Source organism: Rhinolophus sinicus, chromosome 13 (assembly GCF_057876585.1).
Source record: "Rhinolophus sinicus isolate RSI-liver-muscle chromosome 13, RSI-T2T, whole genome shotgun sequence".
Lineage (NCBI taxonomy): Eukaryota > Metazoa > Chordata > Mammalia > Chiroptera > Rhinolophidae > Rhinolophus > Rhinolophus sinicus.
Window position 1 is genome coordinate 27,223,629 of NC_142513.1, and position 126,179 is coordinate 27,349,807.

The 126,179-nt window shown below is 40.6% G+C and overlaps 5 protein-coding genes and 1 long non-coding RNA gene across 11 annotated transcripts in view; 3 read left to right on the forward strand and 3 right to left on the reverse strand.

Moving 5' to 3' along the window:
• Positions 1–3,697, forward strand: part of CHGB (chromogranin B) — a 12,036-nt gene extending 8,339 nt beyond the window's left edge. The window contains exons 4-5 of the mRNA XM_019734917.3: positions 708–2,446; positions 3,313–3,697. Coding sequence (XP_019590476.3) covers positions 708–2,446; positions 3,313–3,396 — 1,823 coding nt within the window. The 3' untranslated portion in view covers positions 3,397–3,697. The remainder of the gene's footprint in view (positions 1–707; positions 2,447–3,312) is intronic.
• Positions 3,698–14,924: 11,227 nt separating this feature from the next.
• TRMT6 (tRNA methyltransferase 6 non-catalytic subunit) lies at positions 14,925–27,940 on the reverse strand. Of its 3 annotated transcripts, XM_074317548.2 has the most exons (11): positions 27,657–27,940; positions 24,076–24,203; positions 21,691–21,800; positions 21,050–21,141; positions 20,839–20,922; positions 20,450–20,574; positions 19,358–19,716; positions 18,880–18,965; positions 18,138–18,240; positions 17,949–18,035; positions 14,925–16,594 (listed from the first exon to the last, which is right to left on the reverse strand). In XM_074317548.2, the coding sequence occupies exons 1-11, from the start codon at positions 27,782–27,784 to the stop codon at positions 16,403–16,405; spliced, it is 1,494 nt and encodes a 497-aa protein (XP_074173649.1). In that variant the 5' UTR covers positions 27,785–27,940; the 3' UTR covers positions 14,925–16,402. The 3 variants fall into 3 exon arrangements, with proteins under 3 accessions (XP_074173649.1, XP_074173650.1, XP_074173651.1); XM_074317549.2 differs by lacking the exons at positions 21,691–21,800; positions 24,076–24,203 and having other exon boundaries at positions 16,316–16,594; positions 27,657–27,931; XM_074317550.2 differs by lacking the exons at positions 21,691–21,800; positions 27,657–27,940 and having other exon boundaries at positions 16,316–16,594.
• A 129-nt stretch (positions 27,941–28,069) lies between these two features.
• MCM8 (minichromosome maintenance 8 homologous recombination repair factor) lies at positions 28,070–62,313 on the forward strand. 4 transcript variants are annotated; one of them, XM_088789255.1, is made up of 19 exons: positions 28,070–28,665; positions 30,488–30,640; positions 30,926–31,009; positions 32,747–32,829; positions 33,268–33,417; positions 35,175–35,278; positions 35,908–36,106; positions 38,246–38,331; positions 40,168–40,319; positions 40,561–40,756; positions 43,991–44,021; positions 44,573–44,713; positions 47,332–47,473; positions 52,130–52,325; positions 53,921–54,140; positions 54,445–54,654; positions 55,473–55,549; positions 60,880–61,069; positions 62,002–62,313. In XM_088789255.1, the coding sequence occupies exons 2-19, from the start codon at positions 30,493–30,495 to the stop codon at positions 62,092–62,094; spliced, it is 2,502 nt and encodes an 833-aa protein (XP_088645381.1). In that variant the 5' UTR covers positions 28,070–28,665; positions 30,488–30,492; the 3' UTR covers positions 62,095–62,313. The 4 variants fall into 4 exon arrangements, with proteins under 4 accessions (XP_088645381.1, XP_088645382.1, XP_088645383.1 ...); XM_088789256.1 differs by having other exon boundaries at positions 28,070–28,391; XM_088789257.1 differs by having other exon boundaries at positions 28,070–28,372.
• Positions 62,314–65,368: 3,055 nt separating this feature from the next.
• Positions 65,369–67,605, reverse strand: LOC141568322 (uncharacterized). Its single transcript, XR_012491450.2, has 2 exons — positions 67,431–67,605; positions 65,369–65,992 (listed from the first exon to the last, which is right to left on the reverse strand). It is a non-coding gene; the product is annotated as an uncharacterized LOC141568322 (long non-coding RNA).
• Positions 66,813–90,134, forward strand: CRLS1 (cardiolipin synthase 1). Its single transcript, XM_074318300.2, has 7 exons — positions 66,813–67,422; positions 70,028–70,165; positions 74,954–75,083; positions 84,523–84,608; positions 85,459–85,527; positions 87,115–87,206; positions 89,117–90,134. Exons 1-7 carry the CDS (start codon positions 67,117–67,119, stop codon positions 89,202–89,204), a joined length of 909 nt encoding a protein of 302 aa, XP_074174401.1. The 5' UTR covers positions 66,813–67,116; the 3' UTR covers positions 89,205–90,134.
• A 2,549-nt stretch (positions 90,135–92,683) lies between these two features.
• LRRN4 (leucine rich repeat neuronal 4) lies at positions 92,684–104,359 on the reverse strand. The gene is made up of 5 exons (XM_019734888.3): positions 104,133–104,359; positions 102,429–103,089; positions 101,100–101,304; positions 96,348–96,485; positions 92,684–95,332 (listed from the first exon to the last, which is right to left on the reverse strand). Exons 2-5 carry the CDS (start codon positions 103,078–103,080, stop codon positions 94,120–94,122), a joined length of 2,208 nt encoding a protein of 735 aa, XP_019590447.3. The 5' UTR covers positions 103,081–103,089; positions 104,133–104,359; the 3' UTR covers positions 92,684–94,119.
• Positions 104,360–126,179: the final 21,820 nt, after the last annotated feature.

Here is a 126,179-nt window from a genome sequence, read left to right on the forward strand (position 1 = left end):
ATTGCAGTTTAAAAGGTTAAAAATAATTGCAAAAACTGCCATTACTTTTGCACCAACCTAATATATTGTCACTTACTTCTAGGTTGAGTCTACACAGTTGATTGGATAATAAAAGTCTGATAAACTGGCCAGCCCCACAAGCCTCAATACTGCAGGCACCACCACTGGTTTTTAATTAAAACATTTTCAATCCTCCTTTGAATCCTGATATTTCCCATTTTGGCTAACTTTATTAAGCTGGACTCTAGTTAGAGCTACTAACACAATGATAACTTTTTAATTTCTTCTGAGAGCAAATATGGAAAGAATAGTCCCGAATTACACCTCTTTGAGTCTCAAGGTCTCAGTCTGCAAAAAGATGAGGTTGAACTAGACACATTTGAAGGTTTCCTCTGGTTCTAAATTCTAATATTTCCTAAATCCATGCTTGGATTTCAATTTGATCATTGATAGTACCAATGAGAGATGCTGGTTCGGTGTTATGAAAAAATAAAAATACAGAGAGTTTGTTATTAGATTGAAACACAGCCAAGGAGCTTTCATACCATTTGCTTTTCACCGGACCTGAGTATATCTTTTATTAACTTAAAAAATTATCCAGGTGATGTTCAGAGCCTTTAGGATTTGTAGTGATCACTGATGCTGGTGTTTGTTGAACCACAGGCAATTCTGACGTTATACTTACTCTTTTAAATCTTTTATTATAGGTAGAAAAGAGGTTAAAGATGAAGAGAAAAATGAAAATGAAAACACAAGGTTTGAAGTAAGATTGTTAAGAGACCCAGCTGATACCTCAGAAGCCCACAGGCTTTCCAGTAGGGAAGACGCAGGAGTCGCAGGGGAGACGGACAACCAAGGCCCATCAGTGGCCAACAAACAGGGAGGTGGGCACAGCCAGGAGGGAGCAGGTGAGCCCCAAGGGACCCTCTATGCCTCTGACAGTCAAGAAGCAAAGACACACCGTTCTGAGACGAGCGAGGAAGAGGACAGGGAAGACGAGGAAGGAGAGAAATACCAGAAAAGGGAGCGTGGGGAAGGTGGCAGTGAAGAGCAACACCTGGAAGAGCCAGGAGAGACACAAAGCTCCTTTCTCAACAAAATAAACCAGGCTATGGCTAAGAAAAAAGAGGAGATAGTGTCCAGATACAATACACCCTCTGCCAGGCTGCCTGAGGAGAAGACACACAGCCGGGAGAGGAGTAGCCAGGAGAGTGGAGAAGAGACAAGGAATCAGGAGAAACACCCCCAAGAGTCTAACAGCCAACTCAGGAGCCTGGAAGAACCTGAGGAAAGTGAGGAAGACGCCAGCCTTGAGGTGGACAAACGACTCTTGAGGCCAAGACATCACCACAGGCAGAGTAGGCCCGATAGGTCCTATCAAGAAGGGAATCCTCCCTCTGAGGAAAGGGGACACCCCAGTGAGGAATCTGAGTCAGACATGGGCATAACCAGCTTAGGGGACAAGACGGACCGTCATCCAACCCACTACAGGGCTTCAGAGGGAGAATCTGAATATGGGGAAGAAGTGAGGAGTTACCCAGGGGTCTGGGCCCCCAAGAACCTGGAGGGGAGACAATATGGGGGCAGAGGAAGTGAGGAGTACAGGGCTCCAAGGCCTCCTACTGATGACAGCCTAGTGAAGGAGGACAAGCGATATCGCCCCAACTCAGAGCTTGACAATATGGCACATGGATACAGTGAAGACAGTGAGGAAGAGAAGGGCCCTGAGTGGGGACACCGCCACAGAGCCAGGGGCAGGGAGCCTGGTGCCTATTCCACTCCAGACAAAGCAGAGAAACGCTTCTTGGGTGAAGGACTCTACCGTGTTCAAGAAAACCAGATGGACAAGGGAAGGAGGCGTCCACAAGACGAGTGGAAAGAGCAGGGCAGAGAGGACCTCAACTATGGTGAGGAAATGGGTGAGGAAGGAGTCCAAGGGAAGTGGCAGCAGCAGGAAGTCCTGCAAGACACTAAAGGGAACAGGGAGGAAGGTAGGCTTCAAGGCAAGCAATATGCTCCCTACCACACCACTGAAAAGAGGAAGAGATTAGGGGAGCTGCTCAACCCATACTATGACCCTTCCCAATGGAAGGGCAGCCATTTGGAGAGAAAAGACAACATGGATGACAATTTTCTTGAGGGTGAAGTGGAAAATGGCCTGACCTTGAATGAGAAGAATTTCTTCCCAGAATACAACTATGACTGGTGGGAGAAAAAGCCCTTTGAGGAGGATGCGAATTGGGGATACGAGAAGAGAAACTTTGCCCCCAAACTGGATCTGAAAAGGCAGTATGACAGAGTGGCCGAACTGGACCAGCTCCTTCACTACCGGAAGAAGGCAGCCGAATTTCCAGATTTCTATGACGCTGAGGAGCAGATGAGCCCACATCGCGTGGCCGAAAATGAAAAGGACAGGGCTGGCCCAGGAGTTCTGACAGAGGAGGAGGTACAGTGTGGGGGTTTTGTTTAAAATTAACTTAAGATGGTTAATGTTAATATGTTCAAGACTGTCTGATATTAATGGGGAGAAATTGGTGGGAATTAATGACCATGATGATGTACCCCTAGTAACAGAGTGGAGACAACTTCTGGGTTTGATTTCCACCTAACTTCTAGCCATTGTCCACGTCCCTGCCCACCTCTTCCTATTGCAGCGTTTCTCAGTCTTGGCCGCACATTGGGATCAGCTGGAGGGCTTGTAAATTACTCATGTCTGGGACCCACCCCCAGAGATTCTGTCTGTTTGGTACTGGGTGATGTCTGAGCATCAGGATTTTTTCAAACTCCCAGGTGGTTTCAGTGTCCAGCCAAGGTTGACAACCACTGTTCTGGTGTCTTCCCTTATTTGACTTTGCATCACCATTTCCTGGGATAGGAAAGAACAGATGATAGAGAAATTAGTTGCTTTGTTCTATCTGTGTCAGCTCGTGGCCTCTACCAACCAGAAATTTGCACCTGGGAAAGGTAACATTATCAGAGGTGTACCTGCCTAAACAATGTTTTTTCCTAATAATTGATTATTATGTAGGTCAGTGCTTCTGAAACTTGAATGGGCATCAACATCACGAGGGATTCCCAACCCTCAGAGTTTATGATTCAGTAGGTCTTGGTTGGTACCTGAGAATCTGCATTTCTGACAAGTTCCCCAGTGGTGCTGCTGGCCAGGGGACTACATTTGAGAGCCACTGATAGAGGGTGTGTCAGATGGCCTCATACGCATCAAAAATTCCCCCTTTCTGTTCATACTGCTTTAAACCATAACAAAATAAATAGATCTGGGACCTCTTACTTCCGTTTTTCTGTGTTTTCTAGGAGAAGGAACTTGAAAACCTGGCTGCAATGGATTTGGAGCTACAGAAAATAGCTGAGAAGTTCAGTGGTAAACAAAGGGGCTGATGGCCGTTGGCGCCAAGGGCCATTCTAAGAAGCAGCCCTCACACTGTCTGTTTTTCACTACTTCACTGAAAAACATCATTTATTTACCCAAAAGCAGAAAGTAGAATTTAGTGCTTAACACAATTGGAAATGTCTTTAACTTTTGCCTGAATGCTATTGAAAATAAGAATAGCATGACTTGTAGCATATTCTTTCTCGCAAAATTGACCCATTACCATGCTTGTGACAATGACTGCTACCATCCTTGAAAAAAATATGTCTGTTTCCATTTAAATAATAAAAGATTTACCTGAGGCCAACAGCTTCATGTCCTCAGCTTCCTTTGGGCTAACAGAGAGGAGAGTGATTTTCAAATCTGGTCTTTAAATTCTGAAAGACTGCACTAGGATTTATTCATCTTTGGATGCAGAACAGAAAAAAAAAAAAAAAAAAAAAAAGCCAACCTTTGAAGGATATAAAAAGAAAGAGATCAGGAAAAGACATCTTTTCCTCTAGCCTGGAGAAAGATTAAATAGGCTTAAAGAATCTGTTTCAAAAAATGAGCCTAAGATACTACTTTTGAAATACTATTATCTGGAGAGCTCTGGGAGTAGATGGCCAACAGTCAGTTTTCAGGGCCGAGAACGCCTGGATAATGGGAAGAACTCTGGACTTGGAATCACAACATCTGGGCTGGTCCAGACAGATGCCTGGACCCTCAGGGCCTGTCTGACTTTTACTGTGTAAGGAGACAAGGCTGTGACTTGGTGACCAAGTAGCTGTGTGACTTTGAACAAGCTTCTTTCCCTCTCTGGAGCTCAGGTTCATCAGTAAAATAAGGCTGTCTGTCTCACTGGGTTGTTATGACGATGATAGGAGTTTATGCAAAAGACTCGGAGGACGGGCTTGGCAGTTGGCAACGGTGCAGGAAATGCTGGCTGCTGACATTATTATGCTCTCAGCTTCTTAGAGTAAGACAGTTGGACAGCTTCCCCTTCTCTCTCCTCTGACCTGTCTTTTCATTCCTCATCAATGGTGGCTTCTACTTGGTTGATTTCTACTGTTTTGACAGTTTAGGTAAAGAGCTGTTGTTCTCTAGGAGGAGGCAAAAATAAGTCTGGGTATCACGTATGGCTTTTATTCATCCAGGAAGGCCTGGTTCTCCTCCCCTTGACAAAGTCAAGAATTGCCTGTGCTAACTTAACCAGATTCTTTTCAGATTTACTTTCAGTGACTTACTTTTCCAGGAGAGTTGCAGCTTTATCATATGGGGAGCAAGCCAATCATTGCTATGAATTTGACGGGAAATTGTTCTAAATCTGAGCACACGCTTTTCTAGAAGGCTGCTTATTATCTCTCTGCCTGGGGTCTTTCTTTCCTGGCCATAAGATCGTGCCGGGATGTTTGCAAAGACACGTGTGTGAGAAGTGCCGGGGGTGTCATGGCTGCTGGGCCAGTCCTCATGGTGGATAGATTTGGTATATAAATATTGTACTATTTTTCCATAACGAAGTACCACAAACTGGTGGCTTAAAACAACAGAAATTTACTCTCTCACAGTTCTGGAGGCCAGAAATCCAAAATTAAGGTGTTGGTAGGGCTATGCTCCCTCTAAAGCCTGTAGAGGAAGATCCTTCCTTGCCTCTTCCAGCTTCTGGTGGCCCTAGGCATTCCTCGGCTTGTGGCAGCATAATCCCAATCTCTGCCTCCATCTCCGCATGGCCACCCTTTTCCTGTGAGTCTCTGTCTATTCACATGATGTCCCTTTTGTAAGGACACCAGTCATACTGGATTAAGGGCCCACCCAGTCCAGTGTGACCGCATCCTAACTAATTAATCTGCATCGATCAATCCCATTCCCAAATAAGTCACATTGTTGCTGTACTAGGGGTTGGAACTTCAGCATATTTTTTTCTGGGGGTAAAATTCAACCCATTACAGGACAGGCCAGCTCCCACACCCCTCCGGTAGAATAACTCTGAGGCACATATGCTGTGTCTCCCAGAACTCCCCAGAGCATTGAGCATTACCAGGTGACATGCTTGGTAATGCACCTTTTATAGGCTGTCTTTAACTTCCTGTCCCACTTTCTACTGGTTACTCTACTGGTGTTTCCAGGGACCACCTACCAAATAAACTGCTTGTCCTTAACATCTTATTTGGGGGTTTGCTTCTGGGGGACCCCAACCTAAGAAACCATCCAAAGCCAGGCTGAATATGGCAAATAATACAACTACAGTTGTAATAGATCACAGTTGTAACCCCTTGTGTTACTACACCTTGATACAAGAAACTACAAAATGCTCAACACGTTGCAGTACATATACAACGTAATGTGTCTCTCCTTTTTCTCTGTTGCAGTCCAGTTACAAAAAACAAATCATTTCCTAAATAAAGAGAATTCAAGGGGCCCAAGATGAATAGGGGTTTACTCACTGGATGAAAGGCAAGACGCTGCAGTGTACCAAATGCCAGCCTGGCAAATCTCTCTCTCTCTCTCTCTCTCTCTCTCTCTCTCTCTCTGTCTCTCTCTCTCTCTCTCTCTCTCTCTCTCTCTCTCTCTCTCTCTCACACACACACACACACACACACACACACACACTCACACACAGTGGGCACTGCTCATGAGGCGAAGCTGCTGGCAGATGGAGCACAGCACTGCATGGTGCCCGAGCTTGGAGATGGGTCACACAGCTTCCTCCTGGCCCACTGCCTTGTTGATGCCCCGCACTCTGGCACATCCTTTCATTTTAGTTTGTGAACACTTCAGGGCAGGCGAATGTGCAGGCATGGATGACCTTTCAAGGATGCAGGAGACATCCAAGGGAATCCCACGTGACCCTTGGTGCTCAGCAGAGTGCAGTTAGGGGGTCTGGGAATGTCACAATTTCTTCAAGAAGTCAAGGCCTACCTGGGGCCACCATTTTTCCCTCTTTTAATTAAAATAATATGTCTTGATGGCAAAAATATCGAGTAGCTGAAAGGCTTATAATGGGTGTTGTAGATTGAAATGTGTGCCCCAAAATGACATATTGAAGTCCTGACCCCTGGCACCCGTGAATATGACCTTATTTGGAAATAGGGTCTTTGTAGGTGCAAACAAGTTATGACGAGGTCATTAGGGTTGGCCCATATCCAATATGACCAGTGTCTTTATAAGAAGAGGGAAATTTGGATACAGACATACACAGCAAAGAAGGCCATATGAAGACGTAGACACAGAGGGAAGACAGCCATGTGAAGATGGTGGCAGAGATTGGAGATATGCTGCCATCAGCCAAGAAATGCTGGGGTCACCAGAAGCAGGGAAAGATTCTCCCCTAGAATTGTCAGGGGGAGAATGGTCCAGCTGACACCTTGATTTGGGACTTCTGGCTCTAGAACTGTGAGAGAATAAATTTCTGTTGTTTTAAGCACTCAGTTTGGGGTACCTTGTTGCAGCAGTCCTAGGTACTTAGTAATTCAATGAGAAACAAATGGACTCTGCCCCCTCTCCTCCCAAAACCTTCTGCACATACTGTCACCTACAGTTATTTTAGAGAGTTTTCTTATTTGAGTATTGTAATTATCATGGTCTCTCATATTTTACCAGGTGATGGGACAGGAGGTGAGAAATTGTTCTATCATTACATAATTAAAATACGCAACATACCATTTAACGTACAGTATAATTGGGAGATCCCAGGAGCTAAAATAATTAACTAACTACAATAATTACTATTCTGTAGCTCAGAAACTATACACTTGGACACATAACAGGCCTCACTGAGAAAGTGAAGACCTAAGGAAGTGAGGGTATGAGCCATGTGGCCCCCTGGGGGAAGGACAGAGGCAGAGGGAACAGCAGGTGCAAAGGCCCTGAGACAGGAATGTGGTTGGCACATTTGAAGAAGAGCAAGGAGGCCAGCATGGAGGACAGTCGTAGGATGTGAGGTCAGAGAGGTGGCAGGGGCCAGATCACACAGGGCTTTCGAGGTCCTGGTTAGGGATTTTTGCTTTTGCCATTGGAGACTTCTCAGTAGAGGACAGATGTAATTGGGCTGATGGGTTGAGAGAACGCTGTAGGGAAAGTGAGGGCAGGAATGCAGAAGCCAGGAAAGAGGCCACTGCAAAAATCCTGGCAGGTCATTGTGATGACTTGGACCAAGGTGGTGGCACTGGGGGTGGGGAGAAGTAGTCAAACTCTGGATCTATTTTAGAGAGACACGATAGGTAGTGCTGATGGATTTGGTGAGTGAAAGAGGCGTCAAGGACAATAACAAGGCGTCTGGGACGAACAGAGGTGGGGAAGACTGCAGGAGGCACCGCCTTGGGATGGGGAAATGCGGGGATCTCAGGTCGGGCTATATTAAGTTTGAGATGTGACTAGATGCCAAGTGGAAGTGGTGAGTTGGGCATATGGGCCTGGAGCTCAAGGAAAGGTCTGTGCTAAAGACATGATGTGGGAGTCATCATCATAGAGATGGCACGTAAAGCCTTAAAACTGGGTGAGGTCACCTCGTGTTATATAAATGAGCCAAAGATGGCCTCTGTGCTTTGGCCTCTAGGTTGGTTATTTCTTCACTGGAGGATGAGAACTGTTAGCTCAAAAGCCTGCCAGTGCCACACACAAATTTTACACATCCATTTATTTTAAACATCTCCCAAACAAGCGAATGTTTAGACGTTTAGTGCCCACCTGCTTCACATACTTCTGCCAAACCACACCCAGCACTTGCTGGCCATTGATAAGACAAAGTCTTGTGGTCACAAGACCCCAAGCCCTGTAAGGTATAAGACTTTCACCCACTCAGGGCTATCAGATCCATCAACTCCCTTCCACACTGCTGAGTGACATCCCCCAGACCCAAAAGGCATCTGTCCGATTCCCCTCTCCCTGGGAGTTCCCTTGCCCCCCCCCCCCCCTTCGAAGTAGCAACCCCTGTTTCAGTGCTGTAGCTTCTGGACAGATTCATGCTGTGAGGGACATCCCCCCTCCCCTTCCAAACCTGTCAGAGTGTCAACTTTTACACAATAAAGCATGTACGTGCTACTGCCACCTCATGGTCATATCTTTTTCTTTAATCATTTCCCAAATCCCTCAAACACCCTACATCTACGGAGCGAGTGTAGACAAAAAAGGGAAGAGGTGCAACTGCTGAGCCCTGGGTCATGCCAGTGTTTTTCTAAACAGTCATCTTGGAGATGAAGAGGAACCAGCAACAGGGATGTAGGAATAAAGGCCAGAAGATAGGAGGGAAACCAGGAGAGTGATCTCCTAGAAGCTTGGCGAAGAAAACTTTCACAAAGAGAGGGTTCAACTGTTTCTGACGCTGCCAGCAGGTCTAGAGGACCGAGAAGGAACTCTTAATTTCACATTACATCTTTCATTGCTGCTGGCTTCAAGGAAGCTTCCCGCTGAGGCAGCTCCTAAGCGCTGCTCTCCTATTCCCTTCACCCCACAATCCCTCTCAGTGCTTCACTTAAATCCATGGTCAGCACACTTTTTCTTAAAGGCCAGGTAGCACATATTTTAGGTTTGAAGGGCCATATGCTCTCTGTCACAACTATTCAACTCTTGCTGTAGATTGAAAGCAGCCATGGACAAATACATAAACAAATTAGCATGGCTGTGTTGCAATAAAACTTCATTTATGGGCACTGCAATTTGCATGTCATGTAATTTTCACATGTCACAAAACTATTCTTCTTTTGCTTAACCCCACAACCATTTAAAAAGTAAAAACTATTTTTAGCATGCAGGCTATACAAAAAACTGAGAGTGAGCCAGATTGGGCCTGTGGGCTGTAGTTTGCTCACCCTTGATTTAAATCAATCATATTCTTTCTTATTATGCTTCCTCTCTTCCTTGAGTCTGTCACCATATGGCTATAGTTACTTTGTGTCACCCACAGCTGATGGGAAAGAATTGTGAGAGACCACTTTATCCACTTATTTGTGGAAAGTATTCCCAAAATACAAGGGGACTTCTGCTCTCCTTTCCTCCACCCTCTGATTAATTTCTCTACTTTTTTAAGTTTGTTGGTTTAGAACAATAACACTAAAATAGATTGAGCCCACTCACATTTTGAAATACAATTTCTTTATGCCTTCTGACCTTCCCATCAATGTGAAATTGAAATGTCAAGATCTTTCCAGTCTTGTTTTCAGAGCTCAGCTAAATGCCAAAAGCCCAGATTTTAATGGACCTGTAAAAGAGACCAAAAAAAAAAAAAAAAAAAAAAAAGGAGGTGTTATATGCTATTAATTTCCCATGCTTCAAAGATTTTTGCCCTTTCTTATAGAGGGTCAAAGAGCAGTGCAGCGAGTGCCTAATAAATGTTAATGGTGGGGGGATAATTAACAGCTTATCAGTTGCTTTTTAAGTAGCTATTCAGGGACTCACATTTCTTTCCATCTGATCGGCTACATAGGTAAATTTATAAAAAAAAATCTGTAATTTATTCTCTGAAAATTAATACTAACCTAGAGGCAACATTATATTTCAAGTAAAGATATTAGATACGCTCAGGTTCTTTCCAGCACTGCACTGCAGTACATGGACATTCCAAAATCAGGAACACATGGAGCAACACGAATCTTAATGATCAGGTTTTTAGGAGATGCTTTTTAGTATTTAGTGTTGCTCTTGCAATATTTACAACCAATGTTTTAAAACAAAATGCAAACACCCTCATCTTTTTCAAAATTTTGTGCATATTGAAAAAGAATATTTTTTTTGGCTTTTCCATATACAACCAATAAATGAATGATTGTGCATTAAGATTTACCTCATATGAGAAAGGGAACCAAGATGGTGACATGGGGGGTGGGGCTTCCTAAACTTCCCTCCTCCCATGGTTGCACCAAGTGTACAGTTATACATTTCTGAGAGAAATCCAGAAACTGACTCCTACACATCAGATGAATGAGAAAATGCCCATATTGAAGTGGGTAGGAAAGGCTGAGACACACTCTTGGCATAAACACCACAGGCACAGTGCCAAACAGTTGAGAGGGAACCCCCAACTCCCAGCTTCTGCCTGAGAAGCAAAGCATTTGGACCACACATATAGCACCCCAACTTTTAAGACTCCCATTTGAGGGATGGGCTCACAAAACACCTAATTTTCAGGAACCAACATACAGAATGAAGGAAAATGACGAAACAAAGGAATATGTTACAAACAAAAGAACATGATAAATCTCCAGAAACAGATCTTATTAAAACAAAGAAAAGTGATTTCCCTGATAGACAGTTCAAAATAATAGTCATAAAAGTGCTCACCAAAGTCAGGAAAGCAAAGCATAAACAAAGTGAGGATTTTAACAGAAATATAAAGCCTACAGTATCAAACAGAAATCATAGAGCTAAATAATACAATAACTGAATGAAAAGTTCAACAGCAGAGTAGATCAAACTGAGAAAGGGTCAGCAAGCTCAAAAATAAGGCATTGAAGTTGATCCAATTAGAGAAAACAAAAAGCAAAAAAGAATGAAAAAGAGTGAAGATAGCCTAAAGGACTTATGAGACACCATCAAGTGAACCAATATACATATTATAGAGGTCCAAGAAGGAGAAGAGAGAGAAAGGGGCAGAAAGCTTACTCAAAGCAATAATGGTTGAAAACCTCCCTATCCTGGAGAAGAAACAGACATCCAAATCCAAGGAACCCAGAGAGTACCAAATAAAATGAACAAATACCAAGACACATTATAATTAAATTGTTAAGAGTTAAAAACATGGAAATACTCTTAAAAGCAGCAAGAAAAAAGCAACTTGTTAACTACAAGAGAACACCCATATGGTTACTAGGGGATTTTTCAGCAGAAATTTTTCATACAGAAAGAAGAGGAGTGATATATTCAAAGTGCTGAAAGCAAAAAGCACTTTGCCAACCAGGAATATTCTACTTGGCAAGTTGCTTTTCAGAATTGAAGGAGAGTTTTCCATACAAACAAAGCTTTAGATGTTCATCACTACTAGACCAGCCTTACAAATGTTAAAGGCTGTTCTTCAAGCTGAAATGAAAGCTACTAATCAACTAATTAGTAACATGAAAACATAGGAAAGATAGTCAACAGCGTTATTACAACAGCTTTATTGTAACTGCTTTATACAATGTCAGAGTGGTAGTAGACTTGGGGGGGGGGTTATCACTTTGTGAGGGATGTAAATGTTTAATCATTATGTTGTTTTGTAAACCTGAAACTAATATAACAAATAAAATTAAAAAGAACTAGGGCCTAAGCCCAGGTCCTGAAAAAAAGAAAATGAAAGTATAAAACTATCTGATGAAGGTAAATATATAGCTCAATTCAGAATATCTCATTTTGCAATGATGGTAGGTAAATCATTTATAATTCTAGTATAAAGGTTAAGACAAAAGTATTAAAAGTAAGTGTAACTATAATAATTTGTTAATATTACCCAACATAAAAAGATGTAAATTGTGACATCAAAAACATAAAAGGTAGGGAGGAGCATAAAAATGTAGAGCTTTTGTATGTGGATATAAAAAGGTCTGACAATTAAGTTCGTGAACTTGCCACTGTGTGCTTACACTGGCAGCACTGCACAAACAGCTCGGTAAGGTTTCATAACGTTGGTGTATCAGTGTCTCACAGCTGTGTTCGTGTCAATGTGTGGCAGTGTCTTGCTGAGTGGCGTTCATTATTGTTGTTGTGTGTTTTTGTGTGCCATCATGAAAATGTCTGAACTTGAATTAGAGCAATTAACAAACATTAAATTTCTTGTTAAACTTGGCAAGAGTGGAAGTGAAGTTAGGGACGTGCTAGTCCAAGTTAATGGGGATAATGCCGTGAAGAAAACAGTATACAAATGGATTAAACGTTTTTCTGAGGGGAGAGAATGCATCACTGATGAAGAGAGGTCAAGGCAGCCAGTAACAAGCAGAACTGATGAAAACATTACAAAAATTCATTGAATTGTATGTCAAAATCATTGGCTGACAGCGAAAAGCATAGCAGACCAACAAGTAAACATCGATAGAGAAGCAGGAAATTCTTAATTGAAAATCATGGGGTCAGAAAGGTGTGTGCAAAATGGTCCCGAAGGAGTTCACCGATGAACAAAAGCAAAGGAGAGTCGAAGTTTGCCAAGACCTTTTGGAGAGGCAAGACAATGTTTTGTGCCATGTTATCACTGGTGATGAAACATGGGTGTACCAATACAACCCTGAAACAAAGCGTCAAAGTGTACAATGGAAGTCAGCCAATTCTCCACAACCAAAAAATTTTCCATCAGCCCAAATCAAGAGTCAAAATGATGTTGCTAACTTTTTTGATATCAGAGGCATTATTCATTATGAATTTGTACCAACTGGACAAACAGTTAACCAAGTTTACTATTTGAAAGTGCTAAAAAGGCTGCATGGAAAAGTTAGACGACCTGAACTTTTCACCAACAATTCATGGTTCTTACATCACAACAGTGCATTGGCTCACACAGCACTGTCTGTGAGGGAGTTTTCAGCCAGTAAACAAATGACTGTATTGGAACACCCTCCCTACTCACCTGATCTGGCTCCCAGTGACTTCTTTTTTACCCAAAGATAAAGGAAATATTGAAAGAAAGACATTTTGATGACATTCAGGATATAAGGGTAATACCGTGTTTCCCCGAAAATAAGACCTAGCCGGACCATCAGCTCTAATGTGTGTCTTTTGGAGCAAAAATTAATACAAGGCCCAGTATATTACATTACATTAATTATATTATATTATATTACATTACATTACATTACATTATATTATATATTATATTATATTATGGACCTGGTCTTATTTTAAACTAAGACCGGATCTTACATTAATTTTTGCTCCAAAAGACACATTAGAGCTGATGGCCCAGCTAGGTCTTATTTTCCAGGAAACATGGTATGATGACAGCTCTGATGGCCATTCCAGAAAAAGAGTTCCAAAATTGCTTTGAAGGGTGGGCTAGGCACTGGCATCAGTGCATAGCTTCCCAAGGGGAGAACTTCAAAGGTGACTGTAGTGATATTGAGCAATTAGGTATGTAGCACTTTTTCTAGGATGAGTTTACGAACTTAATTGTCAGAACTTCATATATCTGAAGGAAAAGAAATCAGCATCTCAAAGAGATATCTGCACTTCCATGTTCACTGCAGTGTTATTCACAGTAGCCAAAATATAGAAACAACTAAGGTGTTCATTGATGGATGGATAAAGGTGTGATATAAATATACAATAGAATATTATTCAGCTATGAGAATAGGAAATCCTGCCATTTGTGACAACAGGGATGGACCCTGAAGGCACATTATGCTAAGTGAAATAAGCCAGAGAGAAAGACAAATACATGTCATGTCACAATATTGTGGTTGCCAGGGGCTGGGGTGGGAGTGGTGTGGGGGAAGGGGAATGGAGATGTTGGAAACTTCCAGTTATGAGATGAGTAAGTTCAGGGGATCTAACATAGAGCATGGTAACTATAGTTAACACTACTGCTATATTTATTTGAAAGTTACTGAGAGTAAATCTTGTGTTCTCACCACAAAAAAGAAATGGGAATTGTGATGGGATCGAGGTCTTAGCTAATGCTGTGGTGATCATTTTGCAATATGTAAGTGTACCAAATGAATATATGTTGACTTACACTTTAAACTTACACAATGTTATGCCAATTACAACTCAATAAAAACAAAAACAAGACTTGCTTCATTCAATTTTAGTGTGCCTGTAAGATAAAAAATCCTCTAATTGGCACATCTGTGCATTTCCAATATCCTAATCCAGTGGAGAAATAATATGGACTTTACAAAGTGATTGTCTTTACTTTTTGATTGGCATTCATTAAAATGCTATCTCACATAACTATCCTGGTGGCTGGATGTCCAGAAGTCATAGAATTATCCATTCATCTGCTCCAAAGGTGGACGTCCACTTTACAAACAGGGTACATTATGTATTTACTAGCTGCACTCATGATGTGGGTACAAACAGGAGTGTTTCTCAAGGAGTGGTTCCTGGGCCAGAAGTGCCAGCATCACCTGGGAACTTGTCGGAAAGGCCCCATTCCAGACCGAGTCGGGAACTTTGGGGTGGGGGCCCAACAATCTGTGCTTAGTAAGCCCTCCAGGGAATCCTGGTGCACACTAAAGCCTTAGTACTCAAAGATGAAGTAAGTTATATGCATGAGAGAAAAATAACTTTTTTAAGATTGGTTTTTGCTGCTGGTGTGTGAGATGAGTAAATAAGTCAGAGAGAGCAACATGGGCACACACGGCCTCAGTAGTGCAGACCCCCATACTGGAGTGAGATGGGACTTGGACATTGGTTGAGTCACAAGTAGGAGGTGCTTCTAATAAGTGACCATGGAGACCGGCCACCATTGAATCCAGTCTGTAATGTGCTCCCTTTGACCAAATATGACTGGTTGATTATGGGTGACAACTGTTTGCAAGGACATGTTCAGTGAGGTGTCAATCAAGGCATGTTTTCTGACACAGACCATGTGTCACAATCAACTGAAAGCCAGTGAATGTGGCATCACTGATGGCATTATTAATGTCAGTCAGACGGATCATAGTAGGAAACACTTTTATTCTCTAAAAGCAATTAAGAAAAAGTAATCAAAACTGTACTTGTTGGTAATCACACTGACCATTATCAGAATAGTACATGCTATTAGGAAAAAGCAATTTCTTTTTTTCCGAGATGCTCCTTGCTGGGTGATCTGCATCTATTCTATAACAACATGACAACAAACATGATGAGCGTGTTTAGTGAGCAAGACTGACTCAAACGGACGAGAGCCTTGGCTCCCTCTAAACACTTCTCCTGGCTGCAGCAAATGACCAAAGAATTTTATTTTTTCAGTGCTTAGAAGGCTAACCACCTAATCATGCCAGAGTTCAACAAACCAGCATTAATAATCACCAAAAAAGGCACTTTAAAATACATTTGACAAGGAGTGACACTAATGCAATGAGAACCGGCCTAAGCCCTGCACTCAACTTCATGGAGATAGTGCATTCTGCCTCCATGTGCATGTGTGTGTGTAAATATATATATATATATATGTGTGTGTGTGTATATACCAACACCCATTAGAGCAGATCCTTGAATGAAACCGTTTTGTTTAATGTCGTTTTGTCATAATGTTGATGAGATGCCATAGGAATTTAACTCTTGTTTATATGAACTAGCCTATGGTAAAATTGGTTTTGTTATGTCATTTTGCTTAATGTCACAGAACCTTAATGACAACATTAAGCGAGGACTTACTGTACACATATATGTGTATATAAATATCTACCTATCTCCGTAAGTCTCTGGGGAGGGAAAAAACATTTCGTTTCTTTTAATTGGATAGTACACAAAAAATTCTAGTCCCATTTCTTGGAACAAAGATGGAGGGGATCGGTCAATTAATGCAAAAATGTACCCTACTATACCTTTCTATCGACAAAAGAAGAGGTAAAATAAATATTCAAAACTTTCCTAGGCTGTGAACTATTAAAATAATAAAATCTAGCATTTTAAAAAAGTTTATTCCACTGCAGGGTACAGAGCAGACATTTTTGGTACCGTAAATCTCACACATCTGTATTGCTTAGGTTGAAGAGAGTGGAAAGAACAGAGGAAATTTCTTCCACAAATTCCTTCCTTGTAGTACCCACCAAGTTTTAGCTATATGGTGTCATTCCACTTAGCTTAACATAGAAACAAAGTCTGGTATAAATATATTTTTAGGATGTCTAAATTCTCAAGATATTTGCACAGAGTACTAAAAGTACTTAAAGGATTTTTGTAAAATAAACAGAATTGGCCATATATCAGTCCACTGCATACTCCTGGCTTGGCTATTTTGGCTCGAGGTTTTGACAGACCAAACCCATCTGGTCAGAGGTGAATAAAGGCTTACTTGTCTTTCCCAAGAACAGGTGTATAGACACAATCTCATTCTTAGGATATGGAAAAACAATTAGTAAGGACATTTAAAGTTTAATTACTAACTGTATAATGCCTGAGAGCAAAAATCAAAGCAACTTTGAAAGGTTAAGAGTCAGACTCTGGGCATTTCCGTTTTTTAGCTGCTGGCTCTTCGGTCTGGTGTAATTCTAAAGTGCTCGAGTTGGAGTTGAGGCTGGGGTCTTCTTTAAGGTTGTCCATGGTGACGGTGAAGCCTGAGAGAAGGTACCCCCCACCTCCGCTCATCAGTAGTTTGGGATGACTTCGATCTGGCAAAACCTAATCAGGACAGAAAGACAGACACTTATGTTTTCCTAAGCAGTAAAGTATGTGCTAACAATACACACACTAGAAATCAGAATTTCAATGACACAGATTCTCTTGAAGATTGAAATGAACCAATTTCTAAGTTCCTTCCTTTCTTCACACAATAGTTCAGGTAAGAGTATAGAAATTGGTTTAAGTGATTTTCTTTTGAAAAATGAAACTGAAGCTGTTTCTCTTAAACCTGAAGCAAGTTTCTGTGGCAAATGGGCAAACGGTTGGTATAGTGCTCTGGGCCTGTACATAGCTTTCTTCCTCTTGGCTCCAGGATGCTTCATGGCAAACAGTGGAGCGTGGGTCCATGGAGATGGAGCTATGGGACATACACCCAGAGCCTCCCTTTCCTACTGTCCTATTGACTGACAAGACTACTTCTTTCCTGTTACCATAGCTAAATAAGATGACCGCCATGAAAGGCAGGGTCGTCCAGGGCCATAGAGTGCCCTGGATTAAATAAGACGTCCAAGCAGCAGGGCAGGGCCTGTGGCAACCACGGAGGTGCTCCCTGAGATCTTGTCAAGAGGAAACTGGTGGCGAGGAGTTCAAGCAGCAGAAAGGCTCTGGAAGCTGCTCCTTTGGGATGCACTGTAGCGCTCACTCCCATGGCGGCCATCGGCTGCTCCATGCTGATTAACTGAGCATAGCAACCAGTACTGCACCATTTCTGCCCGACACAGGGCTCCTTTAATGGGCAATCTCTGCTCCGGGGTTCCCCATCATCCTGGCTGACACTTCCTCAGAGCAGCACTGCAGGTCCTCCCCCCCATTCCCCATCCTTCTGCCTCTTTCATAGGCAGCAGACCTGCCTCACGGTCTGATGGCTCTCCCTGCCTAGGTAATCCTGCTCCCTCCTCATCTTTCAAATGTGTTTGCCCCGATAAATCTCTTATACTTCTAATTCCATCTTGACATACGCTTTCCAGAGGATCTGAACTGACATGGAGCACACCAATTCGTCCTGAAAACTTGCTGCAAAGACATCCCAGCAGAGAGGAAAGGGTCCTTCTCTTGGCTTGGGAATTTGGCTATGATCAGTTATTCCCTCCACAGTGATCTTGAGGCCTTGGGTAAATACAAGCATAATTGTTTGCATTTTAAATGTCTCTGGACTAGAGTTACAGAGTAATAGATCCTGACATGAGAAGAAGGGGTCAGGAAAGGTCAGGGCACTTTCTGAGTTACAGGTGGGAGACTGTTTCATCTTTGTAGACACAAACAGGAATGTCTGTTTTTAACACATTCTGGCACTCCTGCAAGGAGCCAACCACCCAGGAGAGCAGCTCCTGGGTCTGGCTGTAAGAACACATACCTGGTAATTTCTGAGCCAGGTTTCAGATACCCTGAGGTTGATGACCCCTCCTCTTTCCCGCAGTTTTGTGTAGCATTCCAACAGAGGCTGAGGGTATAAAGAGAGTTCTGTTAAGAATTACTTCTAGGGCCACAATATGCGAATCAACATTTAGATGCAAAAATTCCCATCCATTTGTTTCACTATTACCTCTTTATACTGACAGTAGACCACAAACGGCCTTGAAGGGGCCACGAAGTCCAGCAAAGTCAACAGCAGTGGAGTGGGATGAAAACGACTTGCTACAATTAAACTGCAAGAAAAATGTGGGACATATTATTTCTCTATGCCCCCAAAATGGAGCATAGGTTTAAAAATGCATTTAAAATGATCATGTATTTATTTGCATGACTCACACAAGGAAGAGCTTTAAATACAACATTCCAGAAATTCCAAACAATAAAATCATGAGCTATTACTTTCTAGAAAACACAAATTGGATTATAAGCTCTCATGGTGCTTGGCAACTATAAGTAGCGACTCACATTCTTGATTTAAAAAAAAAGAAAAAAAAAAATCACATGGAAACAAATCCCAACATTGTGATGTTGGCTTTGTGGGTATCTGGATCTCTCTCCTTGTCAGATTTCCTTAGCCCTCGCCAGCAGCCAGTATCACATCAATCTGAATGCCCCCCCCACACACACACCAAATAGGACTATACAGCCCTGTCTGATGCACCATCATTGGAGAAATTTCAAAGTTCTTTTAAAACTCTGATACGAGCACAATTTCCCACCTTTGCCAGATGCAGTCTCCTTTCTTTAAAAACCCAAGACAGAATCATCATCTCTGTTCCCACCATTATCAAAGCAGACAAGCAGAGAATGCTAATCTGTTTGAAGCAGAGCCCACGAGTACCAAGATGTCTCCTGCATTATCATTAACGCACCCATCCGCGTTTCTCTCACTCAGCAGAGCAGCAGCCTCTAAATGTCTTTTCCTTTGCTCTTCTTGTCTCCTCTGCTTTTCCTGAATCTTCAAGAAGAAAAATAAGAAACCAACATACTGAGGTCATTCAGTCAGGCTTATGGGAACCCTGGTCTATCAAAACATGTCAACAATATTTATCAGCTTAGACTAAAGCAACAGAAAGAGGTCATTTATAAGGAAGTTGAAAACACACAAGAAAGCCCGTATGTTATAAAGCCATCATTAAGCTACCTATGTGCAATGCTTCTGTATCCTTAAGCTTCATCCCAAAGAGAGTATCACGTGTGTGCACCCACACACACACACTCCTTCTCCATCTGGTTTGACATTTATTATTTTGGGGAACTGATGTTCCAAAGCCAAATCTCAGTGCTTAAATAACCGAGGTCCTGAGGGGGAATATTATGAAGGCAGTGGGGACTCTTTAACATTCTTACATAATCCTTTTTGCTTCCTCTCTCTTTAGCCTCCTTATAGTCTTGATCTTGAGAGACAATTTCCATTGTTTCTTGTTCTTTGGGGTGATTGCTCCCTGGGGCCTCTGCCATGCTGGTTTCATTCTCCTGTTCTGAAGTCTGTTTTTCCTCCAGTGTGCCATTCCTTTCTTCAACCGAAGCACTGTCTTTTGGCTCTGAAGATAACATCTCGGCAGAAAATGTTCCATTCAGAAGACTGTCCACTTTGTTGAGGGGGAATTCATAAAGACTACTGAGGAAAGATTTGGGAAATCCAAAACAGGTTGTTGCTGCCCGAACTGGGCCACCTCCAGGGTACAGCTGAATAATGGAGCCAAAACCTGAACAGAGAAAAGAAACAAACATCTCCCAATGAAGGTGACTCAAGACTTTGCCAACACTCAGGATCCTCCATAGTAAGAAGACTGAAGGTCTCTCTACTCTGTTCAGTTTGAAGGGTGATACAGCTTCTCTGGGGGTCAGTTTGGAGTCTATGAATATTCCCAAAGGATGTAATGTAATTCCAAAACAGAGAAACAGGAAGTCTTAAAGAAGCTAATCCCCATTTGACACTACAGCAAAACTCTGGGATCATGCAAATGTGGATGTCGCATGATTGGTGACCAGCGCTTAGCCCCCCTCCCCCTCCAGTCCTGAAAAAAGGGCAGTGAAAAGTTCTTATCTTCTACAGGGTCAGAGAAAGGGCAGGCAAATCAGGCTGTGTTGTACTCTTCCCACTCAATTCAGGCCAGTAAAATGAGCACCAGCTATCCAGGAGTTTACTGAAATCACTGTTGTGGAGGTCCTAGCCTGCCACAGGCTTCAGAACTATCCCCACTGATACGTAGTGAAGCTAGAAAAGACAACTAACTGTCATCCGGGGATGCCAATGCAATGCAGGCTGGCAGATGTGGGCTGTGCAGGAAGGTCCTGAGGACTGCATCTGTGGCCAGCCCAAGTCATTTCGTTAACCTCAGAGTAATTCAACCTCACTTTCCATGAGTTTGAATTTTCTAGACCCCTCTACTCTAATCGTGGTGGGGTTTTCAGGAACTTGAAAATGTTAAATCTTACCTCCCATTCGTTCCATCATTGCACCCAGCACCAGGCCTGCACACGTTTCCATTACAATCATTTTATTGCCAGCACGAATATTTCCCAATGTCAACATCTGGGCTAGTGTATCATATCTCATGTGGCTAAGGAAAAAAGAATGATTCATTCACTTTTAATTAGGCAAAACCTGTTATTTTAATTGTCATTTTTCAAGTTTTGTTTGTTTCATAAAAATTTATGTCAAGATTATTGATTGCTTTGGAGGCAATAGTAAAACGGACTTACAATTTATGTGGTAGGAGGATACTTTATGTAGGTGAGCAAGTTTTTTCATTTTACTTAAAATTATGACTTTTTTAAAGCTGTATTTCCCCCCAATTATACTTTTGAAAGGAAACAAAGCGTACTTAATTTTTCCAGGCTCTCGGGCATAATACATAATTGAAAGGATGCGGGTGGATGGTTTCACAACAGTAACGATGGCTTCATATCTGAGGGAAGAAAAAACAAAACATCAATTTTTTTAAAAGTTTAAAAATATTTTATTTTTAATAACATATTTTACAAATCTACAAAAAGACTTAATGTTTCCATCCTTTCCCAACAAAAACTACTTACTTCTTTTTCTTCTTTTTTATGTATTTATCTTGAGCAAATTCTGTCTTGTCTCGGAATGTTGTGCTATTTTCAATCAACTGCTGAACTATTTCCTGTAAGAAAAGGAGCAAGCAGGGTTCCTGAAACTTTGTTTTCGCAGAACAGATCACCTCAAGGTTTCTTACCCCAGAATGTATTCAAAGGTTTGATTCTCCAGTCCCTTTTCCACAGAAGTCCAAGTGGGTAAACTTTGTATTTTTTCACTCTATCTAGAATCTGTATTAAAATCCAAGTGCTTTATAGCTCCATTTAAACCAAAATAAAACAGAGGCATACGATACAGAAAGAAGAGAGGTAAAGGAACCTCTCATTCTTGAAGACCCTGGCTGAAAACATTACTGAGAAAAACAAAGTTAAGCTCTGAGATGCACTAAGTTATTAAATTGTCCTTTGCTATCAATATTAGTAATGTTATTCACTTATATCCCTGCATATAAGAAATGAAATTTTTGATATACTGAATTGCATATACATTTCAAGCTCTATGTCTAACAGGAATACACAGCATTTTCACAATTTACCTTACGTCAAGTCTGCTTTAAAAACCAAGCAATTCCCTAAATACCAAACAAAAACAGAACACAATATCCTTTGAATATTACCTCTCCTTTAATGCCCTTGTCCTTTAAAGCTTTTATGTCATCTTGAGTAAGTTTCTGAGATTTCCCATCATCAACTATATTTCGATTATCAGTGCCCGCTTCTTTGGTCTCTAAGGAAGGAAATTGCTTTATGACATTTATGATCTGATATTATTTAAAAATCTTTCTTCTTTTAAGTTCATGCCACAGTCAGCCCATCAGCCACTCAAATTTGGCCTTCCAGTTCCCTGCTCCCCCCCAGCCCACTATCCTTTCTGGCCACAACTACTCGAAGACTCGAACTCATCTTCCTGCTCCCACTCTTGCCCCCTTACAATCCACCTGGACACCAGACTTCTCTCTTTAAAATGCAAATTGGCTCATTTATTCCAATGCACAAAAACCACACTGCAGCTTCTTGTAACTAGAATACATTCCAAAGATAAACTACAAGTTGTATATGATCTGGCCCCCCGGCTACCTTTTCTGGCCTCATTTCTTCCTTTTTTTTTTTTTTTCCCATGAGCAGTGCTTGATTTATTAGCATTAAAAAAGAAAAAACCACCTCTTATATACAAAACAAGCTGATTTTTGTTTTCAAGTGTTAAACACACTCCTTAAATATTACATAAAATTTAGAGCCTGGATTACATGAATTGTTTTTCCTGGAAGCACTTAAATGAATATTTGACAATGGAGATGTCCAATGTCCATCATGCAGGCACCAGACAGCCACGGAGTCCACAGGGCCTGCTCACCACAGCGTATGACCCAGCAGACACTGACTGGGTGCCCGCACATGCCCACATTTGGGTACAGAAGTGAATTACTGCGAAAACCCAGAGGTGCACATGCACAATGTGTAGCAAATTCACTTGCACATTAGAATACCAACTACATTCAGCGAAGTAAACCTTGCTCCAGGTACATCAGGTTAACTCGCAATAGTGAGTTGCAACCGATGAAAGTTGGCTGGACAATCGCATGTAAAAGTTATTACCAGTCAACGCCCAGCCCCATGTGACACAGCTGTCCCTCCCATCTCTATAGTAGCCACAGGCGCACTGCCACAGCAACAGAGCAGAATCTTCCCTATTCTGTGCTCAAACACCAAAAGCGCTGGGAGAGGACCGGGGCCCAGCGTGCAACCAAGCCACAGAGCAGGACATGGCCTTCCTCGTCTTGCCACGGGAGGCAGGCCCTCAGAAAGCCGTCAGAAGCGTCCATTCTGCTGTTCGAGCACCCCTGACCAGGCTCCAGTGCCTGGAGGGTACTGGGCTCTGTCCTCGGTGCTCAAGGTGTCTGGGCAGCTCCAGCAGGTCTGGCCTCATTCTTGACCCCTGTACTCAGCCACAGTGCCCTCCTTCCTGTTCCTTAAACATCCCAAGCACCATCTCACTGCAGGGCGTTGGCACTTGCTGCTCCTTCTGCCTGGAATGCTCTTATGACAGATCTGAGTGGCTAGAGCCGTCCATCACTCAGGGCTGAGCTCATCGTCTCCACCAAGTCTCACCTCATCAAATTAACATCCAGGACACCTCCCTGCTTTGTCATCTTCCAAGCACATGTCACCATCTGAAAGTATGCTGTTTGCTTGTCTATGTGATTATTTTTGGTGTTTCCCCACTGCTAAATGAATTTTATGAGATAAGCTACCTCATGAACTGCTATAATCGCAGTGCTTAATCATGCCTGGAACAGATTTGGTGTTTAATAAAAATATAGATGTTAATTTAAAAGTATTTAATTGAACTACAACTTTAATCGTATTTTTTAAGTAACTATTTACATATTTTTATTTTATTAATACAATATTTTAAGTATATTTATTTTAACAAATACTTAAGTATTTAATTTCAGTCAATAACGAGGGCTAAAATTACAGGGCCTTACTACAGGCAAGGCACTGTTACTTCCTATGTGCCATATGACTGAACACTCGCTATAGCGTAGGCATGAAATTTGTTTATGGCTCCATTTTACAGAGGATGATATAAGATTTAGAGAAACCAAATAACTTGCCCCAGGTTACAAGGCAAGTAATGAAGTTAAAACTTAAACCCTAGTCAGCTGAATTCAGAGCCAGACCTCGTGGCCTCTACCCTATATGCTAACTACCTCTCAGCTGTTACTTAACTTCTGGGCACTGCATCTGCTCTTACACTGAAGTGGCCAGGACTTACGGCCCAAGGTCACAGAGCCAGTTAACGATGGGCTGGAGCCAGAATTCAGGTATCTCAAAGCCAAAGGCAGACCTCGCTTCATTCCACCAAGCTAGTTCTTAGATTATGAGTTCAGATTTCTTTAAGAATAGTCTGGGCTAGCACTTTAGAATTAAGTGCGGCTGACAGATTTCTGACCAGCCAGCTCAAGAGCCATCTAGCTCATACATCCAAAATAGTGTACCTGAAGTAGGCTCTTCCTTCTTCTTCTTAGGCTGAAGACTTCCTCCACTGGTCACCTCAAATGTGGTTCCATAACTATGGCCAATGACGTTATCCAGATAGAACCACTGTTTTTCAAAAGTTACTTTTCTGGGGAAGAGAATGCAATCAATGAGCTGATTTGTATTCAGTCCAGGAAAGACATGTTCACTCTCATTTACTTCAAAACTGGGCTCCGCAAAGGATGATCAGCAGTGTTATCTCTGAACATGAACTGACAAATGCACTAGAGAGACTCTGGTTGGGGCAGAAACATAAAATTAATATGACACAAAAACACTGAATTTGGAATGAGAAACAAGAACAGAAGACATTCCTCTTCTGAGGCAGTGGTCTGACTCCAATGTGCAATGTCTGACAGGATGTCCAAACTCACAGGCTTTGCAGACTTCCGGGATAGCATAAAGACTTGCCAAGATCGTCAGGCTAATGGACACACACTGTGACAACCCTTGCAACTTACACAGGAAAACCTCAAAACTGAACAATCATTGGGGAACAAATTCCCTGGCCTAACTGGCCATGTTCTTTGAAAATTGTCTAGTAAAAGCAAATTATGTTTACAAATAAACATTATTGACAATCGACACATTTGGAAATGGTGCCTAACACTGACAGTGTTCTACTGAGGACCAGGCAATTTTCATTTTTCCTATTACCCAGGTTTTTATTTTATTACAATTTAAAAGGGAAATCCCAGAAAAACACAAACCTTCCCTTTCAAAAGAAGAAAACTAACATCTTGATTAGGAGTTAGGAAGTATGTGCTAGATGCTTCATACTTTTTAATTTAATTCCCACACTAATCTTGGGACCTAACCCTTTCCAGACGAGCAAGCTAAGGCTCAGGAAAAAGGGTCTTGTCCAAGGTTAAGCTACAAAGTGGGAGACGGGATTCAAATACAAATCTGCCTAAGCCCAAAGCCTGGTTCTTTCCACTAGATCCCACCGTCTACCCAGCAAAGACCAGTGAATTTCAGGAAGCCCTGCCTAGCTTCAGGACATGGTCCATGTCAACAGAAACCTGAATCCTGGAATTTCCTTTGTGCCCCAACCCACACCTTCTCTCCTTTATCTGTGCCCCTGGAGGCTGAGCATGACAGAATGCACAGACCACAACACCCAGGGTCTCCTCCCAAAGGCTTTCCACCGTTGTTAGACCCTGGGTGCATCACAAGTCTCTACTCGTTTACTAAACCTTGCCACCCCTCTGTATGTGTCTGTGTCACATCTTCACTAAATCTCCTCACTTGAACCATCTGAATGAATGTCTGCGAGATCATAAGTGATCCAGACAAGGCCAATTCTCTTCTTTGCTGGGTCCTCAGTTACTAAACACGTAACAGACACTCAAAACATTTGCTGACATAAACCCTGGCAGAGAAGTTAAAACTCAGGTCAGGTCAGCCCAGATGTGCACCTCCCCCACCCCTACCCGCACCCCCATCCTCGTCCTTTGAGCACCCCCCCAGAGCTAATGAAATCCTGGGTCTGAGCTAGGTTGGGTTCACCCCTCTGGCAGCTGGTCTGATGTGCAAAGGAGGGTGTGTCACCCAAACTGATCAGCCTGACAGGAGGTCACTACCCTAGTCAGGAAAGCGGGGCCCAGTCAGAGAGATGTGGGGCCATATCTTCACTGGGGAAGAGTGGGATTTGAAGAGTCTCCTTCTCCTAAAGCCAGATAGCTTCTGCCCAACCAGATGAGTGCAGTCCTGAGGGAAGAGTGAAGAGAGAGTCTGGCCTAGGATTTAGCTGAGCTCAGAAAGCCATTTTCTAAATAAAATGGAAATTAATTCTGTGGCTTCTGCCAAGAAAAAGTGACAAAAAGCATTTCCAAATTAAAAACACACACACGCACAAAACAGTCTAAAGAGTGCTTTTTATAAACAGATGTTGCTGACTATTTCCTTGGTAATGAAAAACCTCTTGTCTAGAAGAGCGTATTATTAAGAAGTACACTCAAGCAACCAAACTCAAAATTGGCGACTTAACAGGATAGTTTGAGAAAGGAAAGAAAGAAAAAAACCAGTTTCACCTGTATAATGACTGTTCATTATACACTTGTAAAACTTGAAGATCATTCATTGAACTTTTAACCTAAGAATTATGCTGCAGTTATACTTCAATGAAAAAGTTTAAATAATTATTATTGGCATTTCCCAGAACTTACGTTCTTGGATGCAGGCACCCATTTCTAACCAGAAATTCTGAAAAGTACAAAGTATTGGTTTCAAGAATACAAAATATAGTAGTGATGTGGGATAGTTATAAAATTTCTCTGATTTCAACCACCAAAATGAGTATTTTAAATACTCATTTTAAAATGAGTATTGAAATTTTGAAATGCTTAAAAGCCTGTGCACATATTACATTTCTGGACTAAAAGAAATCCCTTCCCCCTTCTATTTTTTTCTTTAGCAGATTGGTGCTAGTGCAAAAAAGCTTAGTTGTCATCAGTTTGGCGCTTTGGGGACTGTTACTAGACTATTTCCTATTGACACCTGTTTCGCTTTAAATACCAGTCCACAGGATGATTCACAAAGAAGTAAAAGAATTCATCTGACGTGAGCACTTATGAGAAATTCCAAGTCTCGCAATACCTGGCCTTACGGTCTGCAGAAAACTGTTCTCCTGAGACTGCATTCAAATAACTTACTTTTTGTCAAAAGTACTATAATAACCAAATTCGAAAAAAAGCTTGATTGTACTTTTCAGATAATTAATCAAAACATCCCAATACATTTTCACCATTAATAAACAATTAGGACTTAGCAACCTCACCATCCCTGCCAGAAAGTTCAAAATTGCCACTTCTTTAATACTAAATCAGAGCGATGACTAACCAGCAGGTTCACAAACCAAACCTAATTTCAAGTTCTGAGACCTTGAGCAAACTGCTTTGAGCAATTTAACTTTTCCAAACTTCGCATCCCCTGGGGTGAAATGAGGGAACTCTAGAGCGATCCCACATTCTATGGGAAGTCGTTTCCTAACCTTATTCTGTGCAGACAGGTAGTCCCATTTGGGTAGAGAGAAGAACCCAGCAGACCAGACTTGGTTGGGGAGGTGTCATTTTTTGTGGGATTGATCCCGGCTGAGGGATTAGGGAGAAAGACGGGTTGGGGGGTTGGGGGGTGTGACTCTGAGAGGTAAGGATGAGATCAGAGGGTGAAGGGTGGGTTCCGTGAGAAAACAGGAGAGATCTTAAGAACCTAGGGGAAGAACTCCAGGACGGGGGGTGGGTGGGCACCCGGGCAACCGAGGGCCAAGAATGGGAAAGGAGCTCCGGGGAAAGGCTGAGAGGGAAGCTGGAGGCAGAGGGCCAGGTATGAGACCATGGAAGGAGGGCTCTCTCTGTAGAAAGACAGGAGGGCCGAGAATGGGATCCTGGGGGTAGAGGCCTTTGTGGGAAGATGGGAGAGGAGGCTGGGGATCCAGAGAGCCAAGAAGGGGACCCTGGTGGGAGGATTCTGTGGGGAGACCGGGAGGGACGGTGTTATCTAGAAGGGGCGGGGGAGCCCTAAAGCCAGCGACCTGACTTACTTTCTCCGCTGGACTTGCACTGCTTTGAACACATCTTCCCGTTTCAGCACCACGAAGTCGCCGTCGCGGATGCGGTGGTCCCCGGGGTTCGGTGGCTGTGGGCCCGGCTGCTCCCCTGAGCCCTCCATGACGCTCAGCGGGTCTCCGTGCTTTGCAGCGTCTTCCCAGCCTCCCGCTCCCTGCTCCTCGTCCTCCACCACCGATGCTGCCACCCTCACTCCCACAAACCAAGGGGACTGAGAACCCTCCGTTCGGCACCGCCCCCACGTGCTGAGCGCCGCTTCCGCTTTCCGGTCCGACCCTCTGAACGGCCCCCAGGAGCCTCACGGTTTCCGTCTGGTCGAACTCCTTGATTGGCTGTTCTCCGTCCCGCCCCTCCCTTCTCCTGTTGCATGGCCGGAAGTTGCGTCACAGCAGCGCCAAAAAAGAACTTGGAAGAAAACTGGGCTTCAGCTTGAGGCACTACACCTTCCCGGGAGTCTTATGGGCCTCGATGGATGAATTGAGGTCCCCGAGCCGCTCGAACAGATTAGACTTGGCCGTGCGCGGGGACGTCAGAGAGCTTCAGCTGAAGAGAAACGTGGGACTTGGGCAGGGGTGACTGGAGGATCTCGGGCCTCGGAGTCTCCTCTCCGTCCCGCCGTGTTTTCCCCGGGCTGGAGGGAGAGCCGTCCGGGCGTGAACTAGGAAAGCTTTGGGACCGCAGTCCTTTGCCAGTAAGAACTTAGCCTGATCGTAAGTGAAGTAGAGTATTTAACGAAGCACAGCAGGCCTACGGGCGGCACCTTCGCTCATTCTCCAGTCCTACTTCTTGCATTTGTGTTGGATTTTTTACTAGCTGTTCTCACCCTATTGTCTCGTTTGAGGAAGATGGCACGTAGCGTTGTGGAAGGAGCGCATCAGCTTGCGAGTGTGAAGACGGAGTTTTGAAACTAGTACTGCCACCAAACAACTTTGATCTTGATCAGTTTCTCTGGCCATTAGTTTCTTAACGTGTGATGTGGTGTAGGTGATTATCAAAGTGCTGGCTTGCCCTAATATCGTGAACTTCTATAGTTATTAACTTGTTTATTACTTTGAATCTCTTCAAATGTTACCTTTGCCTCCATTCCTTCTCTGACCAGCCTATGGAAAATCAGTCTCTCCATTTCCCTTTCATGCTTTTCTCTATAGCATTTGTCCTCTTCTAACATAGTGTATATTTTACTTTACATTTTTGTTTTGTTTTCTGGAATGAACACTTCTTGAGAGCATGCATTTTTGTCTGTTTTGGTCACTGCTTTTTGGTTCTTTATGCTTAGAATACTGTTTGGCGCATAGCAGGTGATCAATACATGTTTTTGAATATGTGGATAAAGGAAGGGAGGGAGAAAAGAAGGAAGGAAGAGATGGAGGGAGGGAGGAAGCCTGAAGAATGGAATCAAGAATTCTTTAGTTATTTTAGGTGATTATCAAAGTCCTGGCTTGCCCTAATATCGTGAACTTCTTTAGTTCTTAACTTGTTTATTACTTAAATCCCTTTAAACCAACATTTGAATACATTCTCTTGTAATGAATTGCACTACAATATACGGATATATTCTTAATTTTATCTTTAGGGTAGGGCCTATTTTTGAAAATAGACTTTCTTAAGAACAATTTTAGGTTTACTGAAAAATTGCACAAAGTACACAGAGTTCCCATACATATTCTTTTCTCTCCCTCCACCTCCAGATCTGCCTATTAGCATCTTGCATTAGTGTGATACATTTGTTGCAGTTGATGGACCAAATTCAATAAGTTCGTTATTAACCGAAGTCCGAAGTCCGAAGTCCGTAATTTACATAGTTTACAAAGGGTTCACTCTTTGTGTTTTATAGTTCCATGAGTTTTGACAAGTGTATGATGTCATATATCCACCATTACAGAATCATACAGAATGGTTTCACTCCCCTAAAAATGCCCTGTGCCCCACCTATATGAATTATTTTAAAACCGATTTTTAAAGGTCACTTGTAGTTCAATTTATTGATACTCAGCCAGGAACTAACTCTTTATGGGTTTGAATTTAATAAAAATGAGTATCTTGGCTATGTAACAAAATAGAGACAATGTGAAAGGATAATTAGCAAAAAAGATTGTAATTACAACACATTAACAGATATGGATATGCTTTCCAAAAAAGTATTGTAGTTCAAATTTATCTAAAAATTACACACACAAAAAAATCTAGTCAATACTGACCTAGAATTGATCCTGCTTCCATTGTCTTTATAAGACAGTTCTGAACTCTGGTTGAAAGGTTGAAACATTTATGCATGTATGTATGTACCCTGTCACACTCCTGTGCTTCCCTAGAAAGAGGTCCACCTTAGGTGCCTATGTAAGAATGCCCTGGTATCCGTGATAAAAGTGGGTAAGACACTGCAGGATTGACTATATAGAAGGAGCTACAATGATGTCTTCCTGATGTCTCACCGGTCAGGATTATGTTCAGCCAGTGCTGCCCTGTAAGTCTCAAAACACTACAAACAAGTTAGTTAATTGCCTGTTTTGTTTTCATTTCTATTGTGGGAGCTCCTTGAAAACAGGTAAGTACCTCTTCTTACTTTATCTCATGAGCATCCAGTATACTTGGTTAAATATCTGTGGTATACCTTAAAAAGAAATGGAGTTTGGAAGAGTAACTGCAGATTAGAAAAGAAATGGGCTTATACCCTGGTGTGCAATGTTGCAAGCCTGTCTCAAACTAGAATATGTTAATTTTCACTTATTTACTATGTTAATACATTTTTAGGAGCACTATTTCCCCTAAAGTTTTGATGAAGACTTGCCTAATCTCTATCTTTTAGAAGACATGAATGGGGAATATAGAGGTAGAGGATTTGGACGAGGAAGATTTCAAAGATGGAAAAGAGGAAGAGGTGGTGGGAGCTTCTCAGAAAAATGGAGAGAAAGAGGACACAGACTTGACCTGAGTAAAACCACGGGAAAGCATACTGCTGGTAGGGGAGATCAATGATTGTTCCATTTTTTTTTTTTTTCCTTCATGAAGGAATCTGTTCGTGCCTGGCATATATACAAAGCAGTTTAACTTAAATTTCAGTCTGTCTTTTATTGATGTAACCCCTTAAAGTAGTATTTGAATGTTGATATCCAAACTTCTTACCGAAGCCTATAGTTTCGATACTCTATTAATATGTCAAGTTCTTATTGTTGGAAGGAGAAGCAAATAAGGGAGAAACTGTTTGCTCCATTTCTACTAAACTAGTATTCTGTTTTGTTTTCAGAACAAACCTCACAGTCTTTGCTACTACAATCAACATTGGATCAATTCATACCATACAAAGGCTGGAAGCTTTATCTTTCAGAAGGTAGAATAAAAAATGTACAAAGTACCATAAATGATCATTTCTTAACTTGTCTTTGGGTGCTACATCTCATATTCATTTGCTTACTGATTTATACCCTCTTTAATATTAGTTCACCAAAACAATTCATGTTTATGTTTTAAGACCATTATGTTTAGATTTTGTATCAGTCAGGAGAACAGAAACCACAGTAGGTATTTCAAAAAGGGGATTTAATACAGGGATTTGGATATATAGATAAAAAACTAAAAGAGCAAAAAGGGAACATTGAGGTAAGCCCCTAGATAGTAGTAACTTCAGGAAGTGGCAACCATTCTTATGACTGAGGAAACAAAACTGAAAAGTTCTGAGGTTGCCAGAATCTAGGAATTCAAAAGAGTGGGCCACAGCATACCTCTTGCTTTGAGCCCAAAGGGCATGCTGTAAAGCTGTATTTGGACTACTAAAGCAAATTAAGCTCCTGACTCTGGTGGGAGGAAAGCAGTGTTGGTGCTCGGAACTGGAAGCTGGAACTGTAGTTGTCCTCTGCAGCTAAAGAGATGCTGAAAAGAACTGGAAACAAGAATAAATTCCTTTCTTTTTTCCTGCCACCTACCAATCTTTAAGGTGCCTCCAACTGGCAGAACGTAAATTGAGTCTAGGAAATGCAGTGTGCAGATCTTGGTCATAGGATCACAGCGCAGAAAATAAAAAGGTAGACTTGGAACAGAAAGATAATCAACACAGATTTGTGTAGAAACACAGTTAAGGAATCTCCCTTTTATAATCCAGCACAACAGCTAACATCATACATCTGTCTGTATAGGTTTGGAGAATTGTCTTTTCTGTGCTCTTACAGTGTCTGTAGGCTCTTTATGTCTCTTATGAGATATGAGATAGATGACAGATAGATAAAGTGTTTTTTTCCCACTAGACTGTGGAATGCTTAAGGGCAAGGATCTTGCCCCATAACAGGCACTCAGTATTCATTTTGTGAATGAATAAAGTGCTTTTTGGATGTTTTTTTATATTGAGCGTCTGTTTTCTGTTATATAGACAGATACGTTTCAGACTACTTCATTGTACTGTTTCTGTGTAGAATACCGATTCAAAAATGTTATAGAACTTGAGAGTGTAAAAGATAGCTTACAGCTTTAGGACCAGAGTCAAGTGGTAGACTGTCTCTCCTCTGATCTGAGCAAGGGATTTTGACAAATGGCATTTTGGACTAGTAGAATTTACTTTGTAAAGACTGTTTCAGAATAAAAGTTTAGTTCCTGTGTCTAGCTTTGGCTTTATTATGTAAGCTATTTGAACTGATAGATCCTTTTAGGTGTCAAAATTTCAATACAAAGATTCCCAGATATTGGTACTTTTATTTATTTATGTATTTATTTTTGTATTTTATAATTTAAAATTTTTTTCAATTACCATTGACATACAATATTATATAAGTTTCAGGTGTACAAAATAGTGATTAGATATTTATATAACTTACGAAGTGATCACCCCAATAAGTCTAGTGCCCACCTGACATAGACATTGGCACTTTTAGAGAGAGACCCTTCCTGTCTGCATTTCAGATGACGCAAACCTAAACTTGTTTTAGAATCTTAAGTATACATGCAACACCACTTCTTATCTAAATGTAACCAGAACGCAAAGCAATTGGGAAAATCATCTACTATGTATATAGTGTTTCCTCTGTCTCATGAAAATTATGTGTGATTATTAGTGCTAATGCCGTATTTGTTTGATTAGTTTACAGCGATAGATCTCCTTTTATTGAGAAGATTGAAGCATTTGAAATTTTTTTCACAAGGCGTATTGATTTATATGATAAGGTAAGATTCCCATACAACAAAAAGCTACTCGTTCCCTTTTTTGTGTCATCTTATTGAACAATGTATCTGAGGGGCTAGTGGTTGTGATCACAGACACCGGAGCCAAACTACCTTGGTCCAGCTCCCAGCGCTGCCACTTACCTGCAATGTGGACTTTGTTGAATTACTTACCTTCTCTATGCCTCGGTTTTCTCATCTATCAGTTGAGAATAGTAGTATTAATGTCTACCCCAAGGGTTGTTAAGAGGCATAAATAATAAGTTCATATATTTAAAATAATAGAACCATGCTTGGCTACAAAACTTACAGTATTTATCATATAAATACTGTACAATATTTAGCATATAAATATATGCTTTTGCAAAATATGTAGTTGAATGCTCAGTTATAATCAACTCTGAAAAACAATTATTGTTTTCATATTTTAATATTTTGTAGGATGAAATAGAAAGAAAGGGAAGTATTTTGGTGGATTTTAAAGAATTGACAAAAGACGATGAAATAGCTAAATTGATACCAAATATAGCAAATGAATTAAGGGATACACCTGAGAAAACCTTGGCTTGCATGGGTCTGGCGATACATCAGGTAAATATTTATTTTGTGAGACTTTTGTCAAAATTTTAAAGGAAGATTTTACCTTAATAGTACCTTCTCTAAAAGATACTTAGATTTTACCAAACAGATACTATAGCTAAAACCAAAAGGTTGCAATCCTACCTTGAGAGATACCCTTCATTCTATATACAACAGCTTACTTAAAATACAACGTTTACTTCTAATTTATTTGAATAATTAATTTAATTTTATTAAAGATTATGTGGAAATTAAACCTTGTTTTCAAGGAGCTATATAATCTCATAGGGAAGATAAGACAAGGCATCATGGTATTATCAGTTATGAACTTGGACTTGGCACAAAAAGGTTCTCTGGCATGAGGCAAGTCTCTTAATCTCTCTGCGCGTCACAGTATATAAATTGAAAATAATAATGCGTGCTGTGTCTGCCTGAGTTTTTCTCAGGGTCTGATGGCACAACATACGTAAAAGCATTTTTTTAGGCTGGCAAACACATAAATGCTTCAAGGCAAAGGGAAGTAAATCTCAGGCTAGGAACAGAGAAAGTGCTGGGTGCATTCAGATATAAAGATAAGATCCTGAGCTGTTGGGGAGGAACATGGTATACAATGAGTGGGGAAAGCTCAGAGGAAGATCTTGTAGAGGTGATGTGGTTTATGATGGGTTTTAAAAGGGGTACCGAGGCCTGGACATGGAGCAGGGGAGGTAAGCGTATCCAGGCAAAGGAACGATTCATTACAAAGATGTGTATACGACTAGTAACCCAAGACTGGGAACCTTGGCTGTGGTCTTCAGACTCCTCTTGCTCATTATTTCTCAGTATTCAAATCAGTACATCCTTTCATTTCTATTTCTAAAATGTCTCTTAAATCTACCTCTTTTCCATCCTTACTGCCTCTGTCTTAAGCCTTTGTTATCTTTCCTAAACTGTTGCCATACATGGTAAAACAAGATTTGTCCTTAGAAACTGTGTTGACTTCTACCAAATGAAATCTAAATCCTTACCTGACATTGAAGGCCTTCCACAGTCTGGTTCAGCTTCCTCTCCCCACAGCTGTCCTTCATTCACTACCATCCAGCTAAACTGAGCTCTCTCCAGGATTTTCTAAATACTTCTGCCTCTCACATGTGCTATGCATTCGGCATAGAATGCCCTTTGCCTTGCATATCCAAATTTTTGAGGCCTAGCTCAATTATCTCTCTGTGAAACTTTTCTCATGACCCCTTTTCAAAACTCGCATGGTATTTCATCTGTAAATCTTTATGGTACTTATAACAAGCATAGCTGTGTATGTGCGTTTCATTTTCTCTCCTAGATTGGCAGCATACTGTTTTATATGCAAGTAGATATTAAATGTTTATTTAATGTCAGATGCCAAGGGAATGGGTATTGTGTATTTCAAAAGTCATCCTTGTTTTCTCTCTTAATTGATCAATGAATTGGGAGATGTACAAAATACTTTTTCATCAGACCCATCCAGGAGGTAATAGCTTTGGGGGCTACCATAAGGACTTTTAATACTAAGTTTAGCAGACAGGGATGCTGGAGTTTTCCAGTCCAGGGACAACAGAATCCCAGGTAAATCAAAATCTACTATAAAATAAGTAGTCATAATTGAAGATCAGAGTTGTTAGGGGCTATTAGAGTTCTGTTAATGTCCTATTCTGAACTGTTTATATTCATAAACTTCATATTCTCTTTTTATGAAAGAGTTCTGTTTCAAGATGGTATTTTGTTTCCAACTTTTGAGTAAATGTCCTGTTTAGGTATTAACCAAGGACCTTGAAAGGCATGCAGCTGAATTACAAGCCCAAGAAGGATTGTCTAGAGATGGGAAAACAATGGTAAATGTGCCACACATTCATGCAAGGTGAGGAATTTGCTGGTATTAATTATTTAGAATTGGGCATTGAAGACTGTTTAAGAATGAGAACCTCATTTTATAAAGCCAAAGAAATCAGTAAAACGCGTATGAGTTCCTTACTACCTCATTGGTCATCACACCCAAGTGAACCCACTGAGAGTTCTTCAAAAAAATCACAATGGAAATAAACCTCTTCTGCCCAAATAACTTGATTTCTCAGCCTGTAGTGTTTTGTAAACATTGATTTTGGATGTGTACTTATCAAGACCCCACTGTTTAAATTTAATGATCCATGTAATACACTAAGTGATGTGATTATATTTTGTTAAAATTTTTAGGTTGCTACTCGACACAGAACTAATGGAACTTTGTTTCTCTTTAATTCATCTTTATTGTGTGTTTTTTTCTTTTTTTCACTAGAAAGCAATCAGTGGGACAAGAAGAAAAGGGAAGGTTTAGCATGTTTTATTTTTAAGAATGATTTCATGTTTGTGAATTTTCTGATATGTATACAGGGACGCTATGGTTGGAGAATTGCATGGTTTCTCCTAAAAGGAACTTGTGAAAATATAGACAACCTCAATTTTCTGTCCATTGTAAATCATAGATAAATATGTTGCTGTTTTTGTTTTTAGGGTATACAACTATGAGCCCTTGACACAGCTCAAGAATGTCCGAGCAAATTACTATGGAAAATACATTGCTCTGAGAGGGACAGTGGTTCGCGTCAGTAACATAAAGCCGCTTTGCACCAAGATGGCTTTTCTTTGTGCTGCATGTGGAGAAGTTCAGGGTTTTTCTCTTCCAGATGGAAAATATAATCTTCCCACAAAGGTGATCGCATGTTCTTGAACTACCTCTTTATTTATCTTGGTAGAGAAGGCAAATTAATTTACAGAAAACATTTCCTGAAGTTTCTGAACACAGAGCTTATTTTTATTTTTAGTCTTTAAATTATGAAAATAAACATTCCTTTACCCACCACTCAGAATTTACATCTTGCCAGCTCCAGATATATTTTTAAAGATATAAAGCATCACTGATAAAATCAGTGTCTTTTTTTAACCCCTTACTTTTTTTAACCCCCAGAAATAGTCATTATCCTGAAGTTAATGTGTATGCTTTCCATTCATATTTTTCTATTTTGACTTAATAGGTGCACACATCAAGTTTTCTTTATTGTGGTGTTTGAAAGTGGTCTTTTTTTCTTTAACATTTTTAAAACTATAGAAAAGTACAGAGAATAATATAACTAACATCTGTATACCCACCATTACGAGTTGGCAAATACTAATATTTTGTGATTTTAGCTTAATTTTTTAAACAAAAGTAGTTAAGAGTTGAAGTCTCTCTGTTCCCCTCCCCAGTTCCATTCACTTTGTTCCATCCCTAGGGGCAGCCACTATTGTGAAATTGGTATGGATTCCTCAAGCCTGCAGTCACACTTGACTATAGATCTAGGGTTTGTTTTCTAGTGTGTATTTACATAAATGGTATACTGAAAGTAACATTGTGCAACTTTTTTATTCCATGTGGTTATTTTTGAGTTCTTCCTGTCTTGGCACACATCTTAATTCTTTCATTTTTATTATTGTGGCATATTCCATCAAATGAATAGCCACTAATTATCCATTCTTCTGGTGAACATTTGTGTTGTTTCCAGTTTTTTACAATTACAGGTGATGCTGCAGAGAATATTCTTGTACATATCTCCTCAGCAGAGGAATTTCTCAGTTGCAGGATATGCTTATTTTTAACTTTACTAGATACCGCCAAATTATTTTCGAGTGTCAGTCCTAACTTACACCCCTCCAGGTAGTGTTAAGCAATTGTTATTTTCCCATATTTTCATTAACATCTGGTGTTGTTAGGCTTTTTAATTTTGCCAGTCTGACGGGTGTAAAATGGTACTTCATTTTTAATACTAATTTCTATGATTTTTGTTATGGTTGAGTGTCTTTTCACATCTTCAATGGCCGTTCAATTTTCTTCTTTATTGAATTTTCTGTTTGTACCTTCTGTTTATTTTTCTCTTTATAGAGTAGTCCCCCCTTATCTGCAGGGGATACATTCCACGACCCCCAGTGGATGCCTGAAACTGCAAATAGTACTTAAATATATATACATACATATATATAATATATATATATTATATATGTATGTATATATATATATATATATATATATATACACACACATATATATATTCCGTTTTCTTTGTATATGCATACCTTTTCACTTAATGGAAGCACTTTATGGCTTCTCTCTGACAGACCCAAATTGCCAGCATCAGTACTCTTGCACTTTGAGGCCATTATTAGGTAAGATAAGCACTGTGATACCATGACAGTTGATCTGATAACCCAGACAATTTCTAAGTGAATCACAGGTACGGAACCTGTACAGTGTGGAGATGCTGGACAAAGGGATGATTCATGTCCTGGGCAGGACAGAGTGGGACAGCTTGAGATTTCATCACGCTACTCAACAGCATACAGTTTAAAAGTTATGAATTGTTTATTTCTGGAATTTTCCACTTAATATTTTCAGACAGCAGTTAGCTCGTGGTTATCCACAGATAACGAAAACTGCGGAAAGCAAAACCACCGATAAGAGGGGACTACTGTACTATTAACAGGAGTTATTTATGAGTTCTGGATACTAATCATTGATTATATCCATTATGGATGTTTTTTCCCCAGTTTTGGGTTTGTTTTTTAAAACTTTGTGGTGCATTTTTTGTTTTATAGTTTTACATTTTGATATGGTCAAATTGATCATCTTTTCCTTTATGACTTTTTTGTATAAAACAAAGCTGTGGTTAAGAAGGCCTTCCTCACTCAAACGTCATAAACATATTTCTTACCTTTTCTCCTAACTTTTAAGCCTTGTTTTTTGTATTTAGATCTTTGATCCAGCTGGAATTTAATTTTGTCAATGGCATAAACTAAGGATCTAATTTTATTCTTTTAGTGTCCTGTGCCTACATGTCGAGGGAAGTCATTTACTGCTCTGCGTAGCTCTCCTCTCACAGTGACGATGGACTGGCAGTCAATCAAGTAAGCAGTCAGATTACTTAATGAAAGGCAGGTTTTAGATCTGTCCTACTGCCAAGTAAGTCTTTGATTTTCCTGTATTATACTGTGATTATTTGTAGACAGCAATACAGTATATAATAAAAGATTTGATTAGGAGTTTATGTGTTGAAATAATTGTCTTTGAAATTGGTTTCCTATCAGACTCCAGAAAGGATTTGATATGCAAGTATTATGTCCTTTTGCTACTAAGAAATAGTTCATTTTATTTCTCATTTTTGTGACTCATTGAACTGGATGTAGACTTTAAGCAAAGCTGTATAATTCACTTCATAATGAGCTGTGATCGAAATAATATTGTTTTGAAAGTTTAAAATAAAGAGTTTCTTAGAAATGGATGTGTTTCATTTCATGTTCTCATTATCCATGGAGCATTTTACTATAGATATTTTTGTAAAAAATAAACTTTTTTTCACGGGTCATATTTTCTTTGTGTGTATGTATTTTTAATCCAACAATTTATTCCATGTTTCTGGCGGTAGTCCCACAACTCATCCTAAATATAAAATAATGGGTGGGTGTGTTTTTTTTTAAGTAATTGCAGCTTTTGCAATTATTTTTAACCTTTTAAACCGCAATTACTTTTTTTTTTTTTAATTATATTGGGGAATATTGGGGCACAGTTTGTTTCTCCAGCACCCATCAGCTCCAAGTAGTTGTTCTTCAACCTAGTTGTGGAGGGTGCAGCTCAACTCCAACTCCAGTTGCTGTTTTCAATTTTTAGTTGCAGGGGGTACAGCCCACCATCCCATGTGGGAATTGAACTGGCAACCTTTTTGTTAGAGCTCGCGCTCAAACCAACTGAGCCATCCGGCTGCCCTTCCGGCAGCTCACCGGCCCATGTGGGAATCGAACTGGCAACCCTATTGTTCAGAGCTCTCACTCTAACCAGCTGAGCCATCCGGCTTCCCCAAGAATGGGTAGTTTTGAAGTCAGAGTGCTCTCCAGGAAACCTGGCTGAAATAGTCTTAAAAAACTAAGAAAGTAGGGGAAAAGTGAGATAGGTTGCTACCAAGTCCTGTCCTAGCTTTATCCCCTTCTGTCCTGTAAAAACCAAGACCAGCATATGTGATAATTAACTTCACTGTGCTGAGATATTTACACTCTATTTTATAAAAGAGGAAATGCTTAAGATTCCTGAACATGACCGTGTTCGCAGTGAGTAGGGAACCCTGGTTTCCCTCCCACGTCGGCAGGACTTTTAACTACTGAAGGGTGTGATGAGGGCCTCGACGGTGCTATATAAGTATCACAATAGGATATATATGCATAGAAAATTCTGGGTAATTTGATTATTTGAACAAAACCTGTTTGTTTTTAGGTAAAAATAGCATAAAGAAAATAAGATTACATATTTTAATTGGATTTGAACAACTGATATTAGGAAATCAAACTTAGGGATAGTGAACTTTGGCACCCACATTTCTTATAGCCTTATATCTTCCTGTGTGTTTTGTGAATATCATTTCGTTTTATCTATCAATACTTTCCCATTTGCTGATTTCTAAAATTTCAGTATAGTATCCTTTGTTTGCTGATTCCTCTGCACAACTCAAAAGTTCACTCTTTTAGTGACTAATTTTGGTGGACATTTTGGAGGGAGGGTAGACAAATGCACGCTCTCATCCTGCCATCCTTAACTGGAAACTGCTGAAGTCATTTTAGATACACCATTGAACTTTGTTTTTTTAAACGGCCCTTTATCTAGCTCAGCACTATGTGGACCCTAAATAATTAATATGTAGAAGAAATAACCCAAAGTCCATATGTGTACTGACCCAAAATTGTTTACCTTTTTAGAATCCAGGAGCTGATGTCTGATGATCAGCGGGAAGCAGGTCGGATTCCACGAACAATAGAGTGTGAGCTTGTTCACGATCTTGTGGATAGCTGTGTTCCGGGAGACACCGTGACTATTACTGGAGTCGTCAAAGTCTCAAATGCCGAGGAAGGTATGGTATAACTCCTCCTTTTGATTGTCCCACAACAATTTGTCAGCATTTATCTTTCCTCTTAAGCTACTTCTGAATCTCTATTAATTTAGGGGGTTCCTTGTTTATTACATAGGTGAAACTTTTCCTGTGAAATAAAGGTTTATTTGTAGCTCACTGTGCCATTCTTTTACATTCTGTTTGAATCTTCGTAGGAAAATGAAAATACCAATTATTGTATTTCACACTTTGAAATTGACAGGTTCTCGAAATAAGAATGACAAATGCATGTTCCTTTTGTACATTGAAGCAAATTCTATTAGCAATAGCAAAGGACAGAAAACAAAGGCTTCTGAGGATGGGTGTAAGCACGGAACATTGATGGAGTTCTCACTTAGAGATCTTTATGCCATCCAAGAGATTCAAGCTGAAGAAAACCTGTTCAAACTTATCGTCAAGTATGTATGACATTATCGGAGGTTTTATTATTTGTGTACATATTGGGGTGCTTTGGGCTAGAAGTAACAAAAAACTAGTCAAAATCGTTGTGTCGATGTAAGAAATGGCCCAACCTGTAGAGAATTTTTATGAGTTTATTCGAGCCAAACTGATGGCAATTGCTGGGAAGCAAAATCTCCACGGATTGAGAAAAAGCTTCAGAGAACGGCAGTTTTATAGCTTATTTTGTACATTAGACTAAAAGGAGGAAATGTAAGGAGGGTTACGTGAAATCCGTTGGTACGGTAGGTTAAGGGGTGGGAGAAAGCAAAGCAGGGAAGTCTCTAAGATTGAATAAAAAGTAAAGTGGAGAGATGCATACTTTTACTTTGGTGGGTACAGGATAGTTAACAATTAACATTTACTGTGCATAGAGATGGTATTCTGGGAACAAGGTAACAATGAGGGGTTCTGTGGTCTCTTGTAGTGCATGGTTGTTCCCTGAGGGGTCTGGAAAAGGGATTACTCTGACATTTCAAAGATGCAAAAAGGTTATAATAGACAGGCTCACCTAAGGTAAAGATTGGTCATTGTCAAGGAACCTACAGGCCTAGGATGTGACTATCCACTCTGACCTGCTTTTAGGAGTTTTTATGTTCAGACCAACCTGTGTGGTTACTTGTGGTCTCTGAGTTTGTAAGGCCCACCATGCAGGTCTCCCCTGAGCTTGTCAGGTTTAGTATGTGGCCCCTTTTAGTCCACAGTTGCAAACTACGGTTCACAGGCCAAGTCTAGCTAACTGCCCATTTTTGTTTGGCCCATGAGCTAAGAATGGTTTTTACATTTTTTAATGGCTGAAAAAAAATCAAAAGGAGAATACTTCGTGACACACAAATTATATGAAATTTAAGTTTTGCTGTCCATAAATAAACTTTTATTGGAACACAGCCACACTCATTCATGAGAGAACTCATGTTGCGACAGAATAAATGGCTTACAGACACTCGCTGTCTAGTCCTTTACAGAAAAGTTTGCTGACGTCTAGTTTAAACAGTAAGGAAAATTTACTGTCTCACAAGAGACTGATGGGACAATGAACTCCAAAGTCATTTCAATTAGTAGTACGTAAGGGATTATTTTTTTCACTTTGAAAAAGCAAGAAAGAGACTCATGGAGAACTCACTTAACATTCAATAAGTATTTCGTAATATTCTTTTTTTTCTTTTTGTTATGGCCATGAAGTAGAGAAGAAACAAAGTAGAGGCATTTTTGAGTAGTTAAGAGCTCTGTTTTGGAAATAAACCTGTTAGAATCCTGCTTCAGCCAGTTACTTTGTGTGGTCTGGGGCATGTTGCTTAATTTCTCCTTCATTTTTATCATCTAATACTTGTCTCAGAAGGTTGTTCTGAAGATTAAATGAGATTCCATAATATACCTAACATAATGAACAGTGTGCTGTTATTTTGATACTTTTTTGACAATTTTTTAGATAATTATGAAGAAATAGAGGAAAATGAGACTGAATAATAGACATACCTAAGAGAGGTAAAGAACTGAGGTTTTGAAATGAACTGTATAAGGAAAAATTGGTGTTGTCGTGCTTTCTCCTTCAGGCTTGTACACTTGTTTTTTTCTGCTTTTAATATGTTAATTAGTGGACGATGAAAAGTACAGAGTTCCTCAGGGGATTAGTCCTTAAACTCTCAGAGACTTCTGAATAGATTGCCATGGGAGAGAGGGTGCTGAGCCCAGGTGGGGGTTTGATCTGCTAAGAAGTGAGGGTGTCGTGTGTGGTCAGTAGCAGGGGCCCAGGAGCTACCTGGTTGAGGACCAAAACACCTTTGATTGGTTCCTGTCCTCCGTTATTAATAAAAATGAGTATTTGTAGTGGTCCTTCCTTTGTATTACTTATAAAAGATAAGCTAGTATGAAAAACTAGGGTTTTCTTCCTACGGTTTGCTTTTACCTTTTTGTTCTAAGTTTGTAATTTCAACATCAAAACTAGAATTTTTTTATGGTCCTCTTCTTGTTAATCTTGCAGCCAGCGGTTGGCAAACTGGGCAGAGTGCTTATTTTTGTAAATAAAGTTCCATTAGAGCACAGCAACACCCTTTTATTTACGTATTGTTGACTATTGATTTTGGATCAATTGAGTAGTGTGACCTAGACAATAGAACCAAAAATACTTTCTGGCCCTTTAAGAAAAGGTTTGTTGACTCTTGCCAGATTAACAAATGGAGGACCTTGAAAGGAGAATGGAGAAGACAGTTAGAAGGATGTGTTTTAGTTTAGGTTCCTTTAGAAGCAATGATTTGGCAAGTGTAGTTTACCAGATATGCTGGTAGGGAAATGGGAAAGTGAGACAGGGAAAGGATGGCAGTCAGTGAGTGTATGGTGCCATAATGAACAGGTTACTACTAGCATCTGGGGCTTAATCCTCCTGAGGCCTCTGGGACATTAGACTGCAGAACTCAGTATTTTTCCATCCAAGGGCCTAGATTTGGAGCTGCTCCTGGGAGCTCTAGATAACTCAGCAGTTCTAGCCTGTTTGTGGCCATAGAAAGCCAGGTAGGAAGCCAGCGGTGGTTATGCAGGAACATGCTGGTCAGGGAGTGCAAAGGGGATATATATGGCAGGACACCAACGTCTGCGTTTACATATATTAAACGGGATAATGACTCACAGGTTACTCTTTAGTATATCTCTTCCACCCTATTTTTTGTGTTCCTTGTTTGTACAATTGATAAAAGTAACTACTTTATATTCATATATGGTCTTATTCTGAATCTTTGGATTGAACTGAAAAATGAAATTTTATCCCACCTTAAAATGTGTATGCAGTTCACCCTTTAGTCTCATTTCAGTGACTCGGCTGCACAAGTCTAAAGATGTCTATTCACATAAAATACAGTATAATTCTGTACGCGAAAGTGGAAGACCATGATTGCGATCGTTTTAAAGGCTAGTGATGTAAAAAGATCAACTGTATATTTGGTTACTTTAAAATACTTTATAAGTATCCTGTTTCCTTTACATTGGAAAAGTTTTTAAGCATTCTTCCCTTTATAATTTACCAAGAATTTTGAGAAATTTACTGTTAGAATGAAACTTCTTGAGTTATTTGAGGGGATGTAATTTTTTATTTTTTGTCTTTTTGATGCAAAATAAAGCAAGTTAAGCAAACTGTAAAGTAGATCTTCTAGTAGATTAATGAAGTGTAAGTTGGAATTTATAAGCTGTATTCTGTTTTTCAGCTCGCTTTGCCCTGTCATTTTTGGCCATGAAGTAAGTATTTTATTTCATTTTTACTCAAAAGTATATAAAGTTGGCAAAAATAAAATTAGACTTTATAAAAATAGCTAATTTCTGTTGGCCAGTTATTCATATTTTAATATGAATCATTATTCTCCATAAATGAATGCTGTGACAGGCAAACTATAGCCCCTTGTAAGAAAAAGTTGCTTATTAATTAGTTAATAGGAATGGGCTTCCTTTAAACTGACTCTGGACACTGTAAACATTAAAGCGGAAACTAACAAATATTTCTCAGTTTTGTGGAATGGATTCATGCCTTGCACGGTAGGTCTTCACTCAGAGACTTTTTAAGATATGTACTGCTCTGATTTTATGTACTTCTAGTTTTTGCTTTTTAATCATTTACATTATAGTAGTTCATATTATTAGACTTAACTTTTCTTATGAAAAAAGTTAAGTTCAGTCATGCTTAAAAAAATTTCTTAAAGAAATAAATGTCATAAACTAAAAGGAGGAGCACCCCTTTTGCTAGGCATCTTTATATTTTTCTCACTCTACCCCCTCACTTCTTCACACTTGAGCTTGTTAAAGCAGGTTTGGTGTTAGCACTGTTTGGAGGAAGCCATAAATATGCAGATGACAAAAACAGAATTCCAATTCGAGGAGACCCTCATGTCCTTGTTGTTGGAGATCCAGGCTTGGGAAAGAGTCAGATGCTACAGGTAGGAAATCGATCATTTAATATTTTACCTTTTGCTTATAAAACGCATGAATAATTCACAAATGAATTGGTTCAAAGCATGTAGTGTGTGTGTTCCACAGGATCTAGTTTGCCTGGTGGTATAAGTGATTGGGTTTGTGTGAGGCATATAGAACCTGTATCTGAGCATCTTTTCAAATTGAGCTGGTCTTCTGTCATGCAGGCTGCACAGGCCTGCCGGTCTGTGGAAATGTCAATATTGTGAAACAGCCATTTATTTCCCTAACCCCCATTTTGTCTCCATTGCTTTGCTCGTCTTTATCGTTGTGACCTCACCTATGCACAGAATAGTTCAAGAAAGCAAAGCAGGGTCACCCGTTCTCTCTTCACACAACTCGGTAAACACTGTTAGGGCTTGAAGAATAATCTGATAAAGCTAAGAAATCTGTTGATATCTCACTGCTTCTGAGTCCAAAGGAAGGCAGCTTCTGTGACCAGTTCATTGTTGGTCCCCAAGAAGTTTCTGTCTGTGCCGAGCAGAGTCTAGTGAGTCTCCCCTCAAGGGCTTATGATGGCCCTACAGGTGCTGCTTGTGAGGATGCTTATGGTTTCCTTGGAGTGAAACCTGGTGAGCCAACCATGATGTCCTTTCTAAGAATGCCCACGCCCCCTCCTTATCCCCTACCCCCATGTGGAAAAATGTGACTAGGCCAGGGGATCCCTGGCTCTTTGGGGGTGTTATAGTCCTATGACTACTGAATCTTCCTCTGAGGGCTGGGAAGTCTGGCACCTTTGGAGCGCTTTGAAAATACTGAGGCCTGCCGCAGGCCAAATGAATGAAGAGTCTCTGGGTTAGGATCCTACTGTCTGTGCGTGTATAACCCTCCACAGGTGATTGTGACGTGCAGCCAGGACTGAGAACTGCTTTGGTCTCTGTAAACCCACTGTCCTTCTCGTTAAGAGTCTCGTAAAATGATGACTGGTTTAACACTGTCCTTCTCGTAAAATGATGACTGGTTTAACACTCATCCACAGGAAATAAGGTCTTTAATTCCTGTGGTTGAGTGTTAAACCAGTCATCATTTTAATTCCTAATCTGACGTTTCATCTGTTTCCGTATTTTGTTCCTTTTGACTAATTGGACTTATTTAAAAAAACACACACACAAAAAGCATTCTGTTCTGAGCCCTTGCCACAAGCCTGGCACAGAGTACCCAGTTGCAGGTGAAACAAAGTTGATAAAAATGAAAACAGGATAGCTAGCCAGAATATGCACACATAAAGTACATGTGGGGGTCTAAATTGGTACAGCTTTCTTTTCTATCTTTTTGTAGCATTGTGTATGTGATTTTTGAATTAAGAATATTATAGGTTGAAGCCTGGCTTAACCTCCACAGTGTCTATTATCTGTACAAATCATTTAATTTTTACATTTTGCTTACAGCATATGAAACTTCATTTTTCTCTCTTACTCCTTTTTTATTTGCACAGTACGTCTTGGCAGGTAATGGTTCCAAAAAACATTAAGGGCATTGCAAATGTTTTAATACCAAGAAATGACATTGGCAGTTTTTGTTTTTAGACCCAAAATAATACCTTTAAAACCCTTGGCTGAATTTAAAAATAGAAGATGTAATATTAGTGGAAATTAAATGTTGTGAATAATAGTTGAGGGTATCGCATATAAGACTGCTAGACCCACTAAGCCAGGATTTTAAAAAATTAGTCTAACACTAACAGTTATGAGTCATTTACTTTATATTTTTAACCCCCCTTTCCTCTGACCACGTAGTAAACCATCATACTCTTAGACTAACAAATAAGGAATTACAAGTAACAAAAATAATTATAGCTACTGTTTATAAGCAAGGCACCGTAGGGTGCCTTGGCCGGTGCACTGCACAAGCCCAGGTCACTCTGACATACTCGTAGGTAACAGTGTGAGCGCTGTCTCCTAGAGTTGTGTAGTGCACGGCCATATCCAGCAGCCTTGCGCTGGGCACATGTTGTGTGCCGGCTACCAGGGTAAGTGCCTTCCATACATGATCTCACTTACTCCTCAGGACAATATGTGATAAAATACAAGGAAGATGAGGCTTAGAGAGGTCCAAGAGCAGCACAGCTGGCACATAGTAGAGCAAGGACTAAACCAGGTCGGCCTGACTGGAGGTCCATGCTTTTAACTATTGTGCTATTTGACAACTTTTCCGATCTATCATAGATTTTTTACTCAGGGTCAAGCATTATTGAGCCATTTTATTATTTGATGTTTAAAGAAGCACTGGGGCCTTTGAGATTAAAATTCGTACTCACATTTTTGCTATTTGAACTTGAAAATGAAGCATAAAATGGAATTGTGTAGAGTATCACATGCCCACAGACATCAGTCAGGCTGCCTGGGTTTGATTGAATCCTGACTTCACACCTTCATAGCTGTGTGAGTTACTCTCTGTAGGCGTTGGTTTCCTGTATCAGTACACAGGGATGTAATAATACCTTCCTCTTACTTTGCTGCTGAAGACTGTATGCTAAAGCTCTTAGAAGAATACATGGCATATAGTTAACATTTGTGAGCAGTTACTATTAGCTATTATTTCCCTTTTCCTTTCGCTGATTCTCTTAAACTTTTTGTTTTCCCAGGCAGTATGCAACGTCGCTCCACGCGGTGTGTATGTTTGTGGTAATACCACAACTACCTCTGGTTTGACTGTAACTCTTTCAAAAGATAGTTCCTCTGGAGGTTTTGCTTTGGAAGCTGGTGCCCTGGTACTTGGTGATCAAGGTAAGAGATAAAAGTGAATAATAATAATTCTGGAGCTTTCTTTTTTCTTTTTTTTCAAAAGAACTTTTCAGTTAATTTCTTTATATTCTGTTCAAGAGGCACTTGGACAGCACTTTCCCAACCAGTGAGATAAGTATGAGTGACATAAAAAATAACAAGAAATATAGTACTGACATTTTTATTTATACTGCAGAATTGAAACTGGTACTTAAATGTTGTTCATTTTCAGAATCTTGCAGCAGATACAATTGTATGTAAAAATTAAATAATCAGGTCAAATAGATATAGCTCTCCACACTTTCCATTTCACACCACCCATCACATTTGTGACTTGTTTTAAAGCTTTATATGGGGTGAAGGGGGTTGACACAGTGTGAGGGATATAAATGATAAACGTCTAAGTACTACTTTGTTTTGTGCATCTGAAACTAAAAAAAAAAAAAAAAAGCTTTGTAGTAAGTTCCGTGTGGGGTGAGATTGGGTGGCTTGTTGACTGCTGTATTCCTATCACCTAGTACATAGGTGCACAGTAAATGCTTGTTGAATACATGACTGTTACTTAGCTCAGAATGGTGCTAGATGCCTTGGAACTAAAAAGAAGGTGAATGTTAACCTTTGCTCTCAGAGGACTTACAATAAGAGCTTAGAGCTATTACTGTAGAAGTTTTGCGATATTTTAACCCATCTTATCGGGGTTTTTTTCAGGATTTGACTGACAGTTCATAAAAAATCCAGTTGGAGGGCTTAGCAAGACGGAATCTCCTTTGGGCTTTGCTACCGAACTTTCTCTTTGTGATGCTTTAACACTATTGGAAAAAACATGTTCCTATGCACGTGTCAGGCAGTACCCAGATTCCAGTCCAATAAAGGTCATTCATTCCCTCCAGTCTGCCGGTGACCGCCACATTTTTAAATCCTGGACCCGTCATTTATATTTGACACAGCTGATCACTGCCCCCTCCAGCTCCAGGATACTTCATTCTTCTAGTTTTCTTCCTGCTTCATTCCCCTTCTCAGTCTTGACTTGTTCTTCATTTCTCCAGCCTCTTAACTGGTTGGTACCTCAGGGTGGTTAGTTTTTGTACCATTTTTCTTCTTGGTCTGTATTCACCTTCATGGTGATCTTATCTAGTCTCATGGCTTTACTTACACCTATATGCTGAAAATTTCCAAATTTGTATTTCTTCTCCCCTGAACTCCAGGCACACATTTCTTACTCCCTTTGCAGTATGTCTATAATGTTGTCAATCTTAACATGTCCGAAACCAAAATGCTGATCTTCCCCTTCAAACCTATTCTTACAGTCTTTCCCATCTCAGTAAATTTCATCCCTGTATTTACTCAAATAAGAAAATGTGGAGTCATCCTTGACTTTTTCTCATACCCCACATCCAGTCTGTCAGCGAATCTTCCCCACATCCAATCTGTCAGTGACTCTTGTTAGCTCTACCTTCCAAATACAGTTGACCCTTGAACAGCATGGTCTGAACTGCTTGGGTCCACTTATATGAGGATTTTTTTTCAGTAAACACAGTACTGTAAATGTATTTTCCTTATAATTTTCTTAATATTTTATTTTCTCTAACTTTATTGTAAAAATGTCATACATAACACATATAACATACAAAATATGTGTTAATCAGCTGTTTATTCTTTAGGTTTCCAGTCAACAGTAGGCTCTTAGTTAAATTTGGGGAGGGTCAAAGTTATATGCAGATTTTTGACTGCACAGGAGCCCTGCGCTCCAACCCCCACATTGTTCAAGGGTCAATTATATATCCAGCACCCAACCTCTTTTCCACTGCTACTGTGTTTCTCCGAAAATAAGACCTAGCTGGACAGTCAGCTCTATGCGTCTTTTGGAGCAAAAATTAATGTAAGACCTGGTATCATATATCATATCATATCATACCCGGTCTTATATTATAGTAAAATAAGACCGGGTATGATATTAATGTTTGCTCCAAAAGATGCATTAGAGCTGATGGTCCGGCGAGGTCTTATTTTCGGGGAAACACGGTAGTGCCCAGATCCAAGATACCATCACCTCTCGCGTGGATTAGTATTGTGATTTCCCACTTGGCATGCCTGTGACTACCCTTGCCCTTCCTGTTGTTTCAAAAACCATCCCATTACAACTTAGGTCACTTTATCCTTCTGTTCAAAACTGTCCAGTAGCTCCCTGTCTCATTCAGGGAAAGCCTGGGCCTTGTTAGTGGCCCGGGGCCATTCACATTGAGCCTTTCATCCCCTCTTTGCCTTCTGCTTCCTTCGTATTTCTCTTCCCCAGCTACACAGCTTGACCAGCACCAGCCCTCCAATCACTCACAGTCCTTCATCAGGGCCTTTGTACTTGCTGTCCCCTTTGCCTGGGCTATTCTTACACCAGATAGATCTATAAGGCTTGTTCCTTTTCCTCCCCCAAATTTTTGCTCAAGTGTCCCGACCCCAGCAAGGCCTTCCCTAAACCCCATATTTTGAATTGTAACCCCCATTCCCACCAGCAGACCCTATTCTCCTTATGCTCCTCTACCTTTTTTCCCCGTAGCACTTATTACTCTCTAATATATTATATGGTTTACTTGGTTTTAGTCTGCCTCCTTACACCTAGTAGAATCTAAGCTTCACAAGAGCAGAGAATTTTGTTTTTTCAGTGCTATGTCCCCCATTCCTAGAACATAGTACTGATATATGGAAGGTATGCAGTAAATATTTGCTGGATGAATAAATTGAGCAAACATTTATCTGGTTATCATATAGCTCATTAGAAGTGACAGTGTTTTTACTAAGTTACCAGATAAAGAAAATAATAAATAAGAAGAGGATATTTGTTGTTAAACTGTCAGACTTTCCACTGATAAGAAATTGAAGGTGATGCGTTTAGCTATACGGATAGGTAATGGGATTTAAGATGCACAATGGTAAAAGCCTACTGCCTTCTTTCCCAAATATAGGTAGATAAGCCGAACACTATGCCGGCACAAGTAGCACTGTTAAAATACAAAGGAATATTAGCCAGCAGAGCTCAGATTCTAGAAACAAATACAGAGTCCTGCTACAGTCTTTACTGAAGACTCACAGGGAAAAGGAGAAATAGAGCTATTTTATAATATTTCCCTTCTTCATTATCTGATGAAATGATTAAAAAATAGTTTTTAAAAAAGCAGCAAGATTTACCCATTGTCTCCAAAGATAAGAGAAAGAGTTTAAAATTTTTAAAGTTTAAACTTTATGCTGTCAAAACCAGGGGTCAGTGAACTTGAAGTCCACAGGTCAACCCAGCCTTCACTCTGTTTTAGTACAGTCCACAAGCTAAAAATGGTTTATTTTTAAATGATTGTAAAGAACAACAACAACAAGAAAAAAATCACCAAGAATATGTGACAGACTCCATGTAGCCTGCAAAACATAAAATATGTATGTCTGCCCCTTTACAGAGAAAAAGCTTGTCAACTCCTGTTTTCAAACTTTGAAAAGTGGCAGTCAAAGAAGTAGCTTGCCTTTGTTCCTACACTGTCCTCACCTCTGAGGAACTGTACTACCGTGTTTCCCCGAAAATAAGACCTAGCCGGACAATTAGCTCTAATGCGCCTTCTGGAGCAAAAATTAGTATCAGACCCGGTCTTATTTTACTATAAGACTGGGTCTTATGTAATATAAGACTGGGTATAATATATAGAATATATAATATAATAAATATAATATAATATAATACCAGATATAATATAATACTGGGTCTTATATTAATTTTTGCTCCAAAAGACGCATTAGAGCTGATTGTCCAGCTAGGTCTTATTTTCAGGGAAACAGGGTAGTAATCTGGAGATATTTCTGGTCATACCATCAATTCTAGAGAGACATGGACTGACCTCCGAGCTGGCATGCCTTATTTAGTCAAAAAGTTGATAAGGGCAAAGCCCTTTGGAGATGACCACCTAACTGCTCATAGTATGGGGAAGAAGGGAGGAAAAATATTACAAAGTAATGGTAGAGGGTCTCCAGTAACTTGTAGATTAGATGTAATATACCTGGCACATAAAATGTCTTCAGTCAGTGGTAGATCTTTACATTATGTTTAAAGAGATTAAGTGATTTCCCTGTAATTGTACACTCAGTACCTGGTATTGCTGAGAACTGCACCCGAGTCTTCTGACTTTCGAGCCCAGGCTTTTCTTTCCAAGTCGTGCTGCTGTAGTATTCCCAAAAGACCTGACTCAAATCGCACCTTTTTCTTGAAACCTTTCCAGATTAACTTTCTTCTTTTAATCTCCCCACAACCACAGAAAAACTCATTTTACATAATTGTGTATCTCTTAGAGTTGTAGAATGTGTATCTTATCTCGCCTGTTTGAATTTAAGCCTTTAAGCTTTTTGAACGTCACTCTCATATCCCCTTGCTTTTTGTAACCCTCACAACATAGGACCTTCCCTATTGAAAATGCTGAATGAGCAAATATTACATAAAAATTCGTTAAGTAACACAAGTGTTTTACTTGCTGTAAAACAGTCAGAAATTCTCTACTGTATGACATTTTATAGTTTTAACTGCTGGAATCAAATGGAAATAATTTTTTATTGTGGAATATCCATTCTGAAAAGGTTTAGAACTTGACCAAAGGAAAAGTTTTTGTCTGTATTATTTTACTGTGATTGTAGGTATCTGTGGAATTGATGAATTTGATAAGATGGGGAATCAACATCAAGCCTTGTTAGAAGCCATGGAACAGCAAAGTATTAGTCTTGCTAAGGCTGGCATGGTTTGTAGTCTCCCTGCGAGAACTTCCATTGTTGCTGCTGCAAATCCAGTTGGAGGACACTACAATAAAGCCAAAACAGTTTCTGAGAATTTAAAGTAAGTCTCGTCAAATATTTATACCTTTAATATGTTGAATCCCTATAAATCAGTAAGAAAAAGATAACTGAAGATATAATGGATAGTTCACAGACATTACAAGTTTCCAATAAATGTAAAAAAATGTATTCGAACACTACAAATTAAAACAGTAAAATACCATTGATATGTTCCAGATTGGCAAACATTTGAAATATTAATAATCATTATTGGCAAAGGGATGGGGAAATGGATTCTCACACAATTTAGCATTTTGAAGGACAACTTGGCACTTTTATCACTATAGTAAATTTATATTCTGTTTGTTCCTGCCAAATCTTTTGGCAGTTGTACTCACAGAAATAGTCACACAAGTGCACAAAAATATGTTTACAAGGTGGGTATTATAGCATTGTTTATCACTGCCAAAGATTGGAAACAACTTAAAATGTTCATTGATAGGGAAGTGGTTAAACTATATAGTGGGTAAGACTATACAGTGGAAAGTAGCAGTTACGAGAATGAAAGGAACTTTGTCAGTACTGATAGGGAAACAGGTCTGTTCTTTACTGTTAAGAACAAAGAGCGTATTACACATACTTACATATGTAGAATGATCCCACTTTTCGCCCAAAACAATGTTTATATCTGTATGTATGTAGGCTTTCTCTTCTGATTTGTTCTGTACAGGTTACTCAAAATGTATGGGAGGGGGAAAATAGACTCAAGTGACTCAAAAGAGAGAAAATGATAAAAGAATGAAAAAATTGGAACCTTAAATTCTAGTAGGGAAAAAAAGCTAATTTCCTAATGTTTAATAATGTATACCTCTAATACAGAAATGGTATATACTAAAATACCCAATTATACTTTGAGATTCTGGGTATTTCTGTACCACCACCACCAAAAAAGTAAATCTATTAGTTTTTCTTAGTAAAATGACAAAGTGCTATGTCTATTGGGAAGATCCTAAGGATCCTATTGAACCTATTAAACAAGGATCCAGGAACACGGATTGTGGTTTTTAGTGGTACCACGAACATGCTTTGGGACATTGGTCAAATCCTTCACTTTGGATTTCAGTCTTGTCTCAAAAAGATGAAGTTATCTGATTGGTGGGTTTAGAGATGATGATTAGAGTATAGCATTTTTATTATAGTGAGTAATTAGATGGCCCTTTAAGAAATAAAATGGGCTTTTTGCTTTTAAATGGGCATAAGTGTTTTGAGTGACTCAATGTGAGGCAACAGATAATAAGATTAAGAAATACTCAACTGGATAATTGCTGATATATCATATAGCATTCTAGCTTAAAAATTCAATGATCCTAAATCATAGGTAGTGATATGGAACATAGAGAAGAACTCTGGTTTTGGTGGTAGAAAGGGCCATGTCCTCAGCCTACCAAGGCTATAAAGCTGTGAACATATTGAAGAGCATATGGCCTGTTGTCTCTGGATATTGAATCCAAAATCTATTGCTTGTTTCTTTAATCTAAAACCTGTTTTAAATTCTACATGGAATGTGAGTAATAAACAAGCAAGTCAGTGGTGTTCTAGGTTTTCAGTTTGTTTTGATTCTAGTCATTGTTTCTTCTTTCTTTCATGCCTCTTTAGAATGGGGAGTGCCCTGCTGTCCAGATTTGATTTGGTCTTTATCCTCGTAGACACCCCAAATGAGCATCATGATCACTTACTCTCTGAACATGTCATTGCAATACGAGCTGGGAAGCAGAGAACTGTTAGCAGTGCCCCAGTAGCTCGTGTGAATAGTCAAGGTTCAAATACTTCCATACTTGAAGTGGTTTCTGAGAAACCGTTATCAGAAAGACTGAAGGTATGTTTCTTCTCCTTAATCATTCAGGTCGCTTCTGTTTTAATGTCAGCCGAGTGTGTTTATTGTACTGCAGTAGTATATAATCTTTCATACCAAACCTTTTATGTTATAATGAATACGAGGCTTTATGTAAACTCCATGTGAAGTGACCTAAGTCAACTAGGCCAAGTGCTAGAACTGTAGCATGTTTGGTTTATCTGTAGAGTCTTTTTGAATTTTATATTTGTCTAAGCAAGTTATTTTAGCAGAAAGATTTCATTTGCTGCTTATCTTTGTAATCTTGGGCCTTTTTATCGTGTGTTAGGTGGTTCCTGGAGAAACAATAGATCCAATTCCCCACCAGCTATTGAGAAAGTACATCGGTTACGCTCGTCAATATGTCTCTCCAAGGCTTTCCACAGAAGCTGCTCAAATTCTTCAAGATTTTTACCTTGAGCTCCGGAAACAGAGCACTCAGTTAAACAGCTCACCAATCACTACTAGACAGCTGGAATCTCTGATTCGCCTAACGGAGGTTTGTTTAAGTTCATGCTTTTTTGGCTTAAGAAGGGGGCCAAAGGACTAATATGATTTCTCTCCATTTTCTGCATGATTGATTTGGTTTTTCTTTTTATTGGGAGACATTAGAACTAGATTAAGTTTTTTAAAAGGTTTGTTCATCTCTTTGACATATCAGTCGAAATATTGAAATATAGCCATTTCTTTCTAGGCATAGGAGCAGTAAATTGCCAAGCAACTTTTTTTTATTCTTTTTAAATGACACTTAGGAAACTCCTGTAGTGTGAAGAGTAGTTAGGTTAACTAAGGATGTTGGAATTCAAAGTTGAGTATATGGGAACATGGAATGTGTCAAATACCTTGAGTATTTGATTTGATGCACGACAGCTCCATCAGGATAGAAGTGCCGATTTTTTTTAACAGCTGTTCACAGCTATGGAATGCTAAGAGAATTCTTGCAGTTAAAATTAGCTGGGTCAGAATTTGGGCTTTTTGCTTCTAAAATCTGATAATCTCTTTGTTGTTTTAACAGATTGGTTAGGCATGACTTCCTGAAAGTAAAAGGCAAGGAAAAACCAAGTACATTTCATAATCAAATCTTCTGAAGTAAACACTCAGAGAGAATGTTAGTAGATAAAAGTAGATTTTAATCCATATTAAAGGTTTCAAATCACTTTTTAAAATTCTGACTTTCATATTACAACATTCTTCCCCAAAAGTCAGTTTTTGTTTAAAATGAGTAAATGAAAGAAGCTTAGACATGTTATACCTGCTCAAACAAGATTAAATATATTTATAATCTTGTTATCTGAAAATGGTTGTTATCTTTCAAAGGCACGAGCAAGGTTGGAATTGAGAGAGCAAGCAACCAAGGAAGACGCCGAGGATATAGTTGAAATTATGAAATATAGGTAAGATTAAAAATTTTAATGTTTTAAATGAAATACCAGTGATCGTTCCGTCTCAAGTATAGATTTAATTAGGCCAAACGAAATTGTTTTTATTTTTCCCATTGGATCACATCTTCCTCAGAACAAACTGTACTTTCTTGGTTTAAAATATTTCCATGTAAATAGTCTTTCCATGAATTTTTTTTGCGGCAATACATTCACATAGTTCTAAAATTATTTCAGAAATACATATTTTGAGAAGGCTTGCTCCCATCCTGTTTACCATCCACTCTTCCTCTTCACCAAACACTCATTACTTTTTTGTAAATAGCATATGACTTACATTGTTCTGTAGCTTTTTTTTTTTTTTAACGTTATATCCAGAGATCTTTCCCTGGAAGGACACAAAGACTTTCTCCTTTTTTTATAGCTACGTAATATTCTATTGTTTAGATACACTATAGTTTAACCAGTCCCCATTGCTAGATACATGAATATTTTCCATTCTTTTGCCATTACAAAAAAATGTTACAATGAGTAATCTCTGTAAGATACTTCATATGTGGGTAATTCTCAGAAATGGGAAATTCTCAGAAATGGTTATTTCTGGGTCCGTGGGTAAATAAACACATTAGGACTTTGACAAATATTGCTAAACTGTCCTTTGTATTTTATATCATTTGGTAGATCACGATTCCTAGAAGGTAGAAAAGAAAAAAAAAAAAAAATTTAACGTATATGTCTACCTTAGAAATAGATTTTTTCTTTTAAGTGAAAGCTGATCATTAGGTAGGTTTTTCTTTCAATTAAAATTTTCAAAATTGGTTCACACATTCATATGCTTCAAAATTCCAAAGTTCAAAAACAGTGGAAAAAGTTCCCTCCTACTCTGTTTACTAGCTACCTTGTTCTTCCTCCTATTGCCCCAGTGGCAACAAATATCTTTTTGTGACCAGATATGAATACCCATCAGAACTCTGTTGTATCTGTGTATTCTTTTCCCCCTTTTATAAAGAAATGGTAGCATACCATACACATTCTATACCTTGCTTTTGTCAGTTAAAGTGCATTTTGGAGACCATTCCATATCAGTGCCTAAAGAGCTTTTATTTTTTACAACTGCATAGTATCCCGTTGTGTGGATGTATCACAATTTACAAATTAGCTCTTTTTAATATGCTCTCCCAGCAATTAAAATATAAATCGTTAGGAATCTACTTTTCCAATGCCAAAAAATACATTAAAGGTGAAATTATCTTAAGTAATTTCCATTCAAAAGTAAATTTCTTTTTTTCTTAGAGCTCCTATTATGGGGCTTGCTTGGAATCAGAACTAGGTGACTTCGCCTAGTTGTTACTCTTTGGCTCTGAGTAAAAGTGGTACAGCATCGTTGGAAGAGCACAGGCTTTAGTGTGACCTGGTGTTCCCACTGAGAGCAAGTTACACTGTGCTTCTCAGTCTCCTTTTGTGTGAAATGCACAACAAAGAATTGTGCTCTGAGGTATCATGCAGTGAGGCTATATAAAGTGACAAGTATGGTTCTGGCACATTAGTGGACACTCAGAACACTGTATTACCAATAGTGCTAGCCTCGATGATATTAAGGTGAGACTGAGCAGATCCCCCCCTTCTCTGGCTCATATTACACACTGCAGCCTTCACAAACTGGCAGATCTCACATCACAGACCAGAAGTTTTCAAAATTATTAACCTTTTTGAAGAATCTTGGGTGTAGTCTTCAGTGCTCTCCACCTAACTTTTCTAATAGCTCTAAGCTGCAGCTCTTTTTCCCCCTTTCCTCACAGGGAGAGACTTTACCTGGTTGTCTCTTCATTCACAGCGGGTACTGACCTGCTTGGAGGCCACTGCTGCCTCCAGAAGCCTGCTGTATGGTAGAAGGGCGCCCGTGCTACCTCCTGAAGGTCGAAGCATCAATCTCGAATTTGTTGCTCTTATAGGCAGCCTGTGGGTGAAGGGGAGCCTTTCTCTTTAATTCAGTGAGTCAGAACTTGTCAGCAACAGTGAGGTTATACTTGCAGTCTTTGAAAGCTTTAAAGACTCTAGAATTGACTGCTCTTTTTATTGCTGGTGCCAAAGAACTGCCTTACAATGAGTAAAATCATTCACAATTAATGAGACTATCAATCCTTTCAACCAATTCCTAACATACCGTGTTTCCCCTAAAATAAGACCTAGCCGGACCATCAGCTCTAATGCGTCTTTTAGAGCAAAAATTAATAAGACCCGGTCTTAGAGTAAAATAAGACAATACAATGATAATATAATATACCAGGTCTTACATTAATTTTTGCTCCAAAAGACTCATTAGAGCTGATGGTCTGGCTAGGTCTTATTTTCGGGGAAACAGGTACTGCCTTCTACGTCTAAATATCCTATTGGTTTAGCATCACACAGTATTGAACCATCAATTTTTTATGTGATTCAGTACTAGGGTTTGAGGGGTCTTATGGGTGAAAATTTTACCAAGCTGGCTTCCTTCCCTCTCCAGTTGACTTCATTGTGTTGGAGACCCTCCAGTTACGATTTATAAGCAACCAGATAGTCTAGGAATTACTAGACTTTCTCATACAACATGTTGCCAGGGGCTCAGTTTACTAATATGAAATAAAGGAATGGCCACAAATACCAGTTGCCTTCCTGACTTCTAATAGAGGAGACCAGACCAGTAAGAAACCAGAAACGGCCCTAACAGTCATCCTTTTTTCACTAAAAAGTAAGTCTCTGAACCTAACCGAAATGCCAAATAATTTGGATTCAAACTTTTTTTCCTAATTAAAAACAAGAACCAACAATAACAACTTCTTATTTAATAACAAGAAGTTGCCTCTTTGCTTACAATCTAGATTGTGTCTTTGTTTCTTTGCATCCTGTGCTTAAACTGTCCAGCTATGGGGTTGGGGCTAAGATTTCTACTCTTGGTTTTCTTTTTAATGATTTCTCTTGTCCTTTGGGTCTTTTGGTGTCTGGTTCGATTGAAAATGTCATGTACGTATGTCTACTTCATAGAATGTTGCCTGTCAAACCAATCAAGGGTCAATCTACCCTGATCACCTTCTCTCACCTGTAACATTCTCTTTGAGGCTTTACCCTTACTCAATTTCCCTAGACCTCAGACCCCAGACTTTGCCTGAAGCAGTCATTTGGTATTTGTCCTCAGTAAATCCACTGGTCTGTGGACACCATGGATTAATTCTCATATCTGAGCATTATACTTAAGCAAGGTTAATTATACCTTGATTACTTTTTTAATAAAAATGCTACACTGCTCATTTATAATTGGTTCTGCATGACTGAATAATCATGTCAGTAGCCTTGCTGGTAAATTTGAGTTAGTTTCAGGCTGTCAGTTTACTTCTAGGCTCCTGAAAAAAAAGGTCTCACTATTAAGTGTAAACACCACCCACATCACAAGAGATTACCAGTTTGTTTTCCTAAACTGAATGTTTTTTTACTGGCTTTTATAAAAATATTCAGATAAAATGTAATAGTTTGATTCCAAATGATTGGAATTACCTGGCATAATATCCATGGTAGAGATAAAGACCCAGTTAAAATACTGAGACTAGATTGCGAATTATCTGTTTTGCTATACTTATCCTACTTCCTGTCCTTAGTCTACACTCTATGAGAGCAGGGAACTTATCGGTCACATTTACCAGTGTATTCCCAGGGCCCAGAATCATGCCTGGTGCACAATAGGCCCTCAGTAACTGTACTGCATTGATGGTAAAGTTGACCTTAGTACTCATCTTTCATTCATTAACTCTTCCATTTCAGAGTTTGTCTCTTCAGCTTTTGAATGTTTGTCCTTAATGTGGTTTTGAACCTGTAAAATTACATTTTAACTGGGAAGCAGAACCTAAATAAGAAAAATCTAAACTGTGATATATAGTTCATCAGTTATCGGGGCACATAGCTATAAAAATGAAATGTTTATTGGCAGTAGTTCACATAAGCTTTCTCTTATAATCAAAAATATACTAGGACGCGGAAGAGAACAGAGCCACTATCAAATGGGAGGTCATTGTGAATTTTTTCTATTTCAGGAAAGTAGCTCAAATATTTTACATATCTTTCTTCAAATCTGAAGATTCAAATCCCAGATAGGCCACTCAGCTGTGTAACCTTTGGCAAGTCACTTAACCTTACTAGATTTTATTTCTTCATAGAATCTGTCATAGAATCTGTAAAATGGAAATAAGAATTGCCCCTATGTCATAGAATTGCTGGGAGGACTAAATGGGATGGCATATGGTAAATAAACATAATTAAGGTAAATATTAGCCACTATAATTAATGTAGTAGCCTAAAGCAGTTTTGACAACTGTCTGAGAAATAAGCATATGGTCAATTATATGGTAGAGTAGTTAATCACGAAAGCCTTAAGATTATATTATCTTTCAGGGGGAAACATATTCATCTCTTATTGTCATTTATTAGAGTCTTATTTGAATGAGAATTCCTGTTTGCACAGTTCATTCTCTTTCATGTAGGCTCTCATCTATTTAGAAACAAAATGAAGCTGTTTATAGTACCCTTTAAACTCATTACTGTAAGCTCCTCAAGGGCAAGGATTGTACCTGTTTTGTTCACCATCATAAGCCCACTGCTTAGCAGATGACCAATTATATTTGATTAACTCCTGATTAAATAACATCTTGGCCTATGAGCCTGACTGTGAGAGTGTATCTGTCCCATCAAAAAGGCGGAGAATTCAGGCAAGGAATCAGCAATAGGGCTGTATTAGAGAATGGCTAATTGTATCTAACTGGGGTTTTCAGACTTCTGGCTAAAATGTATTGTCAAGTACATGTTTCTTTCCTTGATATTGTGAAAATAAGCAGCAGCAGAGAACTGGAGGTAATACGTATATCTTTTAATATGTAACAATCATTACCGCAAGTCAGCAAACCCTTCTAGTTCATTCCCAGAGTATTTTAAACACATTTTATTTGCCAGATGCCGCATTGGGAACTGGGGATGTATCTTTTCCCAGGAAAGTCTAAATTGAGTATATTTAGAATTTTTTTTATGGATCAAAAAAAAAATGTTCTGGGTATCCATATTATAATCTATCAACTTTATATTTTTATATATTTCTCCTTTCAAATTTAGAAGTTCCTTAAAAATGGTATCTGTGTCCAAAATATTTGTATCCCTCCATGCTATAGGGAATTTCATAGTGGCCATTCAGTAAATACATGTTTAAATCTTTGCTATGTGAGGCCTCATGGCTACTTCCCCATTTTTCTTATAATCTGGTGGCCTGGGATAAAAATTTCTACAGGTGTGCCACATTGGGTAACTGTTTATCTTCCTCTCCCATTAAGCATGCTGGGAACTTACTCTGATGAATTTGGGAACCTGGATTTTGAGCGATCCCAGCACGGTTCTGGAATGAGCAACAGATCAGCAGCAAAAAGATTTATTTCTGCTCTCAACAATATTGCTGAAAGAACTTGCGATAATTTATTTCAATTTCATCAACTTCGGCAGATTGCCAAAGAGCTAAACATTCAGGTATGATAAGCCAAATACTTAACAAATCTTTTTTATAATAATGTCAGCAGTCTTTATTAATGTATAATAGAACTTTTAAATATCAAAAGATTTGGATTAAAATAATGGAATCAGCATTTTTGGAGTATTTAAAAATACAAGCTTGTTTTCTTTATTTAAGTTTTGAAATTAGCTGTACAGAGCTTTTAAAAGATAGTTTTTATATTTACCTACCTCTTTTCAAAAGGTTTTTCAGCATCTTGATAGTTACAGGGAAACATTTCCATGTTTTTCTGACAGTCCCTTGTGGGCAAGTCATCTTAATGTCTTTGAATCTGTGTTTTCATTTATTAAATGAACTCTTCCACCTACTCTACCTACTGAAAAGTTTTAGTGAGAATGGATGTAATAGGACTTTATTTTTTAAATTTATTTTAAATTATAGTTGACAATATTATATTAGTTTCAGGTATACAATATTTATTCAAAATTTATATACCTTACAAAGTGATCAACACAGTAAGTCTAGTAACCATCTGTCACCTTACATAGTTATTACATGATTGAGTCTATTCCCTGTGCTGGACATCACATCCCCATGACTAACTTTATAACTGGAAGTTTGTACTTCTTAATCCCCTTCCCCTTTTCCATCATGTAAAACAGTGTATATGGAAAACTGTCCACTTAATTTCAAAAGGTAGTCTTTGTTTAGAACTAAGGTTAAAACAAATAGAAAAGATTCTTTGCATACTGGAGTTTTTATTTTTGATTAGGTTGGCATTACAGAATCCAAAAGCTCATATATAGAGGCAGTTTTCTCTATAAGTCCAAATGATTTTTATATGCCCAAGAAACTTGACAATTGTATATTACTGTTTAAGAGATTAATTTTTAAAATCATATTTGTACACATTAGTTAGTGGAGTAATTTTTTCATGTTTTTCTTCCAGGTTGCTGATTTTGAAAATTTTATTGGATCACTAAATGAGCAAGGCTACCTCTTGAAGAAAGGCCCAAAGGTTTACCAGCTTCAAACTGTGTGAAAGGACTACCAAGCTAGGACCTCCTGGGTTTACTAGCAGTTTAAAGCAATCTCAAGAATGAAGAATATGCAGAAAAAATACTGTTCTCTGAAAAATGACATCCCAAAAGTAATATAATAGGAATAGTGTTTAACTAATTTAAAAAGTGATAGAGTCATTTGTTAATTTTTATAACTTCTTCTACAGGTTAAAAATAAATTGTTTATATTTTTTTATCTAAATGATGTAATTATAAATTAGTTTTGTTTTTGACTGTCTTTTATTCTTATATTTCATAGTTATGCATACCAAATGTCCATCTGGGGAAGCATTCACAAAGTTACATTTTAAATAGTTCTGACAAAAAATTGAGCGATCCCAGCATAAATTCAGAAATAAATTGAAACCAACTTTCAATTCTAGAAACATTTGGAAATATCTTATATTGACATATTTAGCTTAACATCATAGCTACTGAAAAAGGTTTCAGGTGTATTATTTGTTATTACTAAAGGTAAACATGTACCTACTTTAAATAAATAGCTGTGCAAGGTTTCTATTAGTACCTATACTTCCACACTTCCATATTCCCTAATTTTCTGTTCAATTTCAATGGTCTTTCTATTTGCCTCCATTTTTGTGAAACATGTTAGTACTACTAATTCTTAAGTTTTCAGTCTTACCTTATTACAGAAGAATATTTTTCTCTTAAACCCTTTTACATATGTATATACATACTTCCCCATTTCTTTCCAGTTTACTTATATTAATATATCACAATTTTTAGTTAAATCTGTATTTAGCCTTCTACAGTATCGTAACTTGAATATTATTCATTTCCTTTCTTGTACAACTTTTTTGTTTTCTCCAGAATTAATAATTTATTTTTCAAACTTAATTTTCTATGTACCTGCCACTAATTTGACCCTAAGGTGCCACTGCAAATCTAAGTTTCCTCTCAGAACATAGAAACAAATCAAATAAGCTATTTTAACTTCGTGGAAACCTCTCTCCTGGAATTCTCTGGCCTTTTCCAGTCTGAACCAACAGCTGTCATCTTGGGATTTCCCATTTTCTCTCCCATTTCTTGGCTCCTATGTGCTCTTTTTTGTTTTGGTGGAACCCATTTTCTAAGTAGCTACCTGAGAAAGTGTTCATAAGGCAAATTCTACCCTCACCTCTGAATTGATACTTTAGACATAGAATTTTAGTTTGGAAATTATTCTCACTCATAATTTTAGATAGTGCTATAGTTTTCAGTGTTGCTGTTTAAAAAATTTAAAGCCATTTTGATGTTTATTTTTGGTATGTGACCTTTTTTTTCTCTTGAGAAGCTATTTGGATCTCCCTTTTTTCCCATGGTATTCTAAATTTTCGTGTTTAATAATATCACGCTGGTTTCTCATGCCAAAAATGTTGGAGTTAATCTTTACATCTTTCTCTTATCCCGATATCAGTCTATCAAAACAAATCTTGACACTACAAGGTCTAACATTTAAGTTCATGAACTTGTTGCAATGATGTTGCTAATCTTTTTTGATATCAGAGGGATTATTCATTATGAATTTGTGTACTAACTGGACAAACAGTTAACCAAGTTTATTATTTGGAAGTGCTGAAAAGGCTGTGTGAAAAAGTTAGACAACCTGAACTTTTCGCCAACAATTCATGGCTCTTGCATCACGACAATGCAACCAGCTCATACAGCAGACTGTGAGGGAGTTTTTAGCTAGTAAACAAATAACTGTATTGGAACACCCTCCCTACTCACCTGATCTGGCCCCCAGTGACTTCTTTCTTTACCCGAAGATAAAGGAAATATTGAAGGAAAGACATTTTGATGACATTCAGGACATCAAGGGTAATAGGACGACAGCTCTGATGGCCATTCCAGAAAAACACTTCCAAAATTGCTTTGAAGGGTGGACTAGGTGCTGGCGTTGGAGCATCACTTCCCAAGGGAGTACTTTGAAGGTGATATTCAACAATGAGGTATGTAGCACTTTTTCTAGGATGAGTTGGCGAACTTAATTGTCCAACCTCGTATCTTCAAAATATCTGGAATCTGATCACTTTTTATTTTAGTTCCACTATTTTGGCCCAAGCTACCGTCTCTTGTCCAGTTTCATAAAGACAAAGTTTCTGTTTATTCACTGATGTTGCCCTAGCAGGTAGAATAGGTTTTGGCCACATATACCTGTCAGGCCACAAGTAAAATTGGTGATTATACCACTTATAAATGAGGACAGAGTGGTAGAGAATAAAAAAGAGTTTCTAGTAACAAGATGGAGGAATTCTCCCCCTTCTCTCCTGTGAAGTTGTTCAAAAACAATAAGGAAACAGAAACAGAAATAGATGGTCCATCTTTTGTGAAGGAGGAAACAAACCACAAACCCCAACAGATTAGGAAGAGCTGCCAAAAGCTATCAAGATGAACCAGGCAGTTTTGCATGAGGGAGGAAGCAGAGATGATGCCGGTGGCTGAAGATTTTAGACGGAACCAGCAAAGTGTATTTCTCAAAGTATACTTTGCACGCCTTTTGGAGCAACAAACATCCCATGTTTGCAACAGTGTGAATATGGCGTATAGGTTGGCAGCAGCAGCTTCTCTGAACCTTGCTGGTCAAGAAGTAAAGATATGTTAAATGAGAAGCCACACAGTTGAGCCAATTTGAAGGAGAAAAAAAATCTGGTTGTCCTCAAATTCCACCAAGCAATATTCTTTAATAAAACAAGGGGCAATGCCTACAAAATTTTTTCAGAAAGAATTTCGTACCCAGATGTTTCAGTCAGGTCTCTTAGTTGCAAAAAAGGAGTCAACAAACTTTTTCCGTAAGGGTCCAGACAAAAAATTTTAGGCTTTCTGGGTCATTTGGCCTCTGAGTCACCCAGAAACATCTTGATTGAAGAAGGCTAGTTTATATACTCCTTTCATAGAATGCTAGGGAATTTTCTGGGTTTTACTTTAGGGAGACAGGATCAATAAAACCAGACTTTCCCGTATGTTCTTATTGAGAGTTCAAATAGTACTGGTTGTGTATAAAACCAATAAACATAGCCTATTAATAATATACAAGAACTCAGAAAATATGAACCATTCTTGGAGAATGGTTGAATGTTTAATTCTAAGACCAAAACTTAAACAAATGGGATTATTGCCATAGGAGAAAATGTAAATATTAAGTCCTGATTTTTAAAGGTGAGAGAAGGTAGATAATAGTGTAAATATGATGTCTTTGTCTTTAAAGACTGGGTTGGATGGTTAAAGGTATTTAAAGCTGGAACAATCTATTAATGGAATTAAAAGCTTTATTTAAAAGTTAACACATACATAGATCGTATCAATCAAAATAAAGTGATGTGAGAAGAAACTAATTTATCATTGTTCAAAGGAGAAAATAGTAGATACTGTAGTATGATAGAAGGGCCAAAATAGTAAACCAAAGGAAATTCTGCATTCCGGGAGGAATCAGAGATTACTGCCACCAACTCTTCTGGAAGATGAAGGAGTGCACTATTTAACTCACTTTACTATAGAAGATGTCTTAGGAAAAACAGTGGAATATTTTAAATTACTGGTTGCAGCTGCAGTTCCAAATGCAGTCTCTCTATAGAGCAAATCAATATAGACCCTAGAACTTGGTATGCAGGTATAAATTTGGCAATGTTATTTTCTCTATCCCAATAATGAAAGAACACTGGAAGCAGTTTGCTTTCACCTGCCAAGGAGAACAGTATTCCTTCAGTGTCTTGTCTTGGGTATGTGACAACTCTGATTCGCTGTCACAAGTATACAAAAACTTCCACCATCTCACCATCCCACAGATGCCATTCTGGTCCATACATTGATGACATCATGCTGACAGGAAGATAAGCGAGCAGGATACCCATGTTTTCTCCATTGATAGGGAAGCCAGGCCTGGTAGGGTGAGGAAAACACTCTTAGAAAGAAGGATTTCCCTTATAGTTGTAAATGTCTTTACATGAAGAAAACTCCTACTTGGTTTTCAGAGCTTCTCTGAATGCCTGCTGTTTCTTAAAATTAACCAGCCTAAAATAACATCCCAAGGAAGTACATTTGGGGGTGGCAAACTCTGCTACCCTTCAGCAGCAAGAACCATTCAAATTCAATTTGACACAGAACTCAAAACAGTTCTGCAACATTGCAATATTAATGAATATTAATAAATCAATAAGTATAATGCATAATTATTAAGTTAGTAACATGTATATTAACCAGTTAATTAAACTTATTTTGGATATTCCTCTAATAAGCAAGTTTCTTTACCTCTCTAAGCCTAGCTTTCCTTATCTGTAAAAAAGTAAAGGTAATAATGGAAGGTATCTAAGAGTTGTTGGGAGGATTAAATGGGATGATGCGCCTGGCTATAGTGAACACCCTTTTCAGATAAACAATTAGTAACTGCTATTACTGACATTTTCTAAAACCCGTATTTTTGGCATATGCAACACTCAAAAGAAGAAAATGAGCAGGGAGTTAGCACTAATTAGTTCTTCTGGATCATTCTGCTAATATTTAAATCTCCTACGAGGGCCCCCAGAGCGCCGCGCACACTTCGGAGGGGTCCCTTGTGCAGGACACCGGTTTGGGCGAGTTTTAGGCTGGGGCCTGAAAAGGCTCCCGTCCTCTCCCCGCAGAGTCGGTCACGTGGTCGTCCGGCCCAGGCGGCTCCTCTCCTCCCCTCCCCGCAGACCTTAGTCCCGACAGCGGGCGGAGGGACGCAAGCAACGCGCACGAGCTGCTACCCAACATCTCTCGGGGTTTAACCGCACGCGCGTCCCGCGGCCGCCGGGGGTGCTGGGAAGCCCAGCGGCGACGGTGTCGCAAAAGCGTCGCGAAGGCGCCCGTCCGCCCTTGGCGGCTCCAAGCCACCTGTATAAGAGCTTGCTGGGGTTTGGAAGCAAGTATGGAGCTGACCGAGGTTCTCCGAGGTTTTGGACACTCGAGGGAGAAGCGGCTCGTCGGTACCTCAGGGTGCTGAGCTCTCGCTGCCTGCGTCCCCTCAGCGCGGCCGCAGGGCCATGCTGGCTTCGCGCGTGGCGCGCGGCTCATGGGGGGCCCTGCGCGGCGCCGCATGGGCGCCGGGGGCGCGGCCGGGCAAGGGGAGCGCCCTCCGGGCCCTGCTGCCGTCCGCACCCGGCTGTCTGCGCTGCCTGGCGGAGCGCTGGTGGCTGCGCCCGGCCGCACTCGGCCTGCGGTTGCCCGGGGCATTCCCGCGGGGCCACTGCTCAGGTTCGGAGAAGGCGGCCCCCGGGCCCCCGGTCGGAGGGGGCGCCGCCGCGGAGGCCCGGGGCGGCCGATGGGGTCCGGCGAGCGCCGCCAGCCTGGTACGTACCGAAGAGGAGGGGCAACCGCTTCCCTCGGTCGGAGTCGCGCGCCCTGCTGGGGTCAGTCCTGGACGCGAATGACAAGCTCTGGCCGGCCGGGTTCCGGCCCTTCTTTTTCAGAACTTTTAAACCGTTTCCTGGAGCGAAGTTACGGGCAGGTTTTTCGTTTGGGATGAACTTGAGAGGTACCAGCAGGGTCCCCCGTCAGTCTCGGTGGTCAAGTTAGTATCCCCTCCCCCCTCCTATACGCGCCAGTTGCTGAACCCGCCTCTGGATGTTGCATTGGTAAAAATAGCCTTCACTTGTCTTATTAAAAGCCTATTTTTAATTTTCTGAAGGGAATCCCCGATGTTTAGGGCAAGTCTGTGAATCATCAGAAAGGTATACGGTACTTTTGGTTTGCTTGTGCAGGTTTGGTTAACTATTACTTGACCTCTGGCAACCTTACGTATTATAAGATGAAGGATAATTAAATAATTTAAATCGTAATTAAAATATCCTGTAACTTCTATGCAGGAAAAGAATGAAATCTCGAGGTAACGGAGGGAAATATTTGTCTACGTACCTGTTGAACTACTGCCCAAGCAGAAGACAGCAGAGCACGAATGTGGGAGAGCTTTTGATGTCATGTTAGCAAGATTCATGCAATTATTACATCTTCATTGTTAGGTCTTCAGTGGGCTCCTGTGCTGCTTTCATCTGTTGTGCAGCATGGGTTGAGGTGGCCACATCCTGGCGACTCCACAAATTGCTAAAGCATGTCAGGGTCTGAATGCTGGCTGCTTTGAGGTTGCCATATGCTGGCTGAAGTCCTTCCCAGAACGGCAGTAGTTGGTCGAGTATGCCACAGGTTATCTGGTTGGGTGATCTGAGATTAGCTCTCTTATTTTTAATTTTGAAACTTAACAAATTTAATGATTAGGGAGGCACTATTTAAACTGAAATCGTTTGTATGGAGTTTAAAAGGAACCCCTTTCACTGTCCCAGCAACATTCAGTCTGGTTGATTCACCAAATGGCTGTTTGCAACTTTGTCTTTAATTTTGTCCCATGGATATCTCTGAGATTAATGCTTGGCCTCTTTATTCTGACCGTTTGCTTTGTTGCTCCTTTTTCTCAATCAGGAACTTTCTTCCCCCCCCCCCCCCCCATGAGTTGCTGTAACATTGAATCAGTATTTGACTTAATTCTATACCACAATATGGTCAACATACTTACTTTTTTCTGTGGACTCTGAAACTCTGACTTTTGAACTTCAATTTGGAATATGTTCCAAGAATGTTTCTATTTAATTGTGTAATGTGGTCTACTTTCAATAAAAGGTCCCTGAGTAGAGGTTTGTATTGCTTCTTGTTTGGTGATTATTTCCTGGAGAATCTCAAGTTTTTCTGTAGCTTTCAATGACTGTATTTTGCCACCTGACCCCAGTAACCCCACTATCCCTCCAAGCTGAGGTGAACATTTCTTGCGGGGGGGGGGGGGGGGGGGGTCTTTTTAAAAACACAAACTTAGTATCTTTAGGAAACTCTCTTTTCTTAAAGGATTGTTGTGTTCAGGCAAATTGGTTACTGTTAAGAAAGAGGTTAACCAGGGTTAGTCTTGTGAGGAGATAGTCCTATGGGGTGGAATTGGCATCTTTCCCTTAGTGGAGAACAATCCAGGCTTTAGTTAAAGACATTTTCTGGTATTATTTCTATACCCTGTTGTGCAGGGTGTCTTAGCTCTGCTAGACTGAGGCTTTTTCAAAAGTTGAAATAACCTCTCATGAAATAGATTATGTTTGGCAAGGAAGTAATGTTCTTCAGAGAAGCGGCCAAGAAGCCCTTTTGTTAGTGCCAACTTCAAACAGCTTGGCTCCAAATGAAGTTTCAAGGAATCATAAAGCCTCCCACGGGGAGCTGTGAAAGCGCTCTTGGTTTCTAGTTTGAGATCTTAACATTTCCATGGCTATGTTGAACAGATTTACAAAATTTCTCGATTTCCTAAGGGTCTCAATCCCTATTCCTAGTACCATTTGCTGCAGCAGTTCGCCAGTTTAGTAGTGATGTTATGGAATTGAATGTTTTTTTCTCTTCATTTGTATTTCCACACACTGTGTATATAGCATTTAGTATTCTTTTGATGGGTATATGTAGAGGAGTGAGGGAGGTTATTTGCAATAAACATTTTTAAGCCAAAATGCCTGGGGTTAATAATGTGGCTTTTTTCTGACTTTTTAGGCTATCTACTTGAAGTATAAGATCTTGAAGTTTAATTTTTAAAAGCAGTGTTTTAAGTTTTGAATTCTAATGAAATCTAATAAAGACTTGATTTATATAGTTGATAATACATGTTTGTTCCTTCTCTCTTTAGGAAGAAAACCTATATATAGTAGACACTTTAGTCTATGTTTGGGTACATGATGCATCTTCGTTGTCTGTGTTACTTGACAGTTTTAGAGTGATATCTGTAAAAAGAACAGAATAGATTTAAAAACTCAATTTAAAGTACTAAATTTAAAGTTTATACATCTTCTAACCCTTAAATTGATAAAGTATTTGTCTAATGTATATGGTTATTTAAATAAGAATTTATAGTATTTAGATTTTGTTGTCTTTGTGTTTCAGTATGAAAACCCATGGACAATCCCAAATATGTTGTCAATGACGAGAATTGGCTTGGCCCCAGTTTTGGGCTATTTGATTATTGAAGAAGATTTTAATATTGCGCTAGGAGTTTTTGCTTTAGCTGGATTAACTGATTTGGTAAGTTGTAAAGGTACTCCATCTGTTTTGCTCTCCTTCGAAATCCCAGGGTTTTTACTGCACTGAATGAAATAGCACAGCCTTAGTTGGCTTTTCTTTAGAAGGAAATCCTCAAGATTAATTTCCCCTGGTATTTTACGCAAGAACTTGTCTTTAGCATCTCTGTGGGACTCTGATTCTTTATATGATCTAAGGAAGGTAATAGTAGAGGTTGTAGGAAGGAGAGGGAGCTTTTTACTTTGGTTTTTAACCTCTTCATCAAAGAAAAACCCTTAAAAAGTCTCAAAGAACCAAGTACTTGCGTTAGGGATAGAAATAAAGGTGAGACGCTATGAGACCATTATTCTATTTATTGTGATACGAATATTCAGATCTTCAACAACAGTTGGTTTTACTGGTGGAGAGGACCAGTGGGCCAGTTGTTGTACTCAGGGAGCTTGTAGAGCCCAGAGCTCTGCTCAGGTTTATGCTGGTGGGAGGCCATAGGCACCCCACAGATTTGATAGATTTGATCCTTGATCCCTGTTTCACACCCTGCTGACCACCCAGCAGTAGACCCTGCCCTGGGTGGGCATTAGGCCTCCTTTCTTCTACTCCCCCAGCAGATGGACAAAAGAGAGAAGAGCTCCTTGATACTACTGTGTCACTTGGCGGGGGCATTATTTGGGCTGTCTCAAATTAGAACTTGGAAAATAATTTTATAACAGAAGGCTACATTATGTGTTAAATTGGCTTTCGTGAACTAACAGCCATCATCATATATGACATTATTTGTGTTTATCACCTACCTTGTTTCATAAGGAATTTGAAATGGCTCATAAAACTACACGTCCTATAAAAATACAGTTGAGGGAAGTGGAGAAAAGTTAGAGGAAAAATTTTAAATTAGGGCAAAGTTAGCATGTAGAAATAGATAAAATAAATTGTACATGGCTGGTCTAGATGTCTTACCATGTGAGCACCCAGACAGGCAGTAATGATTTGGTCCTCTTCAAACTGACTTATGTTTGAAAAGCTTTGCTTTTAATTAATAAGTGAGAATAAAGCAAAACTAATTTTCTGTTAATAAAAGTGGTATAGCATCTTTCTTTGTAACATCAGCTGTTCTCTTTGAGGTTCATAGAAACAAAATTCCACCTGCCCAGTAGTACTGGTGAGCAGTATGGAATTAGCTGAAGATTTTTCAGGATAAATAGGGAGGGCATTTGCATTGTTATATGGCATTTCCAAATATGCATCAAAATAGTCTCTCAAAATAGCTGCCACCTCTGTTTTTCCAGAGTTTAGCTCCTGTTTGTCACAACATCTCCCCATTCTCACAATTTCTTACACCTGCTTTTATTTCTGAAGTTTGAAGCCCTGCACTCATGAGCATAGTCTCCAAGTCTGTCCAAGGATATTATAATGATAATGGAATTTTTGGTTTTTGTAACAGACAAGATCTTTTTCCGTTACTGGATTTTATTTTATTTTCATTTGCAGTTTTTTTTGTTGTTGTTTTTTTTTTAGCTTCCACATGAGATTGCAATATTCATTGAATGGCAGAGGCCTCGTTTACATTTTTCTAAATATATAAGGCAGTGAGTGTGGAAACCTAAACTAACTGGCATATTTCACATTTATTTCATGGAGGTTTTGATGCCTCTGGAATGGCAGATGACTGGACTCAAGGAAGGTTTAAGCAGGGGAATGACAAGGTCTAATTTATATTTTGTGTGGGAAATGGGTTATTGGCAGGTGAGAGGGGAAGCAGAGAAGCTGGTTAGGAGGCTCACAGTGATCTTAGGGTGGGGAGGTGGTAGTTTGGAGTTGCAGAGAAGTGAATGGGTTTGAGATCTATTTTGAAGATAGAGTTAATGTATTGATGAATTGGATAAGGGCTGAGAAAAAAGACAAGTATGACTGGTAGGCTGTTGCTTTTATTCTTTTCAACAAGCAGGTACATGGAGGTTAACATTTTCTGTGATTAGCAACACTTAGGGTAGGACAGTGTTTGTGGAAAAATGCCAAGAACTGTTATTATGCACGTCCACATAGAGCTATCAACTAGGTAGATGAATACAGAGAGTAGTTTGGAGTTGGAAGAAGTCGTGGTTATAGATAGATTTGAGAATTATCAGCATATACTGAGATGGTCAAGTCTGGCGAAGTCATCTAGGCTGTGATAAAAGCGAAGGGATCAGAGAAATGAACAGTGAGCAGTAGAGAAGGAACCAGTAAAGGACAAGGAGCTAGGAATGGCTGGTGAGAAAGGAAGAAAATTAGGCAGTAAGGTGTCACTGAAGTTAAGTGGGGAAAAAGTGCTTCCGTTTGTGTTGGTGTTAATGTCAAGTAAGCGAAACATGAAGAATTCATTGGTGACTTTTAGGGCCTCTAGATGGTAGGGGCAGTCAGTGGGTTGGTGAGCAAATGTGAGGTGGTAATGACAATAGATATTGCTTTGAGGAAGTTTTGTTTTATAGGGGAATAGAGAAATAGGGTCAAGGAAGAAGGGAAGTTTTAAAGATACATACAGAGTGCCCAAAAAATGTATACACGTTTTAAGGAAAACTATTAAAATTTTAAGACTCGGTAAGTACCAATAACAAAAGATGAATACAAGTCATGTCTGACTTCTGCAGTTACAAAAGGTGCTCAAAGTGGTTACCAACTGCGTCAGACACTTCTGATTATGGTGAACTACTGCTTGGGCAACGTTGACCAAAGTGTCTACTTGTATACATTTTTTTTTGCACTCCGGGTATATATACTGGGGGAAATTTTGTTGTTAATTAATTAAAAGAGCGGGTGGAAAGGAAGAGATTGGTGATGCAGAGGGAGTGGGGAAGGATGGGGGAACTCAGAAGGTAAGAGGGCCTGGAATCGGACGGCAGAGAGAACGAATGGCTGCCGATAGGTGGTAGATTGCAGGTGGGAATATGAGGGGCTCACAATCTGTTTTTACTTTTCAAGGAAATTATAGACATGGTCATGAGCTAGAGAGGCTTTGGGAGGGATGGAGTCAGTTTGAGGTAAGAGCAGGCAGGGTGAAAAGAGAAGGTAAACACAGCAGGTGTAGGGTTGCCAGACACCGTTGAGTGCCCACAGGAGATTTGTGGTCATGCATTTGAAGTGAAATCAATCAGCCCATTTATGTGTTTTTCTTGATCAGCTGCTTGGGTGCAGACCTGGCTGGAGTGTATGGATACTGGTGTGTAAGCAGAGTTGAAAGAGAGTAGAGTAGGATCTTACAGGCGTTTGCAGAGCAGTGATGATGACTTGGGAATCTAATGTAGATAGAGGAACAGTGAGGATGAGAGAGTGATGACCATGAAAAAATGGGAGGTTAAGTTCCCTCAGATCAAGAACAACTGAAAGCTGGATCTTCCAATGCCCTAATTCCTAGTTCTAGGCACTTTCTGGTAGACAGTGTTACATCGAGTTTACTAAAAAATAAAATAGATTCTCTCTGTGGTAGTAATAGCTAGTAACTGCTTTTTTGGAGGATTTGCTAAGTGTTGAGTGCTGACCAAGTATTAATCACATTATATGCTGAAAACAGCCAACCCTTTGAGGTAGGTAATACCATCTCTGTTTTACAGATGAGGAAACTGAGGCTTAGAGAGGCCAAATAATCTGCCCAAGGTCACACAGTAAGTGGGAGAGCCAGGAAAATTATATTCTGCAGCAAAGAGCAAGTTCTTAACCACTGTCCTGTGCTACTGCCGTCTCCTCTGACTCCTTGGAATACCTGAGATATGGAGGACTTATTTCTCCTGTGAGATGTGCCTGTTAAATTATGTCTGAGTTAATTTGATCTTTTCTCTTGGAAATAGGATGACAGAATTAAACATTTGTTTGAAGCTTAAAGTAAAATAAAATGAATAAAAGCCAGGTAGGAACTTGGAAAACCTGAAAATATCTGTCCTGTTTAGAGGGGATAGGCGATTCTTGGTTTCAGTCCATTATGTGGCGCCAAAATAGGCCTAGAGATCTGGATTTTTTTTAATTTTTTTTTTGTAGTAAGATTTTGAATATTCAAATATCGGCAACTAATTTATATTTTTAAAAGCTTTGGGCGGGTCATACAAAACCAGCCTGTAAGCCCCGTTTGGCCCACTGGCAACTATGTATGACCTTATTCTTGCAAGCAAATTAAATATAATTAAATGTAATTTGTTTGCAAGAATAGTGATTAAGTGATTTTCATACCAAAATGCTAAGTAGAGGGTTGAGTTTTTTATTCAAATACAGGTCATGCGAATGCAGCCAGATGTGGAATTAGCAGTGGCACTAAACAACAACAAAAAAAGAAGTTGAAAATAATAACAGTTAAAACTTGGGGAGTCATCATATTACATAAAAGTGTGTAGGAGTGAAAAAGCCTCACAGTTACGGGGTCGTCCTTTTAAGGAGAAGCAGCAGTTTGGACCAGTGAAAATTCAGCCCAAGGTTCAAGAAAGGGGGGCTCCTGGTCCATGCTCTGTCGGTCATGCCTTCTGTGAGTTTTATTTGGGTTTTTATGTCTGTGTCTGGGTTCATCCCACAAAGGGACATTATGAAAACATTGAGAAATACCAGAAGGCCTTGAAAAAGAAAAATACTGTAGAAACGTGAAATTATTTTCAGACCAGTTGGTAATTTAAAAGCTAAATGTAGACCAGTGAAAGAATGAGAAGGTTTGCTGGTAAGAAACAGAAGAGATTTTATTTACATTTTGTGAAAGTATAGTTGTTATTCTGTATCTCTTCAAGATATCTGCTCTGTACCTATTATGACATTTATTTTAAAAAAAACTTCTATTTTCAGTTGGATGGATTTATTGCTCGAAACTGGGCCAATCAAAAATCAGCTTTGGGAAGTGCTCTTGATCCACTTGCTGATAAAATACTTATCAGTATCTTATATGTTAGCTTGACCTATGCAGATCTTATTCCAGGTAAGAACGCCGTCATGCGTGCTTTTTAATAGCACCGGGAAGAATGATGTTAGTCAGCTGAGGATTTCTCTTTTTGTTCCAAAAATATATTTTTCAACTTTAAACTGTTTGCCTAATTTTAAACTATTGAACTGTTTGGCTTGTCAAGCTATTTGTTTTACTTTCACATTTATATCTTTGTTATACTAGTAGAATCTGTTGTTTGCGTAGTAAGATTGTTTATAATTACAATTTCACAGTGCCAATTCATATGAGTCTAGAATGTTTTGAAACTTGTATGTTTTTAGTGCCTAGCTTTTTGAAAGCAATTTAATGTTTTCCTACGTACAAATTAATCATAAATGAGAGCCCTGAAACCCAGATGTCTAAAATTTCACAGTATTATTACTTAGACACTATTATGCAATTTCAAATCATGCATATAGTTTGTACATTATATGAATACTCTTTCTAACAAAGTTTTATGATCTTTTGCTTTGTATTTTGCATGTACTTTGGCATGTATTATTGGCATTCGATAGGAAGAAATGTGATGGTGTTTCAGTGTAGTACAGTCTCCTCAACATAGACATTCTTTTTCTCTTCTGCCTTTAGGTATTTAAGTTCCCATGCCAAATTAAGAAATGAATTGGATTTATGTTTATATTTATGTGCTTTTTTGAAGTCAGAATTGTTGCATGTGTATGATTGGGGGTGTGGAAGGGGCAGGAGTAGTCTCATTCTAGTTAACATAAATAATTTGTAGTAAAGAATCTAAGGAGCATTCTGTTGACATTCGAAATTCAAATGATCTTGTGTATTTTGTGCCTCCCATTTTTCAGTTACTTTGTATTTTTTTTGTATCATTTTACAAAGATTAGCCAGGTATTTCCCTGTTAAACACACCATTGTTTCCAGGTTTGGGTATTATGGATGATGTTGCTGTGAGCTTTGCCTAAATTATTGGTGTAGGTTGTTTTCCAAGCTAAGACTTTCCTTCACTGTCATTCTGGAAATGTCCATTTTTCCTCTTCTGTGTTGAATCTGTTTTTCCAGGCTGCCATGGCTTCCTTATTAAGGCGCTCCTTTTGGCGGAGGGCAACCATCAGTTGTTTCCTGTGCAAAGACGCAGTGTGGCAGCCAAATTCTTATCAGCTCTAAAATGTCTTTCTTCTGGAGACATTTAAAATGTTTGTTGTTCTACTCTCCATACTTGACTGAGGTCTGAACTGGGCATAATTTTCAGTTGCAGGTTATTTTCACGCTGACTTTTGAAGACCCGTTTCTGTAGACTTACAGAGTTCATGCTGCTGTTGAGAAGTCTCATGCCATTCTGATAACCTTTTCCTTTATATATGGTTCTGTTTTGGATTAGAAAGCTTTTAAGATTCATTTTTTTACATTTTTCTAGTTGATGTTTTTTTAAACCATTATCTCTCTTAAACAATTATTGAACTGCTTCTGTAGGTACCCAATTATTCCAGCACTTTTTATTGAAAAGTGTATACTTTCTCCAGACTTACTTCAGTGTCCATGTATACATACATGGGTTCATTTCTGGATTGTCTAGGTTTTCCCCTATTGATTTTCTATCCTTGCACCAGTACCATTTTTAATTATTATTACTTTGCTAAAAGTATTGATATCTGATAGAGCAAGTCCTTCCACCTTTGGTATTCTTACCTTTTCCATTTATGTGTAAATTTTAGAATCAGCTTTTCAAGTTCCCCAGAAAATTCTTTGTGAATTTTAATTGGGGTTGTATTGAATTTATAGATCTATCTGGAAGAATTGATATCTTTACAATATTGAGTTTTCTGGTCTACAAACATTCTCAGTCTAATCCTACACAACTAGACTGAGAAACAATGGCTTGAACTGGAGTGTGGGGGGGAGGGGAAAGGGGGCGGGAGGGCAAGAGGAGGAGGGGGAAAACCCTACAGGAAATGTCATATGTATGTAATTCATTCCTTTCAAGATTGGGAATTAAGACACAGACACCACTCCTATTCAACATTGTACTGTGCAATAAGTAAGGGAGGTAAAAGGACTGGAAAAGAATACACTGTCATTGATAATACACAATACATAATTGAGGATACAGGAAATCCAAGAGACTTTATGTTTATATTAGAATAAGACTTTAGCGAGTTTTACCAGATACAAAAATCAACATTAGAAATAGAACTGGTTTTCATCTATCAATAAGCAGTTATTACAAAATGAAATATAAAAAAGCTACCATTTATAAAAGCATCAAGAACTACTAAGTACCTAAGAATAAATCTAAGAAAAAATTATTTATTACCTCTCTAGAGAAATTAAATTTTGTTTGACATTTTTAAAAGACCGAAATAGGGCAGATATATTATGTTTGTAGAAAAATGAAGGAAAAATCAAAATATTTTCAGAGATACAAAAACAGGAATGTACCACCAGTAGATGTGCATTAAAAGAATTTCTAAAGATATACTTTAAGCAAAAGAAAAATAATTAACAATGGAAGGTCTGAAATACATCAAACAATATAAACCAAAAAAAAAAAAAAAAGTAAATATAAAGATAAATCTTAACAAACACTGATTTTATAAACAGTATCATGTGGGTTTAAGAGATATATAAAATCAAAGTATAACAATAACCTAAGTTGAGAAAGAGTTCCAAATGGAGTTCATTGTAAGGCCCTTCCAGTGCCCAGACAAACAAATTAAAAGTTTATTTGAGGTCTTAAAGGATTTGAATCTAAAAGACAACGATTCAGTTAGCAACCCAAACTGCACTCTAAAAAGAGCAAAGAAAGGTAGGGTTTATAAAGGCAACACCACAAAATGTAGTTCCTTTATGCAAATGAAGGATTCTGTTTAGGTTAACAGAGATTGGTTAGTTCTAATATGCAAATAAGGGAGGGAAAAACTAGAAGGAAAGAAGTCAAGTCCATGTTTGTCCATGTAGCAATTGTTATTCCAGGATGTTTATAGCTTGGCCTTAAGCTGAGTTTAGCAACAGGCATAGCAACTTAATTAGTATCTCGGACAACTGAGGCACAAGGTGTGTATGGGCCACACTTCCCTAATAGCCTCCCATCTCTATTTTTGACTCTCGGCAATGTTTATTTCATTTGTTTCCATTATCATCACCATGTTAGATCCTCAGACCTCACTCATTTTAGAACTGAAAGTTTGTACCCTTTTCCACCCTTTCCCTATTTCTCCCACCCTCCAGTCTCTGGCAGCCACATTTTTACTGTTTCTATAAGTTCAAGTTTTTAATTTAGATTCCACTTATAAGTGATACCATGTAGTATGTATTTGTCTTTCTATCTGATTTTGCCTGTATTCTTGAAGGATATTTTTGCTGTGTATACAGTTCTGGGCTGGTGGTTATTTTCTTTCAGCACATTTAGCATATTATTCATTTGTCTTTTTATATCCATTGTTGGCAATAACACTGTTAATCCATGTCTTTTTTGAAGGAAATTTTTTGACTTTGATTGCTTTTAAAATCTCCTTTGTCTCTGGCTTTCCACAGTAATATTTCTGAGTATGAATTTCTATTTATCTTGCTTGAGACTTGGGCTGTTTTTAAATCTGTGGATTCTATTTTTTTCAAACTTACTAAATCATCTTTTATTTTTTTCAGTTTCCAGCTGAAGTCTTTTTTTCGTACCCCTTTCAACATAGTAACTTTAGTTCTCTTATAGACTTACAATTCTAAAATCTCATCTTTTGAGGGTCTCTTTCATTTGTCATTTGTATTAAGTTTATGGTATCTTCTGTTTTTGGTTATTTTTGACTGTTTATACATTGTATTAATCTTTGAAAAATAATTTGGAAGAATATTTTGATGTCTAGGATAATGGCATCACTCTCCATAGAAGATTTTTTTTGTTAATTTCTGCTAGGTGCTTAGGAATGCTAAGTGACGGGACCACCTAGACTGTCAGATTATGAGACATTCTTGTGAGGCCTCGTTTACTTAGTACCACTTCCTATCCCAAACCTGTGGGAATGAATAGTCATTCAGATCTCATCTCAAAGCTAGAGGATGGTTTATCCGAGCCCAACCTTGAAGGCTCTGGGCTCTGACTACTGTCTTCCAGACCCCATGAAACTATCACTGATTCCATTCAGAGGTGTGTGTGTGTACGTACTTCCTAGGTGTAGGGATAATGGCTTTGAGTGTCTAGGCTTATTTTTCTGAGTTCTCACTCTTTAATAGGTATTAGCCTGAAGCTTTCTTAGCATCTTGTAAGCTTTTTGCTTTCAAGCTTCTTTTTTTTTTTTTTAATGTTCTTCTTTAGTTGTCTTAGTAGGACGATTGTTCTGAATTATGTAGTCAGATATTAATGGAAGCTGAATGAACCCCAGGATGTTTTCATTATCCTTGTAGTTCTGAAATTATACAATAGTATATGCTCTAGATTCTACCTGAGTTTGGTGTGTCTTTCCTTGTACTGGGTACTAAGTAAGCCCCTTCCGTCTTAAAACTCATGCTCCAATTCTGAAAGTTGTATTATATTATGTCTTTAATAATTTTCTACCCTTCGTTTTCTTGATTCTCTTCTTTCTGGAATTCTTAATCAGAATTGAAGTTCTTGGATGGATTTTCTTTTTCTCTCCTATTTTATATATTTTTAACTCTTTATCCTCTTTCTAGGAGATTTCCTCAACTTAGTCATTTACCTCTTCTATTGACATTTTTATTGCTATCATTTTTAATTTCCAAGAGCTCTTGGTTCCATGTTTTTCTAAAAAATCATATATTTAAAAAAAAATTTATCGATGAGTATTGTCATTGAGGATATTTTCTACCTACCTATCTATCCTATCTGTTTATACAGTCACACGCCACGTAACAATGTTTCAGTCAACATTGCACTGCATGTGTTACGTGGTCCCATAAGATTATGATGGAGCTGAAAAATTGCTATTGCCTAGTGATAACGAAGCCATCGTAATGTCATAGGGCAACACACTATGCATGTGTTTGTGGTGATGCTGGTGTAAACAAATCTGCCAGTCATATAACAGTACAGCACATGCAGTTTTGTACAGTATATAATACTTGATAATAAGAGGCTGTGTTCCTCATTTATGTGTTTACTATTCTATACTTTTTATTGTCATTTTAGAGTATTCTCTTTCTACTTATTAAAAAGAAAAGTGTGCTGTAAAACAGTATGCTGTGTGACTCTGGCAGCAACCTCATACATCTTGTGTTTGCCACATCTCGATGGCATCATTTTCTCTTGTGTTTGATTTAACCTTGTGTTGTTCTGTATAGTATCATGCTGTAGAAGCTTGTAGCCTAGGAGCAATAGGCTATATCATACAGCCTAGGTGTGGAGTGGGCTCTCATCTAGGTTAGTGTAAGTCCACTCTGTGACGTTTGCACAACGGTATCGCCTAATGACACAGTTTTCAGAATGTAGCCCTATTGTTAAGTGGTGCATGACTGTATGTATTTATATTTTTAAGAGTTTTTTTTTCTTCTTTTTTTTTTCTTTTTTTACCTCTCTGTTGTATCTGGTTATTTCAAATTCCCCCCCCCCCCCTTTTTTTTTTCGGTTTTGATCTCTCTCTTATGATGGAGACTTTACTGAAATGTCTGATGATCCTTGGCTGCTTGCTTATATTTTAGTGAGGCATTAAATATTAATAGAGCTCTCTCTGTGCATTGGTGGAATTTGTTGGGTGGTGTGCTTCCCTCTAGGGTGAACAGGCAAGAACCAGGCATGGCTCTGAATTCTCAGTACTTTTAGGTCTATTCTGTAAATAAGAGCAATGTTTTGGGAGCTGAACTGTGGGAGGAAACTTGAGGTGTCTCAGTGTTCAGTATGTTGACGTTTACTTAATCCCATTGTACCCCAGTGAGCCCTATGTACAGCGATTAATATAAAGAAAAAGTGTTGGCAGACTTTTTCTGTAAAGAACCAAATGGTAAATGATTAAGGCTTTGTGGGCCATATGGTCTTTGTTACAACTATTTAACTTTAGTATTGTGGTGTGAAAACAGCCATAAAAAATACATAAGTGAATGAGTGTGGCAGTATTCCAATAAAACTTCGCTTATGGATGCTAGAAATTGAATTTCATATGATTTTCATGTATTATGAAATAGTACTCTTTGGGGCTTTTCCCCCAACCTGACAACCACTCCTAGCTGCAGGGAACCACAGAGACCTACCAGAATGATACTAGGGAGGGCTCTGGGGCCAGGGACCCAAGTACTCTCCTGTGGACTTTCTGGATCTCTGCTGTGAGACGGCCTGCTTGTGAGCAGTCCTGTGTGAAGGACTTACGTTTCAGCTCTTCCCACTCTGTTAAGGCAGTTATACTGATTACCTTAATGAAAACTTTGAAATTGGTCTCCACTCATTCTCTTTGTGACTTTGTATTCTTTCATCCCTTTACTGTCATTTTAGGCGGGTTCGAGGGCGGGGAGAAAGGCAGGCTTGTATACAATCTCATATTCTTACTTTTATACTGCTTTTTTCTAAAAGTTCATGCACCTTGATTAGAATAGCCTTGCTTTTTCAAGAATAAGACATTTGCTTTCTTCCTCAGCTAGGATAATAAATAATTGGGGTTTTTTTCTTGCTTTTTCTCTGGAAGGGAGAGAGAAAGGTAAAAAATTCTTTGATTTGTTACGTTTATAACAGTGTGTAGGATGTCAGTCCAAGTTAATTTTTACTTGCTTATGTGCATTTGTTTTGTCACATTTACCATATCGTATTTTCCTGGTTTATAATATAGCAAATTCTAATTGCTGGTTTAAATCACTGTCTAGAATCTGTAAAATTTATTATTTTCAATGCAATAGCCTGTGATATTGATAATGAGCACTTTTAATGTATGAAGATGAGTTGATGTTATTATTTCCTTTTAATAGCAATAAAATTTGCCCAAGATGCACCTCCTTGTCGCAGACATTAACTATATTTCAGACAGAGTTAGCAAGTCGGGAGGAAGACCTTAGAGCAATCCCTTGCAGATTTTACACCCTCCTGCCCACACTAACATACTATGGTGCTCTGATAGGCAGAATGAGGGCGCCCGTAGCCCTGGAAGCAAAGGGAAGGGAAGGCTGGGGGACAAAGCAGGAGCGCTTAGAAGATCCGACAGCCAGGGAACTGGATAAAAGTGCCCAGAGAAGCAAAGCAAGAGCCTGTAGATATACAGTCAGTTGCAGAGGCCTTAGGGAACGTCTGGTGCCACAGGGTTCCAGCCTGGGGTGCATCCAGCCCCCCAGGGAGCTTTAATCTGGAATGAAGCTCTAACCAGGTGATTCTACGATGGGAAGTCAGTTTGGGGAACCTTTGATTTTGTTAACAGCCCTTTCCACAACCAGACTGTTAGAGATGGTAAACTGAGTCCGGAGATGCTAATTGCTAGTCACACTGCTGGATTGGAGCCTAATGTACTGTCCTGAGCATAGGCTGTGAATTCCATAGACCTAAGTTCCATACCTGGCTGTACTCCTTACTTGTTGTTGACCTTGGTCAGGTTATATAATCTGCCTGAGGCTTGTTTTCCATATTGGGGACAAAATGGGGATAATGATGGTCCCTATATCATGGAGTTGATATGTAGATTGAAGGACTTGTATGTATGAAATGCTTAAAACAATGCCAGAGGCTCAATAAATGGTAATTTTGGTGGTAAATAGTTAGAACTAGAATCCTAGTCTTTGCAGTGGATTGAATCGTCTCATTTCCTCTTGTGCAGAGACCTCTTATTTAGGATTAAGCCATATTCTTTTTTTTTCTGGTGGTGATGAAATACATTAACAGGCACTTATTTTCTTCTAAAGTTACGGTTAGGAGATTTACTATATATAATTTGCATGAGTTTGCTGCATTTTAAAATCTGATTGTTGTTAGATTTTACCAGCTAGTAATTGCTATAGAAAAGTTTGTTTTACAGGCACAAAAATGCTTTTAAAAATCATGGGTGGCTGGCTTCTTATTTTGTTTGGCTCATATGGCTGTGTCTTCTGTGTGTTCCAGATGCCATGACTTGGGTGGATTAGCATTTTCTCTTTGGAATAATCTTGTCATCCAGGACTAGGGCGAGGATGAACACATGGCTATGATCAGCAGAGATTTAAATTTTAAGTCTATAATTAGTGAGATTTTTCTCAAGTTGCAGAATCAGTAGAATGTCAAACTAGAGAATATAGCCTCAAAAATAATTCACAAAAGAGCTGTTTGAAAGTACAGCATTTCCCCGAAAATAAGACCTAGCTGGACAATCAGCTTTAATCTGTCTTTTGGAGCAAAAATTAATATAAGACCCGGTATTCTATTCTATTCTATCCTATTCTACTCTACTCTTCTCTACTCTACTCTACTCTATTCTGTATTATGTCATACTATACTATGTTATTATACCTGGTCTTATATAAGACCGGGTATTGTATTGTATTACATAATATTATATTATATTAGACCTGGTCTTATATTAATTTTTTCTCCAAAAGATGCATTAGAGCTGATTGTCTGGCTAGGTCTTATTTTCAGGGAAACAGGTATTATGGAAGAGATGTGCATGATCCTTTTATTTTAGTAATTAAAATATTTTGAACTGAGTTTTAGCTTCAGGAGTTTTTTCCCCTTTTTAAAAAATTTTTTTTCTTATAAAAATGATACATGTTCATGGTTACAACTTTCTTTAGCGCAGAAGGGTGTAAAGTGAAACAGGTCCTTGCCCTCCCATCCAACAGAGGAGTAAGTAGGGATTCCTTGGGTATCCATCTAAAATAGCCTTCTGCTGGCTCTGGGGTCATGCTGTGGAGTCTTAAAAATGATGTGAAAACTATTGATAAATTGAATTCATGTTTAATTAGAATTCATTGAATGAATGGGGCTGGGAAAAAATAGCAATTGCCTGGGTAGGACCTGGCTAGACAAGAATACAAATATTTTATTTCTCCAAAAGTGGTATATAGCAAATTGTATTATTCATAAAATAGTCTAGAATGCAGAAGCAAGCAAAGGTCCTGAGACACCAGAATGGTTTGAGTCCCAACATCCTTCCCAACTTCTTTACCATCTCATTCCATGTAATTGCAATGAGCGAGCGTATTTATCTTTCTTCCAAACTCACAAAGCTGAGAAATAACAAAGGAGATAGTGGGACTGAGCAGAGCTGACACACTGCAGCTTAAAAACTGGTACAAGAGAAAGGAAAACAAAAAAGAGGCCCAGAAAATTAACATTCTGAAAGGCAGAGATAGATTTTAAAAGCCATTGTCCTTCATTTGTTTTGAGGGCCAGTTAAAGAACATAAAAAGTCAGTGACACACTGTAAGGACTGTAAACCATCAATAGGTGTTTATCACAGAATTTTTACTTATAAGAAATACCAGTTATGTAAGGCTGAATGAGGCTTCATTGTATGTGTAATGTCTTAGTAATTTTAAAAATCCCAATCAAAATTATTTTATGTTTGATTTTCAGTTCCACTTACTTATATGATAATTTCAAGAGATGTCATGTTGATTGCTGCTGTTTTTTATGTCAGATATCGAACTCTTCCAACACCGGTGAGTTTGTTACCAAAAAATATTCTTTTACTATTAGTTATTACCTAAGGCAAAAAAGGAGCACTTATATGCTGAGTTTCACTTTGTGGGAATAATTTATGGCAATTTTTTGATCCATTTACCAAGAATTTTTAAAAACATACTTTATCATCTTGCTATGGTAGTTGTTCAGTTAACACATAAATAAGGAGTTTTTTAAAAGTATGTTTTTGTTTTTAGTCAAAATCTTTTCAATTGATAGCACATAAAACCCAGACCAGCTAGCCCCACCCTTAGCAACAAGCTCTATTAAGAGCTTTTGCATAACCACACCTCCCTGTGCTATCTAAGTTAGACTCTACTTTGAATTATCTAGATTCTAGATAGACTGGTTTTTAAAAAATCACAGTCGTATGAACATGGAATGGATTGTATATTTGTTCTACAAATATTTGAGCACATAAGCATAGCATAATAACGTCATCTTTTGGTTTCCAAGCTGGTGAAAATATCAGTATTGTATTCATTTTGTTTTTTAGTCTTAAAAACATAGTGATAAGGGAGATTTATTGAGTTTATTTTGTAAAAAGATGTAGTCAGGCAGACTCTATGATGTTGTGTTGGAATTTTGTAGGAATTGGGAAATTTATAAATTTAAATTTATTTTCAGTAACCCGTGTATGATTTGTAAAGAATGTAGATACTGCTCATTTAGGATAATAAAAGAAGGTGCAGATAAAGGGCTTATCTAACATAAAAATAGGCATGTGGTAAGCACTCAGTAACTGTTACCTACATATAATAAGGAAATGTTTGTTTTAAAATTGAACAGTAAATTGAATAAACTCTTATCTCTTTTGTCGTCTGCCAGCGAACACTTTCTAAGTATTTCAATCCTTGCTACGCCACTGCTAGGTTAAAGCCCACTTTCATAAGCAAGGTAAGAGACACACAGCATCCTTTAAATTATTACCGGTGAATTTTTATTACAATGAATGTAAACCTCAGTATGGAGCAGCTGAAAACGAGACAAATTTAAATGCACTGACTATAGGGGATAGAGTGGGCCATTAACCCACTTCTTTTGTCCTGCAAGCTTTTTGGATCTTTAATATACTCATGGTGTTTTGTGATGGTGGTCTGAGAATGTAAGTCTTTGAATGAGGTGATAGGGCCACCATGTAGGGAAGGTGGAAGGAATGGGAAGTAATTGCATTTTGATTAAAACATGACAGATTATGAAGGGGCCATTATGGTTCACTACACCCCTCCTTTTGGTGAAAACACCATATAATAAATTAGGTCCTTTCATTTTTAAGATTGATTGTTACATGCAAAGGGATAGGAGAAAGTTTTATTTGCTAATAAATAATTGCTGCTCTTAGTTGTCCCTCCTGTTTTCCGAGACCTCTGTAGGGCAATAACTCTATGCCAGGCTTGGCACATAGAGCTTCTTAAGGCACGCTGGTTTTTCAACTGTGTAGCCTTGAAAAGTTTGCTCTAATCATTCTTCTGCACCATCCACTGTGGCAGAGGTTTAACAGGTTAGGGATGCTGATCATCTTTGGGACAGAGGGTGATGACTTTTATACCACAGATTTCCTGGCATGGACTTTTACCTACATTTATGGGGTTGGGTTATTTTGTTTGTTTGTTTGTTTTGTTTTTTGGATTCAACTTCACAGTTATATCAAGTGCAGCAATTTGAGTGTAGCACTACATTGAAAGTGGGTTAAAGAGGTGCAGGGACAAATGCCTCAAACCGTTGGTCTTGCAAGAAGTTCTGCATACAATTTTTATTATTTCTTTTTAAAACTAAGTGGAATCCTTGTAATTTGGCTGCAGAATGGTGGGATAGAACATATGTGCTTCTCTGGGCACATCACCCATTGATTCATACTTCACACACTTCCCCACAACACTTCTGATGAGTAGAGGGAGTCTCCAGTGTCTTTCTGGTTCTGTTTTCTTCCTCTTGTCCTCTGTGCTCTTTTAGAGTCGGGAAACCTACTCATTTCCTTCAGAGAGCCTTTCTCATAGAGCTGAATGTATTTCAGTTTTCTAACCTCAGGTTTGACATGTAGGCAAGTGAAAGCATTGAATGGGGTTCTGGAAAATCTGGGTTCTAGATTTGGATCTGTAACCTGTTATGACTACAAGCAAGTCATTTAACTCCTTACCTATTAACCTTAGTTATTTGCGTATTCACAGACAGAACTGTTTTAATGGGCAACTGAAAAAAAGGCAAAGAACATTGCAGCATTATTGAATTGCTATGGAAATTCAAGGTAGTGGTATTTTCTGACAGTTGCCATTCTCACTGTAAAGAGCAACTAACTGTGCAGACAGATGGACCACTTAGTGAAGTTCACTCTTTGGTGTGAATGCCAGCTTCTTTGGCAGGGATATTAGAACATCAGGCATGCCGAGGGTCCATCGTGTTACACTGTGGTGGGCAATGCCTTAGTCTCGTGAGCTGAAAACACGATCTGGTTGGCACTGTTCATTTATGACTCCTTTTCTGTAGGTAAACACAGCAGTCCAGTTAATCTTGGTGGCAGCTTCTTTGGCAGCTCCGGTTTTCAATTATGCTGACAGCATCTATCTTCAAATACTGTGGTAAGCTAAATTTAGAATCACTCTGCGTGAATGTCAACAAACTCTTTTACTGTGGCAGCCCTAGAATTATTTTATTCTTACAGTGTTTGTTGAGCACCAACTGGGTAAAACTCTGGGGTATATTTTATGTTTGATACCATTCTTAAGAAGCTTACTGTCAACTATGGGATGTAGGAGTTATAGGAGCTTTCAAACAAGTTAAAAGGGATGAGCAGTACGGATAGTGTGTTGGGTTGTGGAGGAAGGACAGAGTTCTAGTCAGGAAGAAGAGGGAAAGCTTCAGGGAGGAAGTAGCATTTGAGCCCTGAGGTCTAGGTGAATTTTCTACAGGGAGAGACTGAGGAGAGCTCATTCAGTTGAAGGACAGACCCTGAGCAAAGTCAGAGGTGTAGGAGGTGGGCAACGGAAGGTGCAGCCAGGCTAGTGAAAGGGGCACAGTGGGAGGGGAACTTGGGGAGAGGAATTTGAATTTTATTTTACTGTGCTTATTTATAGCCTTGAAAATGTGTCACATCCAAATTCCCAGAATCCAATGTGTCACACTGGTATTGAAGCACTGTATTTTAGTATGCTTTTAACTCCATACTTAAAGCCTTCATGCTTGATGCAGTCTGAGCCAGAAAATGGTTGGTTAAGTAGTCAGTGAAGCTAAAGAAGCTTTAAAAAATCATACACAAACTAAACATTTTCTAAAATACATGTAAGTGTACATTTATTCTGGTTCATCCTACATCTTCTGATATAGGACCAACGCCCTTTCTTTAAATATAGGTCCATCAAGGGGAGCTTTTTTTCCTTTAATAAACTACATCCATAATACAACCTCTCAGATTTTCATTTTCTGCTTCTTTTAAAGTGATATAAGAATTTAAGACATTACAAAGCAATCTTGAGTATAGAAACTTTCTAGGTTGTTTCTTTGTTTTGTTTTGTTTTTTTACCATTTTCTCCAGTATTTTAACAATCATATTGCCTGCTTATTTTGACAGTAGTTTTTAGCAACTGGCCTTGTTGTCAAGTTTTTCCAGAGTCTCCAAACTAGACCTCAGAAATAGCAACTTTTCCTACTCGTATGTTTCATTGGTTTATGTGTGAATTTACGATATTAAACTGGCACGAACCACCTTAGGATCAAATGAAAGTAGAGTCCTGATGGGCCTGCACCTCACCGGGTGGAGGCAGAACTGGCGGCGCGCTGAAGTGTAGCCAGGGAGCTGCGAGCATTCAGCGCGCTCTGAGCATCACTGATGTCATGTCACAGCGAATCTGGTTAGTCTGGTAATTCACTTAAGGAAAAATCAATAAAGAAAGGGGAAACTTACTTTAAATGACTCAGAATTTCAGGAAATAGAGTCTAATGCTAATAATAAAGTCTAAGCAGCATGGAGCAGTGGAAAAGGGTGCATGGTGCTAGAGTTGAAGCCAAGCCAGGCTCAGACAAGGTTCTGTGGCCCTGAGCAAGTTCTCTGGGGCTCCGTTTCCTCTAGAAGATGAGGTGGTGAAAGTGAAATGAGAATATAAGACAGAGTAATGTCTGGGTAAAAATGACGGTTGCTAGTATTTTTTCAGGCTCATTAACTACAGGGTTTGACATTAGTAATTCAAATGAAGTTTTAAAAGTAGTGTATTTATATTCTTTTTAAAAAAATTAGTTTCAGGTATGCAAGACAATGTAATAGACATTTATACCCCTCACAAAGTGATAACCCCTGCCCCCCCAGTCTCCTATGCCTCTGACATCATGTATAGCTGTTATAATTCCACAGTGTAAATTCTTGCAGTTAAAAAAAAAATTTACACCACACAGCCTTTTTCACTTTTTAAGTAACTCTTTTAAATGTATTCTTTATGAGTCTCACAGTTACTGAGTTTTAGACTTGACAACTAAATTTTCTTTCTTTCCGTTAAAGGTGTTTCACAGCTTTCACCACAGCTGCGTCAGCGTACAGTTACTACCATTACGGCCGGAAAACTATTCAGGTGATAAAAGGCAGATGAAGGTCATCCATCATCGTGAGCAAGGAAACAGTATACATTACCGGCATCAGGGCCAGTGGAAATCTACAGGAGTTTCCCTGTTTTGGTGTTCAGCTTGTAAAAGGGCTTGTCAGAACAAACCATGTCATCCAAATTTAAGTAATGTGCATTGAAAATAAGTTTGATCATGAGCATATGCAGAATTTCCAGTGTATTTTTAAATGCAAATAAAACTATCATTTAGAATTATTTTTTTATCTTAGGTTTCTTAATTAACTTACAAGGAACCAGTTATTCCAATTATTGTCGGTCACTTTGTAATTTTTTTTTTTTTTTTTTTTTTTACTAGACCAGAGCATGGAAACTGGAGAATTGCCACTTATGTTTAATAGAATTTAGATTGCTCACAAAGCAATAGGGAGTTTCCTGGTTTTAAATATATATCCTATACAACTCAGCTACAGGTGTATGTTTAATTCGATTGATGTATATGTTAACAGTTCATATGGTTAATATTTGATCATTTTAGGATAATGACAAAAGTAGCTTAGTTGTAAATGAAATAAACTTGTAAAGAAATGATAAATGCCCTAGGTTTTGCAAATAGTAAGATCAAAATAGAAGGTATTGAAGTTCATATTCAGTAGTCTTCCAACCTCTCAGGTGCCTAATAGTTTTATGTATCAGGATAACAAGTAACAGAGGTAGTTGGACTATGAAAACATATCCATGAGCCTGCACCATCCAGGAGGCAGTGAACGGTATCATGCCTTCCCACTGTATTTCTAACAAAGCAATGTTTGTATAATATTGGAACCTGTACTTATATGTTACTGTAAATAATATGAAACTGTATATTTTTCAAAGGTTTTTTTAAACTTTGGGGAGTATTCTTTTGTTAAGATGTTAAAGAAATAAAGAAAAAAAACGGGGGAAAAAAGTGTACCTTCATTTTGGGTTGTTTGTATAACAATATGGTCCTCTTTTTTTTGTAAGTTTTCTAATTCATAAAGTCCATTCAGGTACATCACTTGCACTTACATTGGAAAAATCATTGGTTTGTGACCATCTGACTTAATAGCCGTGATTCTCACTACGCTGGCGTGTTTAGTTCAGGGAGAAGGAGAAGGAACACCGGGCTGGTACTGGTTGCTTCCTCTTATCAATGGAGGGCAATTGCTGCCCATTGTCCCAGGTCTACACACAGCCTGTTGCCATGTTAAGGTGGGAATTTATGAGCAAAATTCCTGCCTCTTGGCGGTATCTTCTGATCAGTGTGTCCTTCTGCTGGCCTGCTGGTCCTGGCTTCCTTGTTCCCAGACTAGCTGCCGAGCCACCCTTGGCTTGGAAAACACTGAAGTCCGCAGGTAGGGACACTGCCACTGAACCAAATGGAGGGTGGTGAGAGTTCTGGAAGAGAAGGGCTTCCGGAACCTCCTGTATAGTCACCTGGGAGGCAGTGAGGCTGAAGGTAAAAGTCTAGACCATCCAAGAGACACACAGCACATCTCAGCACTAGCAAAGTGAGCCCACAAAAATAGTATTCAAAAAGCAACTTGAAGTAGTTATGGGAAAGTTCGGATTTTGTGCTTCATTATGCTTATTTATAGTTTAGTGTTGATGCTGTTTGGAGTGACTTATGAGTTGGACTCAGTCTCTTTAGAATTAAAGTCTTATCAGGCTCTAGTTAATATACTTTGGCCGCCTCAACCCTTAGAAAAATGGTCTGTTTCCTCAGGTTTGTGGATACTGACTTGTTATAAAACATAAATTCTGAGTTGACAGAACATTGGAATTATATTAGGCATGTTTGAGTGTATATTCATGCATACAGACTGCAAGCACGGCAGAAATTCATTTTGGTGCCTTCACATAACACTCAGTCTTGGTAGTGTGCTTAGAAAGGCATTGGGATAATTACGTCTGAAGGCTGTGCTAATCAATCACATTTTTGGATTTTGTTATGCAAGGTTTTTTTACTTTGCAGTTTTTAATCAGTTGCTGGTAGATATCTTTTAAATCACTTAGTCCATTTCTCTTGGTTACATATGTGATGAATCTGGTGATACACCTTAGGATTTGGGGGAGGTTTTTCAAAACTTTACTATCTAAATATATATAGTACAGTTATTTGGGTCAAACTTAAATATGCTGTTTCTGCAGCAGGGTTTTTGTATTGCAGCGCAGTTTGGAAACAAATATATGAGAATCAAACTTGATTTTTTTAAAATTAATTACAGTAAAAATGCTGTTTTGGGTTTAACTGTGTCTCCCAAAAACATGTTCATGTTCAAACCCCTGCCTGGTACCTGTAAATGTGACCTTATATGGAAATAGGGTCTTTGCAGATGTACTCAAGTTAGGTAGGATGAGATCATACTGAATTGGGTGACCTTAACCCAATGCCTAAGGTCCTAATAAGAAGAGGGAAACCTGACTTCTAGGTATTTATCTGAAGGAAATGAAATCACTATCTCAAAGAGGTATCTGTACCCCATGTTCATGACAGCATTGCTTACAATAGGCAAGACACGGAAACAACCTAAGTGTCTGTCAATGGATGAATGGATAAAGAAAATGTGGTATATGTATATACAATGGAATATTATTCAACCATAAAAAGAAAATCTTGCCTTTTCCAACAGCATGGAACTTGATGGCGTTATGCTAAATAAAATAAGTCAGAGAAAGACAAATTCTCTGTGATCTCGTATATGTGGAATTAAAACACAGCAACCAATTTATAGAAACAGGTTGGGGGGTGGGAATTGGTTCAAAGGGTACAAACTTCCACTTACAAGATGAATAAGTTCTGGGGAATCTAATGATCCCCAGAAGACAGCATGACTATAGTTAATGCTGTATTGTATACTTGAAAGTTGCTAAGAGAGATCTTAGAAGTTCTCATCACACGCATAAAGGTAATGAGGTGATGGATATGTTGACTAACCTTATTGTAATCATTTCCCAATATATACATGTACCGAATCATCACATTGTACTTCAAAGTTAGTGTTACATGTCACGTATCTCAAAGCTGAGGGTAAATAATAGAAAAGAGGGAAATTTGGACACAGACATAGAGACTGTCACGAGACAATAGAGGCATAGAATAGAGTGACATTGCCAGCAACCACCAGAAGCTAGGGGAGAGGCCTGGAACAATTCTCCCTCAGAGTCTCCAGAGGGAACCAACACTGCTGATAACCTTGATTGCGGATTTCTGGCCTGAACAGTAAGAGAATACATTTCAATTATAAGGCACCTAGTTTATGGTAATTTGTTATGGTAGCCACAGGAAATTAAGAAATGCTAATGTAGAAAATTAAAATCTCAAGGTTTCTAAAATGAAGTAATTAAATCAGTAAAATTCTCTGGAGCTTGATTTACTGTTTCAGATTACCTTTAGAATGATGTTCTTTCTGCAGAAGAACTATTTTCTGAATGAGAATGCAGTGTCATGATAAAACAGTCGCAAAACAACATGCGTAATAAAGGCATTGTCTTAAACTGACATTGTATTTACCAGCACAGACATTGTGATATTGCACTAAAAAATTAACCCCCAGAATTCTTGTTATTTTTGCTTATGCTGCATCCTAATACGGTGATTGTGTGGGATTGCAGGGGAGGTGTGTACTTCCCACATAGTTTTTTAAGAGCTCAGACAGACAAGTGCCATCACCTATGGCTGCATTTCTTAGACTATGTAGCCTCTTCAGTTGCCACAAAAGAGGAAAACAGACTGGAGAATTGCACATAGGCTTGTACTGCTTCAGCCTGGAAATGACATACATCATTCTTCAATTTCATTGGTCAACACAGTCATGTGGCTCTGCAAGGAGTAATGGGAAATACAGAGGAGTGAATGGACCATTTGGTGGGAAAAAAATCTAGAAATATAACTCCCATTGTAATTTTAGAAAATCATTTTTTCCCCTAAGTTTGTATAAAAGTGAAAAAGGCACATCCCACACGCAGATACAAATCATGAAGGCATTGTTTAATGCAATTGGCAGCAAAGAAATGCTTTGGCCTCTAGCCAGAGCTTTGAGGTTCTCTTTTGCTCATTTCTCTCTGAAAAATAAGTTCCTAAAATCGAGCTCATTATGCTTCCCCCCCAAAAAAAAGTTCACAGTTCCTTTGTCCACTTAGGTGAAATGCAATAAAAATGGACTTTAAAAAGAACAGCTTTTCCTGTGTTTCATAAATGTTCCCAGAAGACTGAAGTTTTAACTATAAAGCTAGAAGCACTTTATTTATTTATTTATTTATTTATTTATTTATTTATTTATGTATTTATTTATGTATTTATTTATGTATTTATTTATTGCCATCCCTAGACTACAACTAAGAACCCAGAAGGCCTCAGGAAACAGAACCAGTGCTCTGCTCCCTCACCCTCTGTTCTCAGAGTAAGAATCCACTGTAGTTGATTCCTTGAATAACACGTGCCTTGCCAGAGCTTGACCGTGAGGGAACTTCCTTAAAATGACTTGAGGATGTCGCTTCCAATATAGTATGAGGCCAGATTACGGAATTTGTTTTCTCTCTTCTTACTTCCACACACAGTTCCAGTCCACTGGACCCTAAAGGGCTTGATTGCTAAAAAACAAACAAACAAACAAAAAACCCCACAGAAAAACAAACAAAAAACCAAACACAAAACCAAATAACACACAAGAATGCCCAGTCCCAGTGGGAGAGGTCTGGCGTGGATCACCACGTTTCTGGAAACACACAGTGAAGAAGAAGGAAGGGAAGTTCCTTAGACTGAGAAACTCGGCTCGGCAAATGCCTAGTGTGCTGAGGAGTGCCCGGCTTCACAGGAATCATAGACGGTCAGAGATGATGGGGCATTGTTTGACCCTCTGTATCTTTTCTGCACACAGGCAGGCAGCTCCTCAGCTCAGGTTCGTTTGGAGGGGACGCTGGACTAATTAAAGGTCTGGAGCTTCAGCGGGTAGTCAAAGGCGGGATTCTTGTAGGCCACGAGGTGGGTGTCGTAGCGCTGCTGGCGAGGAGTCCGGCCCCGCCTGCAGAGACACGCGGACAGCAGCAGGGTGCTGACCAGCAGAAGGCCGCTGGCGGCGCACAGACCCGCGAAGATGAGCACGAAGCTGGGCTTGGTGGTGAAGGTAGCGCACGGCCCCCGCAGGCCCGAGGCCCGAGGCAGGCTCAGGCCTGCACTGTTGGCCGCCAGGACGCACACGTGGTAGGTGGTGCCCGGCAAGAGCCCATACAGAGGGTGCTGCCGGGCGGTGGCATAGATGTCGCCCACCACCGACTGGTTTCCCGGCTGGCCCTCCGCAGAGAAGTGGATCTGGTAGCTGCGCACCACTGAGTTGGGGGCGCACCAGCGGACAAGCGCGGACGTGTCGGTGGTCTCAGACACCCCCTGCAGCTTGGGAGGCTCTGGGATGGTGTCTTCCCGGCTGAGGCCTGGGCACAGGCACCGCAAGCGCTTCTGCAGGTCTGCGCACGGGGTCTGGAGGTGCTTACAGGGGTGGTAATCACAGGGACCCTCCTGGGGAGGCGCGTCCTCCTCCTCCTCCTCCGCCGCCTCCCCCTCCTCCTCACTGGAGTCGTCCAACAGCAAGATTGGAATGTCACCCTCGGAAGGACTTGGCTGGGGAGCCTGCGGGGTGGCCTGTGTCCTCCAGTCGAGCTGGGGAGTGCTCACTGGGTTCTGGGAGGCAGGGAAGAGACCAAGGTGTTTGCTGGCCCATGGGGTGAAGGCAGATGAGATATTAGGGTCAAGGACAAGCAAGGCAGCTTGTTCTCTGAGCTCTGTCCCGGCTGTGCTTGCAGCCCTGGGCAGATTACCGGAGTTGCTGGAACCTGCTGTAGAGGAGGCAGCTACCGTCTCCCCGACAGGGCTGTGCGGCCATGCAGTTCCTGTGTGGAGACCCATAGGGTGGGAGGGGGCTTTGGGGACACTCTGTCGATCTCCCACAGCTTGAGTGGAGGGGGCTGTGCTCCGCGGAGTGGAGGGTGCGTGGGTGGAGGGGACAGAGGAGGCTGAGTTGGAATCAAGGAGGGTGGTGCTTTGGCTGGAATGGCACACACTGGGCAGCTGGGAGAGCAGGACAGGGGCTGAGAAGGGGCCTTGGGATCCCGCAGCTGGTGCACACACAGTGTCTGCTGCCCTAGAGGAGAGGCCAACCAGTTAGAAGGTGTTTGGCATCTGGGTTGCTCTTGTGCTGACCTTTGAGTCCTCAGTGCAGACACTCCTCTGCCAAAACCTTATCAACACACCTGCCAGGTACCACATGGTACACATGATAGACACGCATCACCTCACTGACCTTCAGGGCACCCAGTGGAGCAGGGTCATGGGGCCTGTCATCACTCCCATTGAGCAGAGGAGGAAACGGGAGAGCAGAAAGAGGAGTTAACTGCCCAAGACAGCAGGGCTGGCAAATGGCAAAGCCTAAGCCCGGTGGTGGGGGCGGGGGGGGCACCATGACGAGCAGTCCAGATTCTCTAACTGCCGTCTGCTATTTTGTGCTCACCTGTCTGCTTCCTGGCCATGAGTGCTAGTGACAATATTCACACTAGCTAATGTTTCCTGAGTGATTGCTACATGCTAGGGACTATTGTTAGCATCTTACTATATCAACTAATTTAATTTGCACTACCTTATAAGGTAGGCACTATTATCCCCATTTTACAGATGAGGAGGTAGAGGCCCCGAGCGGTTAAGTAATGCAGCCAAAATGAACAGCAGTAAATGATATGAAGAGACGGCACTCTCAACCTCTTCATTAAGACAAAGAGAGACCCTTCATTGCAAAGGATCTGGGTGCTTGTCTTTGGAGTTAACATGAAGGGGAAAGGGGGCAGACTAAGCCCCACTTGATATCCAGGCTTGGGTGGGAGGTGAGAAAAGCACCCCGACAGTGATCTGCACCACCATTGGCCTGGTCCATTAACACTTCCCATGTCTGCTCCTCTATGCCGTCAGCCCCATTGGCTGACTGGAAGGCAGGCATAGCCTCCATCACCTGAGTCCCTGAATGTGACAACATGAGGGACGGCTACCCTGCCCAACACTGCCCACCTGCCTAGCATGGTTAGGTGAGGAAGACATGAACTGTAGGAACTTCAGCTCTGGGGGGGCTGGCCGTCCCCCCTCAGTCACCTGCTTTGTAAATGTGTTACCTGTTGAGGGCTGTCCTCTTCGCATCCATGAGGAGCCAGGATAACTCACAGCTGCAAGTGAGGGGGTTGCCAAAGAGGCTGATGGATAGGACCTGGGAGGAATGCAGGGTCCAAGGAGGGAAGGAGCTCAAGTTGCAGCTGAAATACACAGAAAACCAGTTGAGTCAGGGTTTTACAATCAGGTCAGAACTATTCCCTGAGAGTCATGGTGGCGTCATGGGGAAACCATTCTGCTAGGGGTTAGATATTATTTTGGGCAAAACCCTTAACGACCTTGGACTTCCTTTTTTGTCATCTGTAAATTGGAGATACCAACCCGACTCAGTCAATGTCACCCCTTACATCAAATGGAGACAGTACTCCCCTGACTGCTGGTTATATCAAAAAGAGTCTGTGACGATGAAAGTGTTTATAAATGTAAATCTCTACACAAAAGTAAGATATTGTTATTACAGGCCAGTCATGAGCAATGGCAGGAATTCTTAATTAATGAGAATACTCTTGAATGTACACTACTGCGGTTGGACTATAGCTAATGGCCCTCAACACCAGCCCCATGGAAGACCCCTCACTGAAGTGTATCCGTTAGCTCTTGCTGACTAGAGAGTTTCCCCCAAACTTAGTCACTTAAAACAATAAATATTTATTTTTTCTCCTGATTCTGCAGGTTGGTTCAGTGGTTCTTGAGCTCTGAGCCAGCTCAGCTGGGGCCAGAAAATTTAGGATGGCCTCACATATATGAAGTCTTTAGTGGGTTTGCAGGGGCCTTTCTCCCTGTGTCTCCAATCTCCCAGGAGACAAGGGAGAACCTGGCTCACACCCAGATGCATATCCACATTTGGGGGTTCTCTGAGTCTGATCTGACAGAGCCCTAATATGAAAGAAGCTTCCATTTGCTCTCCCAAATAATCTCTTTTCTTTGCCGAAATATTATGAGGGCCTCTCCGTCCTGCATCTAGTGTTGTCAGAGGGGACTATGGAGGGCTTTGGGCATGCTGGATTGGAGAGAAGCCAGGAAGTCTCCTATCCCCCTCCAGTGGGTGCTGGGTGCCAGGAATGTCACCCACTATTTATCACAGATAGCTTCCCACGGGAGAGGAGTGGGTGAGCTAAGGAGATCCAGGAGCGTGTCAGGCTGAGGGGGCAGAGAGAATGGGTCCAGCAAGGAACTGGAATTTCATGAACTTCAGAAGCACCCAGAAAGCACCCAGAAAGAAGTGGCTCCTTCCTCTGAGCTGGGTCACAGGTGGTGCAGCGTGGGGCCTACGATAAGCCAGCCAAGGAATTAAATCTTCTCCTTCAGGCCATGAAAAGCACTGAAAAGTTTTCATTGGGCAGGAGACTCAGTCAGATTATAATTTAGATAGACCTCTTGGCTGAATGTAGTGACTGGATTCAAGGGTTCTTAACCCGAGTCTGCAGAGACAGAGTCCGTGAACTTGGATGGAGGATATAACATCTTCACTGTCACGAACCTCTAACTGAAATTTACCATTTACTTCAATGATGAATGAAGGCAACAAACCATGGGTGAATCTTCAGTTGAAATGACAGATATTTGCATATCACTTTACAGTAGTTTCTTGTCATTTATAATCATCAAAAAATTATGGAAGTTGTTAGACCTGGATTTTGTTATTTAAGATGTTAAATAAAGAAGGACACCACCTACACATATATTTATAAAACACATATTTAGAAATACTTTTGTAACTATAATGGGTTTCTTTGTAATCCTATGTACTTTATTGTAGGCATATAAAAACATTATTCTGAGAAAGGGCCATAGGCTGCACCAGACTGCCCAAGAAGTCTGGCACAGAAGTGTTTCAGATTCCTTGCACTAAGGGGTGGCTCCCTGAAGGCAGAGTCTCCAATTGCAGGGCCCTTGGTCAATGGGGTAGGAAATGATGAGAACTTGACCTAAAGCTGCCCTAAAGGGGGGCTGTTGGGAGTGGAGCCCAGGCCGGATCTGGTGACGGGGAAGCAAAACTTAAGAGTCGCCTACACTTGTACTAACTCTTGAACCCACTCCTGTCTGGCTCCATGGAGAATGAACGTCACCAACACCCCATACTTTGCCAAATCCTATGGTTACTCTTCTGTCTTAAGCTGATTAGGCCTCCCAGTGGCATTCAGATCTGCCAACCACTCCCTCCTTCCTCAAACACTGTCTTCTCTTGGCCTCCAGGGCACCACACCCTCTTAATTTTTCTCCTGCCTCACTAGTGGTACCTTCTTGCTCTCTTTTCCTGGTTCTTCCTCTTCCTAATTTTAAAAGTTGGGGTTCTTTAAGGCTCAGTCATGGGCCCTCTTCTCTCTAAATCTCTGCTCTAAATTCTATGGCTTCAAGTTTAATCTCTGTACTCTCACATTTATATCTCTGGCTCAGACTACTCTTTTGAGCTTCAGACTCATGCAGTGTTGTTTAAGGTTATCAGATGTGGGATCAAATTGCCTGGGCTCAAGTCCTGAGTTCACCACTTACTAGCTGTGTGAACTGCGGCACTTAATGCTTCTGTGCTCAGTTTCCTCATCTGTGAAATGAGGATACTGACCATATCCTCCCACATTGGATTGATGGGAGAGGAAATGCTTTGATATATACCTAGGACAATCAATGTCTGGCACAGAACAAGAGGTCTGTATTATTATTATTACCATTATTATTATTGTTGGGTATTTGCTCTGAATGTCTCATAGGTCTTTCAACATCCAGACAGTTAGATACATAGCCTGGAGCTTATCAAAAGGCCTGGGCTGGAGATACTTAACTGAGCGTACTCAGCACAGAGATGACAGAGGAGATATCAGACATGGGGGTGGGGACAGTGCTGAAGTCAGCGTGTAGGGTGAGAAATGACATGCAACAATGTTAGGAGAAGTGGAAATAGCCAAGGACCTTAAGAGGCCTATGCAGGAAGGCTGGAGAAACATCAGGGCAGTGTCCTGAGGCCAAGGAGTTGGAAAGCATCAATAGGGAGGAAAGAATCAACAAGAGGCTCAACAGAGAAGCGGCCACTGGACTTAGCAGCTGAAATGCCACTGGTTCCATTCAATCATGGAGCTGAAGTGGGTGGTCAGATTGCAGTGAATTGAGAAGGGCAGGGATAAGAGGAGGTGGTCACCACTTCTGAACCAGGGGTGCTTGCTTATGTTGGGTCTGGGTTGCCTTTCTCCCCTGGCATTCACCTGGTGAGTTTGGACTCACCTTTAAAGATATGGATCAATTATGTTCTTCAGTGTGATGGAGGTGATCACTAACTCTACTTGTCTTATAACACAGTACATGGTGTGTGCCTCTGTCACTGATCACAATGTATAAAGACAATTGCCTGATGTCTGCTGCCTACACTGAACTGTGAGGTCCCTGGAAGCAGGGGCCATGCTGTTTTCCTCACCACCACCATCATCACCAAAACCATCATCACCATCGACATCACCATTGTTCCTAATACCTCCACCACTGTCACCATCAGCATTATCACCTGATGCTTCCTCCACCATTTGTGGGCTGAGGACTCTCAAACCTTGTGATAACCTCCAGGCTCATGTATCTAACTGCCTGCTGGATACTGAAAAACATATGAGACATCCAGTGCAAATGCCCAGTAATAGGAATAATACAAACTTCTTATTCTGTGCCAGGTATTTTGAAGGCACATATCAAAGCATTTCCTCTCCCAGCAATTCAGTGGGGAGAATTTGGTCATTATTCCCATTTCACAGATGAGAAAACTGAGTCATAGAGGTGTTAAATAACTTGCCCCAACTCACATAGCTAGTAAGTGGTGAACTCAGGATTTGAGCCAAGGCAATTTGGTTCCACACCTGCTGTCTTACACACAATGTTGCATCAGTTTAAAGTTCAAAAGAGGAGTCTGAGCCAGAAATGATCTCACCCTCCTCAACATCACCACCACCATCATCATCACCATTCCCATCACTATCACCAGTTCACCACATTACCAACATCAGCACCATCATCACCATCACTGCCGTGTTACCATCACTTTCACCACAACCACCGTGTGCCAGACAGTGAGCTAAGCACACTGCATGTTCCATCTCCCTTTCCTTCAAGGCCTGAAGTGAAGGACTCTGGTTGGGGCTGGAGCCAGCAGAGAAAAGAGAGAAAAGGCTACATTGAGCGTGGTGGTGGGGCACAGGTGCCTGCTTCCCAGGACCCAGATGTGGGCCCCAGGAAAGGAGGTAGCTTGGAATCATCTTCAAAAGGATGCTGCCCTTCCTGGTAGAAGTCAGGGAAGGAGGTGGATATAGTGACACTATAAATATCACTGAGCCAGAGGGCACCAACCCTGCATCCCAACTATAAGTAGGACCTTCCTACCCTCCCACCTTTCTTCCCTAGACCTGCTCAAACCCTGGAAGGGGCTGACTTCCTGCGTGGGGAAGCAGGTGGATGGAGAAATAAAGAAGAACCTAATGGCCTCATCCCCTCTTCTCACTGCAGCTTTCTCATCCTGGGCTTAAAGGAAACCTTACATTCATGAAACTTTGGAGTTTCAATGTTACCCTGGACAGGACTGAGTTGCCTGGTTTGTAGGCAGAGTGGACTATCTGGGACCTGCCCAAGACATCACCCAAAGGATGAGGAAGAACAAAAGCTCAGAGAGGATTTAAAGGAGCCATGGGAGGAAAGTTAAGATCTGGTGTATTCTATAAAATAGTTATACCTATTCAACATAGTGTAACGGGCAAAATACAGCCATGTGATTCAGAAACACTTACTTCTGGAGCAGAAGGAGCTGTAGGTGAGGAGTGTCTTGAAAGATGTGTGTCTGGACAGAGGTAAGTGCTGGGGAATCTTGACAATCCAGATGCTGCAGGTCAGGGGTCATCTTGAAAATGTCCCCCTCCAGGCTCCTCAGCCTGGGCATCTTCCTCAGATAGAGGGATGTGAGCTTTGGCAGGTCTCTGATCCACCCTGACTGAACTGAAACACACAGGGACAACTGCCCACTACCCAGGAAGGCACAAACCCAAGACGCTGGCACGATATTAAGGGAACACCAAGAGTGACAAGGGGAGTCACAAAGGTCATTGCTGAGCATGGGCACAGCTGGCAGCTTGGGAATCTCAGAAGCACAGGTCATTTCAGCCAGAAGAGCCCTCAGAGATGACCAGTCCTTCCTTTCAGCCTGAGGCAGCTGAGGCCAGAAAGGAGAATGGTTGACCGAAGGCCACACAGCTGGGAAAGGACAGAGCCAGGACTTGAACCCAGGACACTGTCTCCAAGTCTGCTGCTGGCCCGCCCTCTCCACACAGAAATACCCCAAACTTCCCTCTGATGGCCGCCATGAGTGGGGAAATGTTTGCAGGCGGTAAGGAAGGCGGAGCAAGCTAGAGGAGGTCCAGAAACCTAATTGTGTGGCTCTCCTAACACATAGAGAATGTGTCCCTTCTCCTGTTTCTGGTTCTCACGCTTCTTTCTTGGTCTACGGCGGAACAGGTGATTATAGACACATGAAGTGTTTTTTAAAAATAATAAAACCAACCGTGTGAACCACAATCAGAACATACCACGTACAAGTGAAGTGCTATTCTCACCTCCCTCCTGTGTCTTATTTGAAGGAGCCAACATTTACAGACAGTTTTAGCCAATCAAGTAGAAAAGCCAATGAATTCATCCTTAGGACAGCAGTTGCTTGGGCTGAACAGCCTGTTTGGTGCTGAGTTCATTTATCAATCAGCCCCTGGGAAAACCACGCATTCCCTTCCCCATTCTATGAGCATTTACCAGCTGTGCTAGTAGAACCACGTGGTTAAAGGTTTGGGCTCTGGACCCAGGATGCTTAGATTTGGATTTGGAGGCACCACTTAAACTGTGAGACCTCGGACTATTCACCTATCTGTTCTCACCTCTTGGAACTCAAGGAGTTAAGCCCCGTTGGCGCTTCAAACGGGGACGGCTTGGCTCAGGAAATCTCGGTGGGGTTATTTATATAAATGGCATTCTGAGCTTGGCACCTGGGTCACCCCCCACGAGGAAGTTCATAGCCCCACCCCAGGAGCGCATGCCCAGCCCGCCTCTGAAAACCCGGGGCGCCGGGGACTCACCTCGCGTGAGGAATGTGCCGCTGAGGTCCAGGACCTCGAGCGTGGCCAGGGGCGAGAAGGTCGCGTCAGCGATGTCCCCCTGGGCGCCGTGGCCCAGCGCGGTGCCGGAGAGGTTGAGCAGGCGCAGCGCTGGGAAGCAAGCGAAGGCCCCAGGCGGCAGCGCCTGCAGGGGGTTCCCCGCGAGGTCCAGCGCACGGAGGCTGCCCAGCGCGGGCTCCACACACAGCGGCAGAGCGCTCAGCCGATTGTAACTGAGGTCCAGCGTGTGTAGGCCCGCGGGCGCAGCGGGGCCCCAGCGCAGCGCCGCAATGCGGTTGTGGCGCAGCGTCAGCACCTGCAGGTGAGGCAGGTGGCCGAGCTCAGGCGCGCTCAGGGCGCGCAGCCGGTTGTAGCTGCAGTCCAGGCTGCGCAGCGCGCGGGGCAGGCAGCCCGGCAGGCGCTCCAGGCTGCGGTTCGCCAGGGTCAAGGTCGTAGCCCCCGCGGCGAAGAGCCCCTCGCAGGGGGAGCGCGTGGCGTTGTTGGCTTCATTCCCCCAGGGACCCTGCTGAGTCAGCCAGAAAAGAGGCGTCCTCTCGTGGGGTGTCCCTGCTGGGCCGGGGCTCAGCGCAGCCATAGGCAACAGCAGCAGCAGCCACCGCAGGGCCCACCACATGGCGCGTGGCTGGGGAGAGAATAATGTGACAGACCATTAAATCCAGCGGAAACCACCTAAGAAGGACAAATGTACCCCTACCCCGAGCTCTGAGGAGGAGGACAAGCCTTGGGTGTTCCCTGAGGGGCAGGGGGTGCTCCCCAGCATGACTGGGTGTGCAGTGACTGTCCCCGCCTGCTTTACCCTATGGCCTTCCCAACATACACCGTGGCACCTGCTGCCTTTCCTTCTCCCAGTGATGCTGTGCCCTCTAATTCTTTTTAATTATGTGAGTATTAATCCACAGGGGACCTCTTGTGGAAGGCCTCCCTCGTGTGTCCTGCCTGGGCCTGTACCCCAGGAACCTCCTCCGTTTCCTTGTCCCCATCCCATGAGCCTCCTGAGGGAAGAGAACATGCCCATTATTCCTATAAACTCTCCCCAGGTGTGCAGACCAGTGAATGGCTTCAGCTAGGAAAGCAGATCTGCTGGAACATAAAGATGGGATTTGAGGAAGATTTTGTCAACCCCAGTGAAAACTCAGTTGCCCCAGGCGCAGGTGAGCCCTGGTTTGCAGGTCACATTTTAAAGTAAGTTCTAGAGTCTCTTTCTTGGGAGGGCACTCAGGGTTGTCTTTCGGGAAGAAAGGAGCCCCCAGACAGCTGTGAGGTGTGGGAAGCTGAAGTCAAGCATTTCTTGGTCCCAACAAAAGCCAGGGCTCCTGAGGCCAGCTGTGCCCAGAAGGAATGGCTGAGGGCTGCTAGCTCTGGAGTTTCTGGAGTACCCAGGATTGTACAGGGCAGCTGAGAGGTCAGGTAGGGGTAGATCAGGCAGCTGTGGGCTGGTTTGGGAGCTGCAAAGCTACTTCCAACCAGGCCCTGGCCATGAGGTCACGCCTTGATATTCCCCCAATTCTGTAGGTGTGTATTTCTGTCCCAGCTATCTCTGCTGGCCACTAGGTCTCTGGGCAATCACCCAGGCCTCCCTCTTGCTAGTAGGGGGGTCAAGGCAGTGAGGAAGATCCTGGAAACTGAGGCCAGGAATCCATGTGTATAGCAGTATGTCATACTCACCGGAAGCTGAGCGTTTGGAATGTAGCACCTCTGGATACCCGTTCAATCTTTAATCTTCAGTCTTGTCTTATGGATTTCAGGAGCCAGTGACTTAGACAGCAGCTCAACTCTGAACTCCGGAGGGAAGCCTGTTTCCCAGATGCCCCTGCCCCCCGGCCCCACCCACAGAGAGGGCCTGAGATGCCCCAGCCCCTGCAGCCCTTTCTTCCTCACATTGTGGTCTTTAGCCCACTCCCTCACTGCCTGTCTCCTCCTCCCACTCTGGGCCTGGGCCTGCCCCTTTGCAGGCCTGGCACCTCCTCCTCGCCCTCCCCCATCTTCACCTTACTCCGCCTTTCCAGGCCTGAGAAATGGAGGGAGTCAGCTCTCCAGGGCCAAAGTGAGGGCTGAGGGCTAATGGGCGCAGTGATGCAGAGGTGGCACTGTCACCTCCCAGGAATCTGATCCTCCTGCCAGGTGGTTCCCGTTTCCTAGGATGCTTGGAGGCTGAATGGTGAGCTGGAATAAGGAGGAAGCCCTGTGCCCCAAAGGAGGAAGGTAACCCAGTCCACAGGAAGGGCTGCAGAGATTTACAGGAAAAAGTGGCCAGAGAGGAGTTCTTCAGAGGAGTCTGGGAGCAAGGACAGGCTCAAACTAGATCCTGGGGTTCCCAAGAAGGTTTGGTTTGGTTTCTCTGGGACCCAGTTCAGTGATAGTGTGGATGTTTGTCTCTCATAAGTGGGGGGAATAAAGAAAGAAAGCGGAAATGCAGAAAGAACATTCCTGCATCATGGCTGGAGTTATTGATCCTATTTACCGAGAGCCCCAGGTCTCCCTGAAGCTGTGGTGAAGACGCTAAATGAGCTTTGTTTAGAGCACGTTTGTTTAGAGCATGTTTGTTTAGAGCAGACGCTGCCTTTCTCCCCCTGAGTTCCAAGACTGGACATTTTGTCTGAGGACCTTTGATCTACACCCTCTCCCTCACCCCCAGGCCAGGGGTGAATCATCCCCAGTGTTCTGTACACAGACCTTGAGACCAGAACTGCACAATCTTTCCTCCTGTCAGTCCTTATCTGAGCAACGCTGAGGAATTCCAGGACACCTTGGAACTGGCATGTTAGGTTAATTGGATAATTGCACATCCTTGGGGATCTCCTTTTAGGCCTTCTCCACCCAAAGCTTCAAAAATATCCTTTCAGCCTCAGTGCCAGCCACGGCCTTGCTGCTCAGAAGTGTTCCTTCATTGGCCCCAGGTGGGGGCGGGGAGAAGCCTGTTCTGAGACAGTGCAGTCACCACCCAGGGAGCCCCAGAGGTAGAAATGCTGCGCCATGGACAACACAGAAGGCCAAATGGGAGGGAGAAGTCGAGGGAAAAGTGTGAAAGTGAGGGGACCCGTGTGTCAGCCAGGGGGCAGCCTCCAGTGATGCCCTTACCTCTGCCTTTGCTTGGTTTACCAGTTGCAGAGAGCACCCAGCAGGTCAATGAAAACATCAGCTTCTCTCAGAGTTCAAACAGCCGGCTCTACCTTAGAGGCAATGGACTGACTACCTGAGGCCAGCAGGGGTCTGGGGGGTTCAGGCAGGGCTGCCCAGATGAGAGGGAGCTGAATCCACTGAAACTCACCTGTGTGAACAGAGACCCTGAGGAGGAAGGAAATTGGCTCCCCCATGGAGGGCTATAAAAGAGGACCCCAGGCAGTAATGTTGGGTCTCCTCTGTACACCAGTGGGGCAAGGGATCTGGGGAGACTCTGGTTGTGGAGCTCCCTGAAGTCATCGCCCTGTGTTTGCCCAGAGCCCCAGGCCCTTGAGCCAACTTCTTGTCCCTGCTGCTTGTTGGCTAGTTCACCAATGGCGGCAAGGGCCTGGCCTGGACTGGCTGACCTGACGTCTGAGCTTGGCCCTCTGAACTGCTCTGTTGCTCTGGCTCTGGTGATACCCAACCCAAGCTGATACACCTTGGGGGCTGCCCAGTTGGGCTTTTGAGCTGAGGAGTCTGGTGGCAGAGTTTGCTTACCAGTCTCACCCAGGTGGCATGTTGGCCTTGCCCCAGTGGGTGTATTCTGCTTGTCACCACTACCCCCTTTTTAAATTGAGCACTTACTATAGTCAGAGCCTAATGCATTATCATATCGAATCTTCACCAGGTTCTGATTATTATTCCCATGCTACAGATAAGGAAACTGAGGCTCACAGAGGCTGACTAGGCTCTGAGCACACGACTAGTTAGTCTGCCTGGCTCTCCACCTTGACCACCTTACTCTCCATTTCGGTTCACTCTTCCATACCTACTGTGGGTTCCCTCAAAAGTTGACCCTGAGACAAGGACTCGAGTTCAGGTAGTTTATTTGGAGGGCGATCCCAAGAAGCATGGAGAGGGAGTAAGGAAGCGAGACAGGGAAGGGAAGGCACTGCAGGTGTGTGACTGAGGAGGTCACTCGCTGGGACCCTCTGAGAGACTGCAGAGCAGCTTCGGATTGTTTCATCAAGTGGTGAGGAAGTGGGGGTATTTACCTACCAGCTTCTGCTTCTCGTTGGCTTGAGGGTTTTTCCTGTGGCGTTAACTCCTTGGCACACCTGGCTTGAGCTGAGCATGCATCAAACAACTCCAGGGAGGGCTAAGAGGATGGGCACTGATAGCATCTGCTGTAGCACCCTTCACGATTTCTCCCAAGGGGGCCCTCCCTTGGTGTTCTCTCCCAGGTGACTTGGGCTAACAGCCATCAGGTGGATTGACATGGTTCCCTACGTAACTTAGGACCAAACTTCCTGAGAACTGGGCCATGTCATTCTTCTCGGTAGCCCGGGTGCCCAGGGTGGAGTCTGGCCCTTGAGACAAATATTCAACAAATGAATGGGAAGAGTACATGGTGAGTCAGAAGGTCCTCCATGGTGCCCTGGAGTGGATGAGGCAGGACTCGCGAGAGTAAACATTAAATTCAAGAGAGATTTGCCGCTCAGGTCCAGCAGCATCCCAGCCTTGAGAAGGCCTCAGGTGAGGGTGAACTGGGACATGGTGTGGGGCAGGTGGAGGTGCAAGGAGAGAATTGAGTCACCAAGAAGTTTCTAATCGAGATTCCCCACATTCACAAGATTAGAGTGTTAATAAAACCCTAGCCTACAGGAAAAAAAGAAAAAAAGAGCCAGGAGCCAGTAATTATATGGTTGGCTGCACTTCTCTTCTTGATTTAGATCAAAATTAGAGTGGTAGATCCTTGGCCTTAGAAGTGACTTTAGAACTTGCCTGGTTCCACTCCTCTCTTTCCATTTTAGAGGGAGAAAACTGAGCCCCACAGAGGAAAATTGGCTTGTCTGAGGTCACACAGGTGAGTCCCAATTATCCAATGAGAAGAAGGGCGACCTAATGTTCACTGTTCTATTCTGGGCTCTAGGCTTATTTGCACCGCTGACGAGCTCTCTCACCTGCCCTGGCATTAGCACTGGGGGCTTTTGCCCGCAGGTATGACTAAGTAAACACAGCTAGTGAATGTCAGGTCACTGGACAGAGTTTTTAGGGGTTCTGACCCCTGCTGTTTTGATCCCATTCCCAGAACTCCAGAAATAAATAATAGAACTGCAATAATAAATAATAATAGTGGTTGCCCCAGAGACCCAGAATTGGACATTTCCAAGGGCATCCTGTCCATCTCTGTTCATAACTCTGGCAGCCTGGAGTGGAGTGAGGGAGCTGACCCAGTGACAGGTGACTGCTTAGCCAGCTGCCCCTGCCCTGCCCTTCAGACAGCAGCTGGCTGTACAGAGGGCTCTTCTCCCAAGTGCTGGAGTTGGAATGTACAAACTTGAAGGCTGCATTCTTCTCTGACACCAGAGATAAGCTGGAAGAAGGGGAGGGTGATGGTGGGAGGATACGGTACCAGGTTGTCAAGTCTCCAGGCAGCCAGCCCTCACAGAATGGTATGCAGAAAAGAGGCTTTCTGGTGGTAGGGACCAAGACATCTGCGTGCTCTCCGCTGACGTGGCTGACCTGCCTGTGAGGAAATGATCTTGAGGGAATAAAACAGTCGTTGAGACTTGAGTTTATTTTCCTATTGAGGCATCACTCAATGGCAGTAAGGTTTCAGCACGAGGGTTTGTAAAATGCCTAGAATTTTAAAAAATACCACTTTTAAATGAGATTCTTTTAAAATCTGTAATGGAAAAGATTCAATGGGAAAGGAGAGGTCAGACTTTAATCTGCCACTTGAGTTTGCTCGTGGCTGTAGGAAATGGGACAAAACTGTACATAGGCCATTTTTATAAACCACATTCTGGAATTTACCACTGTCAGAGGCAGCACAAGTGTAAAAGCTCCTTAAACTGGGACAGGATACTGGGTTCACATCCAAACACTGCTACTATTTTATTGGGTACAATGTCTATATTCTTAAGCTTCTGTCTGTCTTGCATTTTTCATGTATAAAGTCAATGAATTGGTTCAGGCTTAATAATTCAGCACACATGTCCTGAGAACATGACAGTACCTGCCCCAGGTGTTCCATACAGAAAATGCGGACTCAGAGATGAACCAGACCTGGACCTTGCCCTCAAGCAGTTCCCAGTCTAGGAGGGGCAGAAGACAAAACCATCACCAACAGTGGGAGCTCACTATCATGTCACAAAGGGCTGATCTTCGAGCTCTGTCAGGCCCGGGGATGTATCTAGTTTGTTCCCTGCTGTATCCCAGTGTCTGGCCATACCGGCTCATGCTACATGCTTAAGAAATAGTTGCTGGATGAGTGTCTATTAACTGTGACTACTGCTTTTCCTGTTTCTGATCAGTTATATTTTCTTATTTGGGATTTCCCACAGAAGAATAGTCCCGGTTTGCTGTATATTTATTTAGGTTTTTAATATATTAAAAAAAAAAAAAAAGATCTACCAAAAGCAAAAGTATTTGAGTTGCACAAACAAAGCAATGATTTGGAATCTCATGGAGCCGGGATGTTATTTGTTTCCCATGGCTACAGCAACTTTCCCATGCACTGTGGATGTCCAGTAATATTTTGTGGGATGAAGAAATGCATTCTATCCAATAAGCCTATGAACATGCGCTTAGCATCATTACTCACCATGGAAATGCAAATTTAAAGCACAACGAGAGACTACTATGCACTTATCAGAATGGCCAAAATGAAAAAGACTGATAGTACCAAATTTGGGGAAGGATGTGGAGCAATTAGAACTCTTAGTGCTGATGGGAATGTCAGACGGTACAACTATTTTGCAAAACTGTTTGGCAGTGTCTGTAAATGCTAAGCATATATCTACTTAATGACTCAGCAATTGCACTCAAGAGAAATGAGTGCATATATCCGCCCAATGAATATTTATAGCAAATTTATTCATTAAAGCCCCACATTGGAAACAACCCCAAAGGCTACAAGTAGGAAAATCGATACATAAATTTTGGTTTAGTCATGCAATGGGCTGCTACAAAGCCACAAAAGGAAGGACCTATGTCATGCTCAACAACACAGATGGGTCTCATGGACACTGTGTTGAACAACAAAGCCTGGCAGAAGAGTACACACTGTACAGTTCTATTGATACAAAGTTCAAAACCAGGCAAAGTGAATTACTGGTCAGAAAGCTCTTACCTCTGAAGAGCATCCCAGTCAGAGGGCCCAGTGTGTGCAAAAGAATGGAGGTATGACGAGGTGTGGAGTGTTGAGGGAATGAATGCACAGCTCAGTAGGGCCGGAGGATCGCAGGGACCGGGAAGGAGGAGTGTAGGGAGAAGAGATTAGAAAGGTTTTGGGTCACAGTGTAAAAGGCCCTGTGGTAGTCGTTAATGCTATTTGCCACATAGTTCAGGGGTGCTTCCTTCTGGCCACTTTCAGGTTGTACTTCTTGGCCCTTTGTGGTTGAGGGGGGCCATGCTTTCATGTTTTTTTCTGGCCAATGAGTTGTAACTGATTAATTACATTACTGTAATTTAATTGCTGGTGTGAGACTGTCCAAGGCTCTCTCTTCTCCTCTTGCAACTGACACCATTTGGGATGTTGGCTGCTCCCTCAGCCTGGGTCTCGGAAGACCAGAGCGCCCCTGAGGCTAAACACATGGCTATATAGTGCGAGAAACAAACTTTGTAGTTTTAGATTGCTGGTTATGGCAGCATAGCCTTGTCTATTTGGATTGATACAGGCCTTGATTATGGTGTCAAGTTCATTTGTTTTTTTGTTCATTCATTCATTCATTGAACATCTGTTCTGCACTAGCCACTGTCCTGCCGTGTTTCCCCGAAAATAAGACCTAGCCAGACAATCAGACAATGTGTCTTTTGGAGCAAAAATTAATATCAGACCTGGTCTTATTTTACTATAATATAAGACTGGGTATAATATAGTATAATACAAGATAATATAATACCGGGTCTTATATTAATTTTTGCTCCAAAAGACACATTAGAACTGATTGTCTGGCTAAGTCTTATTTTCGGGGAAACACTGTAAATGCTGGAGCAGATATAGGCCTTCCTCTCAAGGAGCTTTCATTCTGTCAGGGAATACAGACATTAAGCAAATAAATGAGGTAATTACAAATTGCAGTAAGAGTGATAAAGGAAATAACCAGGTTCATATTACATAAAGGAATTGGGGAGGAGAGTGGAGGTGGCCATCAAGAAGGGTTGCTTCTTGAACTGAGACCCAAGGATGCTATAGAGCTGTCATCCTTGGGAATAATGTTCCAGGGAATAGCATGTGCAAAGAACTGGAGGAGGAAGGAGCCTGCTGTGTTTGAGTCACAGAAAGCAGATGTCTGTGGCTGGAGGGTAGTGGGTGAGGGGAGAGGTAGGCAGGAACGCTCATCTGACTAAGTTGTACGTGGCCTGCTTTATGCATTAAAAGGCCACTCTTGTTTCTATGTCAATTGTAGGCAAGAGCAAAGCTAGGGAGTTGAATTAGGAGGGCATTGAAAGTGTCCAAGGGGGAAGTGATCCTGCTGGCTCGAGAGTGATGACAATGATGTAGAGACAAATATATGCCTTTGAAATATATTTCAAAGTAGAATCTACAGGATTTGGTAATGGATTGTAAATAAGGTATGGTAGGCTGAATAATGGCCCCCAAACATATCCACGTCTCAATCCCTGGAACCTGTAAATGTCACTTTATCAAGCAAAAGGAATTTTGCAGATGTGATTAAGGTAAAGATTTTGAGATGGGGAGCTTATCCTGGATTTTCCAGATGAGCCCTGAATGTAATCACAAATGTCTTTATAAGAGCCAGATTTTACTACAGAGAAGAAGGTCACGTGGAGACTGAAAGAAGAGGCTACACTGCTGGCTTTGAAGATAGAGAAAGGGTAGGAGGAATGCAAGGAATGCAGCTTTAGAAGCTGGAAAAGGCAAGGAAATGGATTTCCCTAAACTCTCTGGATGGACTACGGCTCTGCTGACACTTAGATTTTGGCTCAGTGCAACTGATTTCAAAATTTTCACCTCAAGAACTCTTAAGAGAATAAATGTTTATGTTGTTATTTTTATTGTGATAAAATATACATAACATGATATTTATCATTTTAACCACTCATTAAGTGTACAAGTCAATACAGAGGCATTAAATACATTCATAATATTGTGTAACCATCACCACTGTTATGCCTAAAATATTTTCATCATCTGCAATAAAAACTCTGTACCCATTAAATAATAACTCCCTCTACCCAGCCCCACCTTCAATTCCCGGTAACCTGTCTATGAAAAAACATCCAGCCTAAAAGAAAGCTTGTAAGAGTTTATTTGAGCCAAACTGATGACAATTGCCTCAATAGATTGTGGCAATCCATTGATTGCCAAAGTCTCAATGGATTGAGAAAATGCTGCAGAAAATGGCCATTGTGCAACTTGTTTCATACATTAGAATTAAAGGTGGGGGTTACATGAAATCCATTGGCTGTAGATTAAGGGGCTGGGTGAAAGCAAAGTGGGGAAATCTCTGGGATTGAATAAAAAGCAAACTGGAGAGACACACACTTCTTTTACATTGGTGGTTTGCAGGATAGTTAATAGCATTTTACAGCACATAGTGAACAAGTTAACAATGAGGAATTTTGTAGTTTCCTCTTCTGGTGTTTGTGCCTCCTGGGGGCTCTGGAAAGGGATTACTCTTACATTCTAAGGGAATGTTATCTTAGATGCAAAAAGACAATGGATATACTCGCTTCATCAAGGAAACTACAGGCCAAGGATAACTTCCTGCCATGGCCCACCTTAGTTAGGAATTTTTATGTTCACACTATTCTATGTGGTTATTTTCAGTCTCCTGACCTTGTCAGGTTTCACATGTAACCGCTTTTCCGTCCACACCTCTATTACACTTTCTGTCCGTATTTGTCTGTTCTAGGTACTCCTTATGAGTGGAATCGTACAAGATTCATCCTTCTCTGTCTGTGTTATTTCACTAAGCATAATGTTTTCAAGATCTATCATGTTACAGCATATATCAAAATTTCATTCCTTTTTAAGGCTGAATAATATTGTCCATTGTCTGAGCCACCAAGTTTGTGACAGCAACCATTGGAAACGAATACACAAGGGATGAGAGAAAAGAAGGTCTCAGGGAGGATCCCTAGGCTCTTTGGTCTGAGGACTGGATGGATTGAGATGCCGTTTACTGGGTTAGACAAGTCTAAGAAAGCAATGAATTTGAGGTAGGAAAATCACAGGCTCTACTTTGGCCATATTAAGTTTGAGATGTCTCGTAGACTTAGACATCTCTACCTTGTCTGGTAGACAAGGAGATGTTGAGGAAATAACTGGGCATCTAACTTTGGAATTCTGGGGAGAAGTCAGAGCTGGAGAGTTACATTTGGACATATCAACACATAGATGATGCTTAAAGCCAATAGACTGGTTGAGGCCGTTAAGCCATATTTAGGCCAGGAGCAGAAACCGTATCTTAAAAGCCATCTTGTCTTGATTCTGTCTTGTTTTATCTTCTAGGGGCCTGTGATCAGCAGGCCTGGGCTTCCGGACAGCGACCTGGGGCCAGGTGTGAAGCTGGAGGGCTTGGTCATGCCCTGAAACCCTTTGTCAACGAAAACCTCCTGAAGCATTGAAGGGGGATGTGGGGACAGAGCCCCAGAGAGTAGTTTACAGGCTCTCAGCCTCACGTGGAAGGGTGCTGGCTCGGGTAGTGAATGGCCGTCGGCTGTGGCTGATTGGCCAATTGGCTGCTGGTATAACTGCTGCAACTACGGAGGGCCGAGGAGAGCGGAAGAGGAGAGCCGAGGAGAGCGGAAGAGGAGAGCCGAGAGAGAGGAACAGAGGAGAGAGTGGAGAAGAGTCCTCGGTCAGTCGGTTGGCGGAAAAGCGGACGGCAGGTCGGCATCCGGTGGGCCCAGCCTCCAGTGAGACCGTGGTGGTATGGCTCCCCTACCTATGGCTCCGTGGGTGTTCCTTTTCGGCCTCACCATATCCTGCGTTCTTGTGTGGGGAGCGGGGGCAGAGACCCCGCAGGCCGCCCCGCCTGAAAGATGGCGCAGCGAGAAGGCCTCCGCGCACGACAGGGGAACAGCCTCGTTTTCCCCCTCCTATAAAACTCCATACCACTCTTTACTCAGAGAGGTTATGGTCTTTTCTAACCTGACCTCCCACAGCTCAAACATGCCAAATACATTCTAAGAGACCAATTTTGTTCTCCCGCGACTCATTCCTCTGGCCGTGCCTAACAGAGGCCACTTAGAAGAAGTGTGTAGACAGAAAAGAGAAGAGGACGAAGCCAACATTTGAAGATGGAACAGAAAAGGAGGCATCAGCCTAGCAGGTGAAGAAGGAACAGAAAAGGAGGTGGGAGAAACCTCAGGAAAGTTTGGAATCATGAACGTTGAGAAGTTGAGAGAGACGTGTTTCCTTAAGGAAGGCTCAGCCACGCAGGTTTTGAGAGACTGAAAAATGGAGGACATTTATGACCTGGACAAGAGGGGATTTAGTGGGGGTTAGGGACAAAAACTGATGGAGAAACTGACCTAAAATGGTTCCCTGCCACGTAAAACTGACCTAAAATGATGACCTGAGGGGAGAGAGAAGTCCCCAGCCTAAGCCCCAGCCCACGGCCGCATAACCCCCTCTAAGCCACACCCCGAGCCAATCACCAGACGAAACCTGCCCCTTCCCCAACTCAAGGAAGTCCCTAACCCATAAAAACCTGCCCAAAACCTTGCTAGGGGCTCAGAACCCACCGGCGTAATAAAGCTGACCTTCCTAACTCTCTGAGTGCCGCTTGGGTTCTTTCCGGTCCTGGTATCCATAACAAAACCAGAGAGGAGTGAGTTAAGAATATGAGAAAGTGTGTATTTGTCTTCTTAACTTTTTGGAGAAGTTTTGAGACTGGTTAGTTAGCATGTCGTTAGGTAGGCAGGAAGGTCCCTGGTGGAATAAACAAAAGACAGCCATATCCTGAAACTCCACGTTCTGGAATGTCTCCTTCACTTCAGGACAAAGGTATGAGAATGCACCTTGAGGTTAATAAATTATCTCATAAATCCCTTTTGACCGGACAAATAAGCAGATCTGAGAGATAAGGATGGGTTGTTAGTCCCTTTAGGGTGGGCAAACAGGACAAACCTGAAAGACGAATTCCATTAGAAGGCACCAGCCCCCTTCCCCAAGCAGGCGAGGAAAGGTATAAAAGTAAGAACTTTCGCCTCAGTCACTGGGCAACCTGGTCGGGACCCCCTCTCGTTTTGAGAGCTGCGATTCTTTACTCTTTACTTTTAATAAACTATCCTCTTTTACAACTCCTCACCTCTCCTTGGTCCATGCTTCCATTCTTCGGTTTCACAAGACACAATCCCGGCACAGAGAAAATAATCCTACATCAGTACAGTTTTACTATGGAAAGGAGTGGGAAAAGTGGGCAAGATAAAGTTTAAAACCTTTTAAATAAAGTTGTAGTTGTCTGTGGCTGCCTAACATGTAATCCAAGACTTAGAGGCTTAAAGCAAAAGTCCGTATATTCTATTTCATGATTTTTGTGGGTCAGGAATTTGATTAGAGCTTGGCTGGATGATTCTTTTGCTCCACCACACAACATTGATTGGAGTCACTGATCATTTGCAGCTATTGAATGGGCTGGTTTTGAGGGTTCAAGATGGCTTTGCTCATAGCTTTGGCACCTTAGTGGGGATGGCTAGAAGGCTGGGCTGTCCTGGGACTGTCAACAGGATTGCCTACTTGTGGCATCTCTGGCATGATGGCCTCAGGGTAATTGAATTTCTTTTATGGTAGCCTCAGGGCTCCAAGAGGGAGTGTCCATGAACAAGACAGAAGCAACATGGCTTTTCATGACCTACATTTAGAAGTCATGTAGTATCAGTTTTGTTGTTCTCTATTAGTCAGTCCAGCCACAGGCCCACCCAGATCTAAGGGGAGGGGGCAGACACCCCACCTCCTGATGGGAAGACAGTCAAAGCATTTGCAGCCCTGTTTTAAAAACCTCACAGATAGAGAACATGTTTGCGGGCTGGATGGGAATGCACCAAGAAATGGGGAGAGGGGAGAATGATGCAGAAGACAGAAGAGCAAGCTGCAGGAATAAAGTCCTTTGGAGGTCACAAGGGGAAACTGAGAAGGCTGGAGACTGGGCACTTCCCTCACTGGGGCAGGAGGAAAGAAAGACATTTTGAAGACAGATACAGAGTAAAAAGATGATGCTCTTCCCATGTGATAAGTTTGCTCTGCTCATTAATGTACGGTGAGCTCATCAGCAGTGGGTAGGTGTTGAGGAAGCTTGAGAAGAAAAGAACGTAAACAGTGATTTCAGAGTTGGAATGTTGTTGTTTTTTTTTTTTTGAAAAGCGGATTTTAACAGTGATGACTTTCTATCATTACTGAAAATAATATAGATTGTCAGCACATGATTACTAATCCTTAATAATATATTAATAACAAATCACTTTATTGGTGATTATTAATTATGCCAAGTATTTGTGAAACCTATGAGAGCTACTCCAAATTCTGGGAAGTTGCTGACCAATTTTTGTTCATCATGCTCCTTTTAGATGTTATACTTCCAGTTTATTGCTGGAGGAACTGGGATTGATTTCATAAAGTAAGTCTGTGAAAGACCCAAGATAAGAACTCTGAGACCATTTCCTTTTTTCAGGAGTTTTGAGAACATGGAAAATACCTGTATATTTTATTTGAGAGGATATTTGGATCACCAACTCCTCAGAGTGATTTTAAAAAAATTATCTGGCAAGAGTTGATATTGAGCAAAGTTACTTGGTAGGTGGTGCCCTTTTGCAAATGATGCTTTCCCTGATTAAAATACGTTTGTAATTCTTGTTCTGGAATTGCTTTCAGGAGGAGTTTATGATTCACACACACAAACTAATCATCAGGGTTACTTTTATTTATTAAGTCATTCATCAAAATATTTTATTTATCACAATCTCATAAGTCACCTTATTTAGTCTTGCATATTTCCTTTTTTTCTTTTTTTTTTAAATTAAAGTTTATTGGGGTGACAATTGTTAGTAAAGTTACATAGATTTAAAGTGTACAATTCTGTATTACATCATCTATAAATCACATTGTGTGTTCACCACTCAGAGTGGATATTTTCAAAAATTGAATCCCCATGAAAGTAATGAAAATCCATCAGCAATAAGGATATCCCAAATGAATCAGGCTTTGCTAAGAATTCAAACAGGAGTTCTCAGAATGTTTTGAGCAAAAAGATTGCCAAGGTCCACACATACTTCATAGAATTGCATCATGTAAGTAGTGATTGAGATCTTAGTCACCGCAAACAGATTTACCATCTATGCCCACTGAAATCTTCTCTCTTTCCGGTATCCTTTCTATTTATTTACCAGTTGGGCTTCCACCCACCCAACTAGCCAAGCTAGAAACTGTAGGTCAAGCTTGATCCTCTGGTCCATTACTCTACAAATTCACTTGTTTACTGTTCACCACAATCAAATAGGAATATATTCAGCTACAAGTTATGGAAAATTCACTTAATAGTAGCTTAAACAATTTTTTTCTTTTTTCATTTTGTTTGTTCATTTATTTTGTTCTTTAGATCCACATATCAGTAAGATCATATGACATTTATCTTTCTCAGTCTGACTTATGTCACTTAACATAATATCCTCTAGGTCCAGCCATGTTATCTCAAATGGTAAGATTTCATTATTGCAGAATAATATTCCATTGTATAAATGTACTACAATTTCTTTATCCAGTTGTCTATTGATGAGCATTTTGGTTGCTTCCATCTCCTGGCTATTGTAAATAGTGCTGTAATGAACCTAGGGGTGCATATATATTTTCAAGTTAGTGTTTTGAATTTCTTCTGATAAATACCCAGAAATGGAAATGTTACGTCATAAGGTAGTTCTATTTTTAATTTTTTGAGGAAATTCCAACCGTTTTCCATAGTGGTTGCACCAATTGTCAATCCCACCAACAGTACATGAGGGTTCCCTTATCTCCACATTCTTGCCAACACTTGTTGTTTGTTTATTTATTAATGCCATTCTGACAGGAGTGAGGTGGTATCTCATTGTGGTTTTAATTTGCATTTCTCTGATAATTAGTGACATTGAGCATCTTTTGATATGTCCATTGGCCATCTGTATGTTCTCTTTGAAGAAATGTTTATTCAGGTTCTCTGCTCATTTTTTAAAATTGGATTGTTTGTTTTTTTTGTGTTGAGTTTATGAGTTCTTTGTAAATTTTGGATACTAACCCTTTATCATATGTATCATTGGTGAATATCTTCTCCCATTCAGTAGGCTGTCTTTTCATTTTGTTGGTTTTCTTTGCTGTGCAAAACCATTTTAGTTTGATGTGGTCCCATTTATTTATTTATTTTGTTTGTTTTCCTTGCTCAAGGAGATAGATCAGAAAGAACATTACTAAGAGCAATGTCAGAAAGTTTACTGCCTATATCTTGCTAGGATTTTTATGGTTTCAGTTCTTACATTGAAGTCTTTAATACATTTTGAGTTTATTCTTGTATATGATGTAAGAATGTGATCCAGTTTCATTTTTTGCATGTATCTGTCCAGTTTTGCCAACATCATTTATTGAATAGACTGTTTTTACCCCACTTTTTACCCCACTGTTTTTTCATATTCTTGCCTCCTTTGTCATAGATTAAATGGCCATAAGGCGTGGATTTATTTCTGGGCTCTCAATTCTGTTCCATTGATCTATGTGTCTATTTTTTTGCCAGTACCATGCTGTTTTGATTACTATAGTTTGATATCAGGTAGCGTGATACCTCTAATTTTGTTTTTCTTTCTCAAGATTGCTGTGGTTATTTGTTTTTTTTGTGGTTCCATATAAATTTTAGAATTGTTAGTTCTAGTTCTGTGAAAAATTTCATTGGTATTTTGATAAGGATTGCATTGAATCTATAGATTCCTTTGGGTAATATGGATATTTTAACAGTTTTAATTCTTTCTATCCATGAGCATGGTATAAGTCTCCTTTTATTTGTATCTTCTTCAGTTTCTGTCTTCAGTTCCTTATAGTTTTCTTAGTATGAGTCTTTTACCTCCTTGGTTATATTTATTCCTAGGTATTTTATTTATTTTTTGATGCAATTATAAATGGTGTTGTTTTCTTAATTTCTCTTTCAGACATATAAAAATGCAACTGATTTGTGAATAATAATTTTGTGTCCTGTTACTTTACTGAATTCATTTACCATTTCTAATAGTTTTCCTTTGGTGGAATATTTAGGGTTCTTTCTATATAGTATCATGTCATCTGTAAATAATGACAGTTTTACTTCTTCCGTTCCAATTTGGAGGCCTTTTATTTCTTTTTCTTCTTTGATTGCTGTGGCTAGGACTTTCAATACTATGTTGAAAAAGTGGGCATTCTTGTCTTGTTCTTGATCTTAAGAAGAATGTTTTTAGCTATTCCTCATTGAGTATGATGTTAGCTGTGGGTTTGTCTTATATAGCCTTTATTATGTTGAGGTATGTTCCCTCTATTCCCACTTTGCTGAGAGTTTTTACAATAAATGGATGCTGGATTTTGTCAAATGCTTTTTCTGCATTGAAAAAATTGATATGATCATATGATTTTTATTTTTCATTTTGTTTATGTGGTGTATCACATTAATTGATTTGAGGATATTGAACCAACTTTGTATCCCAGGAATAAATCCCATGTGATCATGTTGTATGATCTTTATAATGTATTGCTGAATTCAGTTTGCTAATATTTTGTTGAGGATTTTTGCATCTATGTTCTTAAGGGATATCAGCTTGTAATTTTCTTTTTCTTTAATGTTTTTATCTGGTTTTGGAATCAGGGTTATAGTGGCCTCGTAAAATGAGGTTGGGAGCTTTTCCTCCTCTTGAATTTTTGGGAATAGTTTGAGAAGGATAGGTGTTAATTCTTCTTTGAATATTTGGTAAAATTCACCTATAAAGTCATCCAGTCCAGGACTTTTGTTTGTTTTGGGAGTTTTTTGGTTACCGATTCAATTTATTAGTAGTAATTGATCTGTTCAAATTTTCTGTTTCTTCTTGATTCTGTCTTGGAAGATTCTATGTTTCTAGGAATTTATCCAATCTTCCAGATTGTCCAATTTTTTGGCATATAATTGTTCATAATATTTTCTTATAATCCTCTATATTTCTGTGGTGTCAGTGTCACTTCTCCTTTTTCATTTCTGATTTTATTTATATTGGGTCCTTTCTCTTTTTTCCTTGATGAGTCGGTTAAAGGTTTACCAGTTTTGTTTATTTTTTTCAAAGAATCAGCTCTTGGTTTCATTGATCTTTTGTATTGCTTTTTAGACTATTTTGTTTATTTCCACTCTGATTTTTAGTATTTCCTTCCCTCTGCTCACTTTGGGCTTCAGTTTCTCTTGTTTTTCTAGTTCCTTTAAGTGTAAGATTAGATTGTTTATTTGAGATTTTTCTTGTTTCTTGAGGTAAGCCTGTATTACTATGAATTTCCCTCTTAGGACTGCTTTTGCTCTGTCCCATAGGTATGGGACATTGTGTTTTCATTTTCATTTGCCTCAAGATATCTTTTGATTTTTATCTTGATCTCATCATTGACCCATTCAGTATTTAGTAACATTTCATTTAACCTCCATGTGTTTGTGAGTTTTTCAGTTTTTTTTCTTGTAATTAATTTCTAGTTTCATACCATTATGGTCAGAGAAGATGCTCGATATGATTTCAATCTTCTTAAATTTATTGAGATTTGTTTTGTGGCCTAACGTGTGGTCTATTTTAGGAAATGTTCCATGTGCACTTGAAAAGAATGTATATTCTGATCATTTGGGGTGAAATGCTCTAAAAATATCAATTAAATCCGTCTGGTCTAATGTGTCATTTAAGGCCACTGTTTTCTAGTTGATTTTCTGTCTGGAAGACCTGTCTACTGGTGTCAACAGGGTATTATAGTCCCCTAGTATAATTGTATTACTGTTGATCTTTGCTTTTATGTCGGTCAATGTTTGCTTTATATATTTAGGTGCTCCTATGCTAGGTGCATAAATATTTACAAAGGTTATATCCTCATATTATCTTGATCCCTTTATCATTATGTAATGTCCCTCTTTGTCTCTTTCAAATCTTTGTTTTAAAGTCCATTTTGTTTTGTCTGATATAAGTTTTGCTACCCCAACTTTTTTGTTTGTTTCCTTTCACATGAAATATCTTTCTTTATCCCTTTACTTTTAGTCTGTGTATATCTTTTGACCTGAAGTGAGTCTCTTGTAGACAGCATATGTATGGGTCTTATTTTCTTATCCATTCAGTCACCTTATGTTTTTTTATTAAGACATTTAATCCATTTACATTTTAAATGATTACTGATAGATACATAGTTATTGCCATTTTATTATTCATATTTATGTTCTTTTTTTTTTTTTCATCCTTTCTTCTTCTTAAAGAAGTCTGTTTAACATTTCTTATAATACTGGCTTGGTGGTGATGAATTTCTTTAGCTTTTTCTTGTCTGGGAAGCTCTTTATTTATCCTTTGATTCTAAATAATAGCTTTGCTCGGTACAGTGATCTTGGTTATATGTCCTTGCTTTTCATCTCTTGGAATATTTCCTGCCACTCCCCTCTTGCCTGCAAAGTTTCTGTTGAGAAATCAGCTGATAGTCTTATGGGGGTTCCCTTGTAGGTAACTAACTGCTTTTCTCTTGCTGCTTTTAAGATTCTCTCTTTGTTTTTAACCTTTGGCATTTTAATTATGATGTGCCTTGGTGTGGGCCTCTTTGGGTTCATCTTGTTTGGGACTCTCTGTGCATTTTAGGCTAATATATCTATTTTTTAAAATCTTTGCTAGATTAGGGGAGTTTTCTGTCATTATTTCTTCAAACAGGTTTTCAATTTCTTGCTCTCTCTCTTGTCCTTCCAGTGCCCCTATCATATGAATGTTGTTGTGCATGATGTTGTCCTAGAGGACTCTTAAAATATCATCATTTTTAAAATTCTGTCTTTCTTTTTGCTCTTCTGATTGGGTGTTTTCTGTTGTCTTTCAAATTGCTGATTTCATCCTATGCTTCACCTAGTCTGCTGGTGATTTCACCTGATATATTCTTCATTTCAGTTATCATATTCTTTATTCCTGACTGGTTCTTTTTTATGGTTTCTATGTCCTTTGGATGCTTTCTGTCTCTTTGTTAAAGTTCTCACTACAGTCCTTGAGCATCTTTATAACCATTGTTTGGAACTCTGTATCTGGTAGGTTGCTTGCTTGTATCTCATTTAGTTCTTTTTCTGTAGTTTCCTCCTCTTCTTTCATTTGGAACATATTACTTTCCCCCCTTATTTTGGCTACCTCTCTGTGTTTGTTTCTATGTGTTAGGTACTGTGTTTCCCCCAAAATAAGACTTTGCTGGATCATCAGCTCTAATGAGTTTTTTTGGAGCAAAAATTAATATAAGGCCTGATATTATATTATATTATATTATATTATATTATATTATATTAATTATATTATGTTATATTATACTATACCTGGTCTTATATTAAAATGAGACTGGGTTTTACATTAGTTTTTGCTCCAAAAGATGCATTAGAGTTGATGGTCCGGCTAGGTCTTATTTTGGGGGAAACATGGTATATCTGCTATGTCTCAAACTCTTGGTCAGATGGTCTTGTGTAGTAGGTGCTCTGTGCAGCCCAGTGGTCCTGTGTCTCTGGTCACATGCTCTGGGTGCTCCGGAAGTATCCCTTGTGTGGATGGTGTGTACCCTTCTCCTATCATTGAGTCTTGATTGCTATTGGTACATCCATGGTGGGGATTGATTCGCAGGCTGACTGGCTGTGGAGTTTGGCCTCATCCACAGCTTATGAGCTACTGTGTGAGGGCTTACCCTGCAGAATTGGATTCATGCCAGCAGTCTCTGGTGCCTGCTGAGACCACCCTTTGGGTATGCCACTTGTGGGGCTAATTGGGTGGTACTCTGCTGTGGTCTGAAGCTTACCTCTTGGTATGTTGGTTCTGGGCCCTTGGGGTGGCTCCGGTACATGCCCAAGTCGGCCACTGCCTGTGACTGGCCAGGGACTACCTGGTAGGAACTACAAAGCAATCTGCAGTTGGTCCCTGCCTGTGGTGGATCTGGAGATGCATGGGGAGGCTACACTGTGAATAGAGGACAGCTGCCACTAGTACCAGGCCTGGGGTAGCTCCACAAAAAGCCCAGTGCACTCCAAGGCTGGCTGCTGCCTGCTGATTCCTGTATGGCTCAGGCACTGATAGAGCCTTGTGTGGTATGGAAGTTGAGTAAGGCAGGGTCTCAGGGAGTCACCAGAGTGGGACAAGTGTTGTTCACCAGATTCATGTAGATTCTGGTCTGGTACCAGTGCTGAACCTGGAGCTACTCAGAAAAAAATCTCAGAGCACATTAAGGTCAGCCACTGCCCACAGACCCCTGAAAGTTGTCTAAGAAAGAGTGCAGCACAGGCCAGGATGGCTGCTGACCATGAAATTGCTCCCGGCGATGCACAAGTTGGGTGAGGTGGGGTCCTAGGGAGTTATCAGGATGGAGTGAGTGGAGCTCACTAGGCCAATGCAGTTTCAGATTTGACTGTGTGGGGGAGGGCTCAAACTAGGAAAGATGGTGCCTGCCTTCCTGCTGCACCGGAGAAGGATTCTACACAGGGAAAATGGCAATTTTCCCTCCAGTCCTCATCCTGCAGCCATACAACTCAGTCTCTCCCAGTACGTCTTTGACACCTCCCGAATCACTGTCCCTCTGACAGATCTTAGGGTGAGTGTCTGTGAATGACTGAGTCTGTGCGTTGGCCCTTTAAGGGTATGTTTGTGTTTCTTGCAGCCTTCTCTCTCATCTAGATGGTCAGAATCCCCACTGTTTTTCACAGCCAGATGTTGTGGGGGTTCCTCTTTCTGGCACTGGTACACTGGGCTGGGGAGCACAGTGTAGGGCTGGGGTCCCTCACTCCCCCAAGGGAGGGGACCTCTGGGGCTGAGATATTCCGCCTGATTCTCATCCACCACACGCAGGATTGGGGCCAGCCTGTTTCATGTCTCTGCGCCTCCTACCAGTCTTGACATGTCTTCTTCTTTATATCCTTAGTTATAGGACTTCTGTTCACGTAGACTTCAGACGGTTCTCCAGATTGATTGTTCTATCATTTCGTTGTAAGTTTAATGTGGTCACAGGAGGAGGCAAGCACAGCGTTTATTTACTCTGCCATCTTGGATCCCCCCAAATTTGTTTATTTTTCTTACATAACAAAAAGTCCAGAGTTAGGCAGATATTGATTTCCCTTCAGCTACTCCATGATGACACAGACTTTTTCCATTTTTAGGGTCCATATCTTTAGAGTCTATCCTTTATCTTGATGCATGTTGTTTTCTGGTTGCAGGATGGCTATTATACCTTCAGGTATCGCATCCACATCTAGGGAGGAAGAATGGGGAAGGGTGAAGGTGAAGCTGAATATCCTTTTTGTCAGGATAGAAAAAGCTTTCCCATAAATCTTCATGGCATCTGTCACCTTAGGCCTCATTGGTCAGAGCTGGGTCACATGGCCACCTTTTCCTGCAAAGGAAGCTGGGATGTTGGGGAATAGGATTGTCATGATTTGTGTAGACCAGTAAAGATCCATCGCTGGGGCCAAAATCAAATTCTGTTAGCAAAGAGGAAGGGAAATGATTTTGGTAGGTAAATAATATTATAGTATTGGCCACAGTCACAAAGTCTGATGATTTTATTTCTGAGGCAGCTCTCATATTGCTCTACCTCTCTTTCCACTGGCTAAGTTCCAGTCCCCAAGTTTTAACTTGGCTGTCACAGCCGTATCTTAACGGACCCTCCACCTTCCAGTGTGGCCTCCCTTCATCTATCCTCCATCAGCTGTCAGTCTTATATTTTTAAAATGCAAGTGTAATCATGGCACTTCATGGATAAGAACATTTACTGGCTCTCTGCTGATGGCCCCTCTGCCAAGATTAACTTAATACTCGCCCTTCTCCCAACTTGGCAATCTCTTACTCATCTTTCAAGGCCAAGCCTAAATGTCCCATCCTTTGGGAAATCCTTCCTAATTTGCTTCTGATTCTAGCAAAAGCAATTATTCCCTCCTTTTTGTTCTCAGATGTCTCTTTTTATATCTCAAGAGTAATACTTATTATATAACATTATAGTTATTTGTGCAGACATCTGTCTCTTGCTAGGTTATAAACTCTTTCAATATATTGTATTGTCCTTAGCAGCTAACATTGTGCCTGGCACATAACAGTTGCTTATGGCAGAGAGAGCTACTTGTTTCCCAATATCTATTCTCACCTTCTTTATCACTAAAAGAACCCTGATTTTCAGTTGAGCCCATGGCTACTTTCAATAAAGACCAAATATTTCAACCTCCCTTGTAGCTAAGTGAAGTCATGTGATGTTATGCCTGGAGCTAAAGCAGCCATGTTAGAGTTGAGTTGACTTTGTGAGTAGAAGCTGTGAAAGGCAGAGTAAAAAGATAAAAGGATGTGGGTCTCTGACATGTCTTATGAGTTTTGGGTGGAAGAGAGAAAAACCTCTATTATTTTTGATTTTCTGTCCCTTGTAGCTAAGCAATTCTAACATATATGTATATAACATTTAAATTATATAAATTATACAGTGTGATATAAATTATATATATTTATATTATATAAATTATATAAATCATATAATAGAAAAATATATAGAATATATAATATATACGTGAGTATGCTTGAATTACAATTGGCTGAACCCTAGCATAGCTTGACAACTATAGGCCCGTAGCCTACATTAAGTTCTCAGATATATTTGATATATATTTACATATGTCTAAGACATATGAATAGTAGGTAGGGCATACCTCACAAATCTGTGTGCTCTCATGTCTGACTGACTATGCTCATGTACATCATCTATCCCTGAGTCCACTTGCAATTGCAGCCCCTTATCCTAGAGTGAGTTTTGCTTAGGTTATAAGCAATGAATTATTCAACAGCTTCTTGCCAACTGTTTGGCTGCTCATTGGCTTCCTTGATGTCTACCTTATTCAAAGAACCATTTATAAAGGGAGGAAAAGGTCAGAATAAGAACATTTCATTCAATGTCTAAAAACAGAGCTCAGTCCCTGAGGAAAAGTCACCTCTCTTTGGCTGAACTGACATTAATCACTTATATGCAATGGCAAGACCTGGGCTAACCAGTCATGGGGTGAGGGGTGGATGGGGTTGTCTCCGGTCAAGGTCTAGTGTTTGCTCTGTTGGGAAGAAGACAGAATTCTTTCCTCCTCTCCTGAACCCTACCTCTGACTCAGATTTGCAATCAAATGCCATTATTGGACAAGTGGGACAGCAGTTGGGATCTGAATATTTTTTTTAGTAGAAATTTCCACTCTTTTGGCATTTGCAACCTAGTATAACATAATTAGAGGGAAAAAAAGTCTCTGGAGTTTTGGTAGGCCATACCCAAATATGTTCTGGGAAAAATCACCTCAGGGGTATTATCACAAATAAAGACAACCTAGGGTTTTTGTCTTAAGAGGCCTTGTCATTCACATGGGAATATCACGAGTAGTGCTAAAGAGCACTGAGTCAGAAGGTCTGAGTTTAAATCCTTGTTTCCCACAT

What these genes read in the sequence shown, in the direction of transcription:
- TRMT6 (XM_074317548.2), bottom strand. Translation starts at nt 27,784, where the DNA reads ATGGAGGGCTCAGGGGAGCAGCCGGGCCCACAGCCACCGAACCCCGGG. An exon ending in ATAAAAAAGAAGAAAAAGAA is followed by an intron (nt 20,923 to 21,049) that starts GTAAGTAGTTTT and finishes TTCTTCCCTCAG; the next exon opens with ATATGAAGCCATCGTTACTG. An exon ending in CGAGAGCCTGGAAAAATTAA is followed by an intron (nt 20,575 to 20,838) that starts GTACGCTTTGTT and finishes TTTTTTCCTTAG; the next exon opens with CCACATGAGATATGATACAC.
- MCM8 (XM_088789255.1), top strand. Translation starts at nt 30,493, where the DNA reads ATGAATGGGGAATATAGAGGTAGAGGATTTGGACGAGGAAGATTTCAA. An exon ending in CGTTATCAGAAAGACTGAAG is followed by an intron (nt 54,141 to 54,444) that starts GTATGTTTCTTC and finishes ATCGTGTGTTAG; the next exon opens with GTGGTTCCTGGAGAAACAAT. An exon ending in GTTGAAATTATGAAATATAG is followed by an intron (nt 55,550 to 60,879) that starts GTAAGATTAAAA and finishes TCTCCCATTAAG; the next exon opens with CATGCTGGGAACTTACTCTG.
- CRLS1 (XM_074318300.2), top strand. Translation starts at nt 67,117, where the DNA reads ATGCTGGCTTCGCGCGTGGCGCGCGGCTCATGGGGGGCCCTGCGCGGC. An exon ending in TAGCTGGATTAACTGATTTG is followed by an intron (nt 70,166 to 74,953) that starts GTAAGTTGTAAA and finishes TTCTATTTTCAG; the next exon opens with TTGGATGGATTTATTGCTCG. An exon ending in ATCGAACTCTTCCAACACCG is followed by an intron (nt 84,609 to 85,458) that starts GTGAGTTTGTTA and finishes GTCGTCTGCCAG; the next exon opens with CGAACACTTTCTAAGTATTT.
- LRRN4 (XM_019734888.3), bottom strand. Translation starts at nt 103,080, where the DNA reads ATGTGGTGGGCCCTGCGGTGGCTGCTGCTGCTGTTGCCTATGGCTGCG. An exon ending in CGGCACATTCCTCACGCGAG is followed by an intron (nt 101,305 to 102,428) that starts GTGAGTCCCCGG and finishes TGTGTGTTTCAG; the next exon opens with TTCAGTCAGGGTGGATCAGA. An exon ending in AAGAGGACAGCCCTCAACAG is followed by an intron (nt 95,333 to 96,347) that starts GTAACACATTTA and finishes CCTCTCCTCTAG; the next exon opens with GGCAGCAGACACTGTGTGTG.